At 39.2% G+C, this 144179-nt stretch overlaps 7 protein-coding genes across 11 annotated transcripts; 6 read left to right on the top strand and 1 right to left on the bottom strand.

The window, feature by feature from the left end:
* Nucleotides 1–2737: 2737 nt before the first annotated feature.
* sec14l7 (SEC14-like lipid binding 7) lies at nucleotides 2738–11437 on the top strand. Of its 2 annotated transcripts, XM_017693731.2 has the most exons (12): nucleotides 2738–2911; nucleotides 3034–3109; nucleotides 6359–6402; nucleotides 7729–7791; nucleotides 7882–8070; nucleotides 8610–8705; nucleotides 8812–8872; nucleotides 9050–9133; nucleotides 9266–9372; nucleotides 9461–9600; nucleotides 9962–10131; nucleotides 10388–11437. In XM_017693731.2, exons 1-12 carry the CDS (start codon nucleotides 2858–2860, stop codon nucleotides 10495–10497), a joined length of 1194 nt encoding a protein of 397 aa, XP_017549220.1. In that variant the 5' UTR covers nucleotides 2738–2857; the 3' UTR covers nucleotides 10498–11437. The 2 variants fall into 2 exon arrangements, with proteins under 2 accessions (XP_017549220.1, XP_017549221.1); XM_017693732.2 differs by lacking the exon at nucleotides 7882–8070 and having other exon boundaries at nucleotides 2739–2911.
* Nucleotides 11438–24575: 13138 nt separating this feature from the next.
* On the top strand, nucleotides 24576–49988 carry LOC108425223 (metal transporter CNNM4). 2 transcript variants are annotated; one of them, XM_017693729.2, is made up of 8 exons: nucleotides 24576–25989; nucleotides 28146–28289; nucleotides 30502–30636; nucleotides 30762–30931; nucleotides 37149–37245; nucleotides 39068–39157; nucleotides 41342–41517; nucleotides 46401–49988. In XM_017693729.2, the coding sequence occupies exons 1-8, from the start codon at nucleotides 24603–24605 to the stop codon at nucleotides 46821–46823; spliced, it is 2622 nt and encodes an 873-aa protein (XP_017549218.1). In that variant the 5' UTR covers nucleotides 24576–24602; the 3' UTR covers nucleotides 46824–49988. The 2 variants fall into 2 exon arrangements, with proteins under 2 accessions (XP_017549218.1, XP_017549219.1); XM_017693730.2 differs by lacking the exon at nucleotides 39068–39157.
* A 581-nt stretch (nucleotides 49989–50569) lies between these two features.
* LOC108425222 (metal transporter CNNM3) lies at nucleotides 50570–68176 on the top strand. Of its 3 annotated transcripts, XM_017693727.2 has the most exons (9): nucleotides 50570–52215; nucleotides 52343–52486; nucleotides 52824–52982; nucleotides 54002–54171; nucleotides 58223–58319; nucleotides 58599–58729; nucleotides 62305–62431; nucleotides 62719–62783; nucleotides 65042–68176. In XM_017693727.2, exons 1-8 carry the CDS (start codon nucleotides 50835–50837, stop codon nucleotides 62766–62768), a joined length of 2259 nt encoding a protein of 752 aa, XP_017549216.1. In that variant the 5' UTR covers nucleotides 50570–50834; the 3' UTR covers nucleotides 62769–62783; nucleotides 65042–68176. The 3 variants fall into 3 exon arrangements, with proteins under 3 accessions (XP_017549216.1, XP_017549217.1, XP_017549215.1); XM_017693728.2 differs by lacking the exon at nucleotides 62719–62783 and having other exon boundaries at nucleotides 62305–62451; XM_017693726.2 differs by lacking the exon at nucleotides 62719–62783.
* Nucleotides 68177–87749: 19573 nt separating this feature from the next.
* On the top strand, nucleotides 87750–93968 carry LOC108425141 (interleukin-1 beta-like). Its single transcript, XM_017693581.1, has 7 exons — nucleotides 87750–87817; nucleotides 88915–88948; nucleotides 89062–89140; nucleotides 90959–91130; nucleotides 92949–93116; nucleotides 93219–93364; nucleotides 93479–93968. Exons 2-7 carry the CDS (start codon nucleotides 88917–88919, stop codon nucleotides 93707–93709), a joined length of 828 nt encoding a protein of 275 aa, XP_017549070.1. The 5' UTR covers nucleotides 87750–87817; nucleotides 88915–88916; the 3' UTR covers nucleotides 93710–93968.
* Nucleotides 93969–100977: 7009 nt separating this feature from the next.
* LOC119266015 lies at nucleotides 100978–102174 on the bottom strand. Its single transcript, XM_037547472.1, has 2 exons — nucleotides 101278–102174; nucleotides 100978–101112 (listed from the first exon to the last, which is right to left on the bottom strand). The coding sequence occupies exons 1-2, from the start codon at nucleotides 102172–102174 to the stop codon at nucleotides 100978–100980; spliced, it is 1032 nt and encodes a 343-aa protein (XP_037403369.1).
* Nucleotides 102175–104677: 2503 nt separating this feature from the next.
* Nucleotides 104678–109649, top strand: LOC119265987 (interleukin-1 beta-like). The gene is made up of 6 exons (XM_037547200.1): nucleotides 104678–104709; nucleotides 104823–104901; nucleotides 106709–106880; nucleotides 108730–108897; nucleotides 108997–109142; nucleotides 109257–109649. The coding sequence occupies exons 1-6, from the start codon at nucleotides 104678–104680 to the stop codon at nucleotides 109485–109487; spliced, it is 828 nt and encodes a 275-aa protein (XP_037403097.1). The 3' UTR covers nucleotides 109488–109649.
* A 9500-nt stretch (nucleotides 109650–119149) lies between these two features.
* Nucleotides 119150–132305, top strand: LOC108425221 (interleukin-1 beta-like). The gene is made up of 7 exons (XM_017693725.2): nucleotides 119150–119196; nucleotides 120281–120314; nucleotides 120428–120506; nucleotides 129360–129531; nucleotides 131386–131553; nucleotides 131653–131798; nucleotides 131913–132305. Exons 2-7 carry the CDS (start codon nucleotides 120283–120285, stop codon nucleotides 132141–132143), a joined length of 828 nt encoding a protein of 275 aa, XP_017549214.1. The 5' UTR covers nucleotides 119150–119196; nucleotides 120281–120282; the 3' UTR covers nucleotides 132144–132305.
* The last annotated feature ends 11874 nt before the right edge of the window (nucleotides 132306–144179 follow it).

Consider the following 144179-nt stretch of genomic DNA (forward strand, 5'->3'; position numbering starts at 1 on the left):
GGAGTAGTCAAGCCTTGAGATGACCAGAGACTGCACTAGCACCTGGGTGGCCTCTCGGGCGAGGAAGGGTCAGATCCTCCGGATGTTGTACAGGTCTTCCAGATCTGCAACCTACCTGGAGTACCAAAAAGTACAAGATGTTCAGGGCTCAGAGACATGGCCAAGGTAAGAAAGGCTGAAATCCGACCACCACTGAACAAGACACATAAGCTGAAGCGTCTAGACTGGTCCAAGAAATATCTGAAGACAGATTTTTCAAAGGTTTTATGGACTGATGAAATGAGAGTGACTCTTGACGGACCAGATGGATGAGCCTGTGGCTGAATCAGTAACTGGCACAGAGCTCCATTTCAAGTCAAACACCACCAAGGTGGAGGTGGGGTACTGGTATGGGCTGGTATTATTAAAGATGAGCTGGTTGGACCTTTTCGGGTTGAAGATGGGCTCAAAATCAACTCCCAAGCCTACTGCCAGTTTTTAGAAGACACTTTCTTTAAGCAGTGGTACAGGAAGAATCTGCATCTTTAAAAAAGACAATGATTTTTATGAAGGACAATGCTCCATCACATGCATCCAAGTACTCCTCTGCATGGCTCGCCAGTAAAGTCATTAAAGATGAAAAACATATGACATGGCCCCCTTCCTCACCTGACCTGAACCCAATTGAGAACTTGTGGGCAATTCTTAAACGGGAGATTTATAGTGAAGGAAACCAGTACACCTCTCTGAACAGTGTCTGGGAGGCTGTGGTTGCTGCTGCACAAAAAGTTGATCGTCAACAGATCAAGAAACTGACAGACACCATGAATGGAAGGCTTATCACTGTTATTGAAAAGAAGGGTGGCTATATTGGTCACTGATTTTTTTTTATATGTCAGAAATGTTTATTGGAAAGTTGTTTGTTTATTATTCTCACTTGAACAGATGAAAATAAAAATGTGAGCTGGGAAAATGTGTGTTTCATTTAGCTGCATAATAATTCTGTACAAATATAGTTGCCCAATAATTGTGCACATATAGGTATTGCCAATTACAATAGCCAGGACATTCATAACAGTTTCTGTAAGTAGACTTACAAATTGTGCAGAGTTCAACATTTGTTGCTAGGTGTTGTCTAAGCTAAATTTTGGCCTATAACGTGTAAGCCACCACATCTTACTTTAGCTAATGTTAGCCCATTGTAAATGAAAAACGAACTGTTTTTACTGTAATATTTTTCCCTAAATGGTTTCTGTGAACGCACAGGTAGGAGAAGAAAACAAATCATGATTTCTGGCAGCAGTATATCAATATTTTAGCTTGGTATTTGGACAAAAAAAAAATCTTATTTGCTCAAAACATTTACTTTTTGTCTTAAAAGAATAGCTTAAAATATTGTCATAGTATCTTATAATGCTGAAGTATTTTCTTAAAAATATTAATCTTGAAATAATGACATTTAAAATATGGACTTACTAGGCTATGTCAAAATAATGGCCTAGTATCTCTTAATAATGACTTATGTTGAAATCATATCCATTAGATGAAGACACAATGAAGAAATTATATTTATACCATAACATGTATAGTTACAGCTATACTGAAATTTTACTATAATACGTTTTCTATGAATGTCTCTGTTGCATTCAGGTTATTTCTTTGCGTGTGTATCTGTGGTAGTCTACCGCAAGCACTTAGTTCAGGACTTGTTAAATGAGATGTGTCAGTACTGAGTCATGTTTCCCTTTAGAAAGTATACAATGTTGTGTGTTTTTTCCCTTCCTAAATTTCCTCTGTTAGTGTACTCTTGAACCTGTGGAAGCCCATTCTGGCAAAGGGAAGATAAAAATCTCATTTTTTCTTTGTCTCTGTTTCTTACAGCAGTATGTCAAAAGATTGTCATTGATACTTTATGTTTAGAATATTTTCTTGAAATATTGACTTAGTATCTCAAAATAATTTATTTTTTCAAAATATTGAATTAGTATTTTTAAAATAATTACTTTTTTCTCTAAATAGTGATTAATTCTCTCAACATTATTAAGTGATACTAAGTAATTATTTTGATAGTTAATAATTTAATAAAATAAGCCATTACTTTAGCATAGTAAAAGTCAGTAGTTTGAGGAAACAAATCATTAACATTAGGTGATGTCTTCCTGGCAAGACTGGGTGTTCATAGTTTCAAATATGCATTTACAGAATAAATTTAGAAAGAGGCAAATGCACAGCACTGTGCACTTTCTGATGCTAAACATGACCTAGTACTGACACTTCTTATTTAACATGAACAATTAACATTAACAAGACATTTAAGAGCTAAAACTAAGCATATGCATTAGACCATGCACAGACACAGAACACATCCAATATAAAATGCTTGTGTTGCACAGACATAGTAGTAACTTAGAACCCAACAGAAACATCCATAGAAAACTTCTTACAGTAAAATCCTTTATATACCGTTCAAAATTTCAGTAAGAACTGTACATTGTATAGATATACATTTTTTCACATTATGGTTGCAGTTAAGGATACTACTCAGGAGTGATCAGACTGTCTTGTATGACTTTTGCATTAGATTAGACTAGAGTACACCTCGCCTTGTTGACCCATTCTGCCAATCGGTCTAATTCCCACGTGGGCGGGAGAGCTCTGAGCCAATGTATTTTCAAACAGTTGTTATGAATGTTCAAAGGTTAGGTCTGAAACTTTGCATTCCATACCCCTCTGTGCCATACTGATTTTTTTTTTCAGGAGGGCAAAGAGCACAGCTATCTTATCGCCTATAAATACTACAGGCACAATATGAAGACAGCAAAAGAAACAAGCGATCCACATTGAACTCAGATTGACTGCTGTGTCACAGGCTGAACAAATGAGTGGGCGTGTAGGAGACCTTAGTCCTAAGCAGGCTGAAGCTTTGGATGAGGTGAGGGCTTTAAATGACAGTATTCTACTTTAAACTACTAATAAAACAGCATATTAAATCAACAATAAATCAGTGCACCAGCTGACTTTCAAAGTAATGTTTTGTTGTTGTGTTTTGTCTAGTTTCGGGAGAGAATCGGAGATGTACATGATAAACTACCTATTCAAAGTGACCATTACTTGCTCCGCTGGCTCAGAGGTGAGTGGTCTCTAATTTAGAACTTGGCAATTGATCTTTTGCAGGCTTTGTAATCAATGCAGTTGCATAGACCTGTTGTAACATTAACATTTTATTGATATTGTATCTCTATTATATAGATGTAATGCAGTAAATGCTTTATATCTCATTGTCATCACTAAAAAAAAACTTGTACCTCCATTTTTCTCATTTTTTACACTGTTTTTTTGAGTTTTACACTGAATCCAAATTTTGTGGCAAAACGATAGAAATGGACCAAAATTACTTTTAATAAAATCTTGTTAATTTAACTTGAAAAGTTGAGAAGGTCTTCTCTTGAAAAACAAACTTTTTTGAAACATATAAAAATGTAAATATAAACTATACGTACAAATAATAAATCAAGGATAAAACTCTGCAGTAAAAACACTGTCCAGATGTTAACTAAATTGAATACTACAGTCTAAGCATTCTAGCAGTCTACATGTCATTTGATTTTTAACACTGTTTCTTAGCAAAACTTCAAAATTAAACTTTAATTGCAGTGTATAATGAACCAAGGAGTATGTAGCTTTCTAATACAGTTAATTTGGCTAACAACTCACAAACAGCGTGATATTTCTTTTCCGCAAATGAGTGATGCTTGGTGTGCCACTGACTACTATGACCACAGCATCCATCTGTTGTATACGTTTGGCAAAAACAAACATATAAATTGCATGAGTTTTGTTCATGTAACCCCTGAATGATGAAACAGAAAGCAAACTAACATTTTGAGCATGCAAGCAAATGCATAGGAATATACACTTATCAGCCATAATATCAAACCATGTCCTTGTTTCTGCACACACTGTCCATTTTATGAGTGCCACTTACCATATATGTGCACTTTTTAGTTCTACAATTAAAGACTGTAGTCCGTCTGTTTCTCTGCATATTTTGTTGCCCCCTTTTACCCTGTTATTCAATGGTCAGGTCCCCCACAGGACCACCACAGAGCAGGAATTATTTGGGTAGTAGATCACTCTTGGCACTGCAGTGATGTGGTGGTGGCATGTTAATGTGTGTTGCTGGAGTTTTAAACACCACAGCGTTTAATGTTTCTGACTTTACATCTATAAGGTGGAGCAACAAGGTAGGTGTATCTAATAGAATGGACAGCAATTGAACACAGTGTCTGATGCACACATACCTGCGCAACAAACCCTAACATGCCACAGCCAGCTCACTGTCACTGCAGTGCTAAGAAAGATTCACCACCCAAATACCTGTTCTGTGGTGGTCCTGTGGGTGCCCTGCCCATTGGAGGAGAAGGTAGAAGAAAAATAATGAGAAAAGAAACTATGCAGAGAAACAGATGGACTGTAGTCTACAATCTGTAATTGTAGAACTATAAAGTGCACCTACATGGTAAGTGGAACTGATAAAATGGAGAGTGAATGTGGAAAGAAGAAGGTGGTTGTAATGTTATGGCTGATTGGTGTATTTTACATTTATCATATTGTTTATTGTTGCACTGATTAAAATAAAGTCAGTCCTTGGTGATCCGGATTCCCTTTTAAATGTGTCTACATGCTTATTTAGACAATATCCTGATGCATCAAACAATAAAGGCAGCATGGAGCTTCTTTCATATAGTGATAGAAAACTATTCAATTCCACATACCAATACATTTTTACTATAGCCAATATGGATATTCACTCCCAGCAACTCTGGAATGAGCAAAAGATCTAAATGTGTTGTTGTTGACACATTTGCTTAGATAGAGTTATTGACAGTACAGAAAAAATCCGTTTGAGCCATTTCTAGCTTCGTCATTGTGGTGGATTATAACTCTGAAAACTAGTCTAAAAACTTGATTACACAACCTTGAACTTTCATTGTAGCAGTGCAAGGTTTTTGACCATCTGTTATTGTGGTCCTTTGAAGTTTGACCTAAAGCTCAGATTAGACATACTGTTAAAGACCGACTGTTAATATTGAGTAGATTTATGCTTTAGACAAATACTTATAGATGCAATTCATGCTATTTTGTTTGCTGTAGTTTGTGTAATTATCTTTACAGTTGTTGGGAGTAAATTGAATACTGTAGTTTTTTTATTTGTGACTCAGTGGAGCATGTGTACAGAAACACTGTTTTTCTAGACATTGTATTTTAGTAATGCACATGTAGGACTGTCTATGTTGTATAAAAAAAAGAACCATAAACATGGATTGGCAGAGCCATATCATGGCATTTCATGTTCCCTGAAAAGCAACAAACCAGCTCCTCCACTAGTAACATTTAGACACTTGTTCAGTAATCTCAATTTGTTGGGTAACGTTGATGTCAGCAGTTATATAAAAGTACCACAGATTTTCCTGTCTCTACAAATTACTATAAACAAAACCCAAAAATATTTCATAGTTCACCAAGAGAAAAGTTCATGGTGAATTTCTTAGGGGTTCTCAAGTGCAAATATTTGCAGTTCCAATCACCTGATGCTTTGCCCATTGCAAAATTATTTGCTCATTCCCTTTGCACTACCTTGCCATTAATGATTAAGATCTATCCTACTTTAGCTGTGAATAGAAGGATTTGTTTTTCTAGAAGACAGACGAACCTGTGAATATGATACTGGGTTGTTGGTATCATATATTTATATTTTTAATCCTGGAAGCTATAGTCTGAGTTTTGTTAGTGGCTTAGTAGTACATTGCTTCAGAGCTGTATTCATTGTGTGGCTAGTTTAATTCTCATCATTACCTGTTCAGAATTATCTTGATCCCTTTGCTTCTAATTCTTAATGGTATTTTAATAAATTGCAATGAAACAATAGCTATATTATGTGGATCAATCCTAAAGTAGTTCTGTTTTAACCTTTTTCATTGTACTGTGCACTAAGATCCCAATCCTCCGAGTAGAAGTGAATATATATGTATATACATATATATGCCTTCCGCCCAGTGACCGCAGGGATAGGCTCCAGCACCCACTGCGAGCCTGAGGAAGAAGATATATACATACATACACACATACACTTTCTAAGCCGCTTCTCCTTCAGGGTCATGGGGGGGTTGCTGGAGTCTATCCCAGTGGTCAACGGGCAGAAGGCAGGATACACTCTGGACAGGTCGCCAGTCCACACATACAGATATAGATGGATGGATGGATGGATGGATGGATGGATGGATGGATGGATGGATGGATGGATGGATGGATGGATGGATGGATGGAAGTTTTCTGCCATTTATGTGGACGTTTCCTCTCTTTTTGTGTCTCCTTGTAGCCAGAAACTTTAGCATCAACAAGGCTGAAGCAATGCTTAGAAAGGTATTATCCTTCCAATATATTTTTTTATTTTTATTATAAAATTTCTCTTCTTTTGAAGTAAAAACAACTATGACACTATTTCACAAAAACACTGAAGGGCTGATTCAGTAAACACATTTTGGCAACACAGTTGTGTTGTTCCTGAAGCATCTGCTGTATTAAATGTTTTATGTGTAATATTATGTTCAGTTTTATGTGTTGTAATTTGTATGTGATCTGTGTGTGTTTAAGTTTTTTATGTGAGCTGTAGCTGGGAGGACACTGTGAACAGTCATTCTTAGTCTAGGTATAGGTTAAGAACAGTTGTGGCTTCTGTACCTAATTTGGCAATGATCCAAGAGCAGCTACGTGCCTTAGTCAAATTATATAACATGGCCATTTTCTATGTTGAGCCAGTTAGCTTGGCGTCTGGGTGTCTGTGAATTGTGCACACAATGAAGAAATAAAAATCAATGCTCCAGATGCAAGGCTAGCCTCCTGGTCCTGGTTTTGATGAAGAAAGAAGGGTCTAAAAATTCTATACCCCTTAAATTTCTCAATTTCTGTGAAGACTTAAATGGTGACCTAGAAATGCTTGCTGATGTCTTGTTTACACCGTTGCATTATAATTTTGACATATATACAATATTTTTATATAACTACAATATTTTGATTTTCACATACTATGTTTTTGGTTCTAGCAACAGTGTAGTATAATAGACGAAGCGCATTACATTCATAATATAACATCTATAACATAGAGGCAACACAGTACTGTTGCCTTTTGTGTCATTTTAGGAGGAGAAAATGAAACGAAAACAAACATTTAGCGCTGGGCAGTATGACAATAGATATCATTATCGTGATAAATTATGTCACAATGCAATAGGCTTTTCTGAACGTATTGCGTATATCGGTAATAAAGTGAAGCACTGACCATTTGCATGATTCATTGTAAAGAGAGCAAAATTAATCAAATGTAACTGGATTTAGTGAAACACAGTGTCATCATCAATCATTGTATACACAGTTTTTGATGGTATTTTTAGAATGTAGATGTAAATTTAAGAATGATTTCCATGATCAGATGTCTCAAAAAAATAAATATTATGAGACTGTGTCCTGAAAATTTCTTGAAGTATATTTTTGCCATATTGCCCACCTCTAAAAGCAAAGTTAGCAATACATTCTTTTAGCATAGTACCAATGAGAATTTATTACTTTAGTACCAGTTTTATCAATGTAGAATTGAATATCATTTAATGCAGTGATATGTTCAGAAAATATTGTGATATAAAGTTTGGTGCAAGCAAGTTCTCACACATGATCAATGTAACTGATTTCCAGCATGTGGAGTTTCGCAAACACATGAAGGTGGATTCAATCTTAGAGGACTGGATGCCACCTGAGGTAAACTTCAAAACAACGGAAACAATAACAATAAGAATAGAAAGTATTTTACAGCCGTAAACAGCCTTACATAGGATCTAATCTGAGCAGGTAATTGAACGATATGTGTCTGGTGGGATGTGTGGTTATGATCGAGAGGGAAGTCCTGTCTGGTATGATGTAATTGGGCCTCTAGACCCAAAGGGCCTTCTCATGTCTGCCTCCAAACAAGATTTCCTCAGGACCAAGATCAGGGACTCAGAGTTCCTACGGAGAGAGTGCTTAAGGCAGTCTGAGAAGGTATGAATCTCTGAGGTTAACTTACAGATTTGCAATGTGTTCTTTCAACTATAGTTTTACTCTTCTGTCATGTTATGTTGATGAAAACAAAGCTGAGACCTGCAAAATATATGTCAACTTATTTGTCAACTTGATTGTTGAGGTTACACTGGATGGCATAAGAAACAAAGGGATCCTTGACCAAATTAAGCATAACCTCTCAAAGTCCAGATAACCATATTCTTATAATCTTATTTTGGGACATGTTATGAAAGGAGCCAGTTAATTGGAAAGACAATTATGCTTGGAACAGCTGAAAGTAAAAGAGGATGAGAATGGCCAGCAACAAGATGGATGGAGAAAATCAGAGAAATCATGAAGACATTAAGAAGTAAAGAGCCAAACATGGAGAAACACTATCCTCATGGTCACCAGGTGTTGGAATTGACTTGATGGGACTTGATGGCTGTTGTTTCTAAACTGTTTCACAGTTCAACCTTGCAATGTTTTTTATACAGCAGTGTGTAATTTTTATGTTGTGTGGTAATTTTATTCATCAGCTTGAAAAACCAGTGGAGGCTATCACTCTTATCTACGACTGTGAAGGCCTTGGCATGAAACATATGTATAAGCCCGCTGTTGAAGCCTATGGAGAAGTAAGGTTTAATCGCTTAGAGTGCTAATGGATGCAAATCTCTATCCTAACAAATCTTTTTAAATGATATTTTATTTGTCACTACTTGTTTGACTTTCACTTGGCAGATTCTGACCATGTTTGAAGACAACTATCCTGAAGGCCTAAAAAGGGTTCTTGTTATTAAAGGTAAATGAATGGAATGTCAATGTGTATTTATTATTATACATCATAATCATTGTTAACTGATTAGTCCAGATAGGGTCATGGTTAATATTATACATTTTATATTAATTACACAGGGCATATATTATTGGTGGTTACATTGTCTCTCAGTAAAAAAACTAAACTTTCTTATTCCTTCAGCTCCAAAAATCTTCCCTATTGCCTACAACTTGATCAAGCATTTCCTATGTGAAGAAACTCGGAGAAAGATTATTGTGGTTGGGTGTAAGCAGGCTGCCTGGAATACTTTCTTTTTTCATAATATATTACATGAATAAATAACCAATGTAATCTCTGCAAAAGAAGAAAAATCATTTTGAAACATTTTGTCAAAATGTGTATTGTCTCTACCTACAGCCAACTGGAAAGATGTATTGCAGAAGTATGTGGCACCAGATCAACTGCCTGTGGCCTATGGAGGATTGCTGGTGGACCCAGATGGGGACCCTTACTGCAAATCTAAGGTGAGTTTATTTAGTGTTCTTTATATAAGTCCTACTAGCACAAAAACATGACACATTGTCTGCATTACTTGTAACTGCATTCTCACAGATTAAGTATGGTGGTGTGGTGCCAAAGTCCTACTACATTCGAGAATCCGTCAAAGTGCAGTATGACAACTTTGTGACCATCAGCCGTGGTTCCGACCTCCAGCTGGAGTATGAAATCCTCGTCCGAAACTGCTTATTACGGTGACTGGCATCTATTAGATCCTTTTCCTCTGTGGTTGTCTTCTTTGCAAGCAGTATTTATAGTATTCAACATTCATCACCCTCTGTAAGTTCTCTCACTCTAAAGCAGCCTCCTTGCAAATTGAAATCTATAGGTGATAGTCTGCAAGAGAAAGCTTTATCTCAATTAGAGATTTCTCTACCTAATACTAGTCACTTACAAAATCAACACATGTAATTTGAGCAAACTTTTTTTTGTTATCAATACAGGTAAAAATTAAAACTTCAATATTGTATACCATCAATATTGTATACCAACATAGATCATATATCACTTATATTCTGAGTGTTACTCAGTCACCTAAGTTCTACTCAACTATAGATGGCAGTTTGCTGGTGATGGGGCCGATATCGGTTTTGGCATCTACATGAAGACTAAAGCAGGTGTGAAACAGAAAGTTGGAGACATGCAGGAGGTGTTTCCAACAACACGTTACAATGCTCATCTGGTACCAGAGGATGGGTCTTACACCTGTGAAGAGCCAGGCATCTGTAAGTGTTTAGTAAATATTAGTGTTACTCTTCAAGCAGCTGCTTTGGATGAGTGTCCTAAGCCACTGGACAAACATTTTCATGTGAATTGTGCTCAGATGCTGGCCTAACTCTTAAAAACGTAATTGTATGTATAATTTGCATTTGTCAACTTTCTCTAACATTGCTACCATGCCTGCGTCTTGCATATCATCTATGTCTATGCTGTATCATTTATTCAGTTACTGCATTACTTTAAATCTTTTCGACTCTGCAGATGTGATACGATTTGATAACACCTACAGTATGCTTCAGTCAAAGAAGATAAGCTTCTCGGTGGATGTTGTTCTACCTGAAACACACACAAACTCAGAAGGCCAGGCATGAGGGCAGCCCAGAGAAAGAAGACCACCAGACAAGATCACTAGATCTGCTCCAGTAGTGATGTCAAAACAAACTTTTACAGACTTATACAACAAAATAAGGCTGAATGTATTTGTGAGAACATTGTGGGGCTCAACATTTAAAAACTAAAAGTATTAATAAATATATTAATGAATTATAATTATAACTTAATTACAGCACAATTGCAGAAAGTTCTGTATATCAAGTACATGATTCAGCTAGTTGAGATTGTCTACCAGGTAGAGTCTAAAATGTCAGAGAAGAATTTCTGGTATTATCTTTTTACGATTAGTAATAGTAAGAAGCAGCAAATGTCTACAGATGTTTATTTTGCAATATTATGAATTAATAATGACTTTAATGTTTAGTTTTTGAACATTGCTGATAATTTGTTTGCTATAATTATGTGCCAATCAGTATTAAAATGTTTGCATCAATCAGTGTGGACACTATTACTGAACCCTGGGAATTTAACCAATTTAGCTACCTGTATGTGATGTACTAGGAAAATATTGACAGGTATGTACTAAGTAACTACACTGATTTAACAAGTTTATTTATGACATAAAGTGGGCAAAATGCAAATTAGAACAGAAAACAGTGATTTTAAATCTGCTATGACCTGTATTTGAACAAAAAGTACAAAGACAAGACATGCAATATCATTCTACATTTATTCTGGAATTAATGCCTGTAAATCTAGCAACATTGTGTAATGTTCAAAAGTCATTGACAGGTAATGCAGTCATGCTTGGTTATAAAAGTGGCCTCTAGGAAAGTCAGTTCTAGCCTAAAATGAACTCTAACCTTGTTCTCTATTATCAAGGATTGGTCAAGTTTTGCCAAAAGTGTGTCAGTAAAATATCAAACAGTTTTTCTTCTCTGGACTCAAGTCAATTGGAAATAAAAATGACAGACTGTGGAAATGTCTGCTGTTGTCTGAGTCCACCTTTAAGATTGTTTATGGAAATAACGGGCACTGCGTTCTCTAGGCCAAAGAAAAGGACCCTCCACGTTGTTACTTGCATAATGTTCAAGTCTGTCATGAGTAACATGCACATTTTTGAAAGCACAATTAACACTGAAAGATATATACATACCTTGGAGCAACATATGCTGCCTTTTGGACACCACTGGTTTTATTTCAACAAAGCAAGATGCCATGATCTGCATGTGTTACAACAGCATGGCTGAAAAGAGTGCAGGTCATAGATTGCCTTGAAAATATCTCTTATTAAGCTTAGGATATGACAACAAAAGCACTGTGACAGGGGTGTCGCTAGACCAAATTGGCACACAGTAGATATATATTTTTGTAGTTTGTATTAAGCACAGAGCTAGCATGACAAAAACTACATTCATCCACCAACAACAGGCACGATATCAAGCAATACTGAAGTCACAAAATGCTATCTTCTAAATGTATTATTCAAACACACCGATTATAGATCAGTTCAGCCTCAGTGCAATCAGACAGAAAGATTTTGGTCTGTAGGCATATGTAATAAGTTAGGTAACAGAATTTCATGGTCATGGTGATAAATACATTTTTCTGTCAATTGAATTCAGTAAGTTCAATCAAATTATGCGCTAAATCTCTGATCTCCATCAAATCTGCTCCTTCAGCTTCTTTCCCTCCCTCTCTTCCTGTTTAGTACTACATTCTTTTTTTTATTAAACTCAAAAGAGTTTAATTTACAACAACTCAGGGATATAATGAGAGATGAATCAATTCTTTTCTTTTGTGGTTTTAACTGGTAAACATCTCATCTGACTGGCCTCTAAAGTTCCACCTACAAGAAATTGAGGGGTATAAAATTATGTTATGATCAACAATGTGAGACCTTTTCACTGACATCAACTTACTGTACACAATGTATGGTGAATACTAGTGTCAGTATTTTCAAATTTGAAAAATATAGAGACAAAGAATATAAACAGGTGTCAATAACGTTTTTATCTCTGTTGCTCGTTCACACTCTAAACTCTCACCATGAAGTGAAGTTGGCTTATCAGCTAACTATTTAATGTTAGTGTCAGCTCAACCCCATTAGTAAGTAGCTAGCTAGTTAACAAGCAACCAAGTAAAAACCCGATAGCCAGCTATACTGACTAGAACTTGTCACAAATCCATATTGTATCAGGTCTGATATGATTGGCTTACAGCTTACTTGGTCTTAAAGGACTGTCCGAGCCAGCGATTCTATGGTAGCACAGCAGAGGCAATGCTGCATTAGAGCAGCAGCAGCACCTCCCCCAGGTCATACCCTGCTATTACAATTCATAGTGACTTTAGTGAGAATTTATAGTGAGAATAAACTAAAGATGATCGGAACTGTACATAATGCAGGTTTATTTGGGGAGGGGGGTTAAATTACATTTGTAAAACTGGCCTAGCAAAAAACTTGAAAGACTTGTAGAACACAAGAATAAAATATACTTTGTAAACTGAATCATTTTGTGTCTTCAGCCCCAAATGGTTATTAATTTTAAAAAAGGAAAGATGATGTAACACAGTGGTAAACAAGATCCTGTCCCAACTTTTTTGGGAAATTTTTCACGCAGCAAATTTCCATATTTACAGAAACAAACAAACAAAAATCATAAGGTCGGATTTATTAATCACTGCTTTCTGGTTTTGCTGGCATTTAACACAGTCTATTTTTTTAAATTTGGTTTGTGCTCAGATGTAATAGGCGGATGGTTTTATACATGAGTTTTTCATATGATAATCCTTATATGCGAGTAGGCCTATATTTGTGAGATAAAGGATATACTTTTTACTCAGTAACATTGAAGTCACGCACACTTGCATTTCATTCTGCTGCTGACAGCACTTGGGTCAAATTGTTGTGCTTAGCATTTTATTTTAAATCAAGAGGATCCCAAAAAGAGAAACATTTTCACTTCTAAACGGAACTCAGTTTTCGTGGGTGTTCTTGGACGTGATATTTACTCCAACTCAAGTAGTTTTTGGTAGTCTTTTACTGCAACAACACGAATATGATTTCAGACTGATTACATGATGATTACATTTTACAGTTAGTAAATTGTAGGTTAAGAACTGTAAAGTGGCCTCCCTTTGCTTGAGATTCTGGGTTTCTCACCGTGGACCTCTTAACCTGATTTGTGCTTTTGATCAACCAGAGCAGGGGTGGCCAACCTTACAGACACCAAGAGCCAGAACAAAATGCTCATTACTACTAGGAGCCACAGGCTATATTTACACAAACATTTATAGTTTTAAACCCATTTTCCTACCTGTCATGTAGATGAGTTTAGTGGGACTTCTGGCATTCTTTGTTTTCCACAATGAGTTTCAAATCTGGCTTGTATTCAGTTGGTGCTACTCGAAGCAGTTCTTTCACATGTGTATCAGTAAGAACAGAGCGATGCTTTGATTTCACATGTTTCAGGGTGGAAAATACTGATTCACAAACATAGGTTGAGCCTAACACTGACAGAAGCTTCAGTGCAGCTTGTTTTACATTGGGATACTTCTCCACAGGCACGATTTTCCAAAATTCCAGGGTTCCCTCACTCAGAACAGACCTGAGTCTGTCATCTTCAAAAAGTTCAATCTACATTTCAGATGTAGCTTCATCTGTCACCAATGGGGCTTTCAAACAGTCTGAATCAGCAGCAAAAGGGTTAACAAGGAATGTAATTAGTGGCCTTTTCAGCTGTAGAACATAGAATCTGTCCCCAAAGTTCTGTTGGACTTTCAAGAAGTGTTGCAGTGTGCAGTTCTCCCTTTTTAAAGACTGAAAATGTGTTAGTTCTCCCTTTTTAACATGAGTTTTAAACAGCATGGGTTTGTTAACAAATGCAAATACTGACTGCACTAGATCAGGTAGCATCTTTAATTTCCCCTGGAGATCAAGGTTTAGGCTGTCCAAGTGGTGCAGCATGTACACCACGTCGGCGTGCAGTGAGGCCTAAAGTGGCGTAAAGTGGAGTTGAAGATTGGAAGCCTTAAAATTGGATAACAACGTTTGGCATATCGAACAGAACGGCTTCTCTTTCCACTCAATAAAAAATACAAATCCTCCCTCTCTGGTAAGAAGGTTTTGCGTTCATGTTCATATTTTCGTTTGGCTTTACAGCCCGGCGCTGCCATGTTTCGGCGGTTTGATAGCTAGTAGCCTGGCTCAGCGCGTGGTTCTGCTGTGACGTTCTCCTTGCAGGGGGAGGGGCGAGATTGTAGCATCACCAAGGCAACAGACTTGTGGCTTCTTCCAGCGCGGAAAATATGCCAACGTATGCTACAAGCGTGCAACTATATATATATATATATATATATATATATATATATATATATATATATATATATATATGCAGGCAAAGAGCCGCATGCTTCTTGCGAGCCGCGGGTTGGCAACCCTGAGCTAGCGGGCCAACGGACTTGACTGACACCGGTAGAACCCGCCTTATCGCACTTCTGCGGCAGCTGATTGGCTAAAAGAAAACCCACCTTCACAAGTGCTCTATTAAGTAATGCAATTTATCTTTAGGATTGTTTTGATCCTTGTGGTCGTCTAAGCATTGAACCTAACATAAAAACACCTCAAGCGCAATGCAAGCAACGGGTATCTTTTAAATGATCTCTAAAATAACCGCTAAAACGCATTTTGCTGTGCAGTGTGAAGATATTTCCTTGCTTATTTTTGATTGGCTCTCTGAGTCACATAAAACTGGCAGACCGCTTCGAGCAGTTCAGTGTAGCATTCCTGGTTCTGTCCGTGTGAATATGAGAGGCAGGTGTATATAATCACCAGCTACATCTCACAGTGGTCCCTGCTATGCAAGCAGATTCACGTGCTAAATCCTTTTTTGAGCTTTCTAGCACACTTCATTCATTTTTCTAGCCACACTATGTGGTTTGGCATTATGACCCCCACCCCTCCCTTTCTAAAGGCTTGTTGAGATCTGGTGGAGCACCCATTTTGATGTGACTAAGTGCTTAGTGCAGAATGAAGATGTCATTTTAAAACTGTCTCATGTGTCTGAAGATTCTGATGCACCTGTGGATTTATGCACAGAGGCATCAGGGCTCTAAGTGCAGATGAGAAAACATAATTTCTTTGAAATAGGAAAGTTCCTTTTGAAAGTTCTTGCCATTTTGAAACCAGCCAGTTCAATCTTGCAAAACAATTCTGTAGACCTCTGTAGGGCTGGGGAGGTAATCAGTGCATCTTTAAGAGCTGTAAATGATTTACATACTGAGGATTCCCTGAATGATCTAGCTATGTCAGAGAGTCCACCTTCAAGGCAGCAAAGGACTATGAACACACAGTTGACTGACAGCTTGGTGCTTTCTACTGTAGGGCACAGACATCCCATACACCAAGTCAGTCTTTGAGGAGGTCCCTTTTGGAAATTTTAGACAGAGCCATTGCTGAAATGGAGAACAGATTCTGTAAAAGAAATCTGGATTTAATCAAAGCTATTAATGGTCCCCTTCCTCACTCTAGCTCTTTTCTTGATCTGGCCTTATCAGGCCCTCTGCAGCAACTTGCAGGTACTGACACAGAAAGCCTGAGAAATGAAATAAACGTGGCAAGGCCTATAATGCAGAAGAAATTCTTAACAGGATCAACAGAGCTTTCAAAAGTGTGTAACCATCTTCAGGCTTATAAAGAAGCTTTTCCTGTGCTGCATTTTCTTAATGTGACTGCACTGGTGATAGGTGTACCCTCAGCATCATGTGAAAGCTCTTTCTCTACACCGTCACGAGTTCTTACTCCCTTTCGTTGCACAATGCTGCATGAAAGAAAAAAAATGAGTTATTCTGGCCCATGAGAATTCAATAACCAATACATTTGATATGGAGGAGTTTGTGAGATTATTTGCCAAAAGAAACAGAAGACTGCTTCTGTAAATTCTTTGTTCTGAGTTCTTTTTAGAATACAGGCTGTTTTTGACCTGCTGAAGGTTTTAGATATTTGTATCCACAGTTTGCTTATAGAGATTTCATTTTTGTATATTGTTTGTTGGTTACATGCCTTTTAACTTGACTGTTGAATACAGGACCTTGTCGTTGCAAGGCTGTAGTGTTACCCACCCTGCCACCCTGTATATGTGTATAGTAGTTCATAGATAGTTTAGATGTTCATTATCATAATCTTTACATCATTTGTTATACTGTACAAAAGTGAGTAAAAAGCTAAATTGCAGCTGTACATTTTCCATAACATCAACCCAAAATTCCTTTAATCCTTTACCAGATTTTTTCCATTAAAGTACAATAGACAGGAAAATATCCTCATTTTATATATTTCCATAATTTTACCTTTTTCAGTATTAAAATAAGGTTTAAACTCTAAAAACAATCTGTAAAAAGATTTAGTCAAATATATTATGAGTTACAGATGAATAAGTTTCAAATATATAAATACATACATAAACATTTACTGATTAAAAATGTAAAACAACAAAGTTTTTGAGCTTGTAATGCTTTTTTAGAAGAATGGTTTCTGCTCACCTTTTGTATCTTGGTGTGAATGTTCTGATTCCTGCTTTTCGTCTGCTTTTTATCAACTGCTAGTTGAATTGTGATGTCACGCGCCAGTGTTAGCCGGCAGTGGTACCTGTCAATCATTTTCAACTAAATCAAGGCCCAGATTTGTGTTGTACTTAACTTTTTATGAAGCCTCTCACTGGCCGGAGTTTTGTCCATCACTTTGTGCTTCAGACACTCGCCGTAACTCTCCTGAGCTGCTCCTCTACAAGAAGGCGGTACCTGCGCTGCTATTGGTCAAACGCACAGCACTGGAAAAGGCGCACTGTTGAACTGCGACTGTTAACGGTTAGAAGAAACTACAGAGCCAGGATCTGTTCGTTGATACATGACTCGTCTATAAAGGATCTTGAGGAATCATTTCCTCTAATACCTTTAATCCACCACTAAGTTATTACTCCACAGACTAAGTAACTTTGAGTAACTCTACGCAGTATTGGGAAGAATACTGACTCAATCTCAGTGATCAATGTAGCAACAAATGAGTAAAGCGCAGCAATAATTCAACATCTTTATTCACATGAAATACCAGCCAATATTCTGATTCTGCACATTTTATTCAGAAACTGCTTCATGTCTTTCTAAAGTATTTAATAACAATATACAACCTACACAAATAACAAGAACAAACAGTAAACTAAACTGTTCTAGAGTGATTCTGCTATTTTAATGACATATGAAACATGACAAAAAGCCTTGTGCACTCAGAGACAAGTCTCTTTGGAGTCTCTGAGCTCTGTGAGTGGAGGCTGGAAGGAGAGGATCTCTGTAAAGGTGTGATCTGTAGAGGCAGACAGAGAAGAGGAGAAAATGTGAACTCATGTCTGACAAGATGTGGCATTTTGTTTCACTGTTGATTCATTAACAGTGAATTCATCAGTTAATTATCTCTCTTTAATTCACTCTCTCTTCCTCCATCTGCCTCTCTTTTTGTCACCTCTACATTCTCACTCATTCTCTCTCTCTTTACTCATCTCAGCCTTCATTTTCCATTCATCTCTCTCTTTGCTTTTTTCTTATTCTTTGGCTTCCTTCATTTCTGCTCCCCATCCCCACTCCTTACGTTTCCACTGCCCCAGAGGCATGTCAGTGTTGCCCATGGAAAGGTCGTAGGGTAGCGCCTCTGTCTCCTACATTTACATTTACAGCATTTAGCAGACGCTCTTATCCAGAGCGACTTACAAGAAGTGCTTTGTCTATCTAAGGTAGAGAGAAAGCAGGTCCTGAGCTCAGGTACTGCTAGAAACAAAGTCACTGTTGATACCCAGAGAGAAAGGAACACAGTCGAACACAGAACAGTTCAATACAATAAAATACAATACATAAGTGCGGTACAATATTTTAGTCAGTCATTAATTCAGTGCGCATTTAAGTGCTGTATAAATAGGTGTGTCTTCAGTCTGCATTTGAAAACAGTAAGAAACTCTGTACGGACAGCCAGTGGGAGTTTGTTCCGTCACCTGGGTGCCAGTACAGACAACAGTCTCGACGCTTGTCTTCCACGCGCCTTGATGGAAGGTCAAGCTAAGCTGTACTGGTAGCTCAAAGGGCTCATGGTACAGTTTGAGATTCCACCAATGCCATCAAGTAGGTAGAGGCTGGTCCATTTTTGGCTTTGTAGGCTAGCATTAGGGTTTTAAATCTGATGCGTGCAGCTATAGGAAGCCAGTGAAGGGAGCCCAGCAGTGGGGTGACGTGGCTGAACTTGGGGAGATTGAAGACGAGCCGTGCTGCTGCATTCTGGATGAGTTGCAGAGGCTTGATGGCCTGCATGGGAAGACCAGCCAAGAGCGAGTTGCAGTAGTCAAGCCTTGAGATGACAAGAGACTGCACTAACACCTGGGCGGCCTCTCGAGTGAGAAAGGGTCCTCCGGATGTTGTACAGGAGAGAATTTGCATGATGATCCCACCAAGGCTTCTTGCTGCTACAGACGGAACAATCAGATAGTTCTTGAATGAGTTGGTAAGATCATGATGAGGACCTGTAGTTGCAGGGATGAATAGCAGCTCAGTCTAGCTAGGATTGCGCTTCAGGTGGTGAGCTGACATCCATGAAGAGATGTCAGACAGACATGCGGAGATACGACTGGAAACCTGTGTGTCAGAGGGTGAGAAAGAAAGCATTAGTCTCCTCCTCTGGCCGTCAGAACTTTGAGAACATTGGGAGCTCCAGAGTCTCAGCAGCACTCACACGCCCATCAGTGTCCAACACCAGCATTCATTCCATGGAACTTACCATTGAAAGATAGATGGATTGATAGATAGAACTACACTGTAAAATATTTTCTGTAAATTTTACAGTAAATTACTGGCAGGACAGACGTCGCAGATGCCAGTATAATACAGTAAGTTTAAAGTTTCTAATTTAAATTTACATTGTACTACTGTATTACCTTATTACCGTAGAATTACTGCATTGGCTTGCCTTTTACAGCACATTACTGTCTGGGCAATATTCTAATTTTACATAATCTAGTCAATTTAAGAGGCTGTTACTTTATACATATTTCAAGGCAAATTACTGGCACCAAGATATTACGTTACTCAAAAACTCCAACTTCACAGTCCGCTTCATTTTATTTAAATCAAGTATCTACAGTGATGCATATTTCAAGGCTTTGGATCTGGAATATAAAAAAAAACAAAAAACAATACCACACTCAAACTAACAACTGAAAATTCCCACTTTGATTTCCATCCAGGTCTGTCATGTCCACACTGGAGCCTGAAAATAATAGACAACAATACACAATAATAAAAAAATCTTTCCTTGTATATCAAACAGTCCAAATCATTTCAGTATAACTACATCGCCAGCATACGTATTGTGAGGGTTTGCTGGGAACGTCTGGCAGAAGAACCTGTCAGATTGATCTTCAACTCACACCTCCATCAGAACTTTGACCAGATATCGGGGGAGGTGGGGGACATTGACTCAGAATGGGCCATGTTCCGCTCCTCCATTGTTGAAGCGGCTGACTGTAGCTGTGGTCGCAAGGTAGTTGGTGCCTGTCGGGGCGGTAATCCTCGAACCCGGTGGTGGACACCCCAGGTGAGAGATGCCGTCAAGCTGAAGAAGGAGTCCTACCGGACATGGTTGGCCTGTAGGACACCAGAGGCAGCTGGCAGGTATCGACAGGCCAAGCGATCTGCGGCTTCAGTCGTTGCCAAGGCAAAAACCCGGGTGTGGGAAGAGTTCGGTGAGGCCTTGGAAAGTGACTTTAAGTCGGCTCCGAAAAGATTCTGGCAAACCGTCAGGCGACTCAGAAGGGGAAAGCAGTGTGCCACTAGCACTGTCTATAGTGGAGATGGTGTGCTGCTGACTTCAACTGAAGATGTCATTGGGCAGTGGAAGGAATACTTTGAGGACCTTCTCAATCCCACCAACACGTTCTCCAGTGAGGAGGCAGAGTCAGGGGACACGGGAATAGGCTTGTCCATTACTGAGGCCGAAGTCGCTAAGGTAGTTAAAAAGCTCCTTGGCGGCAGGGCTCCAGGGGTGGATGAGATCCGTCCCGAGTTCCTCATGGCTCTGGATGTTGAGGGGCTGTCTTGGCTGACACGCCTTTTCAACATTGCGTGGACATCGGGGGTGGTGCCACTGGATTGGCAGACTGGGGTGGTGGTGCCTCTTTTTAAAAAGGGGGACCGTAGGATGTGTTCCAACTACAGGGGAATCACACTCCTCAGCCTCCCTGGCAAGGTCTATGCAGGGGTACTGGAGAAGAGAGTCCGGCTCATAGTCGAACCTCGGATCCAGGAGGAGCAGTGCGGGTTCCGCCCTGGTCGTGGAACACTGGACCAACTCTTTACCCTCTCCAGGATTCTGGAGGGTTCATGGGAGTTTGCCCAACCAGTCCACATGTGCTTTGTGGATTTGGAGAAGGCATTCGACTGTGTTCCCCGGGGTATTCTGTGGGAGGTGCTTCGGGAGTACAGGGTACATGGCTCTTTGCTACGAGCCATTCAGGCCCTGTACAAACAAAGCAGGAGTTTGTTTCACATGGCCGGCAGTAAGTCAGACTTGTTCCCAGTGAGAGTTGGACTCCGTCAGGGCTGCCCTTTGTCACCGATTCTATTCATAATTTTTATGGAAAGAATTTCTAGGCGCAGTCAGGGGATGGAGGGTGTCCGGTTTGGTGACCTCAGGGTCACATCGCTGCTGTTTGCAGATGATGTGGTCCTATTGGGGACATCAGGCCGTGAACTTCAGCTTTCACTGGATCGGTTTGCAGCCGAGTGTGAAGGGCCGGGATGAGGATCAGTATATCCAAATCCGAGGCCATGGATCTCACGCGGGGAAGGGTGGAGAGCCCTCTCTGGGTCGGGGATGAGCTCTTTCCTCAAGTGGAGGAGTTTAAGTATCTCGGGGTCTTGTTCACGAGTGATGGTACAAGGGAGCGGGAGACAGGCGGATTGGTGCCGGGTCAGCAGTGATGAGGGCTCTTTACCGGTCTGTTGTGGTAAAGAAAGAGCTGAGCCATAAGGCAAGGCTCTCGATTTACTGGTCGATCTACGTTCCCACCCTCACCTATGGTCATGAGCTTTGGGTAATGACCGAAAGAGCGAGATCGCGAATACAAGCGGCCGAAATGAGTTTCCTCCGCAGGGTGGCTGGACTCTCCCTTAGAGATAGGGTGAGAAGTTCGGTCATCCGGGAGGGACTCAAAGTAGAGCCGCTGCTTCTCCACGTCGAGAGGAGCCAGTTGAGGTGGTTCGGGCATCTGGTTAGGATGCCTCCTGGACGCCTCCCTTGGGAGGTGTCACAGGCAAGTCCACCGGGGAGGAGACCCCAGGGAAGACCCAGGACACGCTGGCGTGACTATATCGCCCAGCTGGCCTGGGAGCGCCTCGGAATCCCTCCCAGGGTGCTAGTGGAAGTGGCTGGCGAAAGGGAGGTCTGGGCCTCATTGCTCAGGATGCTGCCCCCGCGACCCGAACCCCGAAGAAGCGGAAGATGATGGATGGATGGATACATCGCCAGCATTTCTCTTAACCCACATACATACCTTAATTCAGGTCTATTTAGGACAAAGTATAAATCAGTGACCTATAGAAGTGAATAAAAACCAACTGTGTAGCTGAAAGCTGTTGCCAGCCTTTTTACACAATGCATTTGAAGCATTTACAAACGACCTCGGGAGGAGCGCTTATCTAAATCCAGTTTTAGTGACAATGAGCATTATAAACAGAGGAACTTGATGCAAATTTGGTCCTCCAATTTACTGACTCTTTTGTAAATAAGAAAATAATCCTGCCAATATCACTGCCTATACTTTTATAGTTCACAGTGAGCTATACTCTGTCCCTTAAGAAGTATTCTTCTTTACTGGTTAAGCTCCTTTTTTAATTACACTTTGCTTTTCTGTGTTTAGACTCCTCTTTTTGATTCATGCTCCTCTGTTTTTGCATTTGCATTTTTTTTTATTTACACTCTTCAGAGCTCTTTATGCACCTCTGTTTTTGCTGTTTTTATTAATGCTCTGCTTTTCTGTGTTTATGCTCCTCTTTCTTTCTGTGAACTTCAGTTTTTAATGCCATTTTATAGGCGTGTGGTGTACATTTCACATCATCAGCTGGAGCTGACTTCAAAGCCTGACAGCAGAACATGGCTGAACGCTTATAGCAACAGAAGGTGTCAGTTAATGAATTCATCTCAAATACAGTATATGGCCAAAGTTAGTGGCTCATCCACAGCACACAAGTTGTTCATTCATTCCATCTCACAAACATGACATAATGTTTCAATCCTGTGTCCCGATCCCCTGAGTTAGAAATGGGTTAGAACTGAAGCACAAAGAAAGGAGTGTAAACAAAAAGGAGAGTAAATTAAAAAGAGTATATGAGCAGAAAAACAACGTAAAGAAAAAGAAGTGTAAACACAAAAAAGAGGCAACTAAATAGAAAGATGACTGTAAAAGCAGAGGGTAAGATGCCACGATCTGCATGTGTTACAACAGCATGGCTGCATAGAGTGCAGTTGCTAGACTGCCTTGGAAATGTCACTTATTAAGCTTAAGATATGACAACAAAGGCACTGTGACAGGGGTGTCACTAGACCAAATTGGCACACAGTACATATATATCTTTGCAGTTTGTATTAAGCACAGAGCTATGTAATAAGTACACATGTAATCAGTTAGGTGACAGAATTTCATGATCATGGTCAATTGTCAATTGAATTCAGTAAATTCAATCAAACTATGTGCTGAAAGCTTAAAAAACTCTGTCTCTTGTTTTCTTTTTAATCTCTGATCTCCATCAAATCTGCTCCTTCAGTTTCTTTCTCTCCCTTTTTTCCTGTGTTTAGTAATACTTTCTTTTTTATTAAACTCACAAGAGTTTAATTTACAACAACTCATGGATATGAGAGATGAATCAATTCTTTTTTTTTTGGTTTTAACTGGTAAACATCTCATCTGACTGGCCTCTTAATTTCCACCTACAAGGAATTAAGGGGTATAAAATTATGTTATGATCAACAATATAAGACCTTTTCACTGACATCAACTTACTGTACACAATGTATGGTGAATACTAGTGTCAGTATTTTCAAATATGAAAAATATAGAGACAAAGAATATAAACAAGTGTTAATAACGTTTCTATCTCTGTTGCTCGTTCACACTCTAAACTCTCACCATGAAGTGAAGTTAAACTAGTTGGCTTATCAGCTAACTAGTTAATGTTAGTGTCAGCTCAACCCCATTAGTAAGCTAGCTAGTTAAACCTGATAGCCAGCTATACTGACTAGAACGTGTCACAAATCCATATTGTATCAGGTCTGATATGATTGGCTTACAGTTTTTGGTAGTCTTTTACTGCGACTAACGACACTTGAATATGATTTCAGACTATCTGATTACATTTTACAGTTAGTAAATTGTAGGTTAAGAAGGGTAAAGTGGCCATCCATCGCTTGAGTTTCTGGGTGACCTTCTCACCGTGGACCTCTTAACCTGATTTGTGCCTTTGATCAGCTACAGGGCCAATGGGTTTGACTAACACCAGTAGAACCCGCCTTATCGCGCCTGTGCGGCAGCTGATTGGCTAAAAGAAAACTGTCACCTTCCCAAGTGCTCTATTCAGTGATGCAATTTATCTTTAGGATTGTTTTGGTCCTTGAGGTCGTCTAAGCATCGAATCTAACATAAAAACACCCCAGTCATTTCCTCTGTCCTTAGGTGTTTAAAAACAGTATAAACGAATTACCGTACTCAGAGTTACGGCCGTGTCATTGATCTTATTATGGGGTTAACCCAGTATGGACACAGTATACATTCATACTTAACGATCGTTGTTATTAGGCTTCTGATTAATCATAGTTAGTTTAGACTGGTTCGGTTCAGCTGGTCAGCTGTGATATGAAATAAAATTATTGCTTTCTGGGCCTTAGTGACGAATCCATGAAGAAAAAGACAACATTAAACTGACACAGCTATATATAAAAGACCTGACACTTCTGGTGGGCGTTACCGGAGAGCGTGTGGGGTTATCCCAATTGTAGAGGCGGGGCTTGGGATAAGCGCGTGACGTCACCCCTCCGCCTGCCGAGAGTGAAACAAACATGGCGACAGAGTGGAGTGGACAAGGATGTATGCTAACTTTAGTCGTTTTCCTCTGGAGCTTTGTCGGCGGGCGGACGGATGGAGTGAGCGGCAGCGGCAGCCAGATATTTGGCATGAGGCTAGAGAGGAGCGACAAGCCGGCCACCACGACGGAGGACGGCGTCATTCAGGTGACGGAGGAGAGCAGCGTCCAGCTCAGGTTTTACGGGCTGCAGCTCAGCTCCGAGTCGTCGGCGCACATCAGGTTCACGGAGCACGGAGGAGACGGCGGGGACGGAGCTGTGGACACACACGCGCCCAACAGGACTTGTGTAGACTTTACCAAAGACATTGGCGTGGGCGCCTACATGAACGTGAGCGGTCGAGGCACCTCAGGTGTGGTGAGTGTGAGCATTAAGCCGCTCCGTAAGACCGAGAAGGAGAGGGAGTACAGCCTGTGCGTCAAGGGTCCGGAAGAGGAGTGGTACCTGTTGTCTGAGAACGATGGCAGGTTAAGGGTGGTGGAGGAGAAGACCTCTCTCCTGCCCCTTTGGCTTCAGATTATTCTGGTGGCCTGCCTGCTGGTCCTGTCGGGCATGTTCAGTGGACTCAACCTGGGGCTTATGGCCCTGGACCCAATGGAGCTTCGGATAGTTCAGAGCTGTGGCACAGAGAAAGAAAAGAGGTATGCCCGCAAGATCGAGCCCATTCGCAGGAAGGGCAACTACCTGCTTTGCTCCTTGCTGCTTGGTAACGTGCTGGTCAACACCACACTCACCATCTTCCTGGACGATTTGATCGGCTCTGGCTTGGGTGCTGTGGTGGCATCCACTGTTGGCATTGTCATCTTTGGTGAAATTGTGCCACAGGCCCTTTGCTCTCGCCATGGTTTAGCAGTGGGTGCAAACACCATCATGCTGACCAAATTCTTCATGCTCCTCACATTCCCGTTGTCTTTTCCCGTCAGTAAGCTGCTGGACTATGTTTTGGGGCAGGAAATTGGCACAGTGTACAACAGGGAGAAGCTGGTGGAGATGCTCAAGGTGACAGAGCCGTACAACGACTTGGTGAAGGAGGAACTCAACATGATCCAGGGTGCCTTAGAACTGCGGACCAAGACGGTGGAGGATGTGATGACACCACTGAACAACTGCTTTATGATCCGTTCTGACGCTGTGCTGGACTTCAACACCATGTCCGAGATCATGGAGAGTGGCTACACGCGAATACCTGTTTATGAAGATGAGAGATCTAACATTGTCGACATCCTTTATGTCAAGGATTTAGCATTTGTTGATCCAGATGACTGCACGACACTTAAAACTGTCACCAAGTTTTATAACCACCCTGTCCACTTTGTCTTCCATGACACCAAGTTGGATGCCATGCTAGAAGAGTTCAAGAAAGGTTAGAAAGGCCTTGCAGGACCCAACATGATACCAATGTGATAATTTAATAAAAGTCACAGAAATATCAAAATAGCTCTATGCAAATTGTAATCAGTGATGACTTTGTCAGCCTGCATAGATTTCTTTTGTGCTCATATTGATTTTGAGCCTACATCCTTGTGCCCTGCTGGAAGCTGAATCAATGACCATATGGGTTCTGTATCAGTCTACCCTGCAGTGCTTCATGCAATCGCATTAATTATTGAAACCATAAAAGTGGATGATGCTGTCAAAAGCAGCTGTTGGCTTTTGAGTAAATATGGCTCGTGTGAAGAGCGTTGTCCTGTTGGTCAACATTCTTTTGTGTCAACAGCTAAATGCTTCACTTCAGAACCCGCTGTCTCTTGCAAACACAAAATTGCCTTTTGGTCCCATAGTCACTTTTGCCTGTTTGACAATTATGTGGTAAGATAAAACTAGGCAAACTATTTACATGTGCAGTATGAACACATGGGAGTAAAAGTCCTTGGCTCAGCAGGGCAGAAGGACATTGAAACAGCTATGTACGCACACTATATAAACAGCATATTGGACACGAATATCAGATGTTTTGAATGTTTTGTTTTTTAAATACAGTTGTTAATATCTCTTTAGCACAGGGCCAGTTATTTAAAACATCTAGATCCATGTTGAGTGTAACCAATGTCTGTGAAAAAAGATTACTCAATAGTATTTATTTGAGCCCACTTCACACTAAATCCCATCTGAAATTATTACAATACTGCATTATCAGCTACCCCTAATCCCAGAGCTTTGTGTTGATACACTGGTTTGATTATGGGTTTGTGGGCTATGGTTTGAAAGACTGAGTGGCAGATTTAAGGACCTCCTATGGGTTGTCTGCTGAATAATCACTGCTGCACTGCAGGGATATTTCACAGGAGCAGCACTGAAGTGACATGGATGCTTCTTGTTGTTTGCACTCCCTTTAGTTTTCTGTTGAAATCTGTAGACATGTCATTAACATGCTTCATCCAGTCTTGTCTGACTCAGTATAATGTTTGTTTAAAGTAAAATGCATGAAACTTAATTGTCAAAGAAGCCTATTATGATAGTTTGTTGTGACTTCATTGTGATGTAATCTGAAGCCTTGGAGGTTCATATAACCATTCTAGGGGGCCTTTGAATTACCACAAATTATGACTACCAGTGTGCTCTCATTTGCAATGTCCTGTGCCAGCACACACTAAAATATATTAGTATGTAGCATGCTTATGACCTTGAATGCCTGTAAGGATGTTAAATTGCAGTCAAGTTGCACCTTAACTGTTACCTAACTGTGTGCTCTTTACCCAATATTAACCTTTTTTTAAAATGACAATGTACTTGTTAAGGATCCTTACTCCGAATAGGCTTAGTTGAGTTTTTTTGCTGTTAGAATGTTTACTAGGGATCATATTGAGGACAGATTCTTTTCAGTGCTGTGCCCTAAACTCTGCAGTGTTTCTAGCTGAGTCCCACTGAGTATTAAAGCTTTAACTTTTAATGCCATACATGAAGCTGTCCAAGCTTAACTGTAGCAGTCTTGTCTTAACAGTTTGAAAAGGTCAGCACAGAAGATTTCTCTGCTTTAGGCTTCTTCACCCTCACAGCTCATTTATCCTTATCTCACCCCTGGCATCTCCATCAATTTCTTGTGTATATTTGGCACTTGGTATATTTGTGCTCAGCTCCAATCTCTGAAGTTTAATCATATATTAAGCTGTTTTAATCAAAGCTTAATTCAGAGTCATGCATTGATTAAATTGTCAATTTATGGTAGCAATAAGAGCCAACTGATGGTTGTACAATGGGGCTTCAACACTCAGCAGCTGTAATCAGGGCCATTAATATGTGGCACCTAAATTGTAATTTAGTTTGAAACATGGTAGGCAGACTAGAAGCCTATTGATTGGCTTACTGTTTTAGTTAGACAAAATATTAAATATGAAAATGACTGAATCTTTACCACATTTACCATTTTTTCTACAAAAACAGCTATTTGAAGTCTAGATATAGAATATCCTGCAGATAGATCTTATAATGTTAGAATTCTGTAACTAAGTAAATGTAACCTATTACATCAAACTGTTGGTGCCTTGGCTCTGAAATATTTTCCCTCTCCCTTCAACACAGGTAAATCTCACCTGGCCATAGTGCAGCGGGTGAACAATGAGGGAGAAGGAGACCCCTTCTATGAGGTGCTTGGACTTGTTACGCTAGAGGACGTTATCGAGGAGATCATCAAGTCTGAAATCCTGGATGAGTCTGATCTCTACAGTGAGTTTCCATGAAGAAAATGTTTTGCTTTATTATTGCTAGATGGCTCTGTTTTGGTGATCCAACAGCTACACAATATAGTGGTTGTTAAAGGAATGGAAAATCTCAGTCTCAATTTTTTACTTACCCCAGAGGTTTTTGATCATCCAAAGTATGTTTGGTGTTAATTTTTCTGTAGTTTTGCGCTTCATCTACAAAGCTGATGTTGCTAACAAACACTACAAGTCAGAGGTCACCAGTCTTGTCTGCGAAGTGCCAGTGTGCCTGCAGGATTTGATTCCAATCAGTCTTCAAACAGCTGATATGTTGTATGAGGTTCAGTCCTGCTTGGTTGTAATTAAAACCTGCAGCTACATTGGGCTTTTGCAGATAGGATTGGAGACCTGTGCTAGAAGTCCATATACACCCAAATCTTTTCCATAAACATACATTCATAAAGATAGATTACCTGAAACCATGTCCAAGGTTGTGCTGACGGTTGTTGATGTAATTCAGGACACTGTGTGACTTACTGTGAGTTTTAAGGATGAACAAACTTTTGCTGTGTTGCTGAATGCTGGGGCATTTTTGACAACAAGTGTTATGCTGAATTCCATCTCCCCTGCAAAATCCAACTGATCTTTATGTGCATGCACACCATGCAGACATACACTCACTAAGCACTTTATGTTAATAAATGTTGTTAGTTTATGGCATGTTAGTGTGTGTTGCTCTGGCACATGTTGATCGCACCCAGCAGTGCTGCTGGAATTTTTAAATAATGTGTCGACATGCTGTCCAGTCTTTTACACACTCCTACCTTTGTGGTCCATTTTGTAGATGTGAAGTTAATGCATGGTTTGTGTTTGTCATCTTGTAATCCTTGATCTGTGGTCACAGGATGCAGTTGGCTGGATATTTTTGGTTGGTGGACTATTCTCAGTCCAGTAGTGACTGAGGTGTATAAAAACTCCAGCAGCACAGCTGTGTCTGATCCATTAATGCCAGCACGACTGAGACTGACAGTCCACCAACATTTCACTGTCATTGCAGTGCTAAGAGTGATCCACTACCCAAATAATGCATGCTCTGTGGTGGTCCTATCGGGGTCCCTGACTGTTGAAGAACAGGGTAAAGTGGGGTTAACAAAGTATTCCGTGAAACGAACTGATGAGTTGATAAAATGGACAGTGATTATATAAACAAGAAAGTGTTGCTAAAAATGTGGATGTTGAGTGGAGGCACTAGGTTAAATTTGCCTTTTCTGTTACGTCTATTTAGAAACGTATATCTTCAGTTCAGAGGTCTCAAACATGTCTTATGTAAACTTTGAACACCCCTGGTCAGTTTGTGCTTTGTTAATTTTTTTTAATTAACAAAGTGAAAATAAGTTAACACACTCTAGAATATGCCATTTTTTTTAAATATGCCACTTTCCTGTTCATTTGTTTTACATAATTTCTATTTATTTGCTGGACTTTAAAATAATAAAATATATCAAATGTATATTGTAAATGTGAAAGAAAATAATCGTGGAGGCCACATTTTATGTATTTTTCCCAATATGTTAAATTCAGCAATAATTAAAATTGTACATTAAAATATGCAGAAGTGCGTGCTCCATAAGGATGTGTTAACTTATTTTCACTTAGAAAATCAACAAAATGTCATTCAAGCAGATGCCCCAGAATTTTTGCAAATGGCTGTATATGCCTGCATGACATGCACACGTGTGAGTATGGATCTGAATTTAGCACAGCACCTTTATGTTCAGCTACACAGTGAAGTTTTGTTTGTATTGTTTTTTTTTCGTAGTAAATAATACTGTGTACTAAACAACATTTAAATCCAGTGCTAAACTGAAGGAGCGACATTTGGACATCCAACATATCATGGCTGGTCGACTACTTTTGGAGTCCTTTGATATTGCAATATCTCCCTTTGCAGTACTGGTATCACAGAAGGCAGCATCATGTAAAGGAACCCTTAAGCAGTTGCTAAATGTCAGGCTGTGAGCATACTGACCAATCTCAGACCTTCAAGATGAGTCTTCTGTGTGTTTTGTGTTCAAGGCAGTCAGTCCAACAAAAGGGAGTAATTTTAATGAAAATAATACAGGTTCATTTTTAACAATGTCATATCACAAATATGTTCACAATATACGGAATATACACAATATACGAAATATTTTGTCCATATTGCGCAGCCCTAACTTGTTTTTTTTCTCTACTAGCTGACAACCGAAATAGGAAGAAGGTAGACCCCAATAAGAACAAGAGGGACTTCTCAGCCTTCAAGCAAGAAAGTGAATCCAAGGTGAAGATCTCTCCCCAGCTCCTCTTAGCAGCTCATCGGTTCCTGGCCACTGGTGAGTTCATGGCTTCAACCATGTTGAATCTTATGTTTCTTTGTAATTTTTTTTTTAAATAAATATTAAAGTGTCGTTGTCTGTCTCAGTGAAATTCTTGGGCTGATTATTTTGTTTCTCATCAGAGGTGAGTCTCTTCAGTCCACTTCAAATCTCAGACAAGGTCTTACTGCGAATCCTCAAGCATCCAGATGTCATTCAGGAGATCAAGTTCAATGAGAATGACAAGCGCTCTCAGCAACACTACTTGTACCAGCGTGGGAAGCCTGTTGACTATTTCATTCTCATCTTGCAGGTAAGCTTTGGTCTCTGGCCTGAAAAACAAGAGTCATCATTTATAACCCATGGATGTAACATAAGTTAGCAAGGCTTAAAAGTCCCCCCAAAAAACTCCAGTCAAGTATATAGATGTGTGTTGCTTGTGTGAAGAACATACTGTAGATCGAGATCATGCCAGTGTCCCTGAAACTAGAATACATGTTGTTTTTACTGTCATTTATTAAACTGGTCAGTCACTAGGCTTACCCTGGACTGAATGGCCTAGTTGGAGTCATAAAGACTGTCTCTGTCTGTGTGACAAGAACAATCTTTCATGTGTGTGCTTTTTCTGGACAAGTCATTCGCTTGACTTGTTTGTGTTAGTGACAGCTCATGGGTGCCCTTCAACGCTGTTTTTGCCCAGGGGCTGAAGTTGGTGTAGTGTTGCACATTGAGAGGTGGTGCAGTGTCTGTGTGACCTTATTGTAGGATGAGCCAGTGGAGGCCCAGCTGCATTCGCCAGGCCTGCCCTTCACTAATTGATCCCTCTTACATAAGAGAAAGCGAGAGAGAGACTGCCCTTCTGCATTTGAGCCTGTGCATCAGAGCACTAATCCCACCCCCTCTCCTGCCCCCTCACTGCACACAAACAAACAATAAATCAATGCTTCATACTTTCAGTGGCTCTATTTTAGTAATGATACAATTAGGTAGGATCATGGATAGACAAACCCTGATAAATAAACTCACTGATAATTAAACCCTTTACACGAGATGTCACAAATAAGACAGTGTTATGTTAATAATCCTGTGTTAGAATCTTACACTGTGAAAAATTGCATGTTCACTGAGAGACCATAAATCAGTGTAAGAGCTTGCTTCGATCGAAGCTGGTGAAGGAAGAACAAGAGGAAGTCATCCAGCCTCCTGAGGCTGCGGAGGCGCCATCTGATCCAAGCCAAGGATCTGCCAATCAGATTCTGGATTTTCTCAGCGCTCTGCAGTGTCTGGCCTGTTAACTCTCCAAGGTTAACCCTCACAGGGCCTGCATGCTCAGTAATTATGCTCAGGGATCAGGATTACCTCCCTCTGCGCAACGTCACATCATGTTCTCATGATGTGCTTGCTGTGCCACGCAGGACACAGCTCCTACAGGAAACCTCGTCTAGCCGTATGTTACGTCACTAGTGCTCCAGACCTTATGTCTGGCTGCCTTAATCCCCAAAAAGCTCCTCCAGCTCGTTTACAAACAGCTGCTAATTTCTGATGTGCTGGGCAAAGCATGACCTTAAGTGATTGAAGGAAAGAATATATGAGCAAAATGGTTGATTTTTGTGTATGAATGTATAAATGTGTATGTATAAAATCTTAAAAAGAAATTGCCATATGGGATAAAAAATTGGTTTCTTAGTGTATACAGTGGGTGAAATAAGTGTTGAACACATCAATTTTCTAAGTAAATATATTTCTAAAGGTGCTATTGACATGAAGTTCTCACTAGATGTCAGTAACAACCCATCCAATACACACATGCAAAGAAATCAAACCATAGATGTCTGTAAATTAAGTTGTGTAATAAAGAGAAATGACACAGGGAAGAAGTATTGAACACACTTACTGAAATGTATTTAATACTTCGTACAAAAGCCTTTGTTGGTGGTGACCGCTTCAAGATGCCTCCTATATGGAGAAACTAGACACATGCATTGCTCAGGTGTGATTTTGGCCCATTGTTCCACACAAACACTCTTCAAATCCTCAAGGTTCCGTGGACTCCTTCTATGAACTCTGAGATTTAGTTCCTTCACTAGGTTTTTAATTGGATTCAGGTCTGGTGATTGGCTGGGCCGTTCTAACACCTTTTATTTTCTTTCCCTGAAACCAATTGAGAGTTCCTTGGCTGTGTGTTTGGGATCGTTGTCTTGCTGAAATGTCCACCCTCATTTCATCTTCATCATCCTGGTAGATGGCAGCAGATTTTCATCAAGAATGTCTTGTTACATTTGTCCATTCATCCTTCCTTCAATTATATGAAGCGTGCCAGGGCCATATGCTGAAAAACACCACCATGATGCTCCCACCTCCAAAATTCACTGTTCGTATGGTGTTTTCGGGGTGATATGCAGTGCCTTTTGACCTTCAAACATGGTGTGTATTAAGGCATCCAAAGATGTTGGTCTCATCTGACCAGATATATTCTCGTAGTATTTCACAGGCTTGTCTAAATGTTGTTGAGCAAACTTTGAACGTGCTTCAACATTCTTTTTCTTGCGTGGTGAGCGTGCATACAGGCTATGGCGGTTGAGTACATTACTTACTGTTTTCTTTGAAACAGTTTTACCTGCTGATTCCAGGTCTTTCTGTAACTTGTCGCAGATGGTTCTTGGCTCTTGGACAACTCTGTCTGAAATCCTGCAGGGAGTTCCTGGTCGCGGTCGTTTATGGTGAAATGATGTTCTTTCCACTTCCGGATTATGGCCCCAACAGTGATCACTGCAACCTTCAGTAGTTTAGAAATTCTTCTGTAACCAATGGCATCAGTATGTTTTGCAACAAAAAGGTTGTAATGGTCTTGAGAGAGCTCACTGGTTTTACCCATCATGAGATGTTTCTTGTGTGGCACCTTAGTAAGGAGACACCTTTTTATAGGCTATAAGGTTGAACAAGCTGATATTAATTTGCACTAAGTGGCAGGATTGCTTTCTAATTACTGATAGATTTCAGCTGGTGTCATGACTTTCCATGGCTTTTTGCACCTCTCTTTCCTCCTGTGTTCAATACTTTTTTCCTGTATCAGTTCTCGTTGTTACACAACTTAATTTATGGACATCTATGGTTTAATTTCTTTGCATGTGTGGATTGGATGGGTTGTTAGACATCTGGTGAGAATTTCATGTCAATAGTACCTTTAGAAATATATTTTCTTAGAAAATTGGTGACGTGTTCAATACTTATTTCACCCACTGTATATGAGATATCTGATTGGTATCGGTTGATACTTAAGGGATCAGTATTAGTAATTGCAATCACTTAATTCAAACCATTCTGTTAGAAATGGCCTGCCAAACAGGGATATCAAAGATGAAGAGCTTCCTTTAGAGTGTCGGTATCCGAGCGTAGTGCAAATGGAGCTCTGCAGATCTAATTTCTGTTTTTTCTCTGAGGGGAGAGGGTGACACGTTGTTGAGGCAAAGTAGATGGAGAAAATATGAGGACTAAGACACCAGAACCTGTGTGTGTGTGGATTTCAGTCTGCCTATGCACTATTCATGCTGTGGTCTGGTTTCCTAATCCTAGGATTACTGCTCTCATGTATCTCACGCATTTTGTCATGTTTGGGTCATCTGGCCTATTCTGAAGCAGGTGGATCCAATTTGGTGGTGCTGTAGGAAGTGGATTCAAGATAGTCTGTGTGATAAGTGTGTGTAGACATGCATGTTTGATGCAAAGAACTTTGTTTTTAATTTATTGCATTATTCAGCAGAAACACCTTAGCATGGTTGCAGCGAGAGGCTTTGGGTTTCAGTAGCTCAAAGGGAAACTTATATGTTTAACATTAGTTCAGGGAGACCAAAAATACAAACAGAACAGGCCAGCTTCATCAGATCAATCATTTTCCACACCTGTTGTAGTTGATGGCTGTAGTTATGGATAGATTTGTCTTTGTGTTTGAAAAAATATCCAACAAACCAATGCTAATATGTTCCTGTACATATAGTTTTTCTACATGATCTTGCAGGGTTGAGCAATGTTCATTTTCCAAATAGCCAACAGTTAATTTAAAACATCCCAAGAGATAATATTATCATTCATATTAAAATAAAAAAAAGACATCTGCAGTGTATCAGCCCAGTCCTCTGAGCTCACCAGCTGGTCCACACTCTAACCTAGCTTCTAGTACTTCTGTACTACATAATAAAGGTTGTAAATAACTTGGTTCTATTGTGTTATAAGCTGGCATAGAGGTAAAGTGTGGACCAACGGGGGGGCTAGGGGACTGAGATACAGTGGTCTACAGGCCTAATTTGGTTTCTTTGGAAAATCAAAATTTTATCATTTAACCATAGAGTGACATTTCTTTGTGACCCACTGAAGGGGAAATATGTTGCTTAAACGAATTATTTGGCCAAAAAAAGCCCTTTCGCCAATTTTATACTTATCCCATGTGTAGTCAATCAGCCAAATCAAATCTTTTGTGTAAGTTCATCTTCAGAATGTTTCTCAAACTGTGCAGACCACATTCGGGTCTTCATTAAGGTTGCTGTGGTTTAGAGCAGAGAATGACGTACTGTGAAAATTAACAAAACCTTACTGAACTCTGTGATTTCAGCAACATCTGTTGAACCAAATTAACGTTCATGTGTGTCACACAGATCACTTTCATGATTTCTGTTGTTTCTAAATAAACATATATCTTCATATATATCACATATTCAGAACTTCACAATTAATATTTATATATGAACAGGAACAATAGGAATTGCAAGCCTAATCTGATGCATCCATATGCTGCACACATGCATAGATGAGTGAGAATTTAGTGTGAACTAAAGTGAACACCTGCTGTAAAATAGCTTTCTGTTGCATTTAGGAGTACCACACGTTTTATTTATTTATTTTTTTGAATTATTGTAGTTTACAGTAAGTCATACTGTTTTCTAAACTATACTGACAAGACTGTGAAATCTGAGTGAAGCCCTGGATGTGGTTTAAGTAGAGTGTTAGTGATTTAGTGAGATTTGGGTGCCTGTTGACTTCTAGTTTTTGAAAATAACACCAGAGCTAAAATTAAGAAGCAAAATTTGGACACTAAACATGTCTTTGCTGGTCAGCTATATCTGGAGTGAGTTGAGAACTGTGCATTAGATTTTTTGCCCTACCATTCCTTTAAGTATCTCTTGCTGTCTTCAAACACAGACTGAAGACAAATCTCTTTACACAGCACTTAAATGAGCATTAAGTATTGATTGCAATATATTGTGCCAAACTTATATATTATATTGTTTTACACTGTAAATTGTAGTTTACTGTATTGCATTGCATTGTATTCTGTGTTCAGCTCTGCTCCTTTTCTCTTGGTATCAACAGTGACTATTTGTTTCTAGCAGCATTTGAGCTCAGGATTGTCTTTCTCTCTGACCTATTGGTAACTAGCAAAGATACTTTCTCTAGATAGACAAAGCACTTCTTGTAAGTCGTTCTGGATAAGCATCTGCTAAATGCTGTAAATGTAAGGTATCGTTGAATGAATGTTCACGCTTTGAATTTCCTTTGCAGTGTTTCTCATTAGTGTGTGTGTGTGTGTGTGTGTGTGTGTGTGTGTGTGTGTGTGTGTGTGTGTGCATTCTTTTCATAGCAAGTACTCATTACATTACATTACATTACATTTACATTTAGCAGACACTTTTATCCAAAGCGACTTACAAATAATGAGGTACTCGCATTTGTATATTCCAGTAATGGTTGTTTGTACTGGAGTGAACCCATGAATAGGATCTTTCAAATATGCATGCGTGATTTGCTGGTCACTTATGACACTGGTCGAGGATGTCAGGATATTGTTAAATTGCTAGGGTTTGCAAACTCTAGTCCCAGAAAACCAGAGTCCAGCACAGTTTGTTCATTTTCATGGTCGTTTTTTCATTCTATATTCACTATTGAATATCTGTTGTCAGATTCTTTCATTATTCATATTGCTTTTGTTGTATTGTTGTTTTGCTATTTGGTGTTAGGATAGGATAGGGTCCCCTTTTGAGTCTTGGTTCCTCTCAGGGTGTCTTCTTCGTGCTGTTAAGGTGTTTTTCCTTGTCGCCCTTGCCTTGCTCATTTGGGGCTTTGGGCCAGATTACTTTAAAGCTGCTTTGTGACAGCACTTGTTGGTACTCAAGTGCTATACAAATGAATTTGAATTGAAGAGAATTAAATAGTTGGTGTCTGTAGAACAGGAATATCGCCAATTTTGCTAGAACTCCTATTCTGCCCTCCAGGACTGCCATCCCTGCACTAAACTGTGACCTCTGAGTGGCTTTTGAGCAGGGGCTTAAATAACAGTCAGTGGCGATTGTCCGTTTGAAATTCTCTTAATTCTTTTAGCAGGTAGGCTTTTCTTTACTGGAAACCTCATGGTACTTATGCCTCCCAGTCACTCAGGAGCCACCAATAAGAGCTGTTGTCAAAGTAAAAGACAAAACCTTGTCATTTATGCTCTTTCTAAATGCAGGTTGCACTCTATTTCTTCTGTCTCTCTCATTCAGGGCCGGGTGGAAGTGGAGGCAGGCAACGAGAACATGAAGTTTGAGACTGGCCCATTTTCTTACTACGGAGTCATGGCATTAACTACTCCATGCTTGGGTAAGTCTTTACATCTTTTGCTTTGAAGCGAGAAATCACAGTCCCTCTAGTTTAAAGTGACATTCGGTAATGATACATTTAATCATAATTCCTAATACTTGAAGCTGAATCAGATGATTGTGGCAGTACTAAGCCTGACTGGTTCACTGTAACCCACCAAAATATCTTGAGTACAAAAGAGTCTCATAACTGTTTCTGATATTAAATAATTGTGTTCAGTGATAGTGTCTGTATGGCTCTAAGCACTACAACAAAAGGAGAAATCAAAATAACTTCAGTGAATTTTCACATATTTTGTAATAAATAACAAATGTGACACAATCTTGTCAACATGTATTTCTACAGTTAAGGTCAATTTTTCCTCTGTTATTTGTCTTGAAATGTATTCAAGTTTGCATGAGTGACTACTGCATTACATAATAGATGTGACACCAGTAAACAAGCTGCAGGAACTAAGAACTCTACTGTGGTGACACCTAGTGGCTGAATACAGTACTGCGTGTATACTGATGTCTGTGTCTATGCTGCATTTTCAGCTGTCCTTCAGTCTGTGTCAGACTTCACCTCTGGCATTTTATGTGTTGAGCATCTGTCCAAGTGTGTGCCTGCATGTGTTTTGATGTACACAATGTACAAGCCAAGCAGCAATGTTAAATGTCACTGATGTTTTATTTTTAATATTTTTGAGGAGGTAGACCAGAATATTTTTAATACCCCTCTACCAGATAATGTAATCTTTAGTGGTTATTACAGAGCCCGTAATTTATTTTAGTTTACAAATTGTGTTTTAATTTAATCTTACTGGTCACAGCAGTAACATACTTCCAATGAGGTTAAGTGACTGACTCACTAAATTATATCTACCCACTAAAGTTGAGTTTCCTGATAGCAGTTTGCATGATTATAATGCATATTTTGACTATCCTGATTGATGCACCAATTTATTTACATTTTTGTTACATATTTTCTTTTTATATGATATATTTATTTAAGTCTTTTTGTTCAATCTTTTTGCAGCAAATATTTTATAACCTTTGAAAATCTATGCATTATTTGTTAATGTTCCGTTAATCAATTTTATTGTTTCTGTATTACAATGGCAAGAATAATCAGTTAATTAGCAATTATTTTGTTAATGGAATTGTGATAACTCCAGACTTTACAGGGAATATCAACTTTCAGAGTGAGTCTGATGTGAAATGGTGCATTGCTTTTTGGTAGCCTTTTGCCTTGCATCGTCCTGAATGTATGTCTCTACCATGAATATAAACTGAAAATCTGTTTTAGGCCAAAACCTTTGGTCACTATACTATCCTAAAACAATATCTCAGGCATTCGATAGTCTATTTGTGAGTATTTAATGTAATGGCTTTTTAAGAGGTACCTTTTAGATGCATTAAATGCTTCAGACTATCACCACTGCTGTAAATATTTAGGATACATGTAAATTTCTTTAGAATGGAGCATTTCACATCAAACCAATCTGAATGACTTTGCTTACATCTTAACAATTGATTTTTGCAGGGCTTTTGCAAAAATCTTTGAAATTTCCTTTTAGTAACACTGAACAGGGCACAAGTGCCTGAGATAAACTCACAATAAGCAGCTAATGACATATCTGTTTTTAAAAGAATGCAGCGGTGCGGTCATATCTGATCACTTCGTGCTAATATGCGCACAAGTCACAACACTAGACTGACAGAATGCAGAGGAAAAGCTGCCCAGCACTGAGATTTTGATTTGTAATGGACCAACTATGAACTGTTTAAAGATCCTCTCTGTCTCTCCCCCTCTTCTCTGGCTATTGCTCCCCCTCTCTCAGCTGTCACCCCCCCTCTCTCCCCCTCTGTGGTGTCGCCCCGGCCGCGGCGCCTTTCTCTTAAGAGGTTTTCTCTGTTCTCTCGCTTCCCAGGTAAATCCCTGCATGTTGGGAGCTAACCCAGGGGGAGGAGGGGCAAACTGGGTGGCACTAACATGGGAATCAGGGTGGAGTGGGTGGGCAGGGTTTAAATTGACAAACATACAAAAAAATAAAGATCAACTTTTCCCAGTTCATCTTATCACAAGCCCTTGTCCAACAAGTCTCATCTTGGATGTCTAACGGAGTCTGTAGCTAAAACCTTAAACATTATTTATTTTGTTTATGTTAATGACATGTAGAAAATATGTGTAATAATTAACCCATGTTCAGCATCTTCTTACTTGTCCATAATTTACCTATCCGTGCTCCACTAGCAACAACATTTGGACAAGCTTTACAGACCTTTACATATTTTTGTCAAAGTATCTAAATTTAGAGGGCATTTCATTTCAAATGATTTTTATTTTGCATGCATGCAAAAGATTACACCATAAGACTACATCAGATCCTAAAAAGTAACTAAAGGGCTATGCTACAATGTTAAAAGGCTAAAAGCCATAAGATACTACAGTAGCTAGTTGTGTATGCTGTAATGTTTGCTAGGTCTAGGATACTGTGGTAATGTGATATGTTTTATGACATTAGCTAGCGAGAAACATGCAGTTAGCTATTGGGTGAATTTTCCATTTTGGCTGTGAATCAGATGTTTGTTACAAAAACTATTTTGTAATTTCACTACAAAACTATGTCTGAGCTATCCAGTGTGTCTTAACTGATCTAACAATGTGATTTTTCCCATGCATACAAAATCAATATCATTTGAAATTAGTAACACTCTGTATTTTGGCAAAACACCAAGTGATTCTATAAAAATATTTGTGATGTTGAATGAGATTTTGAGATCCTGCAAACCTTGTCCAACCTTGTAACATTTGCTTTAAGAGAATGCATTTCTGTCACAGTTTCTGTGGAAAAATCCATAAGAAAAAGTGTGGATAGGTCAATTAACTGTTGGTGTAATGTAGGCAATGGCTGGACATTTTGATTATGGTGTTGTAGGTTAGAGAGTGAAAAAATGACGACTTGCTGGACTTGTGGACAGTGGCATTGATTCTCTGAGTGAACTGAATTGCAATCTGGAGTTCTGCTCCTCTCTTCTCTTCTCCTAAATCACTTCCTCTGCCATGACTTCACTCAGCCTCTCTCACCCTTGCCGTTGCACTGGATCTGATCGTGTGTAGATGAATCCAATCGTAGCACCACGTTTTCTCACATCAGTCTTGATGCTTTGTGTTAAATCAGTGAGGCCTTTCTTGAATTCCAATAATTATCTTTAGTTGTCAGTTGGCCCAGTGCCAGAGCATAGAGCTTTTTCCAAAACCATGGACCTTTATGACAGAATGTCAACATAATGGCACACAGTCAAAGCACTGCTAAAAAAACACATTAAATAAATACTTAAAGTTTTTAATTTAGTGGCTATGTAATATATATGTGCTTAAACTCAGTTTTTGTCTGTTCTGTAACTGTTCCCATCACTTCAGTCACTTTGTGTGTCACTGTAATAGTAAGCCAGAAATGCAAAAAAAAAAAATGGAATTTCAGGTAAAGGCAGTTACTAACATTACCTGTAGGTGGAGCCAGTGGAAGGCAGTTACTAACATTACCTGTAGGTGGAGCCAGTGGACTAATACATAGTTTGTACAGATCAAATGTAGTAGACATCAACATACTGTACCATTATGTCACTAATGTTTTGTGTACATGTTCTAATGTACATGTTTTGTACCTGTATTAGTACAGGTGTGTATGATGTAGATAGCTGAGCTAAATCTGGTTGTAAACATATGCCTCTGATTTGCCTTTCTCATGCCAGTGCCCAATCATTTGCATCACTTCCCATTCATGAGTGTGACTGCTTGATCCTTGTTGTTGGTGTTGTTGCTTCTGGTGTTTTCTTGTTTAATTTCATCTGAGTAAGTATTACTTGACCACATCATATTTGGACTTGTGTCTAAGATGAATGTGTGGATGCAGTTTATGTAAGCTTATTTGACTTCCTGTAAAAAATTGTTTGTGTGTGTGAGCACGATGACTAAACTCATACAAGAGTGTATCTGTGTGGTGTGCATTTTTTGGATGTGTTGGCGTGTTCTCGACCTGTGTAAGAGAGAGAGTGTGAGCATGCAATTTTTCATCACTGCGTGACCTCACATTGTTTTCTGCATGTTGCAGAGTTCCGCTCGCCGTCGCACCTGAGTGGCCTGAACCGCTCTGCCTCACTGAGCTGCACGGAGAGAGTGGACACATTGTCCATCAGTGGCAGCAGTTCACAACTCAATAATGCCTCCATCCCTCAGTACATCCCCGACTTCAATGTGCGCGCCCTCACTGACCTGCAGTTAGTGAAGGTAGGAGCAGCAGTATTACACAAATTTACTTTCACATTACCAGGCTGATCACATACCAAGTCTGATTTTTTTTTTTTTTTTTTTTTTTTTGCCTCACTGTAACATACATTTTTTCAGAACTGAGTAGGTGCACAAATCTGATCTTTTCACAATCTTAGTCACTTTAACTACATTTACATTATAAGCCACATTGTTCAATTGCTTGATAGTTCACGTTGTATATGTGAGAGACTACGTTCTGTCATTATGTGAACAAACCTGTGTCCTGAAATGACCCGCATACACACATTATTTAATTCAAGTTACATACATTATGAACAGTAAGCAAACTAACCAGGAAGCCCTCCTAGAGATAATTTGCTCTGAACACCTCTCAGCTGTTCACTATTAGTGCAAGACAAAGGCATAGAAGGGTCAAATGCATTGCTTTTGCATCATCTTACTGGCACTACTTGTTTAGTTATTGCTGATGCTCTGATTTTTTTTTTTTGCCTTAATGTGACACAGATTTGATTTGTTCAGAGCTGGACAGATGCAGATTTGATATTCTTTTTTAAATAGTTCTGAACTTGCTCCCTGATTTGAAAAGGTCAGATTTGCTTGTGCACACAGATCTGTAAAAAGTCAGATACGTGTCATATTAAGGCAAAAATCGGATTTGTGCCACTTCAACCTGGTATGACATAACAGCTGGTTGCAGTTATTTAAGCTGACCCCAGTTATTTTCCAAGTTTGTTTCTACAACCAGACTGTTACATTCCACACAATGAACAAATAAGGACAACTAATTTGCAAATCACAATTATTTAAATGGCAATTATTCATCGAAAATTTCATGATTGTAGCAGGCCTATGCAACACAAGAAAGAGTAGCTTGTCTAGTGACGCACTTGCTAAACCACCTTTGAGCTAGTTGTGTGTGCCGTCCTTGTAGTGGGGGGAAAAAAAAATCATGTCTGCTCTAGAGACAACATAGACAATCATCACCTCCCTTTGTAACTTTGTAAATAAGATTTATAATAAGCTACACATTAGCTTGATTGCCAGTCCCTGCGTGAACTATTCTGTTCAACTAGAGCTGGAGCAGGGTGGGTAATTGCACTGGAGCCCCTGGTGACTGGCCCCAAATTTTTTTTTTTGCCCATCCAGGCTCAGACTGCCCTTCAGGAGTACTGGAAGATTTTCCAGCTGGTAGTCTGACCTGTCAGTTGTGCAAAAGATAAACTGAGCTACAGTAGAGTGTGGCCACATCCATTAATATTTGAAAAATCCTTCTCCATCCCTCTGGTCCCTGTTTTTTCACTTGATTATTCTTTTTAAAGCACATATATAGTATACAGGTAATCAACAGTATTAAATCAGAGATTTGCAGAAGACTGTAACTAATTATTAATTAAATAATTAAATTATTTACTAATTAAAACTTATTTTATTTTTCCTCCTTTTTCACTTTGTTATTAATGTCACAGCTCATAGTTTATTCATGATCATAAGGTGATGTGGCACCACAACCACCCAACACCCCTCCAAACAACACACAAGCACCCCCTTACCCACCCCCTGCTTTGAGTAAAACAAAAACAAATATAACAGATACAAAACAGAAGAAGTAAAGAGAAAGGGTGAAATAACAATAATAGTAGTAATAATAATAATGATAATAACACTTAACAATGGACAAACTGGACATACAGGACAGACAAATGTAAACACTTAACAAAACAATAAACAAAGCGGTAATGCTATCTAGTTAGTTAACTAGACCACAGCACGGCAGTATTCGCAACTTTGCTAAATGGATAACAGGAGAAGAGAGGTGGAACTGAGAAAAAAGCGTGTCTTCAGAATAAATAATTTAGCAACAGAGCAACAGGTCAGTCTAGCCTCCTGTACACACCTGTCTACCTAGCTTTCTGCTATTGCTGTTTACCTTCATTCACAATGTCATTAACGATGGCATGTTCAGCGTTCGCTTAGAAAAATAGACCAGTTTCTGCGTTCATTATTTACACTGAAATGTTTAAGTTACTGAGCTGATTATGGTGCTGTCATACTTCATGGATGTGTATCAATACTAAATAAGCTATTTAGTATAACATGATATACATTTTAAGTCTGGAATCTCTTATTGTAAACAAACAAAAGCAGATATCTTAAATAATATATATATATTGTGTGTGTTTATCACACTTACCATTTCATAGTTCTAACATTAGAATAAATACAAATTAACAAACAAAAAACCTCATTGTGGTTTAATGCTAAACCATTTTCTAAATCTCTCCAGGATGAAGTCTTGTATTAAGTCACTAATCAATCCTTCATAAAATTTTAGTGCATTTGCATTTATTGTAATGTTATACAGTAAAGCAAATACATTAAATGCTAGTGAGTGGAGTGGCATGCCTTGAGAAAAAACAATACCAAATAAACATGCAAATTACTTTGCCTTTTTAAAATTATTAATTGAAAGTAATTGTTGTATGATGGGGGCCCCTTCATTTTTTTTTTTTGCACTGGGGCCCATAAGATCCTTGAGGCACTGGTTCTGGACCACTCATATTGAATTTCTTACTTATTATTTTTTCATGTTCATAAAAAGTGTTATACAAACAAATTGAGAATAAAGCCAGGGCCAAGAAATATAAATGTTACCAATTCTAGTAAAAGCTTTAAGAGCACATGCTTATAAAATCTGGGAGAGGAGAAAAGATGTAGTTGAACATCTGTTGTACAAACAGGTTGTATTAATACGTTTCAGATAAATGTGAAATGCATACCACCCCTTAATCTGCTCGTTGAGCGTGGAATCAAATCAGACTGTCTGTGTGTAGTTGCTTCCGTACATCAAATATGCTGAGGTTCACCTACAACAGGTTAATTGTGAACAGACACAACTTTATGCTTCCCATATTAACTACCAGGAACCCTAGTATGTTTACCATCCACTTCTCTAATCATGTTTTTCAACACGATTAGAGAAGGGGGACAACAAGTAAAAAAAAAAAAAAAAAAGTCACCAAATATACTTTAGCAACATCTGAAATGTGGAGTTTTACATTACCTGTTTGAGTGGAGCGACCAATGATGTTTACCTGTGACCAAGTGTGAGTGACGAAATCAGTGGTGTAGCTGTTCTGTACTACAGTAAACTCACCTCTTTCTGTACATTCTAACAAGCTTTATCAGCATTAAATAAAATCTGATCCTTACAGCTAAAGTGCTGTTACAGCGCTCAGTCATATCAAACAATATATAATAACACATCAAGACACAAAAGCACTGCTTTCAGTTTAAACGTACCTTAAAGCAGTGCTCAGTTTGTCTGCTGTGAGATATATTGCAGTTCAACCCTCAGACTACTATGATAGAATAAAGAAATCCAGTTGTCTGTTAGTTGGTTTCTGAATACTGTAATATGCTCTGACGTGGATGTGGTAGAAGTGATGGCAGTAAGGTGGTGTGAAGGTGGTGTTCTGAAATTATGACACTTACCAAAATTGCGGCCGTGCCTTTCCAGCTGATAAAAACAGCTCTCCTTAAACTTTCTCTCACTGCCGCATACAGATTTGTGAAATGTTCCACTGTTTGGCAAGTTTTTGTCATGTGCCGACAACTTCAAACTTGAAAGAAATAATGATTTGACAGTTATCGCGGTATTTATTGATATCGAACGATATGAATTATATCGCTCAGCTCTGCTGCACACCTTCATTTTCATTGTTCATTATTCATTGCAAGTATGGTTGGGAGATATTAAATATTATAGCATGATACTTAAAGACAGAGTACACACTACAGATCATAATATTTTGAGACACAAAGAATGCCATTTCAAAGTCATGTCAAAAGTTCAAGGCTAAATGTAATTCCCAGTCCAGGCCCATTTATAGGTTAGATCAGGGTGATTTACAGAACTTCATTTAGTCCTCAACTCATGGTTAAAACCCCAGACTTCTCCCTCATCCATGCACTCCACTGTTGGAAGTTTAGTTGCCAATGGTAAGAGATTTGCCTATTTGTTTGACATGGTGACAAGGATGCATTGATGTAATTTAGCTGCAAGGTATGTGGATTTTTAGAGAAATCATGGAAGAGAATGAGGTGATAATAAAACAATAAAATACATAGCATATTATATTGTGTTGCACTATGCATTGCTTGTACAGCCAGTAAATTCATTAGGTTCACCTCCTTAAATCCACCCTTGTTACAACCCTACTTACCATATAAGTGCAACAAACAAACAAAACTAAAACATCAGTATGTTTATTGATGTTATGACTATGTGCTGGTGCTTCACATTAGAGACAGTGTCCTTGTTTCCATAAAAGTTGGCATAGTATGCAAAATACAAATAAAAACAGAAAGCAGTGATAAATGTTCTGTATGTTACAACAGCAGGGCTGCATATTCAGAGAGTGCAGGTACTAATCTGTATCCTATTGTAATTGTGAAAGTGTGTGGTGCATTATGAAGCGCAAAATGCGACAACGAGGGCAGCTAAAGGCTTGTTTAACTTAAAGGCACAAAAACAACTTTCAGAACTGTTTTTTTGGTGTGTTCTGTCCCTAAACATTTATTAAATGCTGATAAAAGGAAAGGTGATATAGCAGAGTGACAAACATGCTCATGTCTCAACTCTTTTGAAATGTGTTGCAAGCATTGTATTTTAAATGAGCATGTCCTACTCTTTTTAAGTACAAGTTAGGCAGGATTGGACTGTCCCAACATTTTTAGAACTGAGTTTATGCTATAAATGCCGCGAGAGAGCAAAATATTTTGATTCATGGTTGCCCTCACTCCACCAAAGAGGTCAAAAGCTATGTTTTTGGAGTTGAATGCTTTATCGTTGTTGTTTTACTCTTCCTGTTCTTTCCCAGGTCACCCGTGCTCAATACCAAAACGGCCTTTTGGCTTCCAAGTTGGATAGTACCCCCCAGTCTCCAGAGAGCAATCACACCCGATTGGACCCAGCTTCTCTAGCACCCCCGACACCTCCAGCTAACTCCACAATTCGCAGTTCAGCACCACTGGCACCCAAAGAGGGTCCAGATGAGACCACCTCACTACTTAATGACAAGAACAGCCTATCCAACCAGCGGCCCAGTTACCCTCACCCTCATAGCCACCCTCAGTCCTATGCTAATACCAACTCCAACTCTAACCCTAACTCCAGCCCACACCTTCAACCCCACAGTCATCCCCACCTTCATAGTTATTCTAGCTCGAACCCTCACATGCATCCTCATGCCCCAATACACACCATTTCTCACACCCATGCACATACTGAGAGCACAATCTGACAAATCGTTTCAGGAGCTGGTTGATAAAGCTCCAGAGAGGACCACATCCACACACACACAAAAACCCAGACACATATATCTATATATACACAAAAACTTCTGCACATGCTCCTTGGCTATTTACAGACTGTATGCAAACCAGTACACAAGTACTTAAACAGATGAACTTTGGGGTAAGGTTTTTCTAATCCTGCAGACATGCCATCTTTTCCTGCTTCTGTTCCTAGATAGATAGCACTTCACTAAACTGATGTTCACAGCTACGCAGTCCGTTTCAGCATATGTGTATGTTGTGTAAAGTCAAGTTTAAATGCTACATGCTCAGTTTGAGATAAGGGGGCTATGTCTGATTCAGTCCTTTGGCTGGGTGATGAGGACCATTGCTAGAACTACTTTTGTCTGCTGTCACTCCAGACATTGCATGGTGAACAAAAATAGACACCCCTGTCTCAAATATGTTGAATAAGTGTTTCTGTAGCATGCAAAAGCCAAAAATGCCTTGGAAATCTTACTTGGGCATTTTTGAATAGCGACGTAACAATGTGTCACTAGTATATAAGAGATAATTGCAAGATGTGCACTTTTTATAACCTTAGAATCCAGACCTAAATGTTTGTATGGTATATAGTTGTCATTTTTTTTCCTCTCAGTTTTGAGGTTTTTGGACATATGACGAGAGCGCTCTTAAGCATCAATAGCCTTATGCTACTATTGCCAAGAGTACTCCATGGGAACTGTGGTGTTTGTGTTAAAGTAACCAAGCCCCATTTAGCACAAACAATATTCTTTTCAGATAGAAAGTTACATGCGGTCTGTTTTTGTAGTTTATTGCACTTGAGTGTTTTAGTGCTTTCGCTTAAGGTTGAAAGCAGGTGTAATACAAGCCAGGGTTCTTTGGCTTATCACACTACAGTTTTAGAATGTACGTACATGTACATGTTAATACGAGGGAAATTCTCTTGAACTATGGTTATGCAAATAGCTTTAAAAAAAAAACAAGCAGTTGTTTGATCTAGTATAAGCAGATGGTTCATTGGTCAGAGATCCACCTGTTTTTATCCGATGACTTTCAATCCAAGCAGAGGAGATCCAACCACAGCCCACATTAAGTACATATAATGCTGTATAAATAGATTATAAAATATTTATTTTTGCTTAAATTAATTTGTGCATGTATGATTAACTTTGGATTGTTTATATTTTATATGATTAGATATTAATATTTGGACACATCTGTCATATTTTGTTCATTTGAAAGGATACGATCTGACAAGATAGTCCAGTACTAAAGTAGTTAACCTGCCACAGTTCTTTTCAACAAACACTTCTTGAAAACATGAATATTAATTTTTGTTCTCAAAGTTTTCAGAGACATTCATGTGGAAATGCTCTAATATTCGAAGTAGTAAATTGGAATACAAAGAACTAAGAATACATTCCAGGCCTTGAAAACAACTGTAGCTTTACTGGTGCTGAGACAGAATCCACTGTGAATCAACATCAAACTGTACATCTAATGTAATGTATTGTTTTCTCCCCACACCAGACCAAAAGCTTTCTTGGATACTGGAAATGGTTCTCCCTTTCTTACGAACCTAGTCGAAGGTCAATGAATTAACCCTTTATATTAATGAAATATTGTAGTTGGTCCCCATAGTGTTGTTATATTTGCTCTAACATTGTATTGTTCCCTGATAACATAGCTATAGCATGAGCAAAATCTGGTGGTTGCAAAGCTTGTTCTGTCTGCTAGACCCAAATATTAGCTTAGGTGTTCTGCAGTTCCCATTTCATCACTTGGAAATCAAAGGTTACTATAAAGGGAGAATATTTGAATCCTTGTCTTCGGTATTCATTGCCTAGAGTAGCATCTGTGGTGTAGTTTGGTGCATGCCTAAAAAGCCCCCTGGTTCACACACTGTCATGTTAGCCAGTTAATATGTTTAGGTTAAAATGATCAACTAATTTCTCAAACAAGTGAATGGCGTTTTGTGTTTGAACAGTTTGCTGTATCTGTGTTGAACGGTTTAAACTGGACTACTGTCCCATGCTTCTGAGATATTTATAAAAGTTTTGTTGCCTTTATGAGAGGTCAAAAAAAGAGAAGCAATAGTTAGTTATTACAGGGGTTTAATGTAATGATATTGCACAAAGTGATGAAATGACTCGGATGTTACCTCAGTTGACAATGCATGTGTGTACAATTAAGTCAATATTCCTTTCGGGTTTGAACCAAAATGTGTTTAGTTTTTTGTGAACATAATGTTTATGACCATGCATTACTGTTTAACACGACCAAAGTTACAATGCCGCTTTCAAATTCACTGATAAACACAACGGCCAAAGCTTTTTGCACTTTGATCTGCCTGTATCTCCTTCAGTAATAACAGAGGTGACCCTGCTTGCCGGCTGGGTTTGCATTGGAGACACTCCTGCAGCTCAGAACTAATTAAATTCCTTTGGGCTAGAGGTCCAGTCCAGTAATCTGTTTTTAATGTTCATTGCCACTGCTCCTGAGTGACTTGTTGAGGTGTAACTGGCTTTTTCAGTACAGTGTCCTCAGTTTGATGATTTGTCAACAGTGGAGGTTAAAGATTATGAATGTTTGCAGGAAATGGGCCCATTTTCCACTGTGCATGATTTACTTGTCAATGATTGTGGTCGTGCATGTCATATGTTGGCCCATGAACAATAAAAGGCCTTGTCCAGCAAGCTAGCATAGGTCTTTTGACCACTAAGGTACCATATTATTCCTAGAAACATGCTTGTCTTCCATTTATTTGCTGTGAATTTGCCATAGCAAACTTTCTTCATTTTTACAAAAAGGATGTTTTTTTTTCTTCTTCTTTAAAGGGAAAATGTTTCTTTAATAGATTTGTGATGGAAGTTTTTTCTCCCCACAGATTAAGTTTTGCTGAGGGGTAGATTTGATGTGGTTTTCTTTTTACTATACAAATCACTGAGTTTGATTATTAATATATCTGTGTTTCTCTTTTAAGGGAAGAAGAGTGTAACGAGCAAATGTACTGTACCTCCAATTATCTTTGGTTGTTCTATTTAAAGCAATGTGTACATAGTGTTTTATAATAAATGCTGGAGAAGTTCTGATGAATATGACAATAAATCTGAGAGATCTATTTCTCTATAAAAACAGATCCCCTTGAATTGATTTGTACATGTCTGCCTCTTAAAAATTGTGTTATTTACATTGTTCTCCACCACCACCACACATCATTTGAGGGAATATTTTTGGAAGAATTATATTCCTTTTGTCCTTTGCAGTTCTAGAGAGCTGCACAGCGCATACCAAGGGGCACGAAACTTGTTTAAAAGGCCCGACACTTTACTAGAGCGCTTTCTTGTTTTTTTCTCCCCTTTAATTCACCTGTCTGTAGTTAGTTGTTACAGGGGTTTCTTGCTAAACGAAACCTCGCTGTTTTGAACAAAGGAAATCACTCGAATTTTACCTGCGACTTTGCATACGCACCAATAAAATTCCCTGTCCTTTCCCGTTTCAACAACTATGTTTGGGTTTTTTGCATTCGAAATAGGTTAAAAGAGAAGTTAAAATAAGCTATTTAAATAAAAAATGGCCTCATCGATCAGTTTTGTTCCCTCTCATATCAGAATCAGCGAGACGGCTGAAGACGGTTTTCTATTCCCATTTGTTGTTTGACGCTTATTTTGCATAGTGGGCGTGGTTTCTCCATTATCGCATCCTATTGGACACAAACAGTGCGCTAATCTCATTGGTCGATGAAGGTCTCGACGTAGATCCGCCATAGAAGGAAAAAACAAGCGTCTTCTTCGTCGCCGTAGTTGTCGGGGATGAGAGGGTCGTCTACTCGAGTGTTCTGAAGACTTCGGGTCCCCCTCCACCTCCGATATGGCGATGCTCGGGAGGACGTTTCCGTGTTTATTTTCCATGGAGACGAGAAAGGCTGTTGGAGGGTGACGGTAGGCAGGCGAGCGTCACATGATTGGCGGAAAGGCGAGCTGCCCGTTTCCAATATGGTGGTCGGCTCGGTGGCTGTACGCTGCTTGCTGATTATATCGCTGCTGTGCAGCTTCGGGCTAGGCGGGTACGGCCAGCGGCTCGTTGGTCTGCGGCTGGAGGAGGACGAGGACACCGGCAAGGACCTGTACATGCGCGGGCGCGTGCTCGTCGCTTCACCAGGGTCCACCTTCAAGCTCAGGCTGTTCGGCACCGACCTGCTCGGTAATGCGACTTGGCCGTTGGTCGCGTTCGCGGGAGCAAAGGACGAGGAGGCTGCAGATGTTGGGCCCGCGGAGGACCCTTGCGAGCAGGAGAGCTTGAGGAATTCCTCTGCTTTCCGAGTGCAGAAGGAGTTCAGCGCGGATGATGACAACAGTGGGGTGATCGAAGTCAGCGTCGTTAAGGGAAGCCCGAGTGAGGAAGAGAACGAAGCGAGTGCGGTCCTGTTCCGCTTGTGCGTGCTAAACGGGGAGACGTGGGAGTCTGTGGGGCCGGACAGATTGCGACTGAAGGAGCCGGAGTTGCCAGCCGAGTGGATTCCCCCGTGGGCCCTGGCCGTAATCATCATAGCTCTGGTGCTTATATGTGCTTTGATAAGGTGCCTGAGTCTCAGTCTGCTGTGGCTCGACCCCCTGGAGCTCTACGTGCTGCACAGCTGCGGCTCTGAAGACGAGAGGCGCGCGGCGAAGCGCCTTGAGCCGATCCGCAGAAGGGGCAACTTTCTGGTCTGCTCGCTTCTCTTTCTTTGCGCTTTGGGTCACTCTGCGCTTGGCGTGCTTCTCTACTGCGCCTTTGGCTCCATCCTTCCCGCCGTATTCACATGTGGTGCTCTCTTGCTTCTTCTTGCCGAGCTTTTGCCCCACATCATAAGCTCAGGCTACGGCTTCTACATCGCTCCCAGCTTAATATGGCTGGGCCAGGCGTGCTTGGTGATCACTTGCCCGCTGTCCTGCCCGCTCGGACTTCTCCTGGACCTGGCCTTGCGGCGTGACGTGAGCACGTGCGGCGTGCGCGAGAAGGTCATGGAGATGGTCCGCTCGAATGTGAACGACCCTTATAGCGAGTTCGTGAAGGAGGAGTTCCGCAGGGGCACGCTGAGGAGCAAGACTGTGGAGGACATCTTGACCCCTCTGAAGGACTGCTTCATGTTGCCCTCCACGGCCGTGCTGGACTTCAGCACCATGTCCGAGATTATGCAGAGCGGCTACACGCGCGTGCCCGTTTACGAGGAAGAGAGGTCCAACATCGTGGAGATTCTGTACGTGAAGGACTTGGCATTGGTCGACCCCGAGGACTGCACCCCCATGACCACCATCACCAAGTTCTACAACCACCCACTGCACTTCGTCTTCAACGATACCAAGCTGGATGCCATGCTCGAGGAGTTCAAGAAAGGTGATTATTTAGAAATGTTTCAATTATAATTACGTCTGCTCCTTGCACCGAAGAGTTTTGAGATGTCATGCCCCTCCCCCCCCCCCCTTTCCCCTTTTTTCTCCTTTTTTCTCCTTTTTTCTCCCAGGCAACTCTCACTTGGCCATAGTACAGAAAGTCAATAATGAGGGAGAAGGGGACCCCTTCTATGAGGTGCTGGGACTTGTTACATTGGAGGATGTTATCGAAGAGATAATCAAGTCGGAGATCCTGGACGAGTCTGATGGTTACAGTAAGTAGAATGTGTCTCTAAAGCCCAAAGCACATCAAGACACTGTCCTTTAATGTTCTCAATTTTCTTTATAGAACAGCCAACTGCATTTATTAGAGTTTGAGTTTGTTGAAGAATGTTGTCTGCATTATACTTTTCCACAAGAATGACAAACCAGTGAACCAATGTGGATGAAGAACATCCTATGATTATCTGCATTGACACATGGGTATGGTGCAGACCCAGCATTTGGGTTTATTGGGTCAGTGTGCTATGGCCTGAACAGCTCAACTTGTTGCTCCGTAAATCTGTTTTCCTCCATTATTGAAGTGCCTTTGTACTCGGCTATTTCCTTAAGTGAACATGAAAGTGAAGCGTCCTCTTCCCCCGCTGGAGATTCCTCTGGAGCCGCGCACAGCACAAGAGGAGTTCTCGCTCTTCAAATTGCCCGAAGGAGAGCCGAAGATCCGCACATCTCCTCAGCTCCTGCTGGCCACTCACCGCTTCCTCTCCAGAGGTTTGGCATAATCAAAACGCTCTACACTACAACAAGGAGACTGATAAGCAGTATACGGGGCCAGTATTCATTTTTAGTCTATAGTATGAAAATTTACAGGAACAGTTCCTATGCAAAATGTACATTAAATGAATCTAACATTTAATGAAAATCTAATGCTAAATGTCAGCATTATAAAGTACCTAGAGCTTCCATACATTATAAATGTTAAGAAATGAACATGTAATGAAATATTTTAAAATAGGCTTTATAAAGGTAACAAATACACATTTCACATGTGAGGCTTTAATTCAAGTTATGGTATGAGATGCACATATGTTTAGCTAGTAGTTAAGTCTATCCAGTGTTTCTCATTATCATGCATTCATTTTGCATGGGCTTTTTTGTTGTTTATATAAATACACGTGCTGTCTGTTAGCTGCATCTCTTACGTAGTTAAGATTTTAAGGATAGGTTTGGTATTATTAAACCTCATCTGTGGCCTCCTGTGGTTTTTTTTCCAGACATTCATTTTGATGCTTTGGTTGTGAGTAATTCAAACAGCCCTGATCTTTATGAAATTATACCGGAACCCGTCTACCCAAGCTTGCATGCAAAGCATTAGAAATTCTCTTTTTATTTGTCTCATATTTAGCAATATTTTAGCAGCTTTTGACGTACATTGAGCAATCGTGTAAGACATTGGTGTCCTTATCATTTCCCCTTATCACCTCAGGGCTGATGGTTTGAACTTGTGCTTCTTTTAGTAGTTTCCAATCACTAAAATGCAAAAATATACATATCTCTTGCAGTTTATGAATATTTAGTACAGTACGATAGTGTTCCACAGATGTAACTAAGTGCACAGATATTGAACGTGGCCTTTACCTTGAGTGCTTTAATGCTTGTGGTTGCCCTCTTTTTTTTTTTTCTCTCTCTCTCTCTCTCTCTCTCTCTCTCTCTCTCTCTCTCTCTCTCTCTCTCTCTCTCTCTCTCTCTCTCTCTCTCTCTCTCTCTCTCTCTCTCTCTCTCTCTTGCAGAGGTGGAGCATTTCAGTCCACAGCGTGTGTCAGAAAAAGTCTTATTTCATCTCTTACGGCACCCGACTGTCAACCAAGAAGTGAAGTTTGACCCAAGTAACCGTCTGAGTCCTGATCACTACCTCTACACACGCAACCACCCTGTGGATTACTTCATTCTGCTGCTACAGGTGAGCTTGCCAGGGTGTATAATACAGCGACTGTGTCTCTGAAATTACTTCATAGTATCCTAATGCACTACTTATGGCATTAGTAGGATCTGACTTGGTGGACATTTGCATTACATTAACATTTATGGCATTTGGCTGACGCTCTTATCCAGAGCAACTTAAAATTTGATCATTTTACACAGGTAGGCCAAGGTGGTGTTAGGAGTCTTGCCCAAGCACTCTTATTGGTATAGTGTAGGGTTGCCCTGGTGGGGGGTTGAACAGAGGTGTTAACCACTACACTACACCAACCATTATCCATATTATTCGCTGTATATTAACTATGGTTGCTCGCTTCTTTCTTGTCACACATGATGCAAAAGTTTGGATAAAATGGAAGCAGAGCGACTTTTTTCCTCTACAAAAATATTTACTCTACATTGTTAAACTTGTACTAGCATGTCCACTCAGGTAGTAGCTGCAAGAAGATGTTTTGCAGAACCTCTGGAACTTTAGTTGTTAAGTTACTAACACAGTGTGATGAAATGCAACAAAGTCCATGCAGTGCTTCATGTAACTGTATGGGAACGTAGTATTGTTTCTCAGTACCAGTTTTGGAAATCTAGTGTTTTGTGTTTGTGTATAGAGATGAATTCTTGTGTTGACAAGCTAACTTTGAACTTAACATACTATACCGTCGATTACAATAGGCTAGCTCTGGTCCAGTTCAATGTTGTTGTACACTGCTCCGATTTGACCTATCAAGTTATCAACAGGCCTTTCATGAACTGTACCAGACATGTCAGAGCAGGAAAAACACATGCAGATGTCATGACTGGGATCACAAAAGCTGACAAAGCCGTAATATAGAGCAGGGTTTCTTAACCCTGGTCATGGAGCCCACTGCCCTGCAATTTTTGTTGTGTTCCCAGATCCAACTAATCGGCTCATTAACGGCCTATTATTGAGTTGAAGAGGATGTATTAAAGTATCAAAAGCACTAAAATGTCCAGGGCCAGGGTTGAGAAACACTGATAGAGGGAGTTGTCAGGGTAAAAATTTGTAAGAACTCTGTGGCCTCTTCCCCTAATCTGTAACAAAATATTACTTTTTATTTGTTGTTAACACTCACATTAGAAGTAGGAATGCATTTGTAATAAATGAATATGAAACACATAGTCTAGTGGGTAGGTCTAATAGAGTCAAGGTGTACAAGTTTTGTACACCAAAAACTAATGCAGTTTTATGGAGTTCATTTTGTGCCAAAAGTTTCAATTAAGAAATGATGAACTTCAAAATGAATTATGGAAAAGCAGTATAGAATAAATCAGTGTCAAAAATATGCTGTAAACACACAATCAGACTTTTTTCCAAAAAACGTTTCTACTTAAGGTCACACTTATGATTTTAAATGTATTACTTATGTACTTTTTCTGTGTCTGTCTTTTTTTTGTTGTTTTTGTTTTTTTGGCCAAACATTGTTGAATACCATTGAATGGAGTTCTGCGGTGGGTGGAATGTTGTAGTGGCAAATCTGATATTATGAGCAATGTTTGTCATATTGCTTTTAAATTATTAATGTAACCCCCATTTATGGGACCTCTGTCAGGCACTGAAGAACACAAACCTATTTACAAATGAACACTAAGCTGTACTAACTTTCGAATTTGCAGTTGCTAGCACCAAGTAGTCTAGCAGTGTAACTAAACTGATTAAATCTTTAAATTACTGTATTAGTTTGAAGATGGAGATTTGGAGCAGCAGAATTCTGTAAATTAGTGTGCTGTGATAGCCTGTTTCAGTGGCTGACAGTGGGATTCTGCAGCTAAAAAGAACAAAAGGATGGCATAACAACCTTCATAACCACCTGAGCGCAACAGCCATCCTTAACATGTCAACATTATTCCCTTTGTAGTGATTAAACATTACCACCTATCAGCTATGTCATGGCAGCAGTAACTCATAGCAGGCAGTAATTATCAGTATAATATAGTATTAGCGGTATAGTTATTATTAATAATAATAGTAATAATAATAATAATAATGTGTGTGTGTATGTATATTTCCAAAAGTATTTACTCATCTGACTTGATATGTAATTGAGTGAGATCCCGTTCTTAATCCATAAGGTTTTGAGGGAAAATGAGTAGTAATTCTTAAAATAAGGTTGATTTAACTCTCATTATTTGCTTTGTCACATATTTTAGATATTTTCCCACTTAACATTTTGCTTGTGGATTTTATTTTATATAAAATGTCTGGCACAAAATTTACTCTCTATAGCGCACTTGACTGTCTCCCATTTTTGTCAAAAAAATCATATAGCAGATCGGACAAATAAAGAGAAATCAGCCAGTTGTGTAACACTGTCGCAAAAAGTGGATAGTAATCCAAATGAAAGTAATCAAGACCTCCATGCCATTTTACAAAAATCCATCAGGGAAGTTTTTAAGATGCAAGATGTCAATTTTATCAGCTCCACTTACTATATAGATGCACGTTGTAGTTCTAACAGACTGTAGTCCATCAAAGTGTTAGCCCCCTTTTACCCTGTTCTTTGTGGACCCTTGTAGAGCAGGTACTATTTGCATGGTGGATCATTCTCAGCACTGCAGTAACAATGATGTGGTGGTGGTGGTGGTGGTGGTGGTGGTGGTGTGTTAGTGTGTGTTGCACCGGTCTGGTGGATCAGACACAGCAGTGCTGCTGGAGTTTTTAAACACCTCAGTGGTTATGTTTGCAAAGATTTTTGCCAATCCAATTGAATACAATTGGATTACAGATTCAGACTGAGGTGTTTATATGCTCACTCTATTCAACTGTCTGTTGTAAAATCTTCGTTTATATGCTCGCTACAAGTAATCCGATGCAAAATGATGCGCATGTGTGGAGTCCCGCTAAGAGTAAACGTTACCATGATCGCGAATATCACGTGGTGTCCAGTCCGCGTGAGAAGTTTCCAGTTGGCACGCTTGTTTTGAATTGCTTTAAACTGATGTCAGACTCAGAAAAACGTACTTCAGATGTATTTATAAAGGAAGCAGCTAGAGGAAGACGTCATGTTCTGAGACACATAAGCTGGACATCCGTCCCTCCGCCGTCTTTTAAAGCTCAGAGCGTGAAGTTCGTCTCCTCTTCAGACCAGTTTCTGCTCCGCCATGTTGAACACTGTAAACCTTTTGCTATGATGTGACACACATGCGAAGAATGTACTTGGACGTTCCGATTGGAATGCAATCGGATTCAGGCATTTACATGGCTATTAGTCTTCTATTTAATGGATTATTTAAAGGTATATACCCACCTCGTTCAATGAGATTGTATTCCAAATGGCTTCAACCGGACTAGACTATTCTGATTGAGGTGTTTACATGTACGTATTCTATTCCAATTGAGCTATTAGTCGGATTATTAACAGATTATTAGGCTGCATGTAAATGTGTCATTGCTGGACTGAATCATCCACCAACCAAAAATATCCAGCCAACAGTGTCCTGTGGGCGGCGTCCTGTGACCACTGATGAAGGACTAGAGGATGACTAACAAAAAATGTGCAGGCAGCAGATGAGCTATTGTCTCTGTCTTGTCAGTCCACCTTGTAGATGTAAAGGTAGCTGTGTCTGAAAAACTGGATAGTGCTGTGTCTGATCCACTCGTACCAGCACAACACACACGAACACACCACCACCACATTAGTGTTACTGCAGTGCTGAGAATGATCTACTACGCAGATATTACTTGCGCTGTGAAGGTCCATGGGGTTCTGACCACTGAAGAACAGGGTAGAAGGGGGCTAACAAAGTATGCAAAGAAACAGATTGACTACAGTCCGTAATGGTAGAACTACAAAGTGCATTTGTATAGTACGTGGAACTGATAAAAAGGACAATGAGCGTAGAAACAAGGAGGTGGCCAGAATGTTATGCCTGATCAGTGTGACACTGTGTGTTGTTTTGAAGACAGAAATCCCAACCATGTTTTTGCTATTAAGACAGACATTCAAGGCAGTACATGTATTTTATGCAGTAGATATATTAATTTATACATGTAGGTTTTTTTTTTGTGTGTGTAGGGGCGTGTAGAGGTAGAGATTGGAAAAGAGGGCTTAAAGTTTGAGAATGGCGCCTTCACCTACTATGGCGTGTCTGCGCTGACAGCACCTTCTTCTGGTATGTAATGTATGATGGTAAACCAGTTATACTATGATTTTAAGGTAATCAAATCTTTCTCTCTTATTGACAATCACCATGTGTGCATAATAATGGAGTGGTCACCATACCTCCTCTTAGAGTCTCCTCTGTTGGAGATTAACTTTTCCTGAGCCAGTTTAAATCTAAACTCTGAATGGTAAATCTTACTGAGAAGGTTTGGTGACTACTGTCTTTTTGGCTTTGTAATAGCTGATTGTGAGTAGTGTAGAAAAACTAATCCTCTCTGTATCAATGCAGTGCATCAGTCACCAGTCTCCACACAGCATCGCTCCCCTAGAGATCCATTTGAGCTGGGAGATGCTACTAGCCCGTCCAGCTACTGTCCTGACTACACAGTCCGAGCCCTCACTGACTTACAGCTCATCAAGGTGAGTCAAAGGTAGCTGCTCTCCAATTTCAATGGTATAGCCTCAGTACCTTTTCTCGTTCCTCTATAATGACACATCTGTCTAAATATTACTATGCTACAAATAATGAGTGGAAGTAATAGATCATACTCCACCCATTACAGAGAGCCTGTGAACCGCAGCCAGCAGGTAGCAACTACATGAACTACTTAAGATCAAGTAGTTAATTAACGGTCAGTCCTTAATGCCATAATCTAATTTTATTCATTTATTTTTACCAGTATTTTTTCCCATATACACTGCTCAAAAAAATAAAGGGAACACTCAAATAACACATCCTAGATCTGAATGAATTAAATATTCTCATTGAATAGAATTGTTCTGTACAAAGTTGAATGTGCTGACAACAAAATCACACAAAAATCATCAATGGAAATCAAGTTTATTAACAAATGGAGGCCTGGATTTGGAGTCACACACAAAATTAAAGTGGAAAAACACACTACAGGCTGATCCAACTTTGATGTAATGTCCTTAAAACAAGTCAAAATGAGACTCCGTATTGTGTGTGGCCTCCACGTGCCTGTATTACCTCCCTACACCACCTGGGCATGCTCCTGATGAGGTGGCGGATGGTCTCCTGAGGGATCTCCTCCCAGACCTGGACTAAAGCATCCGCCAACTCCTGGACAGTCTGTGGTGCAACGCGGCGTTGGTGGATGGAGCGAGACATGATGTCCCAGATGTGCTCAATCGGATTCATGTCTGGGGAACGGGCGGGCCAGTCCAGCTTCAATGCCTTCATCTCGAAGGTACTGCTGACACACTCCAGCCACATGAGGTCTAGCATTGTCCTGCATTAGGAGGAACCCAGGGCCAACCACACCTGCATATGGTCTCACAAGGGGTCTGAGGATCTCATCTCGGTACCTAATGGCAGTCAGGCTACCTCTGGCGAGCACATGGAGGGCTGTGCGGCCCTCCAAAGAAATGCCACCCCACACTATTACTGACCCATTGCCAAACCGGTCATGCTGAAGGATGTTGCAGGCAGCAGATCGCTCTCCACGGCGTTTCCAGACTCTGAGCACATGTGACAGACTTGACAGTGTGAACCTGCTTTCATCTGTGAAGAGCACAGGGCGCCAGTGGCGAATTTGCCAATCCTGGTGTTCTCTGGCAAATGCCAAGAGTCCTGCATGGTGTTGGGCTGTGAGCACAACCCCCATCTGTGGACGTCGGGCCCTCATACCATCCTCATGGAGTCGGTTTCTAAAGGTTTGTGCAGACACATGCACATTTGTGGCCTGCTGGAGGTCATTTTGCAGGGCTCTGGCAGTGCTCCTCCTGTTCCTCCTTGCACAAAGGCGGAGGTAGCAGTCCTGCTGCTGGGTTGTTGCCCTCCTACAGCCTCCTCCATGTCTCCTGGTGTACTGGTCTCCTGGTAGCGCCTCCAGCCTCTGGACACTACGCTGACAGACACAGCAAACCTTCTTGCCACAGCTCGCATTGATGTGCCATCCTGGATGAGCTGCACTACCTGAGCCACTTGTGTGGGTTGTAGAGTCCGTCTCATGCTACCACGAGTGTGAAAGCACCACCAACATTCAAAAGTGACCAAAACATCAGCCAGAAAGCATCGGCACTGAGAAGTGGTCTGTGCTCCCCACCTGCAGAACCACTCCTTTATTGAGTGTGTATTGCTAATTGCCAATAATTTCCACCTGTTGTCTATTCCATTTGCACAAGAGTATGTGAAATTGATTATCAATCAGTGTTGCTTCCTAAGTGGACAGTTTAATTTCACAGAAGTTTGATTTAGAGTTATATTGTGTTGTTCAAGTGTTCCCTTTATTTTTTTGAGGTGTGTGTGTGTGTGTGTGTGTGTGTGTGTGTGTGTGTGTGTGTGTGTGTGTATATATATATATATATATATATATATATATATATATATATATATATATATATATATATATATAAATATAAATCTTAGATTTTAATAAATTAAGATTGAGTTGGGACAGATAAAATAGTGACATATAAAAAAATGATAATAGTTCCGTCCAATTTAACAGGCCTTATTATGCCCGCTGTCATGAAGTCTGTAGTTAGTGTTGTAATGTAACTTATCAGGATAATTATACAATATTGCCATATTGCTTACCCCTAGTGTGACAGCAATGTGTAATCAAGTAGCCATTCCCACTGTTTATGACTCACAGGCCTGATAGTTTTCAGGCGCCACGCCGGAATTCTGGCGTACCGACGTGTCTGCGAGGGGAAAAAAGGTTCGCCTAGTGCAGGGGTCGGCAACCTTTTTGACTCAGAGAGCCATAAAAGCAAAATAATTGGAAATTTATTTCAGTGAGAGCCACATAATATATTAAAACGACGACGACATCTCACTCTAGCGAACGGGGGATGGGGGGTGACGACACCGACATGTCAGTCAAGCGAACCGAAACTAAATACCGGACGTTTGTGATATTCCGCCCAAACATTTTCAAAAATAATATACGTTAATTAAATTAATTACTTTCAAAAGCTGAGCCACATCAGAGGGATCAAAGAGCCGCATGCGGCTCCGGAGCTGCGGGTTGCCGACCCCTGGCCTAGTGATCTGCCCATAGGATCTGACACTTCTCTTGATCTGACATGCGCAGGTTTCACTGTAACCAACACCAAGGCCGAGCCTACTAGCCATTAAGCCAGTCAGAAACAGGGCGGGGTGGGACTTGCTTTGACCAAACAAATTGATAGATTCAGTAGGAAATCCCGGGAAATACACGTGCGAATTTTTTCCACTGTCAACACGAAATGTATAAACTCAGCCATGGAACACAACTATATTAAGCCTGGGGAAAATGGAACTGAATAGTAATTTTAGAACTGTAGTATTATTTGAGTTTGTTACACTGTAACTGTTTCAAAATATTTAAAATAAATGGTGCATATTTTGCTATTATATTTTTAAAAGAAATGTGTCCTTGTTCATGTCATTTTGTCAATGGTTAGGCTACTAATCAATTCCTAGTTTACTTTGGAGTATTGTTATTGCCACCTGCTGACTGTTCTTGGTATGGCTGTAGTATCTGTAGTCTCCTATGCTATAGAAGCAATAAGGTATGTGACTAGTTAAAAACAGGTATGGATTCCTGAACAGGCCTGCTAGTCCCAAGAGTTCTGGTAATCTGCACAAGCTTCTGAAATGTAGGCTTATATTGGGTTTGTTTATCTCATGTCTGAATGTTGTTCATGTATTTCAACAAAATTCAACACAATCTATCATTGAAGGGACTAATTCAAAAGCAAAAATTCTTTGACAGTAATGAAGATCAGGGTTATACATAGACGTATATCTGCGCCCAGGGGCCAACAAGTTATGTGTTAAGTGTGTCGCATGCATAGCACCCCCACCCTGCTCACCTCCCGAGCAGAGAAAAAAAGTTCAGGCCCCATGTAAAACTAATCCAGTCCTAATTCCAACCTGTACTTTCTCCTTACACAAATCCCTAGTTCAAACTATAAATGACACAGGCAATCCTGTTTGTTCCATCTTTACAATCACTTCTTGAGTTTCTGCTTCTTTCTTGCAGGTAACCCGCTTGCAGTACCTCAATGCCTTGATGGCTTCCCGGGTAGCTCAGAGCCCTGATCCACCTGAGATTAAGATCCTGCCCAATAGCCAGACTAAACTCCTAAACGAGAAGAACACTACTCAAGGTACAGAGCTGTGACTAAGGGTAGGGACACACCCAACATAACTTTTGGTAATGGACATTTAGGGCAAGTAACACATTGTTGTTTAACCATGGTCATTCAAAATATCTGTAGTGCTAATTTGATAGGTTACCTAACTGTAGAAGGAATCTGTTTAACTCTGAGACAACTTTGTTTTGTTTTTAAATTCATCCCTCAAACTAAGACTGTTCTTTCTTTCTTTCTCTTTTCTCTTTCTTCTCCTTTTTATTTATTTATTTTGACTTTTTCTTCCTAATGGCAACTTTTAGATTTTCCTCTTCACTTTTCGTTCTTTGATGCAATTGACAACTACTGTTAATGTACTTTGCATGAGGTAATTTCAAGTCCTAAGCATGAGTTTTTACATTGTTTACATTCACTACCACACATTATACAGAGGCCTTACCAAGGGACTACAAGCGCATGTGCATGTCATTTTCTCTGAAAATGACACGTCCTCTTAACATGGGAAACCATGAACATTACTTTTTTTTTTTAGTTTTTCCTTGATTTGCACAATAACTAACATCTCCATCTAACTGAACTTATTTGCATCGTCAGTATAAATAGTCAGGTAAGTCCTAATCTCTGTGCCCCTCTAACTAGATCACTGGAGATATTTGATAGTAATTATTCCAGTCAGTGTTTCCCACACAAAAGTTATACTTTGGCAGTGTGTCCAAGCATATGGACACCCACCCAGGAGTGTTTTGATCATTTTCCAAAAATGTATAGCATTTGTATTAATTGATTTAAAAGAAAAACATTTAAGTGTTCCAATCATACTTGGATATAAAAGACGCATCCAGGAATGCCCTAGTCCTTTATGAGCAAGGGTCACCACTTTAAGTATATCACTGCTGCATGAGCTTTTTGTGGCATCTACAAATTTAAAATAAAATTGTACTGTGCAAAGTGAAAGACAAGACCTCTGAAATGGACCAATGTATAGTGCAAGTGTGTGCTATGGACTGCAACAGCCTTTCAGTTTGTTTATGGAAATAATAGACCATCCATGTTGTTATCAGCATAAAGTTCAAAAGAGAAGGTCTGTCATGAGGATTATTAGTGGGTAACATACACATCTGTGAAAGTACTATTAACCCTGAACACATTTTGCGGTCTTTTAGGGACACCATGCTTATTTCAACATGCCAACTCCAAGCCACATTCTGCGCATGTTGAAACAGCATGGCTGCATAATCAGAGAGTGCAGGTTCGACTGTACTGCCTGCCATGCAGACCTGTCTCCCATTAAAAACGTCTTACTAAGCTGACCACCTGTGTAACAGAAGGATGGCAAAATAGTTCTCTTTCAAAATTGGATCAATTAGTTTATTAAGTCCCCAAGTGATTATAAAAGACGACTAAGTAAACAAACCTGCATTTTCCTTGCCAGTTTACGTGCTCAGTTGTCACTGTATATTCCATTTGAGAAATTGTCTGCCTTTTTGGTGTATTTTTCTTTTAAAAAAAGACTTCAGTTCTTGGCTAAGCTCTTGAAAAATACTGAAATTTATAGTCTACATAAATGACATTTCAGCTTATAGTGATCAGTTTTCTGGCCTTAATCAGATTTGTGATACAAAACCTATATGTAGGAGAAGAAGGATAAGCACGCGTTGCTTAGATGTCTGTGATTGGTTTATATTGGACAGTTAATGCTAAAATCCTTTGTGTTTGCTAAGCCAGCAAGATGACATTTGTCAATAAATCACTACACACTGTGCAAAACAGGGCTATAAACTTTTATGGCACCACAGGTTTATCAGGTTAAAAAATTTAAAAACAATGTGTTTTTGTATAATTTTAATCTAATAAAGATTAAACAGAATGAATTAATCAGTGTTTTCAGTTTTTATTAAAATTTGACAATATCCTGACTTTTAGAATCAAGATTGTATTAGCATGATAGAGTGCAGTCATTGTTTATATTAAAAAAAAAAGGTTATGATTAATTTTGCTTTGGAGTTGGTGTTCCCCACCGCCTGGTCCCTGCCTCAGCACCAAAGTATATTTCAGATCTGTGGGAAGCACTGCCTGTGTTTGTCCCTTTCTTTGTCTGTTACCTCTTTCCTCTTCTGCCTGTAGATTGTGTATAATTTTCCTCTGAACTTCTTTTGAGCTGTTGTAATGTACGTTCTTTAAAGTAGCGGCCAAGCACGGAAAGAACTTTTGTGCTTAATGTATGCATTGATCATTGTTTAGATGCCCATGCTTACTCCAGTTATATGTACTTAGCCAGACTTTAGAGGGTACTACAAGCTTGGAAGTGCTCGCAGTACCTTCTAGAGCAGAGTGTCTAAAAATTCTCAATGGTGCTTGGCCCCTGCAATTGCAGTTTTTGTGGAGCTATACATGTATATTGTTTTGTCTTTGAAGGTGTCACACTACATAGTTCTCCATCTGTAAAAACTTAGTCAACATTCACTTTTGGTTCACAAAATACCAAAAGGTAGAGAAAGCAAGCTTTTTTTGGTAATCTGGACACTTTGCTTGCTTTTAATGAGCTCCACTACACGAGTGGAGTATGTGAACATGTACAGACATGCTGTGGAATCTCACAGATCTCTCTGTTTCTGGGCATTGCAGGTGCAAGCAAGATCCAGGAATGCAGGACAGAAGAAGCAGCTCCAGGCCAGCGAGCAGCTTTCTGACTCTCCGTCTAACCTATTTAACTTCGCAAGGATTTGATTTTAACAGCTAACTTGATTTTTTTTTTTTTTTTTTTTTTTGCAGTTAATTCCTCTTTTTATATCTGAATGCTAGGGCTGAGATTTTATTCAGAAGATTTTTTTTAATGTACACCGTGCAGACTTTTGGAGCCTGTCAAATGTCACGTCCACTACTTTCCTCAACCTTATCCGGTTCCTACTCCTTTGATGTTTTCGTCTTGGTGTCTCGTACCACTTTGTTTTTGCTGCTTGTGTCTGCTCAGTATGGTCATGCAACAGAGCCTTTGCTGTCTTTCAGAGATAGCATGCCTCAAAGTGTTAAAGCCTGAACTTTTGGCAGGTCCGCTTAATTTCGTGCTGTATTGTGCCAATAGACGTGTAAGTGCCAGCGAGGGCAGCAGGAACTGCTCTGTTTTAGTGGGCATACATGTAAGTCAGGAATACACTACACAGTTTAATCTTGCCCCCCCACACCTGTTTTTGTTATAATAAAATCCTTCCTGTTGTACCTTGCCTACTCTAAAGGGGTAACGTTACACTGAATACTACAGGTGGTCTTTCACTGTTTTGCATAGTTTGTGTGATCTGATGTTGATAGCTCCAGTATACATTCTTTAATATTTCTCCTTAGTTATTGTTTAATTGGAGTTTAGAACCCATCTTTACAACTGTCAGCTGACATAACAAAGGAAAAGCATGCTTATCAAACTAGAAAGCAAATACAACAGAGGTTTTGAGCATCATGGCTGTATTTTACATATTAAAAGTATAGTCTATCATTTTAAAAGCTTCTTTGTCTGCTACACCTGCTGCATATAGTCAGTTACCATGGATAATGGTTTTGATGCATTTCCCTTTGCTTAGTAAATGAACAGAAAAGTGGTTGACCTGAAACACCCTTAAATAGAAGCCAGTGGGCAGAAGCTGAAACAGTTGTAAATTGAATTTGAGGCATTTCTTCCATTAATTACTATCTCTGGCAATTTACTGTATGAAACAGATGCAGCAGACAGATTTGATTGAAACATTGCAGGCTATTCCTTTAATTTGTAAATTTAATTTGTAGGTAAAGAACCCTAGTGATCTTTTGTTACCTCAGTGGTCAGTATAGCAGCTAAACAGTATCTCTTAAATACATTTGAACATGGACAGCGAGTTGCTGTCTGTGGAAAAAAAAAAATTTCAAGGCACTGCATCATGTTATGCTTTCAAGGTCTCTTAGCATTCAGATCATTTTTGATGCTTAACCTCAACCTATTAAGTGTCTTGTAGTAAGAACGCTGGCCAGGCCTCTTTGGCCCTTTAAGTTCTATTCAGTACTGTGTAAAATGCATAAACTGATCCTATATCATTTTATTCCAAGATCTCTAAAAATAAGTAATTCTAAGGATATATCTGGCCTGGATTTGTGGTGTTGGTCACAATGTGTTTGCAATATATCCGTCCATGATTGACCCGTTCGATATGTCCACTGTTATTAATTTTTCTTTCTTTTTTTTTTTAAGTATATATTTTTTTGGATGCCTAACAAAACGGTACGCCCACAATTACAATGCTTTATGATCTCTCTCTGATTGCCCTAGATCTGAACTTCAATATCCATGCAGTATTAATAGGTGCCGGTGTACTGTGCAAGGCAGTAACTGTGTAGCTCACTGCATCAGTTAAAGACAAAACAACTTTATCCATTTGAACAATACAGGCCATGACACTTTTTTGACTCCTCAAGCGATATTTATAAAACATTAGCTCATCATATCAAAGTAACTGAGGAATTCCATTGTTTTTATATTACTGTACAATTACGTTGTTGAGATTTAAGTAATTCAGAGTCGTCTGATGTGAATTGATGCATTGTAGAAAAACTTGCATATTCTTCGAAAGTGACTGGTCAATCAGTAAGTGTATTCCACATTTTTAATATCCAATGTCGATAATGATGAAACCAAAATGCAAAAAAAGGTTTTCATTGGGTACTACTTGCTTTAAAATGCTTTTTCATAAAGCGTTCCACCATGAAAAGTGTTGAAATAATAGGTTTAGGCCCAAACTTAATCTTTATACTATGGTAAAATGAGTGCATCAGCTGCCTTTGTAATCATGTAGTTATCTTCTGTGAAGCTGTTCATAGAGAATTTAACTCCTAACTGAACAATTCTGACTCAACAAGTTTGTTTACAATGGCACATTTCACATCAGTCTTCTGACTGATTTCAAAATAAAATCTGTAGATCTGTCTCCATGGTCAACTTCAGCTCCAACTCTTTGTATTATGTGCCATTATAGTGTGCTTGTGGCTGCTTTCCCCATTTTCTGAAAAGATGCCAATCTTTTTCTGTAATCTGGATTTGCACCTCGTTCTTTAATTACATTCCAGTTTATGTTGGGGTAGGTGGTATGTGTATATGTATGGGCATGTGTGAGTTCAAGGAGAGTGAGAGACTATCTGGGGAAACCTTTTTACTGTTTTCCATCATTCAGCAGGTCTGTAGTTAATTGTTCCTTGTTTTATATACATTTAAAACTGGCATGTAAAGCAAGTTCCACATTTGTAAGGTAGTTCTTGTATTCTGAATACTGAAACATGCACTCCGCTGTGTTATTTTATTTTTAATTCTAATGAAATTTTACTCAGAGAAATCTAATCCCTAGTAAATATTTTTCAGCTGTTAAAATACATTGTGCCCTCTGTTCAGTGTTACTCAGTTTCTGTTATCTCAAAAGAATGAATGTAAATAGTTCCATCTTCTTTCTGGCTGTACTATATTTATCAGGAGAAATGCTGTTTTCCTTTTTGGTAGAATAGAGATTTCTGTATATTAATATACTTCTAAATCATAGAATCTATAACCAGAGAATAATTGCTGGCAGGTGATTTTTTTTTTTTTTTTTTTTTTTTTTTTTTTTTTTTCTTTCTGAGAATACAAGAGAATAGCTGAATTGTAACCAGCCATTTTTGTAGAAATTCTAAGCCTCTCTGTAATATTGATTACTGCTTATTGCATTGAATGCTCCAAATCTTTTCCTAGGAAATAAAAACACCAATGTGAAAGGTGTGTTTTGTTCTCTTTACAGTGTAATACATGTAGATTCCAGTAGATGACAGTTATACAAGAAGTCACACCATTTTGGCCTGAACCAGTGTAGTGCATTCAACTGCGAGCCAGAAAAACACCTTTAAAACCATGTCTGTCACAATCATTTCATAATCACCTAATCCATTATTTGAGATGATCGCAGTTAATTTCTAAAATGTTTGTAAAAGTGATTGTTTTAACGAGTAATTTAGTTGCCTTAAAATGTTTAGTTCATTGACTTCTAGTAGTAAGCTAATCAAAATCTCTTGTACATTCTTTTAATTGAAGTTCAGTAAACAAAATTTTTTAAGGCAACCAGTTTATAGTGTTAAAGTTTATGTGCCTAAACAAACAAAAAAACCTATAAACCAGCTAGTCACCAGAATATGTTGTTTTGGATGCTGTTATGTGGGTCTCCAGCAACACCAGCATATCTCTGCTGTTGTGCAAAAACTTGTATTTTTTTTTTTTGTATATCTTAATTGCATAATTTGAAAACTCCTTTTACTCTTTTGTGTTTAAATTTCATGAAGAACAGATCAATAAAATGGCCTGAAATGACTTCAGTAGATCCTGGTCAAATAGCATAATCAGGTAGGGTGACTATCTTAACCAAATTATCGAAGTTTTGTTTTTTTGCTGATATTTTCACTTTTCTCTAAATGTTCCACTGGTTTCCATCCATACTCTTTGTATACGGTCTAGATTTGCAGGACTCGCATGGTAAGGCAATGCAATCAGAATGGTCAGTCTTTCACATGGACGTGTTTTTCATTCTTTAAAGGAAAGAAAAACTCTGGTTAACACGTCTGATTAATTTAAACAGGCCTTCAGGAGTTTTCTAAATTCAGTGGGCCTGATTTGGGTGGGCAATAAAACTGGAATAAAACAAGAATCAGGTGTCAAAAAAGGAAGAATCAGTGCTACACCGTTGCTAATATTTAGTAAAACCCACTTGTACCATCATTTTTATGTTTTCAGATAAGTGCTCTGTAATATATGCAAGAGAATGTGAGGTGGGACAAACCTTAGTACATGTTTGGTCCTATAAAATCTCTTGTCCTAGTACTGCATAGTATAGTCATTGGTAGTGTAGTGATTGAGTCTCCAGTATAATTTAACACTGGAAATTCAGTTTGCCTGTGTCAGAGTTAGGTTTTCGAGAGCGCAGTTTCACTTTTTTATATCATCAAAATCTTCCCACAGAATAACAGTCTACATGTTTGAATACAATCATTCAATCTTCATTGCCAGTTCAGAGGGATTGATCCTTCCCTGATGACTTAACAGTACTTTTTTTTGTTGTTGTTGATGTTTATTGGTTGCAGAATTCTCCTGAGGGCAGAATTGCAATGTTATTACTATATTTTATTAATACACATGGATGTATGTTCAGTTTATATTTAGTTGACTTTAGGAGTTAATTCTAAATAAGTTATAGAGAAGGGGACAAAGAAGAACCTCTCTATCATCTGCTTCCAAAAGATGCTATGCAAATTTGAACTAAGACTATATAATAATAATCAATATTTTAGGCTATAAACACAAACAATATTATTTATATATATATATATATATATATATATATATATATATATATATATATATATACACATACATACATCTGTATACATACATACCTACAGGCATGTAGAGGTGGTCAAGACAACTTGCTGAAGTGCAAACTGAACATCAGAATGGGGAAGAAAGGTGATTTAAGTGACTTTGCACGTGGCATGATTGTTGGTGCCAGACGGGCTGGTCTGAGTATTTCAGAAATTGCTGATCTACTGGGATTTTCATGCACAACCATCTCTAGGGCTTACAGAGAATGTTCCGAAAAAGAGAAAATATCCAGTGAGCGGTAGTGTATATATATATATATATATATATATATATATATATATATATATATATATATATATATATATATATATATATACACTGAGGCTCCAGCATCCCTCCGCGACCCTGATGGAGAAGCGGCTTAGAAAACGGATGGATGAGTGGATGGATGGATATATACACTGCTCAAAAAAATAAAGGGAACACTTAAACAACACAATATAACTCCAAGTAAATCAAACATCTGTGAAATCAAACTGTCCACTTAGGAAGCAACAGTGATTGACAATCAATTTCACAGCTGTTGTGCAAATGGAATAGACAACAGGTGGAAATTATTGGTGATTACCAAGACACACTCAATAAAGGACTGGTTCTGCAGGTGGGGACCACAGACCACTTCTCAGTACCTATGCTTTCTGGCTGATGTTTTGGTCACTTTTGAATGTTGGTGGTGCTTTCACACTCGTGGTAGCATGAGATGGACTCTACAACCCACACAAGTGGCTCAGGTAGTGCAGCTCATCCAGGATGGCACATCAATGCAAGCTGTGGCAAGAAGGTTTGCTGTCAGCGTAGTGTCCAGAGGCTGGAGGCGCTACCAGGAGACAGGCCAGTACACCAGGAGACGTGGAGGAGGCCGTAGGAGGGCAACAACCCAGCAGCAGGAGCGCTACCTCCGCCTTTGTGCAAGGAGGAACAGGAGGAGCACTGCCAGAGCCCTGCAAAATGACCTCCAGCAGGCCATAAATGTGCATGTGTCTGTACAAAAGATTAGAAACCGACTCCATGAGGATGGTATGAGGGCCTGACGTCCACAGATGGGGGTTGTGCTCACAGCCCAACACCGTGCAGGACGCTTAGCATTTCCCAGAGAACACCAGGATTGGCAAATTCGCCACTGGCACCCTGTGCTCTTCACAGATGAAAGCAGGTTCACACTGAGCACATGTGACAGACGTGACAGAGTCTGGAAACGCCGTGGAGAGCGATCTGCTGCCTGCACCATCCTTCAGCATGACCAGTTTGGCAGTGGGTCAGTAATGGTGTGGGGTGGCATTTCTTTGGCTTTTCTTTTTTGTCTTTTCAAAATTTCGTACCGAGATGAGATCCTAAGACCCCTTGTGAGACCATATGCTGGTGCGGTTGGCCCTGGGTTCCTCCTAATGCAGGACAATGCTAGACCTCATGTGGCTAGAGTGTGTCAGCAGTTCCTACAAGATGAAGGCATTGAAGCTAAGGACTGGCCCGCCCATTCCCCAGACCTGAATCCGATTGAGCACATCTGGGACATCATGTCTCGCTCCATTCAACAACGTCACGTTGCACCACAGACTGTCCAGGAGTTGGTGGATGCTTTAGGCCAGGTCTGGGAGGAGATCCCTCAGGAGACCATCCACCACCTCATCAGGAGCATGCCCAGGCATTGTAGGGAAGGTCATACAGGCACATGGAGGCCACACTCAATACTGAGCCTCATTTTGACTTGTTTTAAGGATGTTACATCAAAGTTGGATCAGTCTGTAGTGTGTTTTTCCACTTTAATTTTGTGTGTGACTCCAAATTCAGGCCTCCATTGGTTAATAAATTTGATGTCCATTGATGATTTTTGTGATTTTGTTGTCAGCACATTCAACTTTGTACAGAACGAAGTATTCAATGAGAATATTTCATTCATTCAGATCTAGGATGTGTTATTTGAGTGTTCCCTTTATTTTTTTGAGCAGTGTGTATATATATATATGTATCTATATATATATATATATATATATATATATATATATATATATATATATATATATATATATATATATATATATATATATATATATATATATCTATCTCTATCACTGCTTTTGGGACAAAACCTTGTATTTCCATCTGTCATTTTTCTGTATGATGAAACATACAAACACGCCAAAATTACTCAGAGCATGCCTGGTTCCATTGATTTACATTAAAAGTAGCTTTTTCCTTCTTCTGTAAAGTTATCATTTTGGAGATACAAGATTTTCTAGTGTTCTACACACTAAAAAGTTAGTTCACAAAGGCTTCTTTAGTAAAGAGAATGGTTCGATATAGCACCACGAACACCTTTTTTGGGTTCTATATAGAACCATCTGTAGCACATTCTCTATCAATCTGACAAAACCTTTCATGATGCAAAGGGTTCTGTGAGTGTTCATAGTTCTATATAAGTGTTTTCTTTCCTAAAGAACCCTTGAAGAACAATCTTTTTTAAGTGTGTGGAAACATTGCATGCAGCTTCCACTAAGTGGCGCAGTCAAACCACAGGTCTCAGGATTGTGGCCTCAACCAGTGTAGGGATTGCATGAAAGCTTTAAGATGTTCAGGCCCCAGAAAATTTCTGTCACTGACACTGATCTATTTCCATTTAAATGTACTTATAAAGTGGCTAGAAGTTAAAAAATGCAATAAATCAGGAGAAAAACAAATGGAAGAATCAGTTGTACACTACTGCTAATGTGTAGTCAAACTCAATTTTGAATTTTTTGTGCCTTTCGGATATTTGCCCCCTTCCAAAAAAGTTTGTGAAATGCGAATAAAAACAGAAAGCATTGATTTGTAATTTCACTTTGACCTAAGAGAATTGTTCTGTTTAGAACCATGTGTCCTGTATACAACTATTTCTTATTTAATTGGTTGTTTGGAATTATGGAAAATAAGTTGTATATGGTTCTATTTAGCACCATTGTAACAACAGCAGAACTGTTTTTGGAGCTATATAGAACCATATAAAATTTATTCTCTGTCTGTCTGAAGAACCATTTAAGTGTAGTTCTATATAGAAAAAATGCTTCTAAATAGAACCATGCCCTTTACTAAAGAACTCTTGAAGAAGCATCTTTGTGAAGAGGGTCATTTAAACAAAAAAGCAGTACAAAGACAACATATTTGTTTTATCAACTTTTTTTTGTAAATATATGCTCATTCTGAAATGAATGACTGCAACACATTCCAGAAAAGTTGGGACAAGTTCAAATTAAGACTAGGAATGTTGCTAAATGTTCAGAAAAGAGGTGATGTAATTATGCTTGGGTATAAAAGGAGCATCTAAGAAAGGCTGAATCCTTTATGAGCAAGGATGGGTTAAGGCTCGCCACCTTGCCAAAAACACATTGTCACAATTGGCTCCTCCCACTCCATGTGCTTTTTGTTTTGATCCTCCATGTGCATTTGTTTTGATCCAGCCCCCTTGTTTAGTGACTCCACCCCTAATTGTCACCACCTGTTTTCTGCCTGTCCCTCGTTATCCCTGTGTTTTATAAGCCCGTGTTTGCCCTTTTTTTTCCGTTGGTCTTTGTGTTGGATGTTCTGTTTGTACTGTTTGGAAGTTTGGAAGTTTGGATCTTGTTTGTTGTTTGTTGTTTGATTCTTGGTTGAGGTTCAATGTTTTTGTTTATAAGTCTGACCCGCATTCTCTCCGTATTGGCTACTTGAACCTGGACTTACAAATCTGACCCTGGATTTGCCCTTAATAAATCTCGCTTATCTCAGCACATGTGTCTGCCTCGTCGCTCCCCAGTGTTACGCACATCAGCAAATACTCCAATATTAATCAATGAGCATTTGCAAGGATTGTAGGTATTTCACTCTCTGTGGTGCATAATATTACTAAAAAAGGCAGAGAATCTAAAAAAATCTCTGCAAGGCCAAAAAACACAACTGTATGCCCATGACCTTTAATTCCTTAAATGGCACTGCATTAAAACTTTTATTTTTCTGTGATGCCTGAAAAAGACCATTAACGCTGAAAGATATATTCACAGCTTGGGGCAACATATGTCGGTTTTGAGATGTTGTCTTTTTCAGGTGTCAATGGTTCCTTCAACATGACAATGGCAAGAAACACTGCACAATTTACAACAGCACAGCTGCATAATAAGAGAGAGTAGGTGCTATATTGGCCTATCTGTCTCCTATTGCATGCTGCATTATGAACTATGCAATATGGTTGCATAGCTGCTTACTTTAGTTACAAATGAACTTGCAGTCAAATATGTTTTTTATTATAGAAAATGTATATCCTTCTATAGAACCTGGTGTTTTGGTATTCCATGCAAAATGATTGCAATAATAGATCTGATATGCCTGCCAATTTCAGATTCCAATTGCCTAGCTAAGATGATCTGCCAGAAGTGCAAATTTAATAATAATTGTTTTTTTTTGTGATTAAGAGTGTGCGGAATCTAAGGCAGTAATAGATGAGTCCACCAAGTTATATGTTTTTATCCACAAGAAGGCAGCAGAAACTAGCAGTTATTTCACCTTTATGTTTCTCTTACATTTCCATTAAACAGACTGGGTACTAAAGTGTTTAGCTCATTTGGCCTCAAGTAACATGAACTGAAACAAAAGTGTTATGTAATATTATGTCATGAGGTGACGTACCAATAGTGTTTATATTGAACTTCATGACTTGTATCATTTGGAATCTTGTCATATTAAAGTTAAAAACATCAATTTCTAAAAATGTATTTGTTTGACCCATGACCCAGGAGAATAAGTGCTTTAGAAAATGTGTGTGTGTGTGTGTGTTTGTTGTTTGCTGAAGAAAATGAATTATGGTTTGGTTTGATAATTTTCACAATCTTTCAAAATTTCATAGGTAATTATCTGCCTCTTTTGAATAGCAATATACCAAAACCACCAGTGGATCACATGTGATCTCCTTAGAGTAATTAGGAATGTCTGGTATACTTTCTGTCTTCCCTTTGTTGGTTAGATTTACTGAAACCATTACATCAAACTGTGAACTTCAGTTTCTCTGTCACTCTTTCTCACTCATTCATTTCATGTGATATCAGTGAAAGCAGTGTTTGCATCAGTAATGATGCAAAGGTGGACACCACATTTTTGAGAGATTATAGTAGTTTGTTGATACTGTCATAGCAGATGTCATCCTGTAATCAGTTTCTGAGTGCATTTAGCTAGTGCATCATTCTCATGTCTCTCCATCCTGTCACCCATGTGCTTTGAGTTCAACTTTAAAGCTGCATTTAAGTTAAACCTCTTTAAAGGGCACTTTTGTTAATCTGCCAGATGTGGTCTCACTAGTGTGGGTAGCAGGTGAGCACCCACTGATGGCATATGCCAGGCCACAGAGAGTCAGTGTTGAGCCCTGAGTGAGGTACCATCATCTTATCAAATGAGACCTTTTCCCCTCCTTTGCTGGCCTGTTCTTTAACTTCCGTAGATGCCCAACAACAGCCCGTAACAGCACTGTTTTGATGACAAAACATCTGGTTAAACCCTTTAATCCCTTTAATCCAAGAGCTATATGCATTTCATGATTAGTTGCTTAGAAAAAGCTTCTTAGTTTATCTGTTTCCAACAATGTAGTTAAGGCTATGCATAGATTACTACAAAAAAAGAAAATAAAAGTACTTTATTACAAATGAACTCAAGTAAAAATACCATTATAGGGAAAATTGTGCTGTAACATAAATGTAATTTGTTACTTTCCACCTCTGCATTTAGATCTTGGATCATGGCTATGTGTAGCTCAGCAGCTAAACTCATACTTGCACACAAAACATGCATTTGAGAAATTTTATGAAATACATCAAAAAGTGAATGTTGAGTAACTTCTGATTACTTCAGAAAAGCTGATGTGGTTTTATTTGTCACAAAAGAGCTCATAAGTCTCTGTGTAGTTGCAAAATATACATAGTCATCATTATTGACTGAATTCTCATTTCTTGACCAGCCTTCCATCTATGAAATAATTTAAGAAATGCATTCTTGACATCTCTTTATCTTAACTTGGTTTAACTTCTGTCATGCCTTTCTAGATGTTGCAGTATGCCTAAAGAATCTTCAGTTATTTCGCAAAACAATAGAATAGAATTTTTTTTTATTCATGCTGCCACTTTAATTCTGCATTGATTACAAAATACAACTAATGATTTTGAGAACTTTGGGTAGGAAGGCCTAGTTAGGTCTCAAAAACAAAAATGTATCATCCAGGTTACACTGGAGGCAAATGGGGCTAGAGGTGCACACATTTAGCCATATGTCTTTAAGGAAACCCACCTAAACCAGAGGTTCTAGCACCAAGGGGAGGTCCCAGGGTGGTGCCCTAAGTAAATGGGCGGATGCAGTCTTTTTGCCCCGTTTAGAGAGGTGGTCAACAGCTTATGGGAGCCTAAAGAAGAGCCTTTGGGTAGGGCCAAGCAGCTTGCTAGAGCTCCCACATAAACATTTAGAGTAGAAGGGATCCTTCCTTCATTAAGCAGGTAATGCAAAAAGCGAAAGCAGCAATTTCTAAAATGGGTATTTCTAGCTGTTCAAACACCAATCAGTAAATGCCCTCTATCTACAGAGTGTGAGTAGAGGAGGCTCTGGCATTGTGGTGCTTCTATTGGCATTGAGGTGCTACTAACCTCTGGGGAACACAACAGCTGGATGTGCTCTGGTGCCATACCTGACCACTCAGTTGGGAGAGGAGGTCTCTGGTCACAGGAGTTTCCATGGAACCCTTCGTCCTTCTCTCCAACAATGGTGAAATGAGAAGTAGTGCAGGGAAAGCACACTGCAGTTCCCTCGGCCATTCACACAACCATCCTGACCCTAGGCTTGCTCTGAAAACCATAGTTGGCAGTGGGTCGTGTCGAATGACAGCTGAAACAGGTCCACCCATGCATCTCCAAAATGCTGCCAAATTAACTAAACTACATCCAGAGGCAGCCTCTAGTAGCAGGGTCCAAAATGTGGCATGAGAGAGCATCTGCCATCTTGATGGTTATAACTGATACCTGTGTTGCTTTCAAGGAGAGAAAACTAAGGTGAGCCCATGTCCACAGAAGCCATGCAAGGCTTAGCAGCATGTGTGACCTGGTGCCCCTGATCTGTTATTCTGAATGACTTTATTTATATATTTTTTAATTAGGCAGAACTTTTGATTTTAAAATTGTGAATCTCACTTTAATGAATGTCAACGTCTGCCTGAACTCATAATCTACCTCCTGATATTTTAAGCCATTATAGTGAATTTTGCAACAATGATCCCATATCTAATGTCTGACTTAATCCATATGTCATAGATCTTTCTTCAGTACATAGTGAGTGTCCCACTAATCCCACTTCTGTAAATGTGTAAATGTGATATCATAATTCTGCTACTTAGTGGCATGCAAACGGGATGCATTTCCCCTTTGAGTCCTACTTCCTCTCTGTGATTTTCCCCTCATGAATTTTGGCGATTTTTTTTTTTGCTCAGCATGGATCTAAACGCATATTTGTAAAGTGTTATATGACTTTATCTTGTAATAATTGTAAGAAGCACTCAAATAAAATTTGTAACACCTTTATTTGGATCGGCCACTACAGGTGCTTTGCCTTGTCATTAAACTGCATTCAACTAAATATCTATTAAAATATTAAAGGTTATCTTATTTTTTCTAAGTAATTTTCGTCTATATCACAATGCAGAGATCAACAGGCCTTTTCAAATTATGTCAAAAACATGAAAAATGACAAAAGTGGAGGTACAAGGTTTTGTCCCGACAGCAGTGATATGTGGATCATCCATAGAGGACCATCCACATAAAGTAGGTCCATGAAATTGCATTGTGAGAATCCAAATAAATTGTATCACAAATGTATCACTGTTAGCAGGCTCTGGTTGTTCATGGTGGCTGTAAATGTTTATGTACTGGATCTACAACAGAAGATGATTGAGTGAGGTGATCAAGTTTATCAAGTTTTTATTTACTGTTGGTCTGTAAAACTAGCTATATATATATATATATATATATATATATATATATATACATTTTAAGAGTGTACAGTTAAGTAGCATGTTAGATGAGGTTGAGCATTATAAACCCTATAAATTTTGTTTTATAATTTATAGAATAAAACTAAAGTCATTAACACATCTGTCTAAGCTTCAGTAATTCACACTTAAAAGATGGTTCTTCAATAGTTCTTTATTAGAGCAGTGCAGTAAAGTATTGGCTCAGAGAACTGGAGAAAACAACCTTGACCAATCACTCAACATTACTTTAAAAGGATTGGTGACATTTTCTCCTATTAGAAGCATCAGGTGTTGAGTTTAATAAACATGGCTAACATAACATAGCCTGCTAATACTGTTGAGGGTCTCATTTTAAATCCAATTGAGAGAATACATTGAAAAATTAATTGCTAAGTGAACATGATGTGAGAACAGGCTCATGACTGACTTTAAACAGGACAAAGACCAGTTTTGGTGATAATCCCCCAAAAGATGGTTGTAAAACTGTATACTATGGTATAATGTGAGATGTCTGGTTCATCTATTATGGTTGTTTGTAGTATGACTATGCTTGTTGTTACTTATTGTTGCTGATCTAATACTTTTATCTCTAGGCTCTTAAAAAATATGGTTATTGAAGGTTTCTTTATAAAAAAAATAATCCTATGAATAATTCCATGAACCAGGAAAAAAATCTTTTTTTATTTCATTTTAGAACATCATTAAAGAACTACGTTGTGCTATAAGCACTGTGTGTGTGTGTGTGTGTGTGTGTGTGTGTGTGTGTGTGTGTGTGTGCTGTTGGAGTTGAAGCATATCACGTCATGCTGGGGACTGTAGTGCAGCACATTGTGAAAGTGCAAATACTTTTGTGGGCTGGGTAGAATCGTGTGACAGGCCTGATCTTGCCCGCAGACCTTGTGTTTGACACATGGGATATAGAACCATCTACTGCACGCTCTCCAACAATCTGAAGAACTCTTTCATGATGCAAAGAACCCTTTAATCATGCAAAGGGTGTTTTTGAGTGTTCATGAATGTTTATAGAATCTATTACTTATCAAAATTTGTTTGAAAATAAATCTACTTATATTATCCACCCAGTAGCTAACATGCAGCCACTTGGTTTTGTTTTGTTTTGTTGCTACAGAAAGAAAGTGGTTCTACATAGATTGATGGAGAACGTGCTGTAGATGATTCTATATAGAATTTTTTAGAAAAGGGTTCTTCTATTGTTACAAGCCTGTATGTTAACAACAGCAGATTCTTTTTTGCAAAGCATCCTTTAATCATGCAAAAGGTGTTCATGGCTCTACATAGAACCATTTTCTTTACTAAAGACTCTTTGAAAAAACATCATTTTTTAAGGGTATATGGTAGTTCCTTGTTATAGCCTATGTGAGTAAGCACTCTAGATTATGTTGCAGCTAGATATCACCAAGGCAATTACAGTCAAGTGACGATGCACGGTTTGTATGACATTTCCAAAATTTCATTAAAAAAGAAATGAAAGAAATGTTGCATGTTGCCTAATAATGACGAAAATGAAACAACCCTGCCTAATCAGAGGTGCCCTTGAAAGCTGTATCCTGTTTTCATAACGTTCTTATTGTTATGACTAAAAGACATTCAATGACCCAAGTGCTGCATCTACAGTCGACACCTTAAATTTGTTATTTAATTCATCCACCACTGTGAGGGTCTGTGTTTGTGTCCTGTTCTGGTGTATGCTATGCTACCCGTTATTTCCACACAGAAGAAATCTGTAACATCCATTTGCCTGTGTGATGTGAATTTGGCACAACACTGGCAAAACACCACGCTGTCCAAAAATCTGCTACCAACAGCATTGCTAAAAGCGTGTTAAAATAACATTGCGCTAGTTACTATGAAAAGATTGGAGTCCAGTTTTAAGTATGTAGAAACTGAATTGTTTGTACATATACATGTTAGAATATTTGCTAAATAGTATATTCATCAAGCTATTGGTATATTTTACAACAAATATTAAGTATATAAAATATAATTATTCTATACAATCTATACAAATTACATCTGTACATATTCACCTATGTATTTGTAAGTTATTTAGGTATTTTGTTGGTGGTTTACATACACATCGACTTTTTTAAAAAGTGTGCATTGTCACTTGCTTGTCAATATGCAGATACACAAACACCGAAAACAAGTTCACAACTCGATGTTATACCACTGTGGAAAATAGGTTAATATACTAATATTAAAAGCTAGTTCACAATTTAATGTTATGCCAAATGCTGAAATGAGTTTGATTCATCAATTTTGAAAACATTTACAACTCGATGCTATATATGAATGTAGAAATGATATTGACAGCCTATACCAATACTGAAAACAAATTCAGAGCCCAATGTTATAGCAACACTGAAGTGATGTTAATATACTAACACTGAAGAAAAGCTGACAGCTCTCTATGGTACAGCAACCTTGAGCTGACACTGTGACCAAGATTTAAACTTGAGCCCAGTGTGGTGAGAAAGTTAGGTGTCTTCTGGGTATATTGACTGCTTTCATGAGAAAAAAACAATGCTTTTTCTTTCATTGTTCTTGGGAACATTGCTCAAGACAAGTTCTCTCTAGAATGATCTCTTTGTGGCTTTGTGAAGTGCTGTGCAGGCTACTTGCTATTGTACAGCAGCAAGCCTAACTGATGTCACCAGCCTTTAGCTACAGAAACTACTGTGCTGGACACTGTCCCTCCAGGACCGCAGTTGTGCACCCTTGGTCTAGTGAATTAGTGAAATAAGTTTTCTTATGGGAACTGATTTATATTTTTTTCTTTCAATTTATGGCCATAGAAAAAAAAAACATTGTTGCATGTTTGTGAACATGTGTCAACTATTTAACCCCGCCCCCCCACATACACACAGACTCTATTGCACCCTGTGTTAAATAAAAATTTTCAGAACCAGTCATTTTTCTCCTGAATACGACTGGATCCTGCAGATTACAAGGTTGTTAATGAGCTATAATACTAATACTGCTACATGAGAGCTAAAGCTACTGCACATCAATTTGATGTCACTAAGCTACTCAAAACCAAGGCGGGCTGTAGCGGTGCTCTGATGAGCTGTGATACCTATCCAAACCTATTGAAATGTTCAGTCGCAGCACATAATTACAGGTATACCCATAAATAAAAGCTCTGGGTAGAATATTTTGATAGGCTAAAACTCCTTATTAAAAATACCACCCTTGTTAAAACAACCAGGCTGAATTCAGCTTATTTTCCACATTTTCTTCTGTTAATGTTCCCGGTCCACCTCAAATGGTGCAGCAGATGTGATTAGCCATCACAAACATCAGCAAACAAGACAAAATGACTTGTTGGTTCTGTGAAACAACAAAATAAGTTAATGTTACTCAGCTGTTAAGCAAAAAAAGAGAAATCTCCTCACACCATGCCTTTCAACCGTCTATGAAGCTTGTTTTTCACCGGCTGCTTGTTCTAATTTTTCCGTACCACCATGTCAAACTCATGACGTCTTTAGTTGATGCTGCTCTGCGGGATTTAGCTTGACTTAATTCGTTTGTGTTAGTACCATTATTTCGTCCTATGAGAATTATCACGTTGTTTGTAAAATTACTTGTAATTAAACACGTTTTAAAGTATAAAATGTGTTGTTAGCAGATGTTTTAATGCTCAAACACTTTCTGACATGTTCTGTTGCTCAGACTTAAGTGATTTTTAAGGTGTATTTGTCCCATATCCTCATCAGTCTTTCTGAGTTGTGTAAATAGATTTGAAACATTTGTTGCTGAAATAAATAAACTGCATTACACGGCACAGTAATTAGTCTGTGTTATTATAGTTAGACTGCGTATTTCAGTGCACCTAGGAAGTTGGTTTCCCTGTAGCCTTTGTCGTCTTACTGTTATGGTACTAATGTGACTTGTCTTTACAGTAACTTTTATTCATATTATACCACCTTTAGACCTGAGAATACAGGGGGAACATCTTTAACCAGAGCCTAAGAAAAGTGGTTTCCCCTTGTATATAGTCACGGTTTGTCAGTGATCTACACAGAATGTTTCTGTGCTCTGTGCTCTTGGCTAAGTAAATGTATGTGAGCTGTTTTGTGCATTTGCATTTTGTAAAGATAAAGTCTACTGTAAAGTTTTTTTTCAACTGCATAGAGTGCTGTACAAAAGTTGAGTCCCAAGATATAGAAGAAGTCAGCTATAAAATAATCCACTTGCATAAGAAAGACAAATCTCAAAGGAAAATAAGTGACAAACATGAACAAAACAGGGGTTTACAAAGTTAGAGTTCTGAAAATACTAAAAACACTCTTAACGACCTATTATAGAGCATCAAAACTGTCAGCATCAGTATGCAATAATGAACAGTTCTTAAAGCTTTCATGTTTCAGAGATATGAGAAAATAAATAGTGACTCTAGCTTCAGATTTGAAAAAAATCCAGAAGTGTTTCTCTCCATGCTTCGACAGCGAGAAGACATTTCAGTGCTATGGATCTGAAAAGATGAAAAAAAAAGAATTGGAAAAAAATAGAAACTTTGCACTTTTGAGAAGCAGCAAATGCAACTTCGGAGGTGTGGAAGTTTTCCTGCAGATTTCTTTGAAAATCTAAAAGCAAGTTTCCTGAAAAGAATGAAAGCTGTAACAAAAGCAGTTGAGTGGACAGACTAAATGCTGAACATTTTGATGTTACATTTAGTTGTTGAGGTATCTTACTTTTCAATTGCAAATAAAAAAATGTATTTGATAAGAACCAATATACAGAAAAAATAATTAATTCAGAAAGCTTAAGTAGCATTAAACCCAGGCTAATGGCTCTGTACTCCCTAAAAACTGTGCATGTAAATTTTAAAGTTCTAGATTCTACAGCCAAATATTGCATTTGTCGATGCAATATTTGCATCATGTGGTTGAATCCCAAATGACTCTTTTTAGTTAAAATATGCACTGTAGGGATGCAGAAGCCAGTATATAAATTTCTACATAGTCCCCTATGTAGAAATGGAAGCAAAAAGCTATTCAATTTTTTAAGATATTTTTAATTCTTGCTAATTTACTCTTTACTGATTTGTTGTCGGGCGGCACAGTGGCGTGGTGGGTAGCGCTGTCGCCTCACAGCAAAGAGGGCCTAGGTTCGATTCCCCTGCCGGGTGACCAGGTCCTCTCTGTGTGGAGTTTGCATGTTCTCCCTGTGTCTGTGTGGGTTTCCTCTGGTTTCCTCCCACATTCCAAAGACATGCAGTCAGGCCAATTGGATGTGCTAAATTGCCCCTAGGTGTGAATGTGTGAGTGACTGTCTGTCTGTCTGCCCTGCGATGGACTGGCGACCTGTCCAGTGTGTATCCTGCCTTCTGCCTGAAGACTGCTGGGATAGGCTCCAGCACCCCCCGTGACCCTGACGGAGAAGCGGCTTAGAGGATGGATGGATGGATGGATGGATGATTTGTTGTCAAGACCAATAAAAGCTTTTTGTTTTGCCTTTGTGGGTTTGCTGTCTTTTTTGTCCCCTGCCTCATGTTTATTGCCTATATTTGTTGCTTGTTTATGTGAATACATTTCAATACAGTGTCTGTACTTAATGTTGGGTATGCTGGATTGAAAAAGACTCATCAGATATTTCTTCTGAGCAAAAGAATCTTGTGTGTCTCCTCTTTAGTTTTGGTAGAGTCTCAAAAAGCCACACACTGTGCTCAGATTTACCAAGATACAAACAGAGTTCCCTCATTTACCAAGATTTACTAAATACAATACTACTACTAAGGTTTCATCTTTCTCTTATGTCATGCCTCTTTTTTTCTATTGCTGTTTCTCCAAAGTAATTTCAGGAAAATTACCATTAATTCTCTAGAGCCATCAAAGACCAAGATTTGAGCAATAAAAATTCCTCTGATATATCCCTCAGTAATTGTTTAGTTTGGGAAATTCTAAAATTGAAAAGAAAAAGGAGTAGAAACATTGCTCAATACCTACATATTATTGACAGACATACTTAGGTAGTAAAATGGGCTTGCTACCTAAGTGAAAACAACACTGAACTGCTTCCTTAAATGACTCACTGATTATGTGGATGCAAACATGATGTAACATGGCATGCATTTCCACAGAATGAGCTGGACTACTCTTGCAAAACAGTGTATGTTCCCGTGTGAGCTGTTACCAAAATGTCATTTTATGGAATCAGACTCCATGCTGGTTTAAGCTGGTTTATTCTGGTCACATAGCATGAGCATATCATCCAAAACACAAAATATAGTGGGTTTGCCACATTGGTATTAAATAATTAGCAGGCATTTGCACAGACAAACTGCAATTGAGGCTTGAGGCCCTTCTCCTTTGCCTGACTGTATATGCATGCCCTCTTGGATGGTGTGTATAATATTTGTGTTTTGTATAGCCTCCAGCATTCTTCATGTATTCCATTTAAGCAAATAAGGCTTAGCCTAACTCTGTGTAATGAAAAAAAGTCGATGCTATCCAATGTAGATGGATTAAATCAAAAGTCAAATCAAGCATTTCATTCTTATACAAAAAAAAACAGGGATTCTGTGAAACTCATAGAACTACATACCATGTACCTAATAGAGCAACACCAGAGTTTGCAAACTATTGATTGATCACATTGTTTTGCTTGATAAGAATGTAATATACAATAAAGCATTATTCATGCTCTTGTCACACACCCCCCCTTTCCCTGAGTCATTGTCACAATATATGTCTGTCCATGGGTCTGACTGATAATGTAATGATAATGTAAGATTGATTGCAAAATGAATTAAACATAGCACACTCCCAGTCAAAGCTAAATGAAACATGGATTATGTAGAAAACCAAGGCCTTAACATCATTATCCTGTGACTTTAACTCACCTTTCATTAAAATTTTGTGATTTACTGAATTCTCAGAAGAACCTACTCAGAAGTGTTTTATGACTCAATCAGTGGCATTCTCAGACTTTGCCTACAGGTATGGTTGTGTCACATCCCCTTAAAAAACAGCAAAAGGGAGATCATTTGTTTGTGAGTGAGGGAGAGATATATACTTCTTTTGGCGATGAACACACAAACAATTAAAGACAAAAATCGCTTATCTAAGGCCTCTAAATACGGACAAGGGTTGTTTGGACGTTTATTCTTGTCTTATTATTATTGGCTTTTTTCACTTTTGCTGTTATTTCATTAAAATTGAAACTGAGACTTTCTCTAGGATCTTATCTCCTGTTTAAATTCAGGAAAGTCAAGTTGTTTCTCAAGCATTTTTGTGGTTCACTAAGTGATGTAACATGTGTGTTTTTGTTACTAATTGGTGAAGTTGATGACACACTGAGAGAGTATTATGCAACATATAAAAACTGAGGGTGGCGATACTTGTTTTTTTCTGGCTCTCACATTAGATTAGTCTGGACACAGTAATAGTAAAAGTTTCTGAAACTTGCTCTCTCTCTCTTCAAACTAGTAAAAATGCACCATCAGAAGTGCTCTCAAAAGAGGATAAATAAAGGGAATGAAAGCTAGCATTGTTTAAAATGCAGCTCAAAGTGGAACATACAATAAAATGAAATCAACTGAAAATGAAGGAAGCAAAGTAAACATGAATTTAAAAAATATTTTTTTGGTAATTTTATAAAAACTGTATTTCCTTAAGAAGAGATTTGTAAATGATTAAGCTAACAAACATCAAATCTTACTATACATGGTTTTACAGGTTTCAGGATGTGCAGGGTGTGTATCTATTGTGACTTAATCTCACCTGTTGTGCCGCAATAGCAAACATCCTTATTCATTAAAGTATTATATAAACAGGATACACTTCCTTTTAATGTCATCTGTCCTCTATAATCATCCTTCACAAGGCTAGGACTTGCAATACTGCAGTCATTATATAGAGATGGGTTATCATCTTAAGTGTTCCAACCTGCATTTTTGGTGAGCGTGATGGTTGTAATGCATCAAAATACAAAAAAATTGAAACATTTAAATCTGCAAAACATTCAGCGTGAAAGTGTTTCCTGCTAACCTTGGATTCAAAATGTGTTGAGTAACCTTAAAAGTTTGATGGACACTCATAAACATTTACAGTCAGATCAAACAAAGGCTGCAATATGAGAATGAGAAGTGAAAAAAAACAGAAAATCCATGATGGTGTCCAAAACATGGGGCTTTCTCCTTTTTTTATGGAAAGTTTGGTCTGTGTTAGAAAGTCACACTTCACATTAACATTTATAACTTTAAATACAGTACTGAAAAATGTAGAAAAAACTCATTGTGCAAGTCATAGTGCAAACTAAGCAGTTACACTTACAAATCTATACCAAAAAGGCATCTTATATCAGCCTGGATTATAGTACAGTACAAAAGTCAGAGATCATTCATCATAGATTTAGTTTACAGTCTGAAAGCCTGTTATTCATTTTCAAAAAGATATTTCTGAGGAGATTAAATACGAGATAATAAGGAAGAAGAAAGTAAAAGGAAATTAATAAAAACAGGAAATTAAACTAAAAACAAGAACTTGAGTCTAGAGTTTAAAAATTGATGAAAGATGCAGTGAAAATGTAACCTCTACCAAATGTGCAAGACCTGTTATACCACTGAAACTCTCAGATAATCAGCTTTCATCTTTAAGAGAGAAGAAAATCAAGCTCCACTCTTACTTCAATCTGAAAAAATCCACAGGTGTTTTTGTCAGGCCTTCAATGAGATAACAATGCTCTATGGATCTGAAAGTACATGTAGCTGTCAAGAAGCTGCTCCTGAAAAGGGAAATAAAATCAAGCAAAAAAGCTGCAGATATTCTCAGAACAATGGACGGATGGGTCAACATCACTGATTGCATTTGGGATAACTCTTAAATGCAACCAACTTCTAAGACAGAACTTTGGTGGTGTGGAAAATATCCCTCCAGATTTGTTTCAAAAACTGAAAGCAAGTCTTCTGAAAGGAATGGACACTGTAATAAAACAAACTAAATACTGAAAAAATATTTAAATTTAGTCCTTGAGACTTCTGTGTAATCTTATCTATATGTGTTCTGCTATTTTTCTGCAAAATGAATAGCTTCATTTTAATAGCGTTCTTCTAAACTGACTGGATATCAAATAAATAAAGACTAGTCTCAGATTTTTGCACACTACTATTGAAATTCAAAGTCAGCTATGCGTTGGATATCATGAGTAATTATTTTAGTGAAAAATTAATTTCATTTCTTTATATGAAAGACTCATTGCTACATGCATGATTATATAAGAAGAGTTGAAAATATGTGAGATATTGTACCTTTTAACTGTATTCAGGTAGTATTGCAATTAAATACTTGCACTTTTATTTAAGTACACTGCCAAGAGAGTCGTTGCATCACACATGACCAGAAAAAGAAAATACCTATGATCTATGAATTTTGAAACCTTAGACTAAATGTTGAATTGGTGATTAGAATTACAAGTACAATACTTATGCTTAACAAAATACATGGAGTGTATTTTTTAGTACATTTTGAAAATAACATTGTTAACATTGCTACCTCAGTTACACATTACCAGCAAATTCGGCACAATACACAGTGGCTTAGAAGACCCAACAAACCCAAAAATGAGCTGCAAAACACAGAAAACGCTTTCATCAAAATGATAACATGGGCACTGCAAATTCGTAGACACTTCATGGTTGTACTGTGGTAGTCATTTGGTATTTCTAAAACATTTACAATTACACTCTAAAGTTAATTCCTATTACCATACTATCTTTGCAATAATCTACTCAAATACAAGTCCTCTCTGAGAGTCCTCCAGAAACACATTCCAAATTCCATACTTGGGCAACATTTTTTTTTCTTGCGCAACTTGAATTTCCAAAGTCACGCCTATAATGCAGCAGTGCAAAGACACTAGTATAAAAAGCAGCATTACTTTGTACTTTTAACAGAGCAGCTACAACACAACAGCTGAACTATTGGGACCAATTCACACCCTAATCTCTAAGACTCACTAACTACTGGTATGTATCTGAAAGGCTTATGTATTATTATGAATTGAACTATTTTAATGAAGTGTTTTTTAATAATTTGCTCAAAACCAATATTCTAATGAGGAAAAGATTTTGTGTATATTATTTAATTTAATTTTAATGTAACTTGAAGAATTGTTGCAACTAATATCCAGAAGTGTAAAGAGTACTGAAAATCCCTACTCAGGTACAAGTAAAAGGATTAGTAAATAGTAGTTTGTTTAAAATAGTAGTTTGTTGAAAAACTACTTTAGTACTTTATTACCTAGTTACTTTTTCGTATAACCTGAACATATTTTTGAGCTGACTCGGCTACATTACTGGAAATAATCTGTACAGAAAAACACTAAAGCAAACGTCCTGAGAGCTGAGACTGATCACAGTTCACTCTGCAAGTGCACATTTACACACCTTTCTGTGTATTGTGTAAGGAAGCAGGTTTACATTAAACTGTATGTGTTGTACGGTTAGATGAGTATATAAGACATCCTAGTTTATCTGTTTCCAGCAAAGTATTTCAGAATCCCTGAAAGACTGTGCAGAGGTTTTTAGTTTAATTTTTCATTTAAGAGAAAAAAAGATCAGAATGATGAGTAAACTACTTAATTAATAATGTAATTTTAGTCCTGCTAAGTCCTGCTGCCCATCAACTCCATGTACTCTAACTTTCAACTTGTATATTTTCACTGAAATATCTGTTCAGATCATTTACACCGTTAAAATCAGCAGCAACATCAGCAATTTACCCAGCTTTAATTTTTACTGTAATATATTTCACATGCTGATCACTGCATACAGATTTTGACTGGTTAATCTTTTAAATCTAACTGCACTTCATTCATATTGGTTTCTGAACTGATATACTCGTAATTTATTTTTACTCTGTAACATTATGAAAATTAAAGCAGCGACATAACAGTTTTTCATTAAAAATTAACATAAGTAAGAGTAAAAGTACTATGATTTAATTCTACTCCAAAAAGTACCAAGCAGGGATAATTTTACTCAATTACAGTATCGAGTGTAATTGTAATTTGTTACTTACACCTCTACTAATATCCATATATTGACTCTATTTTTTTTAACAGAAATGGCAGACAAGAACTTGTTGTTGGTAGAAAGGTAAGGCATTTCCTGAACTGAAACTAAGATAATCTTAGTTTATTTACTTTTAATTTCTGGAAAAGTGCCCCCTGTAAACCCATTTGGATGACACATGATTCTGTTGTTAACAGCTTCTTCGACAACGACAGTGCATTTGAGTCTGATGGGACAGATTTTGATGAACTGGATTGCTCTGATCCTTTGGCCATGGTAAGAAATATAACAACAACAACAACAACAACAACAACAATAATAATAATAATAATAATATTGTTTATTTATATTGCACCATTCATACTTCACAATACAAAGTAAAAACAACAGAAGAAGAAAATGGTAATCAAAAATAAAAACAAAATATAAAACTAATACTAAATATCAGAAAAGGGATATACTAACAACTACAATTAAAGGTAATAAAAGTAATAGTAATATTCCAGTAAAAACAAAGGAAACAATAAAAAAAGATAAATGCTAAAGTAAAGAAATAAGTTTTTAACTGTTTTTTAAATCTCCACTCTTTCTAAATCTCCACTCTTTTAAGTTTCATATTTGGAATATGGAAAAGGCTCACAGTAAAGCTAGACTTGGAACATAATCTATCAAGCAGAATGTATAAATGTGCTAAACCATTAAGAAATTTAAAAACTAGTAATACATTTTATAGTGAAATTTAAAAGAGACAGCCAGTATTGCCAATCATTCTAGAAGCTAAAACTGGTCTAATATGATCCTGTTTTCTAGTCTGTCTTAATATTCTTAGTGCTGCATTTTGCCTAATTTGTTGGTTGTACTTGCAGGAAGTCCTATCAACAAAGCATTAGAGTAGTCAAGTCAAGAAAACACAAAAGCATGGATCAATTTCTTAGTATCTTGCAGATAGAGATAAGACCAAACTGGTGCTATATTCCTTAAATTATAAAAAAAACAGTTTTGTTAATATTATTATTGCTTTAAAAGATAAGTCAGATTTCTAACTTCAGTTTTTACTTGTAGAGCCAAATTTACAAGTCTTTCATACACCTTTTTCCTCTTTGGTTCACTACCGATTATAATTATTTCTGTCTTTTCTTCATTAAGCTTTAGAAAATTGCTATTCATTCATATTCAACTATGCTGGACAGACATATAGCTTATCTACTGAACTGACATTGTCTGCAGCCACAGATATATACAGTTGTGTATAATCTGTATAACTATGAACATTTATGCCATGCTTCATAAAAATCATAATAATAATGCTTAATAATAATCTGTGTTACAAGTGTTATATACAAAGAAAACAGAAGTGGGCCTTCTGGTACACCACAGAGAATATGATGTTTATCTGAGATATGCTCACCTATGTTCACAAAATACCAGTTTAATTCCAGTTAAATATGTAGAGAAAAAGTTAAACCCAATTACATTAAAACCAACCAGCAAGATTGGATTTTCTTCATGAATATTGTGTTTGTTTAAGAAATCGTTAAGCTGTGAGTAATTTTTTTCAATTACTTTACACAAAAATAAAAGGTTAGGAGGTAATAGAGTCTACTATTGGTAGTTTTGAAGTTATAAAATATGACTGAATGTTAGTGATTTAAAATCATTACTTCTTGATGTTGAAGACTCCTTGATATAATCATTGGTTAATTTAGGATTTAACAGGCGATCAGTTATTGAAAATGAAATTGTCCATTGTCATTAACTTTTGAGTAGTATTTCAGTCTCTCTTTTTGTACTGTATTGTTATAAATATTAATATATTTTTAAAGAATTTCATAGTGAATAATTAGTGGAGATTTCCTCCATTTACGTTCTGCTTTGCAGCAGTCCATTTTCAATTGCTTTATCTGGTAGTTTTTCTATGACATTTCTGTGGTCAATTACTTCTTTTTAGTTTTTTTCTGGTGCAACAGTATCTAAAATAGACATTTTTATCCAACTTTGTATCAGTGCAATATGTAGGCCTACTAACTTTAACCAAATTTTTGTAGTGCTGTGCTTTTAGCATATTCTCTGATTGTGGACTGTGTTTGTTTTCAGAGTGGCAGGTGTGACTTGCACAAAGGGCTCCGGATTGAGATTTCTGAGCAGCCTCACACTATGAGACAAGTGACAAATATCATAATTGCCCTACAAAAGTTCAAGCAAGTCCGGTCCACAGAATTCACCGACCATGAGCTATTCAACATCATCATTGAGAACATAGTTGAAGGTGCAGTAAACCTCTGTTTTTCTGCTTTGCTATACTGTCCTAATAATCCTTACCTAGCCAGAAATCGTGGCCCTCTTGAGAAAAGTTGGTATTTTTCAATGTTGTGCTACAATTTTCAGCAGGTAATGTTTGTTTAAAGTGCTAGTTGTCCAAGTGGTGCTCAGAAAACAATCATGATTTGTAGACGCCACATAGATCCCACCAAATTGAGATTGTGTCAGTTCCCCAAATAAAACAAAGCATCAAAAATCCTCGAAAAGTTTGTTCTACTAATTTGATTGATATCAGACCAGTTAAAGCAGTTTGCAGTGGCAGCGCCATTGGACTAAAATTATGACTGCTTAAATGTATAGACCTCAGATTATCAACTTATAGACCTACCTCCAACCCCCCCTTTATTTCAAAGGTCTTGGAATAAGCAAAACAAATATCTGATTAGCATAGGAATCATATGCACTAAAAAAAATTTGTGTGGTTTTAGGCCACATCATAGTACAGAGACAGCACTAGTGAAAATTGTAATTGATCTTTCATTATTCTCTGTAGAAAGAAATTCATCTTTGCTAGTCCTCCTTGATCTTAGTGTAGCATCTTACTAGACAGACTAGAAAACCTCGTAGGAGTAAAAATAATAACTCTGTCCTTGTTCAGATCTTACCTCAGTTTGTTAATGTAAACTGCAAATCGTCTGTTCTTGCAAAAGTGAAGCATGGTGTCCCACAAGGCCACTTATTAGGACATCTGTTATTCATATTATATATGCTACCACTGGGCACCATTATCACTAAACACAACATCAATGTCCACTGCTACACTGATGCTGAAGCTAAAAACAAACTAACTAATTTAACCCTTAAACATAATAGTTCCTCAGTTGCATCATCTGTACAAAAAAAACCCTTGGTGTCACAATCAATCATGATCTGTCCTTCAAAGCACATATAACAAATGACTAGAATAGCTTTCTGCAATATAACTAAATTAAGAAGTGCAATATCTCTACAGGATTCAGAAAAGCTAGTTCATGCATTTATTACCTCAAGGCTTCATTACTGTAATGTCCTGCTGCAGTTAGTCCAGAATCCTGTAGCCAGAGTCCTTACAAGAATGATAAAGTTTGACCATATCAGCCCAATTTTATTACACCTACACTGGTTGCCAGTTAAATTTCACATTGATTACAAAATTCTTTTACTGACATATAAAGCTCTGAATGGCCTCGCCCATCAGCACCTGCATGAACTTCTATCTTACTATGAACCGTCATGCCTATTAGATCACAAGGTGCTTACTATAAGTACCTAGAATTAATGAAGTTACATTGGGGTAAAGCCTTTTCATTCAAAAGCCCCCCAACTTTGGAATAATCTTTCAGTCAGTGTTCAGGACTGAAACACAGCCTCAGTCTTTAAGTCCAGGCTAAAAATCCACTTGTTCAGTCAAGTCTTTGTTAGTTTTTTCTGTTATTTTTCTGTAAAAAGTGCAGATGTGGGGGTTCATGGATATAGAGTATTATGGTAAACTGGGAGTGTTGGTGCTGCCATCCCACTGCTCTCACACATTCACTCAGGTTTGCTGACAATGGAGCGAAGGGACACCAACATCTCAGGGAGCATACATGTCTCTGTTATATTCTGGCTTTCCCTTTTAGTTAGGCTGTAATAACTAGAATTGCCAGAGCCTGGTTAAAATAATCTTTGATTCCTAGCATGTTCCAAGGCCCTGCTGTTGTTCAGCTCTGCTGCTAAAATGCATAAGTGTCAGAAGTTGCTCTGAGATGCCTTGTAGGCTGATCTCTCATCTCTCCATCTTACACAGAGAGTATGGGCTTGAAGGTAAATTGCGAATTTTCAAGGACTTACAACAAGCAAGATAGAGTCATCCAGTGCACCGTGTGTGACGGCTTAAAGAAGAGTCTGGTGCAGAGCCAAGGTACCCCCAACCTGCTAGCGGTCACCCTAAGGGGTGGCAACAGCAACCGAAGTGGTAAGTGTCAATCAATGAAATACTTTTTAGTCTAAGTTTAAGCTTAATCTGGGTCTCTTATTTGACTAAAACTCTAAAACCGTCCTCTACATGGCTCAACAGTGGGCATCAACCTATCGACCTACACCACCCCAGGGTGCAAAGCCACAAATGGCCAGCCAATATGTTTGAAGATTGCTCAGAGCAACCTGTATCTCGCATGCACAAAGGAGTCTGGAACATCATCTCAACCTCATCTCATCCTAGAGGCATGTACACATGACCATTTGAGAAAACCCACTGCCTGTACTTACACTGCTCAGTTCATTTGACACAGTGTATTTTAATACTGAATTGACATTAACAAATTCTTTCTTATCTAGGATGTGAAGGACGAAGAGACTCTGAAGACCATTGAGGAGAATGATGGCATGGAGCGTTTCCTCTTTTTCCGAAAAGTTACTGGAGGCTCAATTAACACATTTGAATCAGTGAAGTACCCTCACTGGTTCATCAGCACCTCTAAGAATGAATCTATGCCAGTGGATATGTGTGTTGAGGAGGACACCAGTCGTCAAAAAATCTTTACACTCCAAGATCAAAAAGTAATCTAAGAATCAGATTTGATTCATGATACTGATTTTCCAGAATGTATGTACTAAGTACAGTTCTAAATCTGGAAACTTGTGTTATGTTTGAGTAAGTCTCAGTTAGAGAGCCCTGACCAACAATCATCCATCTTTACACAAGATGTTTATTTCATAATTAAATGTAAATCAGGAAAAGTCAGATGTAGAAATGTTTTAGCTCTCTAGTGTTATTTATAATTTTTTATTTCATTTATTTAATTTAATATTTATTTCAGGAAATCAGTGGTCCACATAATTTAATTTATATACAATTATACCATTCCTTTTGTGTTTATTACATTTTTATTTATTTATTTATTTTTTATTTAAATTTTGCCTGTGTGCATATCAACATGTAAAGCTGGTAAAATGTATTTATTACAGTTGTATTTATATGGAGGTACTTATGCTGCAAAACTTGAGAACTTGTAATACCTCATCTGAGAACCTGAATTAAAATCTGTACTTGCATTTTCAATCTGAGAACTTGTAAAATAAAATCTGAACTGAGCATGTGAAAATTTGCACTCCTAGAAAATATCCTCACAACTTTGTTTTAAATTTGTGTCACAGTGAAAAAGTCAACTGTGTTAATTAATACTAAGATAAATAATATTATAGTAAATACTATAAAAAGTATATTTATTTGTACGAAAATTCATTTTTTGGTCCACGCAACTTCAAAACTGCTTGCCTCAGCTTTTGAAACACTTCTCTTAGTAGACTTGTTGCAAAACTGAGTTGTGCACTAGCTAAATCTTTGAGGGAGCAGAGCTTTGAAGGGGGTGGGGCAGTGGGGATGATATTCATGACCAGTCAAAGGAGCTTATTTTAAGCAGGTGTGTTAGCTAGCTAGGTAGATTTGGTTTAGAGCATAACTCTGTAGGAAGGTGGATAGCCAGGAACAGTGTTGGTGACCACACTGCTGTAGCTTAACAGTAACAGTAGAAAGTAGCTAGCTAAATACATTTACATATGCTTGTTGTAATGCAGTAGCAGTCCATATAAAGCTAGTTATCATTTGATTTGATGGGAACTTGCCGATTCCCTAAAACAGCACAATGTCATGCTAACATTCAAATCCTTTTCTGCCCAGTTTATGGATATAGTAATCTTTTTATATGTACAGTATGTATGTTTGTGTGTTCATCAGTTGCAGCAGAATTCAAATATTGAAAATGCAGTAAGAAACCTTCTTAGCTAACTGAGACTTAGACATAGACAAGACATAGCAGCCCACAGCCAGCTGGAAACATAGACAGAGACATCATCATCATCGTTGCCCGCTAGTCCAAACAGGGTCGCGGTAGCAGGTGGGAGAGCAGAGAATCCCAGATGACCCTGTCCCCCGCAACTTCCTCCAGCTCATTCCCGGGGACCCCAAGCCGCTCCCAGGCCAACTTGGAGACATAATCCCTCCAGCGGGTCCTAGGGGCGACCCCGGGGTCTTGTCCTGGTAGGCTGTGCACTCCCACCGGGAGGCGTCCAGGGGGCATCCGGATCAGATGCCCGAACCACCTCAGCTGGCTCCTCTCAATGCGGAGGAGTAGCGGCTCTACTCTGAGCTCCTTCCGGATGACCGAGCTCCTCACTCTATTGCAGAGCGTGTAGCCCGCCACCCGACGAAGAAAGCTCATTTCCGCCGCTTGTATTCGCGATCTCGTTCTTTCGGTCATTACCCACAGCTCATGACCATAGGTGAGGGTTGGGATGTAGATCGACCGGTAAACAGGGAGCTTAACTCCCTCTTCACCACTACAGTCCGCTACAGTGACAGCATTACTGCTGCCGCCTGTCCCAGCCTACGGCCGATCTCACGATCCCTCTTCCCGTCACTCGTGAACAAGACCCCAAGATACTTAAACTCCTCCACCTGAGGCAGGTCCTTTCCCCTTACCTGGAGTGGGCATGCCATCCTTTTCCGGGCCAAGACCATGGACTCAGACTTGGAGGTGCTGATCCGCATACTAACCACTTCACACTCAGCTGCAAACCGCTCCAGCGAGCGTTGGAGGCATCCATGTGATTCCACCAAAAGAACAACATCATCTGCAAATAGCAGAGACGCCACCCTCCGGCCTCCACACATAATGCCCTCCTGACCCCGGCTATGCCCTGACACTCTGTCCATGAATATCACAAACAAGAGTGGAGACAGAGCACAACTCTGGCGAAGTCCAACTCTAACCCTGAAAGAGTCTGACTTAATGCCGAGTTTACGGACACAGCTCTCACTCCGGGAGTACAGAGATTGGATAGCCCGGAGTAGTAGCCCCGGCACCCCATACTCCCGGAGGACCTCCCACAAGATATCTCGAGGAACACGGTCATAAGCCTTCTCCAAGTCCACAAAACACATGTAGACTGGGTTGGCAAACTCCCATGCCCCCTCAACAATCTGTGAGAGGGTGAAAAGCTGATCCATTGTTCCACGGCCGGGACGGAATCCACATTGTTCCTCCTCAATCTGAGGTTCAACTATCGGTCGGAGTCTCCTTTCCAGCACCTTTGCATAGACTTTCCCAGGAAGGCTGAGCAGTGTCATACACTAGACACCCCTTGACACCCCAGAAGCCTCTGGCCCTGACTCCCGTGAGGGAGGCACGTCTCCCGAATTAAGAAGTTCCTCAAAGTGCTCCTTCCACCGACCGACAATATCCTCATTCGAAGTCAGAGTTTCTCCACCCTTGCCGAATACAGATTGGGCGCAGCCACCCCGACCCCTCCTGAGTCGCTGGACAGTTGTCCAGAACCTCTTTGAGGCCGAACAAAAGTTTTTTTCCAAGGCTTCACCAAACTCCTCCCATGCTCTGGATTTTGCTTCTGCCACCGTTGCAGCTGCCACCTTTTTTGCCTGTCGGTACGTATCTGCTGAACCACCGGTGTCCACCAGGAGGTTCTTGGGTTACCGCCCCGACAGGCACCCACAAGCTTTTGGCCACAGCTACGCCTGGCAGCTTCCACAATGGAGGTTTTGAACAGGGTCCATTCAGACTCCATGTCCCCTACCTCCCCTGGGACATGAGAAAAGCTCTCCCGGAGGTGGGAGTTGAAATCATTCCGAACAGGGGCCTCTGAAAGTCGTTCCCAGCACACCCTCACTATTCGCTTGGGCCTACCGGGTCTGACCATCAGTCTTCCCTGCCATCTGATCCAACTCACCACCAGATGGTGATCAGTTGACAGCTCAGCACCTCTCTTCACCCTAGTGTCCAGAAAATATGGTCCCACGTCAGATAAAACGACAACAAAGTCGATCATTGACCTTTGACCCAAGGAGCTCTGGTACCATGTACACTTATGAACATCCTTGTGTTCGAACTTGGTGTTCGTTATGGACAATCCATGCCTGGCACAGAAGTTCAATAACAATTCACCATTCGGGTTTAGATCGGGCAGGCTGTTCTTCCCAATCACGCCTCTCCAGGTCTCCCAGTCATTGCCAACGTGAGCATTGAAGTCTCCCAGTAGGACTATTTAGTCTGTAGGCGGGACCCTTTCCAGAACCCCGCCCACTCGCTCCAGGAACGCAGAATACTGTGACCTGTTGTTTGGTGCATACGCACAGACAACAGTCAAAGTTTTCCTCTCTGCAATTTTAATTCGCATTGAGGCGACCCTCTCGTCCACCGGGACAAACTCCAACTGCCTGGTCACCAGCCGGGGACTTGTGAGTATCCCCACACCCGCCCAGCGCCTCTCACCCTGTGCAACCCCTGAGTAGGAGAGAGACCAACCCCTATCCAGGAGTTTGGTTCCAGAGCCGACACTGTGGGTGGAGGTGAGCCCAACTATATGTAGTTGGTACCTCTCAACCTCCTGCACAAGTTCTGGCTCTTTCCCCCCCAGTGAGGTTACATTCCATGTACCAAGAGCTAGTTTCTGCTGCAGGGGCCTAGGCCAACTAGGGCCTCCCCGCAATCTCCCACTGCCAATATGGCACTGCACCGCTCCCCCATGCTGGACCTTGCGGGTGGTGGGCCCACATGGCCTCCCCACGTTGTCTCTTCGGGCTGAGCCCGGCCGGATTACGTGGGCTGCCCGGCCACCAGGTGCTCGCCGTGGAACACTACCCCCAGGCCTGGCTCCAGGGGTAGGTCCCGGTGACCCTTTCCCGGGCAGGGTACACGATTTCTTGTGCCCGATATGCATGGAGAACTTTGGATCGTGTTAGTCTGGGTCTTCACTCCAGACCTGTTCGCCCTGGGAGACCCTACCAGGAGCATATTGCTCCCGACGACTTAGCTCTGAAGATCCCTAGACCACACAAGCCCTTCCGCCACGACAAGGCCCCGATCCAGGAAGGGTAGACAGATCTGCTGAATTAAGCCGGCCCATGGGAACTCAGGTTGGTACTAGTGGTGGGGTCAGCCAGCCAGTTAGAACAAATACAGTTCAACAAGAGATGCAAAGGTAAGAATTTCACAGATATGAATTATTGTAGATGTGTAATTTGTAATCACAAATCTGATTTTGATACTCTAGATAAAGTAAAATCAACCCAGTAAAACCTAGTACTAGGTTTTACTAAGAGAAGGTATTTCTTAAAAGTTGCTGAAAAAATGACAACATGTCAGCTTTCTAAAGTAAATATTAATTTTTAATGACGTTTATGTATTTGTTTTTCCAAAGGTCTTTTCCAGCAGTCTATAGTAATTGGACAAGAACTAAAGGAAAGGCACCTAAACCTCCAAGAGTGACAAAACTCCTAAAACTGCAGTTCTGCTTGAAAAATGAAAATACAAACAAAAGTCCTAAAGATGAAACATTGCTATTGCGAGCAGGTTTATGCAGAAGAAAGTATAAACATTTCTGATGATGCTGATTATTCTGAGGTTAGCAGTAAATGGTTATTAACAGTAAACAATATTTTTCTAAATGCAGTGTGTATTACAAAAGTACATTTGCCCTTCTCACAGAATGGTTGCCTTTGTAATTAGTATATCGACAAATTAACCTGATTTTTGTTACTGTCAGATAGCACAGTGCTCCACATTTTGAAAATACTTTCAAGAACTATGACTTCAATTATTTATGTTCACTTCACTGTGCTGAACTAAATCTAATTAAACATTACTAATTATATTCTCTTTTTAATGAAACATGCAGTTAAGTACTTGACTAAATCCACAGTATGCTCAGAAAAGAAAATTTTGACCTATTGTGGCATATTTTATCACAATAACTATACATATTGTCATATTGCCCAGCAATATGTACTCATCATACAAGGTTCCCAGGGCTATACAGCAGAAATATTGAAGTCTTCCTCAAACAATGGCAACAACACCATCTACATCATTCCCCTTCAAGAAAAAATTGACATGACTCAGAATTCAAGAACATGCAAAAAATGTTTGCATGACTTGAGGTACATCAGTTCCTCTTCAGCTGCTGCCATTTCACTTTGAATCCTGTCAACAACATGATGTAAGTGATGTAATCAATTTCCAAGCGAGGGCAGTTCCATACCTAACTCATTTTTTGTTAGTTTTGTGTCTTCTGCAGAGCGCAACATTGTATTTCATAGTGAAACCTTCCTCTACCCTCTTTACTTTCCCACTCCCTTTGAATTTTTCTCGTTTGGCATTATATGAAAATCCACCCATAAATAAAATTGCAACAATTTAGTTTTAATTTTACGTGCAGAAACATTTTGTTATGTTAAATGTGAACAGGCAGGGTGGAGTGTTATTGAGAAGTTTTGGAGCTTCTATATAGTTCCTTGGAGAAGTCAGAATGACAGAATTACAGCTTTTTATCGATGCCAATGTAGCCAACTATGGCATACAGAAACCCAGAACATGTTGCCCTATTAATTCATTTGCTGCGCTACACTTTGTTGCAAAAGGTGTTCATATGACATGCATTTGTGTCAGAAAGTGTTCCAACATCATTCAAAACAATTATACTGTATTTTCATCTCTGGTCAAATATTCTGGATCTGTAGCAGAAGAACAGCCAAGCCAAGAGCCAGATCATTTATATGGTGAGCAGATATTTATGTTAAAATAAATTAAACCACTGACAGTTTGTTACAGAATCCAGTAATAATCTGTCTAATAGTGAGTAAACTCACAATTAAGTCCCAAGCAGGTCAAGATGTAATATTAACTAAAGGGTTTATCTTAGATCCTGGAGTACCCACTGCCCTGCACATTTTAGTGTTTGTGCACCAACAGACCCACTTCCTGTAATGAAGGGTTTGTTAAATGGGCTGATTAGTTGTATCAGGTGTCCTCCAGGTCCAGGGTAGGGAACCATTGGTCGACTAAATAATAGTTGATATATATGCAGGCAACGGGCAGTTAGATGATGCAACGAAAGTTAAAGAGCTAAGTGAGGACAAGAGGGGAGCTGTTAATCAATTATCCTGGGACCTTCCTGTACTGACAGCAACAAACCGTACCTCGCTCTTGCACAGTTTACTTCAGCATGCTGTGAGTTTAAAAGACCAATGTTTCTCTGATGAGAGTTAGTCAATTAAAACTGAGGCAGTTGAAGTTGGGTATCAGTATGCAGGCTAATAATGATACCTTAAAGGGAACCCTGACTGTGAACTCTGCTATTAAAATAAAAATACTTAATTAAAAATGTTCTTAATAATATTGAAAAGATTTACATTTGGTTTGTACATCACTTTTAATAGAATTAGACTGAACAGTCAGAGTCCCTTTTAAACCACAGCACAGGAGAGATTTGTATTTTTTTCTTGCCAGACCTCATCCTTGTACTTGTCATTATAGCTACCAGTCAGGGAATGGTGAAATATTAAATCTCTTATTGTGGCAGATTTTTCTTTCACAGAAAATGTTTTGTAAATATTCTACAAATATATACAAGCTATACCTGTCATGTTGCGGCAGAATTTGTAAAATTATTCTCCTTAAGGCTATATAACATAGCACTCTATGAAAATGCAATACTGCCTTAGCAAAGCTTTAACCATGTCTCCATATTAATTTCTTATTAATTAAATGACTCTGTAACAGAGTCCCTCAGACTGTATCATGTGATGAGGGGTTGTTCAGCTTCTTAACCCTAGAACACTAACGTTAAAATTAGTAACACCATCACTAACGTTGGGTATATTTTACCCGGTATAAAATTCCAGTTAAAATATAGTTTTCATCAATTTATTTTAAAAGTACAACACTGTATGACAAGTTTTGGAGCCCTTCTCTAATTCTACAACATACAACATCGCATAAAAAAAAGGTACCATGGATGACCCTATAAAAAAAACAGAAAAATTATTGGAAAATCAGGTAATCCTTAACAGGTAATGTCCTAACAAAAAAAATAGTGCTGCTGGGAACTATTCCCCCTATTCCTGGGACATGTGAGGCCTGTCTGGTAAAGGCACAGTCTTCCTGCATCACTGATAACTGTGGGACAGAGAGACAAAAAATGGCATTTTTTGAGAAGGGAAAAAATGACCAAATTCTTTTGATTATATGAATTTTCTTGGAAAATACCATTAATTGATATTTATTCATTTCCATTATAATAATTAAGGATTATATGCAAATTCTGGGACAACTCTAACTTACCTTATGCCTTACATGCATCCTCATTGGTGTGTCACCTCTCCTTAAGGCATTCTCCTTGAGAATGATCCATGAGTTTATCACACCAGCGTTCATCATGCCATATAGCACACACAGTGGCCACCTCTTGGTTTTTCTTGAACAGCTGTAGTGAGCACACATCTGGTCGAACGTATCAACACCACCCTTCGTTTGGTTGTAAAATTCAATCACTTCAGGCTTGTGAGTGGATCCAATTGTAGCTGTTCTCTTCAAATATTTTGCAGCAACAGCAACAATATGGATGTTTGTCCATGTCACGATTTCGTCAATGATTTGGTCCTCAACAAATAATGTGAAGCTCTTCTCAGGGGTGTCAGCATTTGATGCTTCGTGTGTTGGACCTGGTGTAAAAGCAGGCATAACGTTCCGTGCCGCTGTCCTGGTTGTAGCTGATGTCTGAGGCTGACAACTCCACTGGAAACCAGAGGTACTCCTGTAGGAGCTGTTTTCAAATCTCACAACAAATGACACGCCATCATCCTTATCCTCATGATGTCGTCTTCTTCCTCTGCGACCAGCATTAGGTGTGGCAGGGATAGCTTGAGTTGCAGCAAGGAAAGTTGGATGGGCTGTAGAGGTAGAGGCAACAGGTCCTGGGGTGGCCATTTGTCTGGTGGTAGGGCTATCACAATCATGGTGTTGTATTTTTTTTCTCTTATGACTTGAAGTGCTGGGCTCAGTGCCATCACTATCATCCTCATCATCATCATCACTTGGTTCTGGTATGTAGTCTTTATCACTGTCACTGTCATACATCACTTCTGCTTCCACATGATCAACATCTTCATCACTGTTTTCCCTGAACAGAAGCTCTTGTATTTTCTTCTCAGTCAGGTATTTCACTGATTTTCTGGACATTTTTTCCTCTCTCTGAGTGCTACACCTTAACTTGTAGCTAGCTAGCTAAAAAAGAAGTCTCCGTAGCTAACAATTGTATATGTAAATTAACACTAGCTACATGTTACTCACTTGTTAGCATGCCATGGTAAAAATGCCTGATACAGGATGACAGCTGTGGATGAAATGGGGCAGAGAATGTGGCCGGCCTGAATGTTGTTTCCCTTGAAAAGTGCAACGAGTGCCTGATTTAAACACACAAACACTAACATCGGGTAAATTCCACCCATAGAATATGTTACTCTCTATCACTAACACTGGGGGAAAATCACCCAAACGCATGCCTCTTGAAGAAACCGCTGCAAAACACAGAAAACGCTTTCATCAAAATGATAACATGGGCACTGCAAATTCGTAGACACTTTAAACTCAGAAAGCACTTATTATCAAAATGACGACATCGATGCTACGTTTCATAAACGAGGTGCAAATACAGGAAACACATGCTACCTCCGAAATGCTGTAAAGCCAGTCACAACAGAACAGAGCTGGTTAATGAGGAGCCTTGCCACTTCTACTTCCCCATTATATCAAAAACAGGACTGCTAAAGCAAGTCTTCAATGAATGGAAGTAAATGGCGCTCAAGGGCTAAAAACAAAAAGTTCAAATAGTTTCTACTCACTTGCCTAAAACATTTCTTTGATTTTTGAAAGTAGAAGGATGTAATTCACAAAAAAATTGGCTGTTCATGCTTACAGACATCATGGACAGACATGAGGTGACCTCTTAAACTCCGATAACTTGAGTTTAAAAGCTCTTGAAAATATAAGAGCAGTGTTGAAATGTTTTATGTTATTCAGACTTCAGGAAATGACTGCATTATTTTACATTAAAAATATTTAAGCATTTATCATATATTATTTTTGTACTAGCTTGGGCGCCCTCTAGCGTTTAAGAGCCCAAGAAGACATTGTAGAGCGATAATTCTCCTCTCTACTCTTCTCAGAAAATCAGTGACAGGAGTAGATAAGACTGTGGCACTCGCATCCCTAGTTCATGGTTAACCTGGCTGGCTAGTTTGCTGTCTAAGATGTCATGGTTGTACTGTGGTAGTCATTTTGTATTTCTAAAACATTTACAATTACACTCTAAAGTTAATTCCTATTACCATACTATCTTTGCAATAATCTACTCAAATACAAGTCCTCTCTGAGTGTCCTCCAGAAACACATTCCAAATTCCATACTTGGGCAACATTTTTTTTTCTTGCGCAACTTGAATTTCCAAAGTCACGCCTATAATGCAGCAGTGCAAAGACACAAGTATAAAAAGCAGCATTACATTGTACTTTTAACAGAGCAGCTACAACACAACAGCTGAACTATTGGGACCAATTCACACCCTAATCTCTAAGACTCATTAACTACTGGTATGTATCTGAAAGGCTTATGTATTATTATTAATTGAATTATTTTAATGAAGTGTTTTTTAATAATTTGCTCAAAACCAAAATTCTAATGAGGAAAAGATTTTGTGTATATTATTTAATTTCATTTTAATTTAACTTGAAGGATTGTTGCAACTAATATCCAGAGGTGTAAAGAGTACTGAAAATCCCTACTCAGGTACAAGTAAAAGGATTAGTAAATAGTAGTTTGTTTAAAATAGTAGTTTGTTGAAAAACTACTTTAGTACTTTATTACCTAGCTACTTTTTCGTATAACATGAACATATTTTTGAGCTGACTCGGCTACATTACTGGAAATAATCTGTACAGAAAAACACTAAAGCAAATGTCCTGAGAGCTGAGACTGATCACAGTTCACTCTGCTAGTGCACATTTACACACCTTTCTGTGTATTGTGTAAGGAAGCAGGTTTACATTAAACTGTATGTGTTGTACGGTTAGATGAGTATATAAGACATCCTAGTTTATCTGTTTCCAGCAAAGTATTTCAGAATCCCTGAAAGACTGTGCAGAGGTTTTTAGTTTAATTGTTCATTTAAGAGAAAAAAAGATCAGAATGATGAGTAAACTACTTAATTAATAATGTAATTTTAGTCCTGCTAAGTCCTGCTGCCCATCAACTCCATGTACTCTAACTTTCAACTTGTATATTTTCACTGAAATATCTGTTCAGATCATTTACACCATTAAAATCAGCAGCAACATCAGCAATTTACCCAGCTTTAATTTTTACTGTAATATATTTCACATGCTGATCACTGCATACAGATTTTGATTGGTTAATATTTTAAATCTAACTGCACTTCATTCATATTGGTTTCTGAACTGATATGCTCTTAATTTATTTTTACTCTGTAACATTATGAAAATTAAAGCAGCGACATAACAGTTTTTCATTAAAAATTAACATAAGTAAGAGTAAAAGTACTATGATTTAATTCTACTCCAAAAAGTACCAAGCAGGGATAATTGTACTACAGTATCGAGTGTAATTGTAAATTGTTACTTACACCGCTACTAATATCCATATATTGACTCTATTTTTTTTAACAGAAATGGCAGACAAGAACTTGTTGTTGGTAGAAAGGTAAGGCATTTCCTGAACTGAAACTAAGATAATCTTAGTTTGTTTACTTTTAATTTCTGGAAAAGTGCTCCCTGTAAGCCCATTTGGATGACACATGATTCTGTTGTTAACAGCTTCTTCGAGAACGACAGTGCATTTGAGTCTGATGGGACAGATTTTGATGAACTGGATTGCTCTGATCCTTTGGCCATGGTAAGAAATATAACAACAACAACAACAACAACAATAACAATAATAATAATAATATTGCTTATTTATATTGCACCATTCATACTTCACAATACAAAGTAAAAACAACAGAAGCAGAAGAGAAGAAGGGTAATCAAAAATAAAAACAAAATATAAAACTAATACTAAATATCAGAAAAGGGATATACTAATAATTACAATTAAAGGTAATAAAAGTAATAGTAATATTCCAGTAAAAACAAAGGAAACAATAAAAAAAGATAAATGCTAAAGTAAAGAAATAAGTTTTTAACTGTTTTTTAAATCTCCACTCTTTCTAAATCTCCACTCTTTTAAGTTTCATATTTGGAATATGGAAAAGGCTCACAGTAGAAGATCTTAAAGCTAGACTTGGAACATAATCTATCAAGCAGAATGTATAAATGTGCTAAACCATTAAGAAATTTAAAAACTAGTAGTACATTTTATAGTGAAATCTAAAAGAGACAGCCAGTATTGCCAATCATTCTAGAAGCTAAAACTGGTCTAATATGATCCTGTTTTCTAGTCTGTGTTAATATTCTTAGTGCTGCATTTTGCCTAATTTGTTGGTTGTACTTGCAGGAAGTCCTATCAACAAAGCATTAGAGTAGTCAAGTCAAGAAAACACAAAAGCATGGATCAATTTCTTAGTATCTTGCAGATAGAGATAAGACCAAACTGGTGCTTACATTATAAAAAAACAGTTTTGTTAATAGTATTATTGCTTTAAAAGTTAAGTCAGATTTCTAACTTCAGTTTTTACTTGTAGAGCCAAATTTACAAGTCTTTCATACACCTTTTTCCTCTTTGGTTCACTACCGATTATAATTATTTCTGTCTTTTCTTCATTAAGCTTTAGAAAATTGCTATTCATTCATATTCAACTATGCTGGACAGACATATAGCTTATCTACTGAACTGACATTGTCTGCAGCCACAGATATGTACAGTTGTGTATAATCTGTATAACTATGAACATTTATGCCATGCTTCATAAAAATCATAATAATAATAATGCTTAATAATAATCTGTGTTACAAGTGTTATATACAAAGAAAACAGAAGTGGGCCTAGTACAGGGCCTTCTGGTACACCACAGAGAATAATGTTCACAAAATACCAGTTTAATTCCAGTTAAATATGTAGAGAAAAAGTTTAACGCAATTACATTAAAACCAACCAGCAAGATTGGATTTTCTTCATGAATATTGTGTTTATATAAGAAATCGTTAAGCTGTGAGTAATTTTTTTCAATTACTTTACACAAAAATAAAAGGTTAGGAGGTAATAGAGTCTACTATTGGTAGTTTTGAAGTTATAAAATATGACTGAATGTTAGTGATTTAAAATCATTACTTTTTGATGTTGAAGACTCCTTGATATAATCATTGGTTAATTTAGGATTTAACAGGCGATCAGTTATTGAAAATGAAATTGTCCATTGTCATTAACTTTTGAGTAGTATTTCAGTCTCTCTTTTTGTACTGTATTGTTATAAATATTAATATATTTTTAAAGAATTTCATAGTGAATAATTAGTGGAGATTTCCTCCATTTGCGTTCTGCTTTGCAGCAGTCCATTTTCAATTGCTTTATCTGGTAGTTTTTCTATGACATGTCTGTGGTCAATTACTTCTTTTTAGTTTATTTCTGGTGCAACAGTATCTAAAATAGAAATGTTTATCCAACTTTGTATCAGTGCAATATGTAGGCCTACTAACTTTAACCAAATTTTTGTAGTGCTGTGCTTTTAGCATGTTCTCTGATTGTGGACTGTGTTTGTTTTCAGAGTGGCAGGTGTGACTTGCACAAAGGGCTCCGGATTGAGATTTCTGAGCAGCCTCACACTATGAGACAAGTGACAAATATCATAATTGCCCTGCAAAAGTTCAAGCAAGTCCGGTCCACAGAATTCACCGACCATGAGCTATTCAACATCATCATTGAGAACATAGTTGAAGGTGCAGTAAACCTCTGTTTTTCTGCTTTGCTATACTGTCCTAATAATCCTTACCTAGCCAGAAATCGTGGCCCTCTTGAGAAAAGTTGGTATTTTTCAATGTTGTGCTACAATTTACAGCAGGTAATGGTTGTTTAAAGTGCTAGTTGTCCAAGTGGTGCTCAGAAAACAATCATGATTTGTAGACGCCACATAGATCCCACCAAATTGAGATTGTGTCAGTTCCCCAAATAAAACAAAGCATCAAAAATCCTCGAAAAGTTTGTTCTACTAATTTGATTGATATCAGACCAGTTAAAGCAGTTTGCAGTGGCAGCGCCATTGGACTAAAATTACGACTGCTTAAATGTATAGAGCTCAGATTATCAACTTATAGACCTACCTCCAATCCCCCCTTTATTTCAAAGGTCTTGGAATAAGCAAAACAAATATCCGATTAGCATAGGAATCATATGCACTAAAAAAAATGTATGTGGTTTTAGGCCACATCATAGTACAGAGACAGCACTAGTGAAAATTGTAATTGATCTTTCATTATTCTCTGTACAAAGAAATGTATCTTTGCTAGTCCTCCTTGATCTTAGTGTGGCATCTTACTAGACTAGAAAACCTTGTAGGAGTAAAAATAATAACTCTGTCCTTGTTCAGATCTTACCTCAGTTTGTAAATGTAAACTGCAAATCATCTGTTCTTGCAAAAGTGAAGCATGGTGTCCCACAAGGCCACTTATCAGGACATCTGTTATTCACATTATATATGCTACCACTGGGCACCATTATCAGTAAACACAACATTAATGTCCACTGCTACACTGATGCTGAAGCTAAAAACAAACTAACTAATTTAACCCTTAAACATAATAGTTCCTCAGTGGAATCATCTGTAAAAAAAAAAAATGTTGGTGTCACAATCAATCATGATCTGTCCTTCAAAGCACATATAACAAATGACTAGAATAGCTTTCTGCAATATAACTAAATTAAGAAATGCAATATCTCTATAGGATGCAGAAAAGCTAGTTCATGCATTTATTACCTCAAGGCTTCATTACTGTAATGTCCTGCTGTCTGAATTTTCCAACAAAAGCCTTAACAAGCTGCAGTTAGTCCAGAATCCTGTAGCCAGAGTCCTTACAAGAATGATAAAGTTTGACCATATCAGCCCAATTTTATTACACCTACACTGGTTGCCAGTTAAATTTCACGTTGATTACAAAATTCTTTTACTGACATATAAAGCTCTGAATGGCCTCGCCCATCAGCACCTGCATGAACTTCTATCTTACTATGAACCGTCATGCCTATTAGATCACAAGGTGCTTACTATAAGTACCTAGAATTAATGAAGTTACATTGGAGTAAAGCCTTTTCATTCAAAAGCCCCCCAACTTTGGAATAATCTTTCAGTTAGTGTTCAGGACTGAAACACAGCCTCAGTCTTTAAGTCAAGGCTAAAAATCCACTTGTTCAGTCAAGTCTTTGTTAGTTTTTTCTGGTTTTTTTTCTGTAAAAAGTGCAGATGTGGGGGTTCATGGACATAGAGTATTATGGTAAACTGGGAGTGTTGGTGCTGCCATCCCACTGCTCTCACACATTCACTCAGGTTTGCTGACAATGGAGTGAAGGGACACCAACATCTCAGGGAGCATACATGTCTCTGTTATATTCTGGCTTTCCCTTTTAGTTAGGCTGTAATAACTAGAATTGCCAGAGCCTGGTTAAAATAATCTTTGATTCCTAGCATGTTCCAAGGCCCTGCTGTTGTTCAGCTCTGCTCTTAAAATGCATAAGTGTCAGAAGTTGCTCTGAGATGCCTTGTAGGCTGATCTCTCATCTCTCCATCTCACACAGAGAGTATGGGTTTGAAGGTAAATTGCGAATCTTCAAGGACTTACAACAAGCAAGATAGAGTCATCCAGTGCACCGTGTGTGACGGCTTAAAGAAGAGTCTGGTGCAGAGCCAAGGTACCCCCAACCTGCTAGCGGTCACCCTAAGGGGTGGCAACAGCAACCGAAGTGGTAAGTGTCAATCAATGAAATACTTTTTAGTCTAAGTTTAAGCTTGATCTGGGTCTCTTATTTGCCTAAAACTTTACCATCCTCTACATGGCTCAACAGTGGGCATCAACCTATCGACCTACACCACCCCAGGGTGCAAAGCCACAAATGGCCAGCCAATATGTTTGAAGATTGCTCAGAGCAACCTGTATCTCGCATGCACAAAGGAGTCTGGAACATCCTCTCAACCTCATCTCATCCTAGAGGCATGTACACATGACCATTTGAGAAAACCCACTGCCTGTACTTACACTGCTCAGTTCATTTGACACAGTGTATTTTAATACTGAATTGACATTAACAAATTCTTTCTTATCTAGGATGTGAAGGACGAAGAGACTCTGAAGACCATTGAAGAGAATGATGGCATGGAGCGTTTCCTCTTTTTCCGAAAGGTTACTGGAGGCTCAATTAACACATTTGAATCAGTGAAGTACCCTCACTGGTTCATCAGCACCTCTAAGAATGAATCTATGCCAGTGGATATGTGTGTTGAGGAGGACACCAGTCGTCAAAAAGTCTTTACACTCCAAGATCAAAAAGTAATCTAAGAATCAGATTTGATTCATGATACTGATTTTCCAGAATGTATGTACTAAGTACAGTTCTAAATCTGGAAACTTGTGTTATGTTTGAGTAAGTCTCAGTTAGAGAGCCCTGACCAACAATCATCCATCTTTACACAAGATGTTTATTTCATAATTAAATGTAAATCAGGAAAAGTCTGATGTAGAAATGTTTTAGCTCTCTAGTGTTATTTATAATTTTTTATTTCATTTATTTAATTTAATATTTATTTCAGGAAATCAGTGGTCCACATAATTTAATTTATATACAATTATACCATTCCTTTTGTGTTTATTACATTTTTATTTATTTATTTATTTATTTTTTATTTAAATTTTGCCTGTGTGCATATCAACATGTAAAGCTGGTAAAATGTATTTATTACAGTTGTATTTATATGGAGGTACTTATGCTGCAAAACTTGAGAACTTGTAGTACCTCTTCTGAGAACCTGAATTAAAATCTGTACTCGTATTTTCAATCTGAGAACTTGTAAAATAAAATCTGAACTGAGCATGTGAAAATTTGCACTCCTCGAAAATATCCTCACAACTTTGTTTTAAATTTGTGTCACAGTGAAAAAGCCAACTGTGTTAATTAATACTAAGATAAGTAATATTATAGTAAATACTATAAAAAGTATATTTATTTGTACGAAAATTCATTTTTTGGTCCACGCAACTTCAAAACTGCTTGCCTCAACTTTTGAAACACTTCTCTTAGTAGACTTGTTGCAAAACTGAGTTGTGCACTTGTAGCTAAATCTTTGAGGTAGCAGTGCTTTGAAGGGGGTGGGGCAATGGGAATGATATCCAGTCAAAGGAGCTTATTTTAAGCAGGTGTGTTAGCTAGCTAGCTAGATTTGGTTTAGAGCATAACTCTGTAGGAAGGTGGATAGCCAGGAACAGTGTTGGTGACCACACTGCTGTAGCTTAACAGTAACAGTAGAAAGTAGCTAGCTAAATACATTTACATATGCTTGTTGTAATGCAGTAGCAGTCCATATAAAGCTTGTTATCATTTGATTTGAGGGGAACTTGCCGATTCCCTAAAACAGCACAATGTCATGCTAACATTCAAATCCTTTTCTGCCCAGTTTATGGATATAGAAATCTTTTTATATGTACAGTATGTATGTTTGTGTGTTCATCAGGTGCAGCAGAATTCAAATATTGAAAATGCAGTAAGAAACCTTCTTAGCTAACTGAGACATAGACAAGACATAGCAGCCCACAGCCAGCTGGAAACATAGACAGAGACATCATCATCATCGTTGCCCGCTAGTCCAAACAGGGTCGCGGTAGCAGTTGGGAGAGCAGAGAATCCCAGATGACCCTGTCCCCCGCAACTTCCTCCAGCTCATTCCCGGGGACCCCAAGCCGCTCCCAGGCCAACTTGGAGACATAATCCCTACAGCGGGTCCTAGGGTGACCCCGGGGTCTTGTCCGGTAGGCCGTGCCTGGAACACCCCCACCGGGAGGCGTCCAGGGGGCATCCGGATCAGATGCCCGAACCACCTCAGCTGGCTCCTATCAATGCGGAGGAGTAGCGGCTCTACTCTGAGCTCCTTCCAGATGACCGAGCTCCTATTCTATCGCAGAGCGTGTAGCCCGCCACCCGACGAAGAAAGCTCATTTCCGCCGCTTGTATTCGCGATCTCGTTCTTTCGGTCATTACCCACAGCTCATGACCATAGGTGAGGGTTGGGATGTAGATCGACCGGTAAACAGAGAGCTTCGCCTTTTGGCTCAACTCCCTCTTCACCACTACAGTCCTGTACAGTGACCGCATTACTGCTGCCGCCTGTCCCAGCCTTGGATTGGATAGCCCGCAGTAGTAGCCCCGGCACCCCATACTCCCGGAGGACCTCCTACAAGATATCTCGAGGAACACGGTCATAAGCATTCTCCAAGTCCACAAAACACATGTAGACTGGGTTTGCAAACTCCCATGCCCCCTCAACAATCTGTGAGAGGGTGAAAAGCTGATCCATTGTTCCACGGCCGGGACAGAATCCACATTGTTCCTCCTCAATCTGAGGTTCAACTATCGGTCGGAGTCTCCTTTCCAGCACCTTTGGATAGACTTTCCCAGGAAGGCTGAGCAGTGTGATACCCCGATAATTGGCACACACCCTCCAGTCCCCCTTTTTAAAAATAGGGACCACCACGCCAGGCTGCCAGTCCAAGGGTACTGTTCCCGAGGTCCATGCAAAATAGCAGAGGCGTGTTAGCCATGACAGCCCCACAATATCCAGAGCCTTAAGCATTTCTGGACGAATCTCATCCACCCCCGGTGCCTTACCACTGAGGAGCTTACCAACTACCTCAGTGACCTCCACCAGGGAAATGGAAGTTGACACCCCAGAAGCCCCTGGCCCTGACTCCTGTGAGGGAGGCACGTCTCCCGAATTAAGAAGTTCCTCAAAGTGCTCCTTCCACCGACCGACAATATCCTCATTCGAAGTCAGAGTTTCTCCACCCTTGCCGAATACAGCTTGTGCGCAGCTACCCAGACCCCTCCTGAGTCGCCGGACAGTTGTCCAGAACCTCTTTGAGGCCGAACGAAAGTCTTTTTCCAAGGCCTCACCAAACTCCTCCCATGCCCTGGATTTTGCTTCTGCCACCGTTGCAGCTGCCACCTTTTTTGCCTGTCAGTACCTATCTGCTGAATCGGGAGTCCTTCGGGCCAACCAGTCCCTAAAGGCTTCTTTCTTCAGCTTGACGGCCTCCCTCACCACCGGGGTCCACCAGGAGGTTCTTGGGTTACCGCCCCGACAGGCACCCACAATATGGCCTCAAGTCTGATGAAACGACAACAAAGTCGATCATTGACCTTTGACCCAAGGAGCTCTGGTACCATGTACACTTATGAACATCCATGTGTTCGAACTTGTTGTTCGTTATGGACAATCCATGCCTGGCACAGAAGTTCAATAACAATTCACCATTCGGGTTTAGATCGGGCAGGCCGTTCTTCCCAATCACGCCTCTCCAGGTCTCCCAGTCATTGCCAACGTGAGCATTGAAGTCTCCCAGTAGGACTATTTAGTCTGTAGGCGGGACCCTTTCCAGAACCCCGCCCACTCGCTCCAGGAACGCAGAATACTGTGACCTGTTGTTTGGTGCATACGCACAGACAACAGTCAAAGTTTTCCTCTCTGCGATTTTAATTTGCATTGAGGCGACCCTCTCGTCCACCGGGACAAACTCCAACTGCCTGGTCACCAGCCGGGGAATTGTGAGTATCCCCACACCCGCCCGGCACCTCTCACCCTGTGCAACCCCTGAGTAGGAGAGAGACCAACCCCTATCCAGGAGTTTGGTTCCAGAGCCGACACTGTGGGTGGAGGTGAGCCCAACTATATCTAGTTGGTACCTCTCAACCTCCTGCACAAGTTCCGGCTCCTTCCCCCCCAGTGAGGTTACATTCCATGTACCAAGAGCTAGTTTCTGCTGCAGGGGCCTAGGCCAACTAGGGCCTCCCCGCAATCTCCCACTGCCAATATGGCACTGCACCGCTCCCCCATGCTGGACCTTGCGGGTGGTGGGCCCACATGGCCTCCCCACATTGCCTCTTCGGGCTGAGCCCGGCCGGATTACGTGGGCTGCCTGGCCACCAGGTGCTCGCCATGGAACACTACCCCCAGGCCTGGCTCCAGGGGTAGGTCCCGTTGACCCTTTCCCGGGCAGGGTGCACGATTTCTTGTGCCCGATATGCATGGAGAACTTTTGATCGTGTTGGTCTGGGTCTTCACTCCAGACCTGTTCGCCCTGGGAGACCCTACCAGGAGCATATTGCTCCCGACGACTTAGCTCTGAAGATCCCTAGACCACACAAGCCCTTCCGCCACGACAAGGCCCCGATCCAGGAAGGGTAGACAGTTCTGCTGAATTAAGCCGGCCCATGGGAACTCAGGTTGGTACTAGTGGTGGGGTCAGCCAGCCAGTTAGAACAAATACAGTTCAACAAGAGATGCAAAGGTAAGAATTTCACAGATATGAATTATTGTAGATGTGTAATTTGTAATCACAAATCTGATTTTGATACTCTAGATAAAGTAAAATCAACCCAGTAAAACCTAGTACTAGGTTTTACTAAGAGAAGGTATTTCTTAAAAGTTGCTGAAAAAATGACAACATGTCATCTTTCTAAAGTAAATATTTATTTTTAATGGCGTTTATGTATTTGTTTTGTCCAAAGGTTTTTTCCAGCAGTCTATAGTAATTGGACAAGAACTAAAGGAAAGGCACCTAAACCTCCAAGAGTGACAAAACTCCTAAAACTGCAGTTCTGCTTGCAAAATGAAAATACAAACAAAAGTCCTAAAGACGAAACATTGCTATTGCGAGCAGGTTTATGCAGAAGAAAGTATAAACATTTCTGATGATGCTGATTATTCTGAGGTTAGCAGTAAACGGTTATTAACAGTAAACAATATTTTTCTAAACGCAGTTTGTATTACAAAAGTACATTTGCCCTTCTCACATAATGGTTGCCTTTGTAATTAGTATATCGACAAATTAACCTGATTTTTGTTACTGTCAGATAGCACAGTGCTCCACATTTTGAAAATACTTTCAAGAACTATGACTTCAATTATTTATGTTCACTTCACTGTGCTAAACTAAATCTAACATTACTAATTATATTCTCTTTTTAATGAAACATGCAGTTAAGTACTTGACTAAATCCACAGTATGCTCAGAAAAGCATATTTTGACCTATTGTGGCATATTTTATCACAATAACTATACATATTGTCATATTGCCCAGCAATATGTACTCATCATACAAGGTTCCCAGGGCTATACCGCAAAAATATTGAAGTCTTCCTCAAACAATGGCAACAACACCATCTACATCATTCCCCTTCAAGAAAAAATTGACATGACTCAGAATTCAAGAACATGCAAAAAATGTTTGCATGACTTGAGGTACATCAGTTCCACTTCAGCTGCTGCCATTTCACCTTCAATCCTGTCAACAACATGATGTAAGTGATGTAATCAATTTCCAAGCAAGGGCAGTTCCATACCTAACTCATTTTTTGTTAGTTTTGTGTCTTCAGTTTGTTTGGACAGGTATATGTTAACTCTGATGTAGACAAAATCTTGAGAGCCAAATGAGCATGGCATCAAATTCAAGTGCCGTCGAGATCATTGTGTGCAATCCATCAGACACAGAAGGATGCTGTGTTATGGTGCAGTTGGTTCATGATTTAAGCAAGCACTAGTAGTGCTTCTGTTTTTATTACCATACTACCATAGTAAGAGTCCTTTTCACATTCATCCCTACTTACAGCAGACATGTCCTAAATTATTTTTCTGTAAAATAAGTTTTTCTTCTGGTTATTCGTCACATAACTGCAGAGCGCAACATTGGATTTCATAGTGAAACCTTCCTCTACCCTCTTTACTTTCCCACTCCCTTTGAATTTTTCTCGTTTGGCATTATATGAAAATCCACCCATAAATAAAATTGCAACAATTTAATTTTAATTCTATGTGCAGAAACATTTTGTTATGTTAAATGTGAATAGGCAGGGTGGAGTGTTATTGAGAAGTTTTGGAGCTTCTATATAGTTCCTTGGAGAAGTCAGAATGACAGAATTACAGCTTTTTATCGATGCCAGTGTAGCCAACTATGGCATACAGAAACCCAGAACATGTTGCCCTATTAATTCATTTGCTACACTATGTTGCAAAAGGTGTTCATATGACATGCATTTGTGTCAACATCATTTAAAACAATTATATTGTATTTTCATCTCTGGTCAAATATTCTGGATCTGTAGCAGAAGAACAGCCAAGCCAAGAGCCAGATCATTTATATGGTGAGCAGATATTTATGTTAAAATAAATTAAACCACTGACAGTTTGTTACAGAATCCAGTAATAATCTGTCTAATAGTGAGTAAACTCACAATTAAGTCCCAAGCAGGTCAAGATGTAATATTAACTAAAGGGTTTATCTTAGATCCTGGAGTACCCACTGCCCTGCACATTTTAGTGTTTGTGCACCAACAGACCCACTTCCCGTAATGAAGGGTTTGTTAAATGGGCTGATTAGTTGTATCAGGTATCCTCCAGCTCCAGGGTAGGGAACCATTGGTCGACTAAATAATAGTTGATATATATGCAGGCAACGGGCAGTTAGATGATGCAAAGAAAGATAAAGAGCTAAGTGAGGACAAGAGGGGAGCTGTTAATCAATTATCCTGGGACCTTCCTGTACTGACAGCAACAAACCGTACCTCGCTCTTGCACAGTTTACTTCAGCATGCTGTGAGTTTAAAAGACCAATGTTTCTCTGATGAGAGTTAGTCAATTAAAACTGAGGCAGTTGAAGTTGGGTATCAGTATGCAGGCTAATAATGATACCTTAAAGGGAACCCTGACTGTGAACTCTGCTATTAAAATAAAAATACTTAATTAAAAATGTTCTTAATAATATTGAAAAGATTTACATTTGGTTTGTACATCACTTTTAATAGAATTAGACTGAACAGTCTTAACAGTCAGAGTCCCTTTTAAACCACAGCACAGGAGAGATTTGTATTTTTTTCTTGCCAGACCTCATCCTTGTACTTGTCATTATAGCTACCAGTCAGGGAATGGTGAAATATTAAATCTCTTATTGTGGCAGATTTTTCTTTCACAGAAAATGTTTTGTAAATATTCTACAAATATATACAAGCTATACCTGTCATGTTGCGGCAGAATTTGTAAAATTATTCTCCTTAAGGCTATATAACATAGCACTCTATGAAAATGCAAAACTGCCTTAGCAAAGCTTTAACCATGTCTCCATATTAATTTCTTATTAATTAAATGACTCTGTAACAGAGTCCCTCTGACTGTATCATGTGATGAGGGGTTGTTCAGCTTCTTAACCCTAGAACACTAACGTTAAAATTAGTAACACTATCACTAACATTGGGTATATTTTACCCGGTATAAAATTCCAGTTAAAATGTAGTTTTCATCAATTTATTTTAAAAGTACAACACTGTATGACAAGTTTTGGAACCCTTCTCTAATTCTACAACATACAACATCGCATAAAAAAAGGTACCATGGATGACCCTATAAAAAAAACAGAAAAATTATTGGAAAATCAGGTAATCCTTAACAGGTAATGTCCTAACAAAAAAAATAATGCTGCTGGGAACTATTCCCCCTATTCCTGGGACATGTGAGGCCTGTCTGGTAAAGGCACAGTCTTCCTGCATCACTGATAACTGTGGGACAGAGAGACAAAAAATGGCATTTTTTGAGAAGGGAAAAAATGACCAAATTCTTTTGATTATATGAATTTTCTTGGAAAATACCATTAATTGATATTTATTCATTTCCATTATAATAATTAAGGATTATATGCAAATTCTGGGACAACTCTAACTTACCTTATGCCTTACATGCATCCTCATTGGTGTGTCACCTCTCCTTAAGGCATTCTCCTTGAGAATGATCCATGAGTTTATCACACCAGCGTTCATCATGCCATATAGCACACATAGTGGCCACCTCTTGGTTTTTCTTGAACAGCTGTAGTGAGCACACATCTGGTCGAATGTATCAACACCACCCTTCGTTTGGTTGTAAAATTCAATCACTTCAGGCTTGTGAGTGGATCCAATTGTAGCTGTTCTCTTCAAATATTTTGCAGCAACAGCAACAATATGGATGTTTGTCCATGTCACGATTTCGTCAATGATTTGGTCCTCAACAAATAATGTGAAGCTCTTCTCAGGGGTGTCAGCATTTGATGCTTCGTGTGTTGGACCTGGTGTAAAAGCAGGCATAACGTTCCGTGCCGCTGTCCTGGTTGTAGCTGATGTCTGAGGCTGACAACTCCACTGGAAACCAGAGGTACTCCTGTAGGAGCTGTTTTCAAATCTCACAACAAATGACACGCCATCATCCTTATCCTCATGATGTCGTCTTCTTCCTCTGCGACCAGCATTAGGTGTGGCAGGGATAGCTTGAGTTGCAGCAAGGAAAGTTGGATGGGCTGTAGAGGTAGAGGCAACAGGTCCTGGGGTGGCCATTTGTCTGGTGGTAGGGCTATCACAATCATGGTGTTGTATTTTTTTTCTCTTATGACTTGAAGTGCTGGGCTCAGTGCCATCACTATCATCCTCATCATCATCATCACTTGGTTCTGGTATGTAGTCTTTATCACTGTCACTGTCATACATCACTTCTGCTTCCACATGATCAACATCTTCATCACTGTTTTCCCTGAACAGAAGCTCTTGTATTTTCTTCTCAGTCAGGTATTTCACTGATTTTCTGGACATTTTTTCCTCTCTCTGAGTGCTACACCTTAACTTGTAGCTAGCTAGCTAAAAAAGAAGTCTCCGTAGCTAACAATTGTATATGTAAATTAACACTAGCTACATGTTACTCACTTGTTAGCATGCCATGGTAAAAATGCCTGATACAGGATGACAGCTGTGGATGAAATGGGGCAGAGAATGTGGCCGGCCTGAATGTTGTTTCCCTTGAAAAGTGCAACGAGTGCCTGATTTAAACACACAAACACTAACATCGGGTAAATTCCACCCATAATATGTTACTCTCTATCACTAACGCTGGGTGAAAATCCCCCAAACGCATATCTCTTGAAGAAACCGCTGCAAAACACAGAAAATGCTTTCATCAAAATGATAACATGGGCACTGCAAATTCGTAGACACTTTAAACTCAGAAAGCACTTTTTATCAAAATGACGACATCGACGCTACGTTTCATAAACGAGGTGCAAATACAGGAAACACATGCTACCTCCGAAATGCTGTAAAGCCAGTCACAACAGAGCAGAGCTGGTTAATGAGGAGCCTTGCCACTTCTACTTCCCCATTATATCAAAAACAGGACTGCTAAAGCAAGTCTTCAATGAATGGAAGTAAATGGCGCTCAAGGGCTAAAAACAAAAAGTTCAAATAGTTTCTACTCACTTGCCTAAAACATTTCTTTGATTTTTGAAAGTAGAAGGATGTAATTCACAAAAAAATTGGCTGTTCATGCTTACAGACATCATGGACAGACATGAGGTGACCTCTTAAACTCCGATAACTTGAGTTTAAAAGCTCTTGAAAATATAAGAGCAGATTGCATTATTTTACATTAAAAATATTTAAGCATTTATCATATATTATTTTTGTACTCGCTTGGGCACCCTCTAGCGTTTAAGAGCCCAAGAAGACATTGCAGAGTGATAATTCTCCTCTCTACTCTTCTCAGATAGAGTATCTATGACGGAAAATCAGTGACAGGAGTAGATAAGACTGTGGCACTCGCATCCCTAGTTCATGGTTAACCTGGCTGGCTAGTTTTCTGTCTAAGATGTCATGGTTGTACTGTGGTAGTCATTTCGTATTTCTAAAACATTTACAATTACACTCTAAAGTTAATTCCTATTACCATACTATCTTTGCAATAATCTACTCAAATACAAGTCCTTTCTGAGAGTCCTCCAGAAACACATTCCAAATTCCATACTTGGGCAACATTTTTTTTTTCTTGCGCAACTTGAATTTCCAAAGTCACGCCTATAATGCAGCAGTGCAAAGACACAAGTATAAAAAGCAGCATTACTTTGTACTTTTAACAGAGCAGCTACAACACAACAGCTGAAATATTGGGACCAATTCACACCCTAATCTCTAAGACTCACTAACTACTGGTATGTATCTGAAAGGCTTATGTATTATTATGAATTGAATTATTTTAATGAAGTGTTTTTTAATAATTTGCTCAAAACCAAAATTCTAATGAGGAAAAGATTTTGTGTATATTATTTAATTTCATTTTAATTTAACTTGAAGAATTGTTGCAACTAATATCTAGAGGTGTAAAGAGTACTGAAAATCCCTACTCATGTACAAGTAAAAGGATTAGTAAATAGTAGTTTGTTTAAAATAGTAGTTTGTTGAAAAACTACTTTAGTACTTTATTACCTAGTTACTTTTTCGTATAACATGAACATATTTTTGAGCTGACTCGAAATAATCTGTACAGAAAAACACTAAAGCAAATGTCCTGAGAGCTGAGACTGATCACAGTTCACTCTGCTAGTGCACATTTACACACCTTTCTGTGTATTGTGTAAGGAAGCAGGTTTACATTAAACTGTATGTGTTGTACGGTTAGATGAGTATATAAGACATCCTAGTTTATCTGTTTCCAGCAAAGTATTTCAGAATCCCTGAAAGACTGTGCAGAGGTTTTTAGTTTAATTGTTCATTTAAGAGAAAAAAAGATCAGAATGATGAGTAAACTACTTAATTAATAATGTAATTTTAGTCCTGCTAAGTCCTGCTGCCCATCAACTCCATGTACTCTAACTTTCAACTTGTATATTTTCACTGAAATATCTGTTCAGATCATTTACACCGTTAAAATCAGCAGCAACATCAGCAATTTACCCAGCTTTAATTTTTACTGTAATATATTTCACATGCTGATCACTGCATACAGATTTTGATTGGTTAATATTTTAAATCTAACTGCACTTCATTCATATTGGTTTCTGAACTGATATGCTCTTAATTTATTTTTACTCTGTAACATTATGAAAATTAAAGCAGTGACATAACAGTTTTTCATTAAAAATGAACACAAGTAAGAGTAAAAGTACTATGATTTAATTCTACTCCAAAAAGTACCAAGCAGGGATAATTGTACTCAATTACAGTATCGAGTGTAATTGTAATTTGTTACTTACACCTCTACTAATATCCATATATTGACTCTATTTTTTTTAACAGAAATGGCAGACAAGAACTTGTTGTTGGTAGAAAGGTAAGGCATTTCCTGAACTGAAACTAAGATACTCTTAGTTTGTTTACTTTTAATTTCTGGAAAAGTGCTCCCTGTAAACCCATTTGGATGACACATGATTCTGTTGTTAACAGCTTCTTCGACAACGACAGTGCATTTGAGTCTGATGGGACAGATTTTGATGAACTGGATTGCTCTGATCCTTTGGCCATGGTAAGAAATATAACAACAACAACAACAACAACAACAACAACAATAATAATAATAATATTGTTTATTTATATTGCACCATTCATACTTCACAATACAAAGTAAAAACAACAGAAGAAGAAGAGAAGAAGGGTAATCAAAAATAAAAACAAAATATAAAACTAATACTAAATATCAGAAAAGGGATATACTAATAACTACAATTAAAGGTAATAAAAGTAATAGTAATATTCCAGTAAAAACAAAGGAAACAATAAAAAAAGATAAATGCTAAAGTAAAGAAATAAGTTTTTAACTGTTTTTTAAATCTCCACTCTTTCTAAATCTCCACTCTTTTAAGTTTCATATTTGGAATATGGAAAAGGCTCACAGTAGAAGATCTTAAAGCTAGACTTGGAACATAATCTATCAAGCAGAATGTATAAATGTGCTAAACCATTAAGAAATTTAAAAACTAGTAGTACATTTTATAGTGAAATCTAAAAGAGACAGCCAGTATTGCCAATCATTCTAGAAGCTAAAACTGGTCTAATATGATCCTGTTTTCTAGTCTGTGTTAATATTCTTAGTGCTGCATTTTGCCTAATTTGTTGGTTGTACTTGCAGGAAGTCCTATCAACAAAGCATTACAGTAGACAAGTCAAGAAAACACAAAAGCATGGATCAATTTCTTAGTATCTTGCAGATAGAGATAAGACCAAACTGGTGCTTACATTATAAAAAAACAGTTTTGTTAATAGTATTATTGCTTTAAAAGTTAAGTCAGATTTCTAACTTCAGTTTTTACTTGTAGAGCCAAATTTACAAGTCTTTCATACACCTTTTTCCTCTTTGGTTCACTACCGATTATAATTATTTCTGTCTTTTCTTCATTAAGCTTTAGAAAATTGCTATTCATTCATATTCAACTATGCTGGACAGACATATAGCTTATCTACTGAACTGACATTGTCTGCAGCCACAGATATGTACAGTTGTGTATAATCTGTATAACTATGAACATTTATGCCATGCTTCATAAAAATCATAATAATAATAATGCTTAATAATAATCTGTGTTACAAGTGTTATATACAAAGAAAACAGAAGTGGGCCTAGTACAGGGCCTTCTGGTACACCACAGAGAATAATGTTCACAAAATACCAGTTTAATTCCAGTTAAATATGTAGAGAAAAAGTTTTTTTTTTTTTTTTTTTTTTTTAACCTGTCATATCTGGCCATTTTTGCAATCGGAATGGTAATCCGAATGTACTGATGTACCAAACATATTTGTTTTCACAAGAAAAAGCTCTATAGGTTACTAAAGCCTATTCTTGTTAAAGTTTTTATTTTATTTGTTTGGCCAGGCCTGACAGGCAATAAAAAAGAGGACAGGAAAGAAAGAGAAGAAGGGAGGAGAGAGAAAAAAAAAAAAAAAATAATAATAATAATAATAATAAATCATAATAATGATAATTAAGTAAGTAAATAAATAAATAGAAAAAAAAATAATAATAATAAAAAAGAGAGAAAAAACAAATAAAATAAGTAAATAAACAGACAACTAAATAAAAATAAATAGATAAATAAGTAAGTTAAAAAAAAAAAAAAAAAAAAAGGGGAGGGGAAAAAAACAATTATACAGATATACATACATATACATATTCACATATACATATACATATATACACCCAGACATAATTCTACTATTTGCTGCTACATACATACACATGTTTACATATCTATACATATGCCTCTATACATATACACCCACCCACCACACACAATTCTACTGTTTGCAGCAATGTGTATATGTGTGTATATGCGTTCACGTGTCATGTGTCATGGAATGTGCTCAGCAATGAGGGCAAGAAGCCGCAACCATGCCCCCGTGGTCCAGAGACAGATAGGGAAGGACCCGGGGGACCCGGACCATCCACAGCCCATTAGGAACTCAGGAGACCTGAGGCCACACGCTCCGACGGCCACCGCGTGCACGCCCCAGAGGACGAAGAATGGAGGCCCCAGACAGAGCGCCCACAGACAAAGGGCAAGTGACCGGAGAGCCAGAGGCAATGAGCAGCCCACCCCCCCCGGCAGGCCAACATCCCCAGCATGAGCCGAGCATGCGGCCCCCGAGGGCCCAGGCGCCCGAGACCGGCCGACCCCCGGCAGGACCCCCCCCCCCATGCCAGAAAGGCCCAAACCACCCTCAGGACACAACCGCCAAGGGAGCAGGGCAGGGACCACGCCACGATGTCCAGTCATGCACCCAGGGACCCACAGGGCACCCATACCCCGGGTGTGGGGCGGAGTCGGCAAGCAGCGGGGAGCGGTGGGGAGGGGTAACTCCTGCCCACCACCATGTACCACAGATGTCCAGGCTCAGCAAGTCATAGACCCAGGCCCAGCTGTCCACACACACATGTTCACATGCACCCACACACACCCACACCCACACTCGCACACACCAGTCACCCACTCATGCATACACACGGAACATACATGGACTCACAGTATCGGCGGGCGGACACCAGCACGGGTCAGCGGTAACCCAGGGAGGCAGCCACCCCGGCCCCGAATGACCGGCCGGTCTCCCCACCAGGCAGGGTGCACCAAACCGGTGTGAGAGGACCTGCCCACCCCCCCCCCACACACTCAATATGTGTGTGAAATGAAAAGAATGTGTGTGAGCTACAGTGCAATTAAAATTGGAGGGACAGAGGCAATGTAGTACTGAATAACAGCACACTGCCACGCTGCCCCCCAAGGCCCTCAATGTCTAATGTGTAAATAAAATTGAGGGGCAGGTAGCAGTGAGCAGATAAGTGAGGTCACATCAGCAGCGCCACCCACCATCCACTGAGTGACACCTGCCCCCCAAAGCCCTGTGTGTACTGTACTGTGTCATGAAATGTGTCATTGTAAGGGGGGAAAAAAGGGGAGGAGTGGGACATCACGCATCACAGCGAGCAGAGCCAGGTAGGTGGCCCTACTCACTGTAGCATGGGCCCCCCTCCCCCAGAACCCCCATGTGTAGTGTGATGTTTGACTGAGTGGGAGGAGGGGAAGGGTCAGGATAAGAAAGACCGAGAGGCAGAGAACTACCCCTCGGAGGAAGAGAGCCAGCTGGCGCTAGCTCACTAGGCACCCCGGTTTCCTACACCCGGCCGCGGCGCAGGGAAGGCCGGCCCAGGGCCCGAAGCGGCCAAGCCCCCAGGACACCACCGCGCTCCAGGCCGGCGCCCGCCCACACAGCTGACACAGCACAAAACATACACACCCACACGCACACAAGAGACAACAATTATCACACATACACATACTCACGGTTACAATACACATACTCACGATTACAATACAAACACACACACATACATACCAACACAAACACACTCACCCGCACAAACTTCACACACACCCATATATACGCAAACACAGTGGTCCTGGGTCCAGAACCAACCAGCCCTATGTGGTTGTCCCCCTACTTGAGTGCCCCACCCCTCCTCCCGGGAGGCATCAAGAATCCTGGAATGCCAGACAGACACCCCGGCGCGCCCCAGACCCCCATCACCCGGCGGTGCGCCCAGGGGGGCACAGACCCCTCCAGCGCAGGGAGGAGCCCAAACGGGGGACGGGCGACCCCAGGCGCCAAGGCCCCAGATCCCACACCCCGGCCCACACAGAGGAGGCCAGCCCCCCGGACGGGGCCAGCACCCACCCCCACGGGTCCCCAGGTCCCCACCCCAAGTCCGTGAGCGCACACATCCAGGCCCCCCACCATCAACAACAGGGCCCGCACACAGAAACCGCAGAGCGTCAGCCCCCATCTCCAGTCCAAGAGCCATCAGACATCCAAATCCCCCAGCCCACCCCCAGCCACCTGCTGGGTACACCACAAGACAAGACTACAGCCGGTTACCCCCATCACGTGATGGAGCTGATCAGTGGGGACCAGAGGGATTCAAATGTAGTCAATTGATTTTTAGTGGTAGCAGACATTCTTTCCAGACTAATGTGGTCTAGAAGTAGGTTTCTGTAGTGAGTTATACATAAATCATTTTTTGATTTCCACTTCATGAGGATAGTTTTCTTGGCGATGCATAAGGCAGTAAGAACTATAGGTGATATATTCGTTTCTATGTTTAATTCACTTATATCACCTAAAATGCACAGTTTTGGTGAGGCTTGGATATCACAATGGAACCATGTGGATAAGTCTTCACATATTGTCTGCCAAAATCTCTGAACTGGCATGCAAGACCATATAGCATGCATATAATTTTCAATATAATTACCTGTGCAGTTAGTGCATATATTTGTTTCTCTGAGGCCCATTTGGAACATTCTGTGCCCTGTATAATGTATTCTATGGAGAGTTTTGTATTGTATAAGTTGTAAATTTGGATTTTTAGTCATTTTAAAAGTATTTAGACATATCTGTGTCCAGAAATTTTCATCCGGGATGATGGAAAGATCTCTCTCCCATTTTGTAATTGGAAGGGATATTGAATCATTAATTTTTAATAATAATTTGTATATTTTTGATAACAGTTTAGGGGTATAGAGGTTTAGAAAGTCTGTTATCCACACAGGGATTTCTAGATTTAGATTACTTAGATTAAATCTTGCCTGTATGATGGACCTCAATTGGTGATATTCCAGAAATTTGCTACTGCTAATTTCATATTTTAAAATAAGATCTTCAAATGAAATAAAGGTCCCATCATGAATAACATGTTCTAAATTATTTATTCCTTTTTCTTGCCATTCTGAAAAATTCAGTACTGTCTTTTTCCGACATATATCGGGATTGTTCCAAATGGGTGTTAATTTACAAGGGATTAGTGAAGACTTAGCCATCTTTAAGAATTCCCACCAGGCTATCAGGGTGGTGCTTATTGTAAGGCTTTTAAAGCAATTGTAATGTTTAATGCTGGAGCTAATGAGAGGTAAGTCAGATATTTTCAATTTCCCACAGAGTGTTTGTTCCAGATCCAGCCATGGGCTGTCTGAGCGGTTTGATTTCATCCACCTTGAAACATACTGTAGTCTATTGGCTAAAAAATAGTGATAAAAATTTGGTAGTTCTAGACCACCGCTGCATTTTAGCTTTTGTAAAGTCTTCAAGCTTATTCTAGATGTTTTACTTTTCCATAAAAATTTAGAAATATATGAGTCTAGCGACTTAAACCAAGCAATAGAAGGTTTATTAGGGATCATTAAGAACAGATAATTTACTTTAGGCAGAATCATCATTTTTATTGTGGCAACTCTCCCCATGAGAGATATAGGTAGAGAGTTCCAACGTGTGAGATCGTCCTCTATTGTTTTTAGTAAAGGAATATGGTTCAGTCGTACCAGATCTAACAGCCTGGGAGAAAAATTTATACCTAGATATCTAATGTTGCCCGACTGTAGTGATGTAGGTATGATGTTCTGAAATTTACAATTCAGAGGCAAAACTGTTGATTTACTCCAATTAATGGAGTAATCTGATACAGATGAGAACTTATCTATAAGTGTGATTGTCTTTAGAAGAGCGGTTTGTGAGTTCCCGAGGAAAAGTAATACATCATCAGCATAAAGGCTTATTTTATGGTCTGTATTTTCTGTTTGGATTCCTTTGATGTTTACATTCTGTCTGATTTTTGCTGCTAGTGGCTCAATGAAGATGATAAACATTGAGGGAGAGAGTGGGCAACCTTGTCTAGTTCCCCTCTGCAGACTGAAGCTTTGTGAAATAAGATCATTTGTCCTAACCCGTGCATTTGGAGAGCTGTATAATGTTTCGATCCAGTTTATAAAGGATGGGCCAAATCCAAATTTATGTAGAACTGCTAACAAAAATTTCCAATTTACCCTGTCAAATGCTTTCTCTGCATCTAAAGAGACTACTATTTTTTCTAATTTGTTAATGGAACAGTAATCTATTATATTTATTAGTCGGCGTGTGTTATCGGCTGAGTGCCGGCCCTTGATAAAACCTGTTTGGTCCGAATGTATAATATATGGAGTGATTTTTTCTAATCTTCTTGCGAGAACTTTGCAAATAATTTTAAGGTCTACATTAATAAGAGAGATTGGGCGATAGCTAGATGGAAGTGTTGGGTCTTTGCCTGGTTTAAGAAGCAGGCTAATGTTGGCAGAGTTCATGTTTGGGGAGATTGTGTGGTTATTCTTGATTTGAGTCACCATTCTGAAAAAAGTAGGTTCTAACACAGGCCAAAATTCTTTATAGAATTCTGCTGGGAACCCGTCTGGGCCTGGGGCTTTATTATTTGGAAGGTGCTGTATTGCCTTATAGAATTCAGATGATGAAAACGGTGAATCAAGAGTTGTAATCTGATCCTCATTTAATTTAGGTAGATTTATATCATTAAGAAATTCTTCAATTTCAGCATCAGATGGATTAATCTGTGATGAGTATAAGGCTTCATAAAAGTCTTTAAAGGAGTTATTTATTTGTTGTGGGTCATGAGTAATATTACCGACCGAGTCTTTAATAGAGTGAATAGCTGTTTTTTCTTTATTCAGTTTTAACTGATTGGCCAGGAATTTTCCAGATTTATTTCCATGTTCAAAGTTTTCCAGACGCAACCTCTGCAACATAAATTGTGTCTTCTTATCAAGTATTTCATTTAATTCCAATTTAAGTTTCCTCAGGCTGTTAATTATATTTTCTTGTGGTGATGCAGCATAGGCATTTTCTAAAGATTTAATTTTCTGTTCCAATTCTAATATAAGTGTTTTTTCTTTATTTTTCTTATGTGCGCAGTAAGAAATTATTTTACCCCGCATTACTGCCTTTCCTGCTTCCCATAGAACACATGGCGATATTTCCGGCAGATTATTTTGTTCTAAGTATATAGCCCACTCTCGTTTAAAATAATTAATGAAATCTTGTTCTTTAAGTAATGATGTATTAAATCTCCAGTTCCTAGTTGGTGGTGTAACTCGTTTCTGTGTCAGAGACACAGATACAGGTGCGTGATCACTAATAGTGATCGGATGTATCTGAGTGTCTGTGATTTCCGTCATCATGGAGCTACTGACTAAAAAGTAATCCAAGCGGGAGTGGGAGTGATGTACTTGTGAGAAAAAACTATAATCTCTCAGAGTGGGGTGATGTGAGCGCCAAGCATCGCAAAGACCAAAATCCTTCATGTATTGTTTAAGAATGTCTGCAGACTGCCAGTTTCTTTGACTCACTGCTGTACTAAGCCTGTCAATCTCTGCATTAAGTACCAGGTTGAAGTCCCCTCCTATTACAATTGTGGTATCAGAGTGATCAGCAAGTGAGGTGAAGAAGGTATGAAAGAAGGAGGGATCATCAACATTTGGTCCATATATACTGGCAATACATAAATCTATATTCTGAATAGATAGATTAAGTATTATAAATCTGCCTTCGGGGTCTGACATCGTGTTTCTAATAGAGAAGTTTATCCTTTTGTTAATTAATATAGCTACACCTCTTTGTTTAGAGTTGTAACAGGCTGAGTACATATGAGGAAACTGTGAAGAGGAGAGTGTGTGTGCAGATGTTCTGGACACATGTGTCTCCTGTAGGAACACAATGTCAGCCTGCAAGTCGTTTAATCGGTTAATAATTTTCACCTTCTTCTCCCTTGAACCAACTCCACGCACATTCCATGAAACAAACCTCAGTGTGCTCATATTGAAATTAATCGAGAAAGTGTTGCGTGCTCACTGAAGATGTGTGTGTGTGTGTGGATGTGTGTGTGAGTGTACATTGCATGTTATGTGTCCTGTATAGCATTGTGTGTGTTGTGTAGCAAACATGTTGGATGCAGAAAGAAAAGAAAAGGAAAGGGTGCTCCAAAGTGACAAATATAGCAAAAGAATGAGGGGAAGAGAAAGAAAAAAAAAAAAAAAAGAGAAAGAAAAAAAAATAAAATAAATAAATAAAAATAAAAATAATAATTACTTAACATAAAGTCCACTATGCTGTCTAAACCGGCATTAATTGTTATATATAGACATGTAAAAAAAGAAAAAAAAACAAAACAAAGAAGATAGAGAAAAAAGGCGTTTGTATACACAGGTCACCTGATCAGTATAGCCATGGCGTGGTTTCCTGGTCGCGATAGAGCTGTCCGTTTATATAGAGTTTGTCCACCGCAATGATAGCTCGTGAACCTTCTTGAATATGTTTTTTCCGGAGAGGGAACAGGATTTTGCGTCGCTCCAGGATCTCTTTAGGAAACTGATCGTAGAGAAAAAGTTTAACGCAATTACATTAAAACCAACCAGCAAGATTGGATTTTCTTCATGAATATTGTGTTTATATAAGAAATCGTTAAGCTGTGAGTAATTTTTTTCAATTACTTTACACAAAAATAAAAGGTTAGGAGGTAATAGAGTCTACTATTGGTAGTTTTGAAGTTATAAAATATGACTGAATGTTAGTGATTTAAAATCATTACTTTTTGATGTTGAAGACTCCTTGATATAATCATTGGTTAATTTAGGATTTAACAGGCGATCAGTTATTGAAAATGAAATTGTCCATTGTCATTAACTTTTGAGTAGTATTTCAGTCTCTCTTTTTGTACTGTATTGTTATAAATATTAATATATTTTTAAAGAATTTCATAGTGAATAATTAGTGGAGATTTCCTCCATTTGCGTTCTGCTTTGCAGCAGTCCATTTTCAATTGCTTTATCTGGTAGTTTTTCTATGACATGTCTGTGGTCAATTACTTCTTTTTAGTTTATTTCTGGTGCAACAGTATCTAAAATAGAAATGTTTATCCAACTTTGTATCAGTGCAATATGTAGGCCTACTAACTTTAACCAAATTTTTGTAGTGCTGTGCTTTTAGCATGTTCTCTGATTGTGTTTGTTTTCAGAGTGGCAGGTGTGACTTGCACAAAGGGCTCCGGATTGAGATTTCTGAGCAGCCTCACACTATGAGACAAGTGACAAATATCATAATTGCCCTGCAAAAGTTCAAGCAAGTCCGGTCCACAGAATTCACCGACCATGAGCTATTCAACATCATCATTGAGAACATAGTTGAAGGTGCAGTAAACCTCTGTTTTTCTGCTTTGCTATACTGTCCTAATAATCCTTACCTAGCCAGAAATCGTGGCCCTCTTGAGAAAAGTTGGTATTTTTCAATGTTGTGCTACAATTTACAGCAGGTAATGGTTGTTTAAAGTGCTAGTTGTCCAAGTGGTGCTCAGAAAACAATCATGATTTGTAGACGCCACATAGATCCCACCAAATTGAGATTGTGTCAGTTCCCCAAATAAAACAAAGCATCAAAAATCCTCGAAAAGTTTGTTCTACTAATTTGATTGATATCAGACCAGTTAAAGCAGTTTGCAGTGGCAGCGCCTTTGGTCTAAAATTACGACTGCTTAAATTTATAGACCTTTCTCAGATTATCAACTTATAGACCTACCTCCAATCCCCCCTTTATTTCAAAGGTCTTGAAATGAGCAAAACAAATATCTGATTAGCATAGGAATCATATGCACTAAAAAAAAATGTATGTGGTTTTAGGCCACATCATAGTACAGAGACAGCACTAGTGAAAATTGTAATTGATCTTTCATTATTCTCTGTACAAAGAAATGTATCTTTGCTAGTCCTCCTTGATCTTAGTGTGGCATCTTACTAGACTAGAAAACCTTGTAGGAGTAAAAATAATAACTCTGTCCTTGTTCAGATCTTACCTCAGTTTGTAAATGTAAACTGCAAATCATCTGTTCTTGCAAAAGTGAAGCATGGTGTCCCACAAGGCCACTTATCAGGACATCTGTTATTCACATTATATATGCTACCACTGGGCACCATTATCAGTAAACACAACATTAATGTCCACTGCTACACTGATGCTGAAGCTAAAAACAAACTAACTAATTTAACCCTTAAACATAATAGTTCCTCAGTGGAATCATCTGTAAAAAAAAAAAATGTTGGTGTCACAATCAATCATGATCTGTCCTTCAAAGCACATATAACAAATGACTAGAATAGCTTTCTGCAATATAACTAAATTAAGAAATGCAATATCTCTATAGGATGCAGAAAAGCTAGTTCATGCATTTATTACCTCAAGGCTTCATTACTGTAATGTCCTGCTGTCTGAATTTTCCAACAAAAGCCTTAACAAGCTGCAGTTAGTCCAGAATCCTGTAGCCAGAGTCCTTACAAGAATGATAAAGTTTGACCATATCAGCCCAATTTTATTACACCTACACTGGTTGCCAGTTAAATTTCACGTTGATTACAAAATTCTTTTACTGACATATAAAGCTCTGAATGGCCTCGCCCATCAGCACCTGCATGAACTTCTATCTTACTATGAACCGTCATGCCTATTAGATCACAAGGTGCTTACTATAAGTACCTAGAATTAATGAAGTTACATTGGAGTAAAGCCTTTTCATTCAAAAGCCCCCCAACTTTGGAATAATCTTTCAGTTAGTGTTCAGGACTGAAACACAGCCTCAGTCTTTAAGTCAAGGCTAAAAATCCACTTGTTCAGTCAAGTCTTTGTTAGTTTTTTCTGGTTTTTTTTCTGTAAAAAGTGCAGATGTGGGGGTTCATGGACATAGAGTATTATGGTAAACTGGGAGTGTTGGTGCTGCCATCCCACTGCTCTCACACATTCACTCAGGTTTGCTGACAATGGAGTGAAGGGACACCAACATCTCAGGGAGCATACATGTCTCTGTTATATTCTGGCTTTCCCTTTTAGTTAGGCTGTAATAACTAGAATTGCCAGAGCCTGGTTAAAATAATCTTTGATTCCTAGCATGTTCCAAGGCCCTGCTGTTGTTCAGCTCTGCTCTTAAAATGCATAAGTGTCAGAAGTTGCTCTGAGATGCCTTGTAGGCTGATCTCTCATCTCTCCATCTCACACAGAGAGTATGGGTTTGAAGGTAAATTGCGAATCTTCAAGGACTTACAACAAGCAAGATAGAGTCATCCAGTGCACCGTGTGTGACGGCTTAAAGAAGAGTCTGGTGCAGAGCCAAGGTACCCCCAACCTGCTAGCGGTCACCCTAAGGGGTGGCAACAGCAACCGAAGTGGTAAGTGTCAATCAATGAAATACTTTTTAGTCTAAGTTTAAGCTTGATCTGGGTCTCTTATTTGCCTAAAACTTTACCATCCTCTACATGGCTCAACAGTGGGCATCAACCTATCGACCTACACCACCCCAGGGTGCAAAGCCACAAATGGCCAGCCAATATGTTTGAAGATTGCTCAGAGCAACCTGTATCTCGCATGCACAAAGGAGTCTGGAACATCCTCTCAACCTCATCTCATCCTAGAGGCATGTACACATGACCATTTGAGAAAACCCACTGCCTGTACTTACACTGCTCAGGTCATTTGACACAGTGTATTTTAATACTGAATTGACATTAACAAATTCTTTCTTATCTAGGATGTGAAGGACGAAGAGACTCTGAAGACCATCGAGGAGAATGATGGCATGGAGCGTTTCCTCTTTTTCCGAAAAGTTACTGGAGGCTCAATTAACACATTTGAATCAGTGAAGTACCCTCACTGGTTCATCAGCACCTCTAAGAATGAATCTATGCCAGTGGATATGTGTGTTGAAGAGGACACCAGTCGTCAAAAAGTCTTTACACTCCAAGATCAAAAAGTAATCTAAGAATCAGATTTGATTCATGATACTGATTTTCCAGAATGTATGTACTAAGTACAGTTCTAAATCTGGAAACTTGTGTTATGTTTGAGTAAGTCTCAGTTAGAGAGCCCTGACCAACAATCATCCATCTTTACACAAGATGTTTATTTCATAATTAAATGTAAATCAGGAAAAGTCTGATGTAGAAATGTTTTAGCTCTCTAGTGTTATTTATAATTTTTTATTTCATTTATTTAATTTAATATTTATTTCAGGAAATCAGTGGTCCACATAATTTAATTTATATACAATTATATCATTCCTTTTGTGTTTATTACATTTTTATTTATTTATTTTTTTTTTATTTAAATTTTGCCTGTGTGCATATCAACATGTAAAGCTGGTAAAATGTATTTATTACAGTTGTATTTATATGGAGGTACTTATGCTGCAAAACTTGAGAACTTGTAGTACCTCTTCTGAGAACCTGAATTAAAATCTGTACTCGTATTTTCAATCTGAGAACCTGTGAAAATTTGCACTCCTCGAAAATATCCTCACAACTTTGTTTTAAATTGAAGTGAAAAAGTCAACTGTATTAATTAATACTAAGATAAGTAATATTATAGTAAATACTATAAAAAGTATATTTATTTGTACGAAAATTCATTTTTTGGTCCACGCAACTTCAAAACTGCTTGCCTCAACTTTTGAAACACTTCTCTTAGTAGACTTGTTGCAAAACTGAGTTGTGCACTTGTAGCTAAATCTTTGAGGTAGCAGAGCTTTGAAGGGGTAACTGCTTGCCTCAACTTTTGAAACACTTCTCTTAGTAGACTTGTTGCAAAACTGAGTTGTGCACTTGTAGCTAAATCTTTGAGGTAGCAGAGCTTTGAAGGGGGTGGGGCAATGGGGATGATATTCATGACCAGTCAAAGGAGCTTATTTTAAGCAGGTGTGTTAGCTAGCTAGCTAGATTTGGTTTAGAGCATAACTCTGTAGGAAGGTGGATAGCCAGGAACAGTGTTGGTGACCACACTGCTGTAGCTTAACAGTAACAGTAGAAAGTAGCTAGCTAAATACATTTACATATGCTTGTTGTAATGCAGTAGCAGTCCATATAAAGCTAGTTATCATTTGATTTGAGGGGAACTTGCCGATTCCCTAAAACAGCACAATGTCATGCTAACATTCAAATCCTTTTCTGCCCAGTTTATGGATATAGAAATCTTTTTATATGTACAGTATGTATGTTTGTGTGTTCATCAGGTGCAGCAGAATTCAAATATTGAAAATGCAGTAAGAAACCTTCTTAGCTAACTGAGACATAGACATAGACAAGACATAGCAGCCCACAGCCAGCTGGAAACATAGACAGAGACATCATCATCATCGTTGCCCGCTAGTCCAAACAGGGTCGCGGTAGCAGGTGGGAGAGCAGAGAATCCCAGATGACCCTGTCCCCCGCAACTTCCTCCAGCTCATTCCCGGGGACCCCAAGCCACTCCCAGGCCAACTTGGAGACATAATCCCTCCAGCGGGTCCTAGAGCGACACCGGGGTCTTCTCCCGGTAGGCCGTGCCTGGAACACCCCCACCGGGAGGCGTCCAGGGGGCATCCGGATCAGATGCCCGAACCACCTCAGCTGGCTCCTCTCAATGCGGAGGAGTAGCGGCTCTACTCTGAGCTCCTTCCGGATGACCGAGCTCCTCACTCTATCGCAGAGCGTGTAGCCCGCCACCCGACGAAGAAAGCTCATTTCCGCCGATTGTATTCGCGATCTCGTTCTTTCGGTCATTACCCACAGCTCATGACCATAGGTGAGGGTTGGAATGTAGATCGACCGGTAAACAGAGAGCTTCGCCTTTTGGCTCAACTCCCTCTTCACCACTACAGTCCGGTACAGTGACCGCATTACTGCTTCCGCCTGTCCCAGCCTATGGCCGATCTCACGATCCCTCTTCCCGTCACTCGTGAACAAGACCCCAAGATACTTAAACTCCTCCACCTGGGGCAGGTCCTTTCCCCTTACCTGGAGTGGGCATGCCATCCTTTTCCGGGCCAAGACCATGGACTCAGACTTGGAGGTGCTGATCCACATACCAACCGCTTCACACTCAGCTGCAAACCGCTCCAGCGAGCGTTGGAGGCATCCATGTGATTCCACCAAAAGAACAACATCATCTGCAAATAGCAGAGACGCCACCCTCCGGCCTCCACACATAATGCCCTCCTGACCCCGGCTACGCCCTGACACTCTGTCCATGAATATCACAAACAAGAGTGGAGACAGAGCACAACCCTGGCGAAGTCCAATGCTAACCCTGAAAGAGTCTGACTTAATGCTGAGTATACGGACACAGCTCTCACTCTGGGAGTAGTAGCCCCGGCACCCCATACTCCCGGAGGACCTCCCACAAGATATCTCGAGGAACACGGTCATAAGCCTTCTCCAAGTCCACAAAACACATGTAGACTGGGTTGGCAAACTCCCATGCCCCCTCAACAATCTGTGAGAGGGTGAAAAGCTGATCCATTGTTCCACGGCCAGGACGGAATCCACATTGTTCCTCCTCAATCTGAGGTTCAACTATCGGTCAGAGTCTCCTTTCCAGCACCTTTGCGTAGACTTTCCCAGGAAGGCTGAGCAGTGTGATACCCCGATAGTTGGCACACACCCTCCAGTCCCCCTTTTTAAAAATAGGGACCACCACCCCAGGCTGCCAGTCCAAGGGTACTGTTCCCGAGGTCCATGCAATATTGCAAAGGCGTGTTATGCATGACAGCCCCACAATATCCAGAGCCTTAAGCATTTCTGGACGAATCTCATCCACCCCCGGTGCCTTACCACTGAGGAGCTTACCAACTACCTCAGTGACCTCCACCAGGGAAATGGAAGTTGACACCCCAGAAGCCTCTGGCCCTGACTCCCGTGAGGGAGGCACGTCTCCCGGATTAAGAAGTTCCTCAAAGTGCTCCTTCCACCGATCGACAATATCCTCATTCGAAGTCAGAGTTTCTCCACCTTTGCAGAATACACCCCTCCTGAGTCGCCGGACAGTTGTCCAGAACCTCTTTGAGGCCTCACTAAACTCCTCCCATGCCCTGGATTTTGCTTCTACCACCGTTGCAGCTGCCACCTTTTTTGCCTGTCGGTACCTATCTGCTGAATCGGGAGTCCTTCGGGCCAACCAGTCCCTAAAGGCTTCTTTCTTCAGCTTGACGGCCTCCCTCACCACCGGTGTCCACCAGGAGGTTCTTGGGTTACTGCCCCGACAGGCACCCACAAGCTTTTGGCCACAGCTACGCCTGGCAGCTTCCACAATGGAGGTTTTGAACAGGGTCCATTCAGACTCCATGTCCCCTACCTCCTCCGGAACGTGAGAAAAGCTCTCCCGGAGGTGGGAGTTGAAATCATTCTGGACTTCGGTGCTTGGATGTTGCTGCTGGGGGGGGGGGGGGGGGGGAATACTGATTAAAATATATATTGGTCATCTTTGTTGTATACTGGCACTGCATGGTTTATACTCACCTAATTAGTCCTCAGACTTTTAATAGTAACAGTCAAGTGGTCAGATTGTTACAGATGGTGGCCCGTATGGGGATTGAATAGTATAGGTGGTGAGTTTATGTATGGTGTTTTTGTATACTTTTATCAAACAGCAGACAGTGATGGATTCAAGTGGGCTTCCGCTATTGGAAGAACCTGTGGGCCAAGTAGAGACTGACTTTAGCTCAGATAGGGTGAGTGTTTCAGAGTCCCCTTCCTTTGTCCCTGGGCCTGGTGTCACTTATAGAAATCCAGTACCTGTGGCTGAGATCAGCTCGTTACTTGGTGAGCTTTACCTCAATAGTGATGAGGAGGACCAAATCCCCCAGAGACCCACAGGGAGCACCATAGATTGCATAGAGTCTGAAGTGGCAGGCCTGTCCCAATCAGTTCAGTCTTTTAAAACAGAAACGAGGAACTTGCAGGAGGATTTTCTAACAGCCAGTGAAAGTGCAACAAACCGAGAAGTCATGCTCAGAGAAAGTATGGATCAGCGGTTTGAAGCCATGGAAGAACTAATCAAAAGATCCATAAACCAGCTTGAGCAAGGTGTGGTTGAATGTCTGCAAAGGAGAGATGAGCAGTGGAAAAAGGATATGACTCGGTTCAGATCCAGCACCCCTTTGCCCAAGGCCTCTTTCTCCCCAGTGACTTCTGCAGTAGAAGGCCCATGTTCAGTTAACAGTGCATCCTTATATTCAAAACCACCTATCCATCTGGAATTTCCCACTTTTGGAGAAATGAGAGATGCAGCGGGGGTTTTGGACTTTATGGAAAAATGTGAGAACTTCTTATCTTTAAGATTCTTAACTGATAATGAGCTTATGGCTACCCTCAATGCTGTTTTAACTGGACCTGCTAGAAGCTGGTGGATGGCTGAGAAGATTAAAATTCATAACTGGGCTGGTTTCAAGAAAGCGTTTTTGGCAGCTTTTCTTCCCACAGACTATATGACCGAGGTTGAAGAACAACTTAAAGCCCTGGTCCAAGAGCCTGATCAATGTATACGGGATTTCGCCTATGATTACCGAGCCCTTTGCCTGAAATGGAAGAGTGACTTGCCAGAAGTAGAACTGGTTAGAAGGATTCTAAACAACTGTAATCCTGCCCTGGCAGGGAGCCTACGAGGGACGGTGCATACTGTGGAGCAGTTGGTCAAAGTCGCATCCATGGTGGAAAGGGATTTAAATGCCAAAAAAGACTACTGGGCCAGGGTAAACCAACTTAAAGCACAGGATAAAGGCAGGAAAAAATCTTCCCGCCCTATAGTGGCCAATAATCAGTCGCCAAGTATGGCTCTGGTTCAATCAGCCACAATACAACTGTTAAAAATTGCCATTGCAGTACGAGGGTTTCAGTTGGAGGCAGTGTTGGATACTGGCTGTACTTACACCTTGATGCAGAAGCAACTCTGGGAGGCCATGGAAAGACCGGGAGAATCCCTGACCAAAGATGTAACAAGGTCATTCATCCTGGCAGACGGGAAGGTTTATACCCCTGAGGGGAGAGTCCAGCTATCTTATGAGTGGCATGGACTTTTGGTGATGGTAGATACTTACATCATGACTAATGCACAGTTGGTGTTTCCTCTGGTCTTGGGACTTGATTTCTTGAGTAGGTCTGGGGTTCAACTGAATGTTGGGGAGCGCCATTACAGCCTGAAGATCAGAGGGAGGTGGAGTGTTTTTCCTTTTCTGACGTCGGGGGTGGTAAGCCACTCATGGGTAAACCCCAAAGAGCCGAAAGTCCATCTTTATGTGGCTTTACCCCTTGAAGAGGAATATATGTTGGAAGCCACTAGTTCTTTCCAAACACAGGATTTTAAAGAACTGCTAAATATCCATCCCCCTGAGTTGCATCCCCTCTTACAGAAATGGTCAGTGGTCTGCTCAGAAAGTCTGGGGAGGGCACGTAGGATCAAGCATCATATTGTGACCACTGATGAAATGCCTGTCCGTTCCAGAGCTTATAGAGTCTCTCCAGCGAAGAAAGAGGTTATAAGGCTGGAAATTGAAAGCATGCTCAAGGCTGGCATAATAGAACCATCTGATTCATCATGGGCCTCTCCTGTGGTAATTGTACCCAAGCCTGATGGAAGTAACCGTTTCTGTGTGGACTATCGGCGGCTAAATGCTAAGACTCCCCAGGATGCTTACCCCATGCCCCTCGTGCATGATATCTTGGAGTCTTTGTATGGAGCCAAATACTTTAGCACCCTTGACCTGAAGTCAGGCTATTGGCAGGTTGAAATGGATGAATGCAGCAAGGAAAAGACTGCTTTTATCAGTCCATTCGGTTTGTACCATTTTTTGGACAATGCCGTTTGGTCTCAGAAATGCAGGAGCCACATTTCAAAGGCTGATGGAGCAAGTGCTTGGTGAGCTAAGGGGGTCTATCTGCTTTGTTTATATTGATGTCATCGTCTATTCCCAGACAAAAAGCCAACACCTGAGGGATTTAGAGATTGTTTTTGAGAGGCTCAGGGAAGCACATCTTACCCTGAACTTGAAGAAATGTCATTTTCTCAGGAATGAGAAAGTTTTTGGGTCATCTTGTGTCTGAAGGAGGGGTCAAGGTAGACCCAGAAAAAACCATGGCTGTAGCTGCTTATCCCACCCCCCATGACCTGACCTGGAGCACCATTTAAGGTGGAACGGAAAATTAGCTATCTAGCTAACAAGACATCAGCATACTACTTACCGATTTTTAAATGCTTGTTATAATACATAATACAGTGGAACAACATTAAACAAAAAAATACAATGCAAAAAATATTCACTTGTCACTTGTGCTGACATCTTGCCAGTGATTCATATGTCATTCTAAAAAACTTCTCATAACACTCTTGTTTGGAGTGTACCCTGAAAAACCTCAGCCTGAAAGACCATGTAGCTCCAACAATTCACCCTACCTCTCTAAACAAAAATCAGGACATCCTACCCCTAGTCACAAACCTGCAAAATGGAGAGGTGGGAAGATTGGGCCTAAATTTATCATAAAAACACAACACATTAAGTAACATCTTTATGCCTTTGGTTCAAAGTGTCTAACACTTTTTAAAGGATTTTGGTTTCTCCCCATTAGTTTATATCGTTCTTGCAAACCAGTTCTTCATTATGCATAATGTAGTTTTATCTTTTATTTGTCTCCATTACAGTAACCCAAGGCAAATTTAAGCAGTTGGTAAAATTCTGGGTGGGCTGGGAGCTGCCCATGAAAAACAAGCAAGTGTAAGTGGTGCAGGCAGCCCATCCCTAATCTGCTTTCATATCCTGCGCTTACCTGGTCAGTACACAAGTTAAGTTCTCTAATCTTCTGCAAGGTTGTATTGCTTGTAATGACAATGGGTTTGGACTGATATAATTATGTAGGAGAAGAAGCGTCATGTGGTAAGGGGTTCTGTTTTTCATTTTGATCACTTACTCATGTGTGCGTGTTATTTTGGGATAGAAAAACGTTTGAACTCTCATGTCCATTTTTGCACTGTTGCCCTTCCCCTCAATATTGCAGTTATGAAATGCACTCATGTTGTTGGTTCTGTAATTATTGGTTCATTTGTAATCTTTTCATTATCCAAGTTATAATGCTTTAGATATTTTAAGCCTGTTTTAGAAAAACCATTCAGCCATTTAAAAGCTTTTTAGACGTTGAGGTAAAAAAAAGAAAAGAAAAATAATGTAACCAGTGTTTTGTATGTACTGCAGTGCCGCTACATAAATATCAGTACCAAAACTGGTTGACTCTTACTGGTTCTACAAGTAGCCTTTAGTCAGCAAATTTATTAGCCGTCAGTGGGCATTCGATTTCAGGGACCTAGATGCCAGAGTTGGAATCACTGGGAAGAAATCCACTGCTTTCCCAGTCTATTTGTGGAATGTACAGATTCTGTTAAATAAATTTTCAGCTTCAGTGAATGGAACAACAAATGTATACATAAATGGGGAGAAAAGCATCTAAGTTTAAAATCATGCTTACTTTATCACACTCCTGCACAGTGATAATATTGTCCCAGCAGCCACAGCTGATTGGGAGAGAGGTTACCCTCTGTGCAAATAGCCATCTGTGAATATATCAAGGTGGGCTTACAGGCATGGAATGAAGGCATAGTGGCAGCCGACACATGTGCAGGCTGTTGGACAGATCAAGATGACCTTCATCCTCAAGCTGATGCAGGATGTTGTAGAACCCGGCTGGTGACTGCTGTGAATTCGTCACACCACAAATGCTCAATTTTGATTAAAAAAAGCAGAATCAGACACACTAGTTATGTAGGAATTGTAGATACTCATAAGGGTTTTTTCATAAATATCTTGGACGCTTCTGCCTGCAATGAAGCTTCTCCTTACCGTTCCCCAAACGGAGAACATAACACAAGCCACATCAACGTTCTCTGCTCCATGATCACCCCATACCCTGTTAAAATACTTTGGGGGTTACCAGTCTTGACCACAAAGGCTTGAATGTTGAGACTAAATAAAACAATTAAAATCAGGTGTGCTTCCACTTGATTGGAATGAACACCTACAGCCATATTGGCCATGACAAAATTGGTCACCTCCTACTCTACATGTTTCATCTCTAAAGACTAAGGCTCTGTGCAGGACAGTTTACATGAGATTAAATACAACAACTTTTGGTAACACTTTAGGGTACTGTTTTATTTAAGGCTACATGACACCTACATAAGTTTGTCATGACAACTGCTATAACCCTACATCTGGCGTGTACAATCTTATTCACAAAAGGCCTGTGTGGCTGCAGGTTTTTATTTATTCCAACAAAGCAGGAGATGACTTTATAAGTAGTTTGAAGACTGAAACCAACTGATTAAACAAATGGAATCAGGTGTACTCCAGTTTGTTTTGAATGAAAACATGCAGCTACACTGGCCCTTTATGGATATGATTGGACAATCCTGTACTACATAAATGTTTATAAATGTTTATTCCAGTAGGCTATAAAAGTTACATTTGTCAATTTTGATCAGAGGAAGGCTTTATAGCCTTTCTGACAGATTATGCCTACTGGAATAAGCACTTATAGATTTATGTAGGGTAATTATTATTGTCATGACAAGTTTTTTTACATGTAGCCTCATGAACAGCACCCTACATTTTTTTTTACCTCAGTGGAAGTCCAAACTTTTGAACTGCATCATTGAATTGTTGAAGCCAATTGTTATTTGACACAACAAGATACATTATCATTACATTATTACAGATTTCACTTGCAAAATAGCTAATCTCATTTAACTCTGTACATTCAACCTTCATATCCTGTCAAGTCAGGAGATTTTATTTTGGTTTTATTGTGTTTTTGTCAGAAAGCAGATTTACAAAAATCCAGTTTTATGTCCCTAAAACAACAATGGCAAGGAAAAACTCCCTAAGAGCAAGAGGGTGAAGTCTTGAGAGGAAAAGGCCTTGATCCTCCAGAGAAAGGTTAAGTGATGTAAAATAAAAACGCACTGAGAATAAACGTGCAATTGAGGCAGAACAGGGGTGCATCCTGGTCCTGGAGATCTACCACCCTGAAGAGTTCAGATCCAACACACCAGGCTCTAATATTCAGATACCCTTGAAAGCCTTCATTAACTGGATTAGGTGCATTAAACAAGGGTTGAAGCTAGGGTCTACAGGATTTTAGATCTTTAGAACCAGGATCAGCTGCCTCAACTGTACAACAATTCACTTCATTTCAGTTAATAGTCAATAACTATGCCAACACAAGTCATGTCAATTTCTTTTTTACTTATTAAGGTATTGTAAGAACAATAATTCTATTCCAATCATTTGGAACCATCAAACCTGAAGAAGCGAACACTAAGTTTTACAGTATTTTGAATTATTCATTTAAAATAACCTATTAAATACTTTATCGTGGTCATGGTCGGTGTGTTTACAAAAAATTATCAGGCATTTCCCTTCGAGATCCTGTTACGTGTCTGGCCTGGAAAGGTTTTTTTTCTGGCCGGTGTTCGTTCGTTCGTTCTCTCTCTCTCTCTCTCTCTCTCTCTCTCTCTCTCTCTCTCTCTCGCTCTCTCGCTCTCTCGCTCTCTCTCTCAGCGGCCAATCACCAACTAGAGTTCTGGCCCTGGAGGAGGGACCTGGACTTTAAAGGAAGACCGGCAAAGCTCGTGAGGAGGCTGGCGTTACGCCTGAGCGCCAAGCTGTTTTCATGTGTTCCTAATTGCTGTAACAGACACACGAGCTGGGTGTTGTTTTCGTTGCGACTGTTTTGTGTTAAACAACCCTTAACATCATAATCATGAGCTGATGAGTGTTGGTCTGGAAATCATCAAATCTACAGTGCGTCAAGCTAAATAACTCATACGTAGCACTTTCATAAACACCATAAAGAGTGGAAGTTACTGCCAGCTACAGGTTTAGCCATCGTGAGAAAGCTAAAAGGCCATTCAGTTCTAGTGTTTTTAAGAGGCCACGCACTGCAAATTTTTATCACAGGGAAGGAAATAACTAGGCATGACACAAAGCATAAAATATGATGAAACACAATTTTTCTGAAAATAATGTATTATTAATAATAATACTCATAATCAAGTATTCTGCCAAAAGATGTAGCTCTGTTAGCGTACTGTAACCATTGACCGCTGAATAAGGAGAAGAACATTCAGTTACCAAACAGTTTTCTACTTTTTGTCTTATAACAATGCACATATGATAACACAGCACTGTTTAATGTAAAACCGTTTGCTGTAAATGTACTTTTTGGTTACCAAATGACTACCCAGTCATATTATAAGTATTTGGTTTCCAACTATACCACCAATCCAATGGCATTCCTCTTCTGATGCTGGGACTGCATCTCAAATGTAGGAATTTAAATAATGGATCTTACGCCCCAACAGCTAAAAATAATATAGCTGAAAATCATTATTTGGGATTCAGACACATCCTTATTCAGTAAATGATGCATTATCTAGCTGTAGCTAGCACACTATTTAGGGAGTACAGAGCAATTTGGGATTTCGCCTGGGTTTGATGCTACTTCTGACTGACATTTGAAGCCTGTAAGCCATTCAAGTGACATTTGTTAAACTTTTATTTAGCCATTTTACAATTAATCATGTTGTTAGTACTTTAGTTCCAACCTGTGATATTAATGATGGAGTTGTTTAGAAAGTTAACTTTCTAGTTATCTTTTAAGTTATCTTTTAGCCTCTTAGCTAGCTGACCAGCCTAGTTGTAGTTAAGAAAATAAGTTGCTAACCCTTGAGTTTAAACAGAAACAGGTTCTTAGTGGCCCATGCAAGCAGTATAACGAAGATTACTCCATTAACTGCACAAGGGATTTGCGCTGTGGTGCAGTAATACAGAGCTCACTTGCTGTGAGACAGTCATAGGTGTGTATATATTGTGAATCAGATTTTGGGACTAGAACTATCCATTTTGTAAAAAACCTTTTATGTCTCTTCTTGCTTCTACCCTCAGAGTGCCTCTGTGTCAGTTGTTGAAACTGGCTTTTTATCTCAGTACATCAATTTACAGAATGCTGCTGCTCGAAATCATTATCTTTACAATAATGCAGTGAACTAACATTAGATTGTTAGGCAGTTTAGTTCCAGTACCAGTAAGGCTGTCCTAGTTAGCCCAAGAGGACACTGCTAGGCTAGTTAGCGATTGCAGTTGTGAACTCAAAAGGTGGTTCAGCTTTGTTCATTCAACAAAACACAAAACCCATAAACGTGTTACATTAATAATTTAAAATAACATGACAAACACTGCTCAACGTCAGATATGCCAATGCAATGCTTCACTCAGTACTGATCTACAGTTATGTTCTATGTCGTGGGCTGGAGGTTAGGGAACTGGTTCAGCAAATTAAAAAAAAAAAAGTAATAGATGGCATAATCAGTAATTATTTATTGCAAAAGTGAGAAAAAATTGCCTGTGGATCTCATAATTTTGTGTGAAACCTTTGGCACAAGTGGAGCATATAAAGGAATATAAAGCTGTTGTGACTCTTTGGCAATGCACATCAAATTACAATTTATTTACACTTTACAGTCCTGCTCACTATTATTGGCACCCATGATGTTTAAATACATAATGTGGAATATCTCCTGGAAAAAATGTATCAAGTGTAACAGCTTTTTTTCTATAGAAAACTTCTGTTTGATACAAAAGAGCAAATGATAAACAACATTTAAAACTAAAACAACAGTGCTGTGGCAACACATTTTGCCTCACCTGTGCTAAATCACAAATGAGAATCATCTGTGATAAATTGTCAGTGCCCATATGACATTAATTTCCCAATGAATGATGACTTGAGTGTTTTAAAAAGCCAATTGTTATTCCCTGTTCCTTTGTCACAATGGCTAAGACAAAGGAGCTGTCTGAGGACATCAGAAGTGCTATTATTAGCAAACATAAGATCTCCAAAGGGTATAAGGCCATCTCCAAAGACCTTGGTATCCCTGTTTCAACAGTGCGCAATGTTATTAAGCAGTTTGCCAAGAACCTACCTGGACGTGGAGGGAAGAGGAA

This window comes from Pygocentrus nattereri, chromosome 18 (genome assembly GCF_015220715.1).
Source record: "Pygocentrus nattereri isolate fPygNat1 chromosome 18, fPygNat1.pri, whole genome shotgun sequence".
NCBI classification, from domain to species: Eukaryota; Metazoa; Chordata; class Actinopteri; order Characiformes; family Serrasalmidae; genus Pygocentrus; species Pygocentrus nattereri.

Excerpts from the sequence above, each read along its gene's own strand:
- sec14l7 (XM_017693731.2), top strand. The coding sequence starts at position 2,858 with ATGAGTGGGCGTGTAGGAGACCTTAGTCCTAAGCAGGCTGAAGCTTTG. Across the intron at positions 2,912-3,033 it reads AGGCTGAAGCTTTGGATGAG|TTTCGGGAGAGAATCGGAGA; the intron begins GTGAGGGCTTTA and ends TGTTTTGTCTAG. Across the intron at positions 9,601-9,961 it reads GTCCGAAACTGCTTATTACG|ATGGCAGTTTGCTGGTGATG; the intron begins GTGACTGGCATC and ends ACTCAACTATAG.
- LOC108425223 (XM_017693729.2), top strand. The coding sequence starts at position 24,603 with ATGGCGACAGAGTGGAGTGGACAAGGATGTATGCTAACTTTAGTCGTT. Across the intron at positions 37,246-39,067 it reads ATTAACTACTCCATGCTTGG|CTGTCACCCCCCCTCTCTCC; the intron begins GTAAGTCTTTAC and ends CCCCTCTCTCAG. Across the intron at positions 39,158-41,341 it reads TCTGTTCTCTCGCTTCCCAG|AGTTCCGCTCGCCGTCGCAC; the intron begins GTAAATCCCTGC and ends TGCATGTTGCAG.
- LOC108425222 (XM_017693726.2), top strand. The coding sequence starts at position 50,835 with ATGGTGGTCGGCTCGGTGGCTGTACGCTGCTTGCTGATTATATCGCTG. Across the intron at positions 58,730-62,304 it reads CTGACTTACAGCTCATCAAG|GTAACCCGCTTGCAGTACCT; the intron begins GTGAGTCAAAGG and ends TCTTTCTTGCAG. Across the intron at positions 62,432-65,041 it reads CGAGAAGAACACTACTCAAG|GTGCAAGCAAGATCCAGGAA; the intron begins GTACAGAGCTGT and ends TGGGCATTGCAG.
- LOC108425141 (XM_017693581.1), top strand. The coding sequence starts at position 88,917 with ATGGCAGACAAGAACTTGTTGTTGGTAGAAAG. Across the intron at positions 91,131-92,948 it reads CATTGAGAACATAGTTGAAG|AGAGTATGGGCTTGAAGGTA; the intron begins GTGCAGTAAACC and ends CATCTTACACAG. Across the intron at positions 93,117-93,218 it reads TGGCAACAGCAACCGAAGTG|TGGGCATCAACCTATCGACC; the intron begins GTAAGTGTCAAT and ends ATGGCTCAACAG.
- LOC119266015 (XM_037547472.1), bottom strand. The coding sequence starts at position 102,174 with ATGTCCAGAAAATCAGTGAAATACCTGACTGAGAAGAAAATACAAGAG. Across the intron at positions 101,113-101,277 it reads GGATGCATGTAAGGCATAAG|TTATCAGTGATGCAGGAAGA; the intron begins GTAAGTTAGAGT and ends TCTGTCCCACAG.
- LOC119265987 (XM_037547200.1), top strand. The coding sequence starts at position 104,678 with ATGGCAGACAAGAACTTGTTGTTGGTAGAAAG. Across the intron at positions 104,710-104,822 it reads AACTTGTTGTTGGTAGAAAG|CTTCTTCGAGAACGACAGTG; the intron begins GTAAGGCATTTC and ends TGTTGTTAACAG. Across the intron at positions 109,143-109,256 it reads AACCTCATCTCATCCTAGAG|GATGTGAAGGACGAAGAGAC; the intron begins GCATGTACACAT and ends TTTCTTATCTAG.
- LOC108425221 (XM_017693725.2), top strand. The coding sequence starts at position 120,283 with ATGGCAGACAAGAACTTGTTGTTGGTAGAAAG. Across the intron at positions 129,532-131,385 it reads CATTGAGAACATAGTTGAAG|AGAGTATGGGTTTGAAGGTA; the intron begins GTGCAGTAAACC and ends CATCTCACACAG. Across the intron at positions 131,799-131,912 it reads AACCTCATCTCATCCTAGAG|GATGTGAAGGACGAAGAGAC; the intron begins GCATGTACACAT and ends TTTCTTATCTAG.